The sequence below is a fragment of the Ursus arctos genome, chromosome X (assembly GCF_023065955.2).
Source record: "Ursus arctos isolate Adak ecotype North America chromosome X, UrsArc2.0, whole genome shotgun sequence".
In the NCBI taxonomy this organism is placed as follows: domain Eukaryota; kingdom Metazoa; phylum Chordata; class Mammalia; order Carnivora; family Ursidae; genus Ursus; species Ursus arctos.
In genome coordinates, this window is record NC_079873.1 from 83,201,833 (window position 1) to 83,346,011 (window position 144,179).

Genomic DNA, 144,179 nt, shown 5'->3' on the forward strand with positions numbered 1-144,179 from the left:
TCCCAATCCCTCGCCTAGTGCTAAAGGTCCAGGCTCAGTCTAGAGCTCGGCCACTAGGGGGCAATGCATCTCCTGCTGTTACTAGACCCCAGTTAATTTGTTGGGGCCTTGTGGGAGTTGGCTGTTCTCTCCCAGGGTTGGAAGGCTTTGGGAAGAACCCAGAGCCTGGCTCCAGCTTGTTCTTGGGCTTTCCCTCAATCCCCTTTTAATTTGCACTTGGCTCTAGGTCCCAGGTGTCCCCAGTGGTGGGGTAGACATGCCTTTGCATGGCAATTTACATGCTTCTCCATGTGTGGCACAGGAGAGCAGGCGAGCTGCACGCCCTTAAGGGCCTTTCAGGACTTCTCTGGGGGAATCAGTAGAGGGTAGGAGGAGCCTAGTAGTTAGGAGCCAGGACTCTGTATCCACACCACCCGAGCTCTCCCCTCAGCTTCCCCATGTCTTGGCTGTCACTTAACTTCTCTGAGTCACTTTGTTATCCCTGCTGGAGTTTGGTGAGCCTTGTTCAGGATAAAGTGTGTGCAGTGTGGGACTCAGTGCCTGGCACACCACCTAGGCAATGGGTGGTTCCTCCCTTGGGGCCCAGACTTGTCGGCCAGAAGGAAGCGCGCCCAACCGGGGCCCATTCCACTCCGAGGCCACACAGCACTGAGGGGCAGGAACAGAAGTCTCTCATCAGCCCCTGGCCCCTGGTAGCCCTATGCCCGAAGAAGTCCAGGTTCTGTGGGAACCTGCCTCCTGGCAGGAGGGCCCCCAAACGCCCCAACCCTGGTGACACTTTCAGCATCCCTCAGTTTTTCCTGGCCTGGAATTATTCCTAAATTCTGACTCACTTTCCTCCCGCCAGAAGTGAACCTTTGTTTCTCCTTGCCCTCCCACAGATTCAATCCTTCCCCAAGCCGGTAGATTTCATCTCCTGAAAGCATGCGGTTCTGGAAGGAGACAGACCTGAATCCCGCTCCTGCTGCTTCTCATTGGGGTAACCTGAGGCACGTGCTGTAATCGCTCAAAAACTGGCTCAGCCATTTATTACTTGTGTGACCTTGAGCAGGTTTCTTAATCTTTCTGAACCTCACTTTTCTCATCTGTACTAGTGCTTACAATTCAGGATTGTTGTGAGGATTAAGTGAGACGATACATGTAAAGTGCCTGGCACTTAGAAGGCGCCGTGGATTACCAGCTGTGTGATTGGGGCAAGTTTTTTTTTTTTTTTTTAACACTCTAAGCCTCAGTTTTCCTAACTGTACCATTCTCTTAGGGCGGCTATATTAAAAGAGTTCATCCCTGTCAGGTTCTTGGCCATGCGCCCAGAATTCAATGATTATCTGCTGTTGTAACTCTTATCCTCCTAGCCACCCTGTTGCCTGTTCCCTCTGGATAGAGAAAGCTCCCTCTTCCGCCTCAGAGTTACGATCTCCAACCCACCGACCCCCAACCACGCACACATGGTTATCAAATGGGCAGTTTGTCTCCTTTCCTCCCTAGCACGCTGGTGTAAGAGGATGGCCTGAGTTCCCTATTCTGACCTGTCAGGGACCTGGTGTCACCTATTGTGTTTTGGGTTTACCCCCCCTCCCCTCCCCCAGCTAGCAAGGCTCAGCCTCCACGCAAGGGCACAAACCTAGGTACGATGACCTGGCTAACTTAGTTTTCTCATTCATAAATGGGCTAATAACTGTGCCTATTTCCTGGGCGATCATAGGTGTTACGGGAGTAGCAAGTACGTGGCAAAAAGTGTTGTGGCTACCACTTACTGAGTACTCACCCTTTGTCAGGTTTTTGTACCGGGGTTTCTGTGCTTTGCGTGGGGGTTGCAACAAGCCTTCCCATCTAGGAATAAACCAAAAACACAGGACCCAACACCAGGCTCCTGACAGATCCAAACAGAGAACTCAGGCCACCTGACCACCTTGTTTGGAAGTAGGATTGGCAACCATTTTACAACAGGGGCCTGAAGCAGAAAGGAGACAAAGTGCCCCCTAGATAAACATAGAGGTTCAGTTAGGGGGAGAGGGGAGAGATGGGGGTTGGTGATACCCACTGGGGTAGGGAAGGGGGCTTCCTCGCCTAGAGACAGAAGAATAAGCAGAGAGCAGATAGCTCATTGACACCTGAGTGGGCCTATGCGTAGAGCCAGCATGCGGCAGATATGCGATCTGAACACGGGTACGTCTGCCTCCAGAGCCCATGCTCTTAATCATCACAATATTAATGCCTGGCACAGAGTAAGTGCTCAATGAGTATTTGTGTAATGAAGGCATTTATACTGCTGCCTCTTTCTGGAAAGTGTTCTCCCTCCGTCTTTCCCTGAGCCCATCCTTCAAAGCACGGCTCGGATGCAGCCTCCCACTCAACTGATGTGCCTTCTCTCTGTTGCTCTTGGGTGGGGGAAACCGGAGGCATTAGTGCTGGGGTGAGGAAGTGTGGGGCACGAGGAGGATGGCCCAGCTGTTGTGGAGCTGGAGGAAAGACTCTTGAGTTTTGCACCGAGAGCTCTCTCCTGAGTCTGGAGTTGCTGCAAGGACCGGATACACCGATGACAAAGTAACTCACACTGGGTTCTGGTTACTCATAACAGTGAATTCCAATCACTTAGCAACCGTGTGTGGGGAGGAGCATCGGAAGCCATTTCAGGGCAGGGGACTGGGAGGAAAGGGAGACAAAATGTCTGCCACTAACCAATAGCGCATGCGCACTGAGGAGAGGGGGAGGGAAAGTGAGAGTTGCTCATTCTGAGTTAAGAATTACTGCTCCGAGGGTTTTAGGGTCTTTAAGCCCCTGGGGATTTAGGGATTTGTAATTCTATGCTATATAATACTCTAAAACCAAGGATATTGGGATTCCAAGGATTTTAAATGCCTACAGCCTATGGTACAAGGGCTTGAGCAATTTTTGAGCTATGAAATGCTGGGAGCTTAGGACCCAAAACAAGGATTTTTAAACGGAACACTGAACATGTTAAAATACTAATCCCCATTCGACTTCAAATCAATCTTGTTTTAACCCTTGGGACAGCAGTTTCCAAACCGTCTTCCCAACAATCTAGGGATCCCCTTGGGTGTCTCACAGAGGAATGGAGAGTTAGTTTACAGGAGAGAGGACAGCAGGATGGCAATTCTGCATCAGCCATTGTGCCTTCCACCAGAGCAATCCCATCTTCATTTAGTTTGTCTATTGCGCTGCTGTACTCAGTTCAAAAGAGGGGTGTTCCTGGGGTGCCTGGGTGGCTCAGTCGGTTAAGCAGCTGCCTTTGGCTCAGGTCATGATCCCGGGGTCCCTAGATCAAGCCCGGCATCAAGTTCCCTGCTCAGCGGAGAGTCTGCTTCTCCCTCTGCCCCTCACCCTGCCCCTGCTCTCTCTCTCTCTCAAATAAATAAATAAATAAATAAATAAATAAATAAATAAAATCTTTTTTTTTTTAAAGAAGGGTGTTCCTGCTATAGCCCAAAAAAGACGTTTTGAAGCCTCTGTCCTAGGGAAAAGGGACCAGAAACCTGCGGAGAGTGGCCCAGGAAGCCACATTTGACCTGTTTTTGGTTTTTGGGTTTTTTGTTTTGGTTTGGTTTTTTGTTTTTACCAAACACCGCAAAGATTCTTCAACTGCTAAACCAAGTGGTGGCGGGGAGATCAGGTGGCTCAGGATAAATCGGTCATTAGTTGAGTAAATCAGTCATTAGCCGACTCTACAGATAAGCTCATGTCTGCTATAAAACTAATAATAACCACCACTAAAACTACAATTGTGATGAGTACTACCATTTACCGAGTGCTTTCACTACGTGCCAGAGGCTATTCTAAGTACTTTACATGTATTCTCTCATGGAATCCTCACAAGAACCCTAAGAAGTCTTAGTTTCCCCATCTGACAGATGAGGAGACTGGGGCTCTGAGTGGATAAGTAACTTGCCCAAGGTCACGCAGCCCGCGCTCGCGCTCAGGAGAGTCCACTTTACTAAGTTACAAGCAGAAACAGAACGGACTACAGGAATGCACGTGGTCAAAGGTCAACTGGCGCCTCAACGAAGGGACGAGGTTAAATTTTGACCGATAGATGGCACCAGTGTGTGTTTGGTGGTCCGCTGCGGGCGTCCAAACTCAGGCACTTGCCCGGGAGGGCTCCGAATGGAAGCAGCCCCGTCTCACGTTGAAGGAGGAGAGAAACGGCCAGCATTTTGGTCCTGAATCAGATGATGTTACCCGGTCCTGTTTGTAGCTAAGCCAAGATATGGAAGACCAGCAAGTGGAGGGACAGAGGCTGTTCTTTAAGAAGACCTGAGAATCTTTTTCCTTCCACATTTCCTGGGCCTGTCCTTTGTACCAGGCAGCGTGCTGTGTGATAAAGTCACATGGGGATACCAGACACAGCCATCTCACTGCACGGGGACAGAAGCAGATGCTATGGTAGAGGAGGGGGCACCCAAGCTGGACTTGAAGGTCTGGGGGGGCTTCTCACAGGAACGGTGGCTGAGCTAGTCGTATGGGCTGAATGGGAGCTCACCAGACATACAGAAGTGGTAGGGCATTCCAGACAGAGGCTTACAGCCACAACGGTCTTAGAAAGCATATGGCACATTCAAGGACAGGCTTTGACTCGGCTGTCGAGAGGAGTCTGAAGAGACAGGCAAGAACCAGATGATCAAACAGCCTAGAACATCAAATTAAGGACTTCGTTTGTGTATATATGAATAGAGAAGCCATAGATTCTCAAGAGGATCTGTGATCAAAAGAAAAAAAGAAAGATAAGTCCAATTGTTGGTGAGGCAATGAAGAGTCATGGTAGGGCTTTCGGCAGGGGCACAATATGGTCTGATCTTCTGACCAATGAGGAGGGCACATTGCAAAAGGACCTGCTGGAGGCAAGAACATTAGCTGGGGTAATTGGGGCAGGATAGGCATGAGGACCTCAGCTGTGGTGGATACAAAGGGAATCGAAGAGATAAAGTTGACAGGAGTTAGTACAATGCCCCCCCCCGAACCCCTCCCTGCATGCATACACTCCTCTCCAAAGCTCAACTGAGGCTTCTCCCCCAGCCATATTCTCATTTTTCAAGCTGATTTCTGGGGCCCTTTTTGTTCCTTTCCTAAGCTGCCTTTGAAGTTTAATCAAGCCTGACTGATTTCACAAGTTGACAGAGAAAGCCTGGCCCTGTATCCCCATGGAGTAGACTCTGTCAACTGACCTCGGGTAGGGCGATGAATTGGCCTTGAGCTGGTCTCTGACCCTCTGCCTGTGGCTTCACAACATGGGCAGAGTTCAGTTAAGAAATCAGCACAGTTCCAGGAAAAGGGCACACCATCTCGTTTATTTTTCTCCTGCTTCATTTCATACCAACACACAGACCCCAGTGGATAGCAGGCAAAATGGAGGGAGGTCCCCAAAGCAATCCGATTTCCTAGATGACCCCTTCCTCTCCTGCAAGACTCCTCAGAGAGGTGCCGCCACTGTGCTTGGATCCGATGTTGGTGTCCCGGGAGGTGAAGCCAGAAATCAGGCTTTCTGTGGGGAGACAGGACTCTGGGGCCAGCTGGAATGCTGTGGAGACACAGACCCCCAAATAGTAACTGGTCCCCTCTGCTCTGTCTTGATCTGCTTCTGGGGGGCTTCAGAAAGCAAGTCTTCCCCTAGAGCTCCTCAGACCCTCTCACTGTCTACACCACAGCAACCCAGACAATGAGATGCCAGAGGCCTGTGCTCACAAGCCAGCTGAGTATAGCCACAGTGAGCTGGTGCCTCAAGGACCCAACTTGCAGTCCAGAGAGCTTGATCGGGCGATTCCCGGCTCAGTGACGCTCTAAAGCCTTGCCAGTCACACTGAACCCCAGTCAGACTCTGACCGGTTCAGTTTGGGCATGTCAGGAGCGTGGAAGGAAAATGAGGTGTGGCCCTGTGTGGCGCTGACCCTGGGACCCTCACACACTCTTCTGGCCTCCTTCCATCTGTCTCCTCTTTCTTCTCCTCTTCTTTGTCCTTTTCTTCTTCCTCCTCCTCCTCTTCGCTGTCTGAGTCCTCATACAGGTTGATGGTTGCCTGGACAGGGAAGTTCTGCAGTAAAATCTCCCCATCGCTGTACAGGTAGTCAAAGGAGCAGGATTTGGGCCAGAAGAGCCTGTGGACAGAGAAGAAATATGGCCCCTGACTTAGATAGGTCTCATACGTGCACAGAGGCAAGGAAGGCCAGGAAGGAAGTCAACCCCTAAATTCCTTCTCCTGACCGCAGTAATGAGGTGAAAGGGAAAAGAAGGAAGCAAGCATTGTAACAGAACCTTCTAGACGGTTACAAAATGGCCCCAGGCGGGAAGGTCACATCTGGTTGGCCTAGAGCCATGGGGAGCCCCCGCCCCAGCATCTGTCAACTCTGACATTGATCCCACCAGCACCCCCACTTCAGAAGTCTTCTGTCCCAGAATTTTCTAGCCCTGTGTCCTCCATGTCCCACTGAGGCTTCCTTTGCTGACCCTGTCCATAGGGGCTCATTCTTAGGGGTCATTGATAGATCCTCCAAGGAAGGTGGCCTTGGTCAACTCCCTTAACCACCCTGGGCTTTAGTTTCCTGGTCTAAGAAAGAGTGATCCTGGCCCTGCCTGCCTCCCCCTGCTCCCCAGAACTGTTGTGAGGTTTTGAAGAGCTGATGGATCTACGTCAGGTTCCGAGCTGGGTGCCACAGGCTTACCTGACAGGGTGATGGAACTCGGAGTCAGGCTTCATGACTTCGGCACCTGTTGGCCCACCAGTAGCCTGTCCAAAGCAAGAGCTAGCATGTGGCTCAAAGTACATGGCCACACAACTGCCTCCTCTGTACCAGGGGTCACAAATACCCGTAAGACGATCTAGAAGAAACCTTAGGCATCCCTGGGGACAGCCCATGCCTCCCCCCCAAGGGGCTCTGACCTGGTTCTGGTTGTAAAACAAGTGCACAGAGTCCTGGGGGTTGTTTGCTTTCCTGACCCTGTTCTAACACCTGTTTGGAGACTGGCCAGAAGGCAGAGTTCTACTGAGGTGCAAAGATTCGGCCATGGGGGTAGTGGGGGAGAGCACTGGAGTTGCGTGCCAGGAGACCAGAGTTCTAGCACCAGCTCTCCCACAGGCTAGCTCCCTCCCCGCTCCTGGGCACTGATCTCTCCATCTTTCCCATTGCCACAGAAACCCCAGGGCAGCCCTCCTCCCTCAGCTGTTGTGGAATCAAACTTGAGCGAGGCCGTGGGGAGGCTTTCCCACATCTGCAGGCCTGGCCCAAGGGCAGGGGTTCTCTGGAAAGGGACCTGCCTGGCCACCGTGAACGCATGCGGCTGCCTATGCACATGACTGTGGGCCACAGGGGCTCAAACTCATCGAATCTACCAGTCTCCTCACCTGCCTCGGCGGGTCACTTGTAGAGGACAGCCAGGGCCTCCAAAGACAAGCGTCTCTAGGACAAAGAGGTGAGATGAATCCGTGGAGGAAGGACATTGGAACCTCCGAAACACTTGGCTCCAGGAAGCCTGTCGTGAGGCCCCTGAGCCCAGGTCAGGGCCCCTCCCCCCCGCTTCAACAATGTTAGGATGGCTCTTGTCATGCTGTTGTGTAATGATCTGTTTACTCGCCATTGAGCTTCTTAGACACAGATTTACATTTGATCGTGTCTGAATCCCCAACGCCCAGCGCAATGCCTGGTACACAGTAGGTATTTCACTCAGTGTTTGTTGAGTGTTACGTGTTTGGAGGAATAAAGGAGGGTTGGGTGGAAAATATCCGGCCCCCGACCTCCTACTCCAAGAAGTAGAGCTGAGAGTTCTACCATCTTTCTGCACTGGGGAAAGGGCCCCCGAAGTATTCCTGGGCCCACTGCTTCCCCACTAGACTTCCAGAGGTCGGGGGAAAAAAGCAAATGGAAATCTTAAGGCGTGGTCAGGAAAAAGACAGCCCCCCAGTCAAAAGCTTCTTGGGACTTTGGTCTCGTTTGCCCCCTCTTCAGCCTAGGTCATATGGAAGCCACGCTCTGTGGCAGCCTCCCCTGTGCTCCTCTGTGGACTGAGCGGCTTGGCCCATGAGGCCCTGGCTGCTCGGCTTTCAGCTTTGGCAATGCCCCCTGTCCCTGGGTCCCCTCCTGCCACCAAGAGGGATGAGTGAGGTGAGAAGCCAGTTGAGACACTCCAGCCTGAGATGTGGAAGGGGCAGTCTCTGCGGGCTGTGAGGCCTTGCCGTACCCCTCCACAGAGAGCAGGGGCACCCCGGCCATTTCATTGTCCTTCTGCTCCCAGAACCCCACTAAGCCGGAGTTTGGGTCACCAGAGGCCCAGTTCCACTTACCTTTCTCTGCCACCTCCTTGTTGTCCAGAGGAGACAAGTGGCGATGGACTTACTAGGCCAGGGAGCGCCCGGAGGGGCTGCACAGAGGCTGGAGCTAGGGCCAGTGCTGGGACAGGGGCAGCAGCAGCGGGGACAGAAGGGTCCATCCTTAGGGGGTCGAGGCCAGGCAGGCCGTAGGGGCTCTCATTTCTCAGAACCTCCTGCATTCCTTTGGCCTTTCCTGGGAGACCCTTTTATAAGGCTTGCCTGGACTCATAAATTATTCAGGGCAGTGCAGGGCTGGGGGACCTGGGAGGAGGGATGGGGATTTAGAACAGGGAGCTCAGGGAGGGGGAACTGGGTCTCTGGGTGTGAACGCTTTCCCAGTTGAATAAACAGAGAGTCGGTGGGGGGTGAGGGGTTTTCTTTACCTCCAAGTCAGAAAGGAAAACACAGAAGGGGCAAATCACACACCATTTGTGCAAATTCCCCAGGCAGTAGCAAGGCTGGAGGGGGGAAGGAGGCAAGCTCATTAGCACCCAAAACCACAGAGAACTGTCAGGCACAGAGGGCTGGAGAGACAGGCCTTTGGCAAAACCAGTTCCCAGCAAAAAGGGACAGCTGACCTGGCTCAGGCAAGTGAGGGACTCACACGTTTTTTCATTTCAAAACCCCCAAGAGATGTGCCAAGTGGGCCCACTGGAGGGTGACTGCCATGAAGCATGCCACCCGGGTCAGGAAAATAGGAGGTTCTGGGTGGAGCAGGTCCAGCTGCCTGTGGGGCGACCCTCAAGCCTTCCTTCCACGCCCTCTGCTTTATGGGTCGGTTCCTTTGCAGAAGGGCCTGCACCTCACCTTGGGCCTCAGCGGCGAGTGGTCTGGTAAAGGAGTGCAGGCAGCGTTTCAGGGCTTGGAGGTCAGATTCCAAGTCTCAGAGCTCAGCACCCCCAGGCCAGGAGCCAGGGCGCTAAACTGCTGAAGAATCATCCCCAGCCCAGGGGCCTCCGTTCCCTCACGTGTGAGACGAGGGTGCGGGGCGTGGGTCCGGTGGCCTCAAGGGGCCCTGCCCGCCTGAACACTCTGTGACAGGGTTGCCCGGTAAAGGGGTACTGACCCTGGGAAGGGGGGCAAGCCTAACGGCTCCAGAAGTCTTTGGCCTTAGCCAGTCTTCTGGGCCTTTGCCAAAAAGCCTTCCAGTTACAACGGCTGGGGGCCTCCTTGTGCTTTAAGAAGTCCCGAAATATTCCTCCGGAGCTCAGCGTCCAGCCCCAGCATGGATTTAGCTTCTTGGGTATTCATCCCGGTCGGGTTTGTGATTGTCCAAAAGTTGAAACAACCTCAATGTCCAATAATAGGAAACCAGCTACATTCATTAGGGTCAGTCTTTGCCAGCGAATACTAATCAGGCTCTAGAAGGATAAGCATCAACACAGAAAGTGGGAAAGAACATCAGATCCTCAAATCGTCTGAACTATTCGATTCAGGGGCTCCTCTTTTCTCTCTTCCCCCACCCCTACCCCCACCCCACTTCAAATTCCAGCCCCACTGTGTGCTCTGTAGCAAAGGAAAATTGGAAACAATAGCAACAAATGCCTCACTTTAGAAAGCTGGCTCAACACTTTGAACAGTGAGACAATTTCATATTCAAATTGGCTTGGTAGAAGATTGGGGAAAGAAAACAAGCGTAGACTATCCGGGATGCCAGAGGGGAAAAAAAGGACTGCTTGGAAGAAGGAAGAAGGTTACTGTGGTCAGTTCTGGGAATAAGACTGTGGGAGATTTTCACTTCCTGCTTCGGGCTTTTCTGAACATCCTCAGAAGTTCCACACGATCCTGCTATTCTTTGGGCAAGAGCAAATAAAGACAACGGAAAATTAAAAAGAGAGAAGGAAAGGTGTATCTGGGGAGCAGAGCACCTTCTCGGGGAAATGACACTTGCTGGGGCCGGGGGGGGGGGGGGGGGAAGGCCAAGGCCCTCGGCGGAAGTTACAGGGAGACACATTTTGTCTCCATCCAAGGAAAACTTTCTAACAGCCCAGCCACCACCTAACCCCAGGGCCTGGCACGGCACCAGCCCTCGATAAACAGAGGTTTATTATATGTGTTGAAATGAGGGCAGTGGCATGCGCTGCCTTGGACCGAGGTAAGCTCTCCGGCCCTGCGTTGTATAAGCGCAGGCTGGATCCTGGGTGCCCAAGAGGGGCAAAGGAGGGCTGCTGGGGAGCCCCGAGTTTCTTTTTTTTTTTTTTAATTTATTTATTCGACAGAGATAGAGACAGCCAGCGAGAGAGGGAACACAAGCAGGGGGAGTGGGAGAGGAAGGAGCAGGCTCATAGTGGAGGAGCCTGATGTGGGGTTGGATTCCATAACGCCGGGATCACGCCCTGAGCCGAAGGCAGACGCTTAACCGCTGTGCCACCCAAGTGCCCCGAGCCCTGAGTTTCTATCAGTCTCTGAGGGTTCTTGCTCAGCTGACCTCCAGAGGATGAGAATTTGCTTGTCGGGCTTCGCTGGCTCCAGTGAGGAGTGAGGCTGAGGGGGAGGAGCCAGGTGGAAGAAAGGGCTGGAAGGACTGGGGCCTGTGAAGGAGAAAGAAGGGGGTCTAATGGCACTCCCTGGGATCTTTTTGACTCTAGGTGGCCGTGGGCTCTGCAAACAGGCAGGAGGGAAGAGGGAAAGGGAGAAGAGGAAGCCCTTACTCCTGAGCCCAAGCAGACTTAGCCATGCCGCCCATCCTGCCACCTCTGACCTTGAACCTGTGTTCATTCAGTCACAGTCCTTCACCACTGGGGCCTGTCCGGCCCCTTCACTCCTCTGAGAGGGCCACACGGTTCCCCTCATTTCGGCTCCCAGCATGCTTTTCTGGAGTCCAGGTAGCCTCTAGGCCTGTCTGCAATGGCTCTGTGGTCTCCCCACATGACGGCTCTGTCTTGCCACCTCCTGAGAATTGCCACCACCTCATGCAGTGTATGGGAGATGCAACCCCTGGCCCCTCTTGGTGGGCTCTCCCCAGCCTGAAGGATTTAAGCCTTGCAAGTGTTGCTGGACAAAAGTGAGAGCCCGGCTGTTTTCCCTTGCGGTCAGCACAGAACAGGAAGGAGTAGGATGGCCAGCAGGGTGGCAAGGAAAAGTGTGGAACAACCAAAATGAATAACTTCTTGTCTGAGTGGTTATGAGCCTACCTCTGTTTCCCCTAAGAGCCCTGTAATATCTCTGCTTTGCCAGGCCCTTCTGAGAGGGCTGGGCGCCTCCCCTGGGCTACACACCGCTGGGCATTGCCTGGCAAAGGAAGGGACTAGAAAGAAGAAAGTGCTGAGGACACTGCCTTCAGGTGCTTACAGCCTAGGGAGGGAGACAAAACCTGCACAGGGCCAGATGGACTCAAACAACTTCAGCTGGGCCCCCTGTACCCCTCAGCCACCCTCGAATATGTTCCCCTGTCAAGCCCCAATTCCAGCCTCCACATTTCCCTGGGCCACATTCCAAACTTCCTTCAGCTCCCTACCATGTTCCTGCCCCACCTCTCTCCTCCTACTTCCCTGAGAAAACAGAGGCCTTCAAGCATGAATTACCTCAGTACCCTGCCCCACCCCCCAAAAATTGGCCGGCCTCTCCAACTTCCTTCCCCTCCAGCCCTCCCTTCTCAGGGGACAAGGTGCCCCTCTCGTTAAAGGCTAATCCCTTTATCTGGGCCTTGGCCTCATCCACCCTCCTTCTCTGGGCCCTTCCTCCAGACATTATTCCCCCTTCTCTTCAGGAAAGTCCAGTTTCTTTATACTAGCTCTTTCCTTTCTGATTATAAAATGGTGGTCTCTTCTACGCCAGAAAATAAGGCCCCTCCCTCCCCAGATGTGTTCTCTTGTTCCCCTAACATGTTCTCCCTCTCTCTTTCTCTCTCTCCCCTCCCTCCCTCTTTCCCTCTCTTTTTTCTTCCCATCACCCTCAAATGTACCTCAACCTACTGCAGTTTGGCCCCACCCCAACTTCCTAGTGAACGGGCACCACCAAAGGTCACCAATAACCCCCTAATTGCCAAATTCAGTTACCTCTTTGAACTCTGGGTGGCAAAAGACACTGGCGGCCAAGCCCTCTTTTCTTAAACCCTCTTTCCGCTCTTGGCCTCCACTATTACTCTCTTGTTTTCCTCCTGCTTCTGCAACCACTCCTCTTGGTCTCTGCTGCTGGCGTTTCTTCCTCTGCCCATTCGCCAGACCTGTGGTTCTCAGTTACAGTCCCCGAATTAGGCTGATACACAGTGATGTTTTCAGTGGGTCACAGCAAATTGGGAAAAACACCCAAAGGAGAGCTTTTCAATAATCTAAACTTAGTCACTCATAAAAAGGACGGTCCTTTATTCTGAGATTACGCCCTTCCTATTTAGGGGGTCGGGGAAGCAAAATTGTCTTTCTTTTGTGAACTGATCACAATGGCGGATATTTGTTTTTTTCTTTAATGCTCCAACTTGGTTGGTTTCTCTATGTCAGTCCCCTTAATGGTTGTTGAATGAGTCAAAACTTGAGAATGGTATTTCCTCTCCCGCAAACCTCTTCTGTACCTACCTCAGGAACCAGCATCGCACGGGCCGAGTCACTAAGCAAAAACCTCAACCATTTCTCCCATCTGTCTCCTCTGGGCTCCCCCACTCACCCCTTTGTTTCTTCAACTATGGCCTCATCCACCTTTTCTCACTTGGACACCTGGAACAGCTTCCAAGGCAGTTTCCCCTTGTCCTTGACTTGGCCCTTCCGTTCCATCTTCCCCCACAGCCGCCCCAGCGATCTTTCTAGAACACACACCTGTGCACAGTCCTCCCGCACTGGAAAACTTACAGTCATTCCCAGTTGCCTAGAAGAAATGTCCAGACCCCTACGAAATGGGGTGACAGCTGAAGCCTTTTGCTGCCTGAGCCCGGGCTGCTCCAGGCTTCTGCCTCCGGGGGGCGTCCACACACCCTCCACAGCAGCTCCCCTTGACTTGACCTCCTCTCTGTAAACAGGCCTTGGCCTTTCACCCCTAATCCTTTCAGGATTTAGGGCCTCTGGAGGCCTTAACCCCACCCTGTGTCAGGCTTATGGTGGACAACGCTGTGGGTCACAACCAACAGCAGGGCTGAAAATCAACGGAGTGGGTAGTGGCCAGCATGTGACCACATGAACGAACGGCAAATAGAAGCATGGATCACAGATGGTAAGGATGTAGCTTGTTCCGTGAAACTTTTGCTTTCATCTTATCGAGATGGAGATCGAAGCATACACAAATAAACGTACTACGTACACGTGCCGCACAATACATTTGTCGCTGTGGGTCACGGTCACAAGATTTGCACTCCGGGGCCTACACGATGTTCTGTGATTCACTTAGCGCTGCTCATGTCACAGTCCTTGCTCTCCAAATGGGTCTAGTCTCACTGGGGAGCATAACAGAGGTCAGGAGAAGGGGTAATGCTGGGGAGACCTCTTGGAGGGGAGGTTGATTCCCAGCTGGGTTGGGCTTAAGTCGGCAGAGAGAAGGGGACGTGTCATCCTGGCAGGCAGAGCTGGCACAGAAGCAGAGTAAGAGGAGAGAACATTTGTTAAACATTTATGTACCAGGCACTGTCCTAAGCATTTTGCACCGATTAATTTGTCTCACAAACAACCCTATGAGGAAGATACTATTACAAGCCTCATTTTATAGATGAGATTAAAATACTTGCCCAAGGTCACAGAGCTAAACGGGACAAGCCTGGGATTTGAACTCAGGTAGTCTCTGTGCTTTTAACCACAGCACTGCACCGCCGCGGGGGGCCGGTGAGGAAAGGGGGGCTGTCTGGGGAACAGTGAGAGCCCAGGCCCTCAGGAAGAGGACCGACAATGGCAGATGGAAAGGCTCAAAACACGTTCTGCACACACCTTGGCAAAGAAGATCTTACTCTTCTTACCCTCCAGCCTCTGCCTCTTGAGCCAGGGCCCCTGGGGTTGGGGGGCAGGAAGCCCTAAAAGGCCAGTATGGGGGCCCGGCGGAGGCAAGAAGCAAGTCAGGGTCTGCTCTGAGAGAGGAAAAAGGGGGAAGCTCCTCTCCCTCACCCCAGTATGTTCCCAAAGCAAAAATAGCAAATGGTGCCTGGGACCTCTGCCCTTAAGTCCAAATGTCCCAAATGTGCCAAGGCCTGGACCCAGCCCCTTGGGTTCCTGGGACAGGGGGTCCCCTCTGGAGAGCAGTTTGTTGCTGGGTCAGCCCTCCTCCCGCACCCTCTGCCTCTTGGCCCGCCACTGGAACCAGGCCGTGGCCCATGTGGCGCAGGGCTCTTTTGGCAGAGCCCCCTCGCAGCTCCCCATTTGCTCCTCATTTGGACTGCAGGGGCCTAGAAAAACAGAGCTCTGAGGAAGCAGGAGGGGCGGGAGGGAAGGTTCCCCAGGGAAGGTCACTCTCAGCCAGGCTCCTTCCCTCCGCCTTCAGTCCATCCAGCCCCATCCCTGGCTCTCTGGCCAGCCTCGCAGGCCCCTCTTCTCTGAGACAGCCTCTTTCCCAGCCTGGCCCCAGAAGCCTCTGGAAGACACGAAATTCTCGGGAGTGCCTTCTTTTCTCTTTCCCCTTTGGTCTTGGAGTCCTGCTGATTGTGCCTAAGTAAGGCCGGATACTGCTAACTAGTGGCAAGTGTCTTCCCCGAGAGGTGGGTCCCGCCAAGCTAATGAGAATAGTCACCAGCACCCCAAAAATAGGTGAGCATTTATTGAGTGCTTATGATGTGTCAGGTGCTGTGCTAAGCACTTTCTTTCTTTATTACTTTGTTTACTCCTTATGGAGATCCTATGAGGTAGGTACTGTTATTGCTCCCATTTAAAGATGAGCAGGAAACTGAGGCACCGAGAGATGAAGTGACTCCCCAAATAGCTAGCGAGTGACAGATCTGAGACGGGGATGCAGGCCTGCCTGGTTTCAGCACTCCAGGGGACTGTAGAATGCAGCTGCGTGGAGCGTGTGATTCCTTCAGTGGTCGCCCCACGGCGGCCCTACTGCATGAGGCAGATGGCAGAAGGGGCCAATGGAAGTGGGTGACTGGCGTCACGACCAGAGCAAGTGTCCCCTGTCCCGTCCCGTCACGGGTGCTCTGGGGGGGGGCGGGTCCGTCAATGGCTCCCCCTCCCAACTACAAAAACCGAGGCGCAGCTCTTCACTTGGGCCTCACCAGCCACTGCTGTAGGCGGCGTGGGCTGCACTCTAGCTCAGGTCCCCGTCATCCAGTGTCTGGATCTGCTCGGATCTTCACGGGGAAAAGCTTGGGCTCGAGACTCAGATACATTCGGGTGCATCCCAGCTCCAGCACCTGGCTGCGCTGCCCGTCATAAATGACTTAACCTCCCATTTCCCAGTGTCCCCATAGGTGAAATGACATAAGGGTCCCTACCTCGCAGGGTTGTAGTGAAGGTTTCACGAGAGAGTATAGAGGTTGTTCTGTCAGACATGTCCTTTGCCGTCAACCTATGTTGCCTGTTATCATTATTATAATTATTTCTTTCTCCCCCCGCCCCCACATCACCGTGGTTAGGCAGAGCTTGGGCTTGGGAAACAGGCGTGAGCTGGAGTCCCTGCTCGCTAGTTTGCCGTCCAGGGGGCCTTGGGTCAATTAACCTATTTCTCTGAGCCTCAGTTTCCTGGGGGGTGGAAAGAGTCGTGCCCATATCACAGGGCTGGAGTTGAGGATGAAGTGAGATGCTATAGGTAAGTTGGTGTTGGTTCTTTTTGTCCCACATACTTTCAGCTGTTTCCTGCACACATGGCCAGATTTGGCTTCTTACAACTCAGCGTCCTCCCTGCTCACACACCTGTACCAGCAACCCCATGACTGGTGGCATGTGGCAGGCAGTCACAATTTTCCCTGTATTTTCGGCCTCACCTCCAACTCCACCCAGCATTCCCTCTCACTTCCGGGGGGCCTTGCTGCTACACGGTCATGGTCATCCGCACCTCCCTGCCTAGGTTGAGAATGCCTCCCCTCTTCCCCATGACTCAACTTCTCTCTCTCCCTTCCAGGTCCTCTTGAACCCACACTGATGCCAGAAAACCTCTAAGACATGCCAATATCCACCTCCTTTTCATCTGAGCTCCCTTCTCAGATGTGATGGGAGCCTCCCTAGGAGATGATCAGAAAAGGGGCTTTGTCATCTCTCCTCCCTCCTGTTAGCACCTGGCAGAGGACTGGATCCACAGTGGGTGCTCATTCCATGTGAATGGAATGTCATTTGATGGCGGAGAAGTCGGTCTGAGACTAATTGAGTCTAGCGGAGCCTTGGGGCTCTAGTGTTGGGTAGCAAACAGCCATGACAGGTGTACGGGCCACGGTGAGATTCTCTGTTAGCATTTTGGCCTTGCAAGACAAAGCATCCAAAATCCCGGGATGGGGGAGTTTTAGAGGGTACCTTTTGACTTGGCTGGGACAGCTCAGGAGCAAGGCAGGTCAGGAGAAGAAGGCACACAGCAGAGGTCCTTGGGGGAAGAAATCTAGAAATTCTTTCCTCCTTTTTATTCCCAGCTGCTTCCTCTATGGACAGGATGTTTCTAAGCCTGATTAAAGTTTAATCTCCAGGGGCGTCTGGATGGCTCAGTTGTTGGGTGTCTGCCTTCGGCTCAGGTCATGATCTCAAGGTTCTGGGATGGAGCCCGGTGTTGGGCTACCTGCTCAAGCGGGAAGTCTGCTTCTCCCTCTCCCTCTATGCCTTCCCACTCCCGCTCATGCTCGCTTTCTCTCTCAAATAAATAAATAAAATCTTTTTTAAAAGTTTCATCTCTACCTTCCCTCTTACCCTCCCTTCCAACTTCAGCCTAGACCAGCAGCCCTAAAAGTGTGACCCAAAGACCACTGGCAACCACTAAGATTCATTCAGGGGATTCAGACAAAACTACTTGCATGATAATACTAAGATGTGATTTGCCATTTCACTGTTGACATTTGCCCTGATGGAGCAAAAGCAATGGTGGGTAAAAATGCTGGCACCTTAGCACGGATCAAAGCAGTGGCGTCAAACTAATATTCATGTTATTTTTTTCATCATCAATGTATTCCCAGTAGAAGAGATGTCAGTTTCACTTAAGAATGTCTTGATGAAACAGTAAAGAATATTAATTTTTATTAAATTTCAATCCTTTGAGCACATGTCTTTTCAAATAGTCTGTGTGACAAAACGGACGGGTGTATAAACCACTTCGACTGCGTACTCAAGTACGATGAGCGTTGTGAGGAAAAGCACTTGCGTGATTGAATTGCAAGTTAAACTGGTCAGTTTTTCATAGAATGCCCTTTTTAAAAAGATTTATTTATCTATTTGAGAGAGAGAGAGACAGAGAGACACAAGCAGGGGGAGCAGCAGGCAGAGAGAGAGGGAGAAGCAGACTCCCCGCCGAGCCAGAGGCCCGACGTGGGGCTCAATCCCAGGATCTGGAGATCATGACTTGCACTGAAGGCAGACACCTAACCATCAGAGCCACCCAGGTGCCCCCTCCTTTTTTTTTGTTTAACTTGAAAGAATGATTGACAGACAAACTATGGTTATTCAGACTCGGGCCAGTGTTCTGTTGAAAATGAATGAAGTGATTCTGTCATCTTGGAAAACAACTGATCGTATTCATTGTCCATGATAACATTCAAGCTTTCAAGTAAAAACCAGAATTTTGGAAAACTTGATCTGCCACCATGAGCTTGCGAGTTTCTCAATACCCTAAAGACATTTCTGATAAGATATTAATGAAAGCAGTTTTTTATATTGTATAATCACACAATGAGTCAACAATTGGAAGATCTGTATAACTGGGTAGGCCAGTATTTTCCAAATGACTAATGCATAACATTACCAAATCATGCATAGATAATAGATCCATTCAAAGTGCAAGATAGATCAGTGGATTTTAATGTAACAGAGTACAAAAGGTTCATTGATATGGTTTCAGAGTCAACATGACAAATAAGCATCAGGAAACTACCACTTGTGAAGTTGAGGTGTGGTATCAAAGAAGACTATCCACAAGGTATTAATTTTCTACTGCTGCCGTAACAAATTACAACAAACATAACAACTTAATACGGCACCTGCCTCTTATTCCACAGTTTTGTAGGTCAGAAGTCCAGGTGGGTTCGCCTGAGGTCTCCGCTTGGGGTCTCACAAGACTGAAGTCAAGTTGTCCTGATGGCTGAGCCAGGCCCTTATCTGGAGGGTCTGAGGAAAAGGTCTGCTTCCAGGCTCACTCAGAATGTTAGAAAAATCTAGTTCCTTCAGGTTGTAAGTCTGAGGTCCCCATGCCTTGCTGGCACTCTCCTTGGAAAGGACTCACATGATTACATCAGACCCACCTGGATAATTCTCTTTGCCAGATAACTAACATGATCATGAAGTAATAACATTGTAAACACCTACTTTCAAAGGCGAGAGAATTTAAACACAGGTGAGTGTCATTTGGGAGTCATTCTTAGAATTCTGCTTAAAAAGCTATTTAAACAATACCCATCTCTACGACATATCTTCATGAGGCTGGATTTTCTTCATCTATTTTGACCAAAACAACACATTGCTATAGACTGAATGCAAAAGCTGATATGAGAATCCAGCTGCCTTTTTATTGAGTCAGATACGCAACAGATTTTGCAAAAGTGTAATACAATGCTACTTTTCTTGCTAATTTTTTTGGTTTGGAAAATAGTTATTTTTGTAAATATACATTACCTATTTTAACATGCAATGGGTTTATTGTTTTAAATGTAAAAATAAATAGTTTTGGGGCACCTGGCTGGCTCAGTTCATAGATCATGCGACTCTTGATCTCGAGGTTGTGACTTCGAGCCCCACATTGGGTGTAGAGACTACTTAAAAATAGAATCTTTAACAAAAACAAACAAACAACAAAGCAAAAAAAGATCTATAAGTGCAGAGAACAAACATAGTTTCCAGAGGGGAGGGGGTGGGGGGTATGGACAAAATGCGGGAAGGGGAGTGGGAGATAGAGGCTTCCAGCTATGGAATGAATAAGTCACAAGATTAAAAGGTACAGCATAGAGAATATAGTCAATGATAGTGTAATAGTGTTGTGTGGTGACAGATGGGAGCTCCCCTTGTGGTGGGCACATCCTAATGTATAAAGAAGTTGAATCCCTACATTGTACACCTGAAACTAATGTAACATTGTGGGTCAACTATATTACAGTAAATACACAAATGGCTTTAAAATTTATTGGTTTTAATTTCTAACATGTTAAATAGCAATAGATGTAACCCATAAAAAGGAAAGCCCTATTGGAGTTTTCAAAAATTTTTTAAACTAATACCTTTTATCTATTTATTTTTAAATATACATGCGTGACATTTTAAAATTCTGTGTGACAGAATGTGAAAGGACACACAAAATTCATGCTTTTGGGTGTGCAGTTCCATGAATTTTGACAAATGCGTAAAGTTATACAATCATTCTGTAATGTTTTCAATACCCAAAGAATTCCCTGTACCACAGCATTGTGGTCAACTGCTTCTTCCACCACTAGCCTCTGGCAAGCACTAATCTGGTCTTGTCATTTCAAGAATGTCGTATAAATGGAATCATACCAGAAACAGCCTTTTGAATCCAGCTCCTTTCACTCAGCACATTTGAACTTCATCCGTGTAGCTGCCTGTACCCATAGTACATTCCTTTCCAGTGCCGAGTAGTAGTCCACTGCACAGAAGTGCCACAGTTTCTCCATTTACCAGTTGAAGGGCATTGGGTTGTTCCCTAAATAATTTTTCAGGGCGTAAAATCATCCTAAGACCACAAATTTTGAGAGACGATGGTAAGAAATGGTAACAGAGGTATCATTTTTACATGGGAAACCGGTAGATCAATGAAAGAGCCATATACAGGAAGAAGAATTGAAAGGATCTGCTGATCGGATGAGATGGGGTATAGAGGGTCAGAGAAAAAAGAGCAAAATCAGGTCTAACTCTGAGGTTCCTGACTTGAACAACTGGCTTTCTCAAATGGAGAAGACTGAGGTTTTAGTTCAAAGGGAATCAAGGATACAATTTTGGAGATGTTGAATTTGCGATGCTTTTCAGTTATGCAAATGGAGATGTCAGTGTATAGGGGTCTGGATTTCAGAGGAAGTCATCTGAGTACATGAGAGATAAATGGGACCTCTGAGAGTGGGAATGCAGAGCGAGAAGGGAGGAAGAACTAGGTTAGGCTCCTGAGGAACGCGGCTTTCTCGGAATCTAGCGGAGGAGGAGACAATGAAGAAGTAGCCTGAGATATAGGAGGAACATCAAGGGAGAGTTGTATCACAGAGCTCAAGAGAAGCAAGGGCAAAGTGATCTGGGGCATTGAGTTCCACCTAGAGGTCAAGGAAGTTGAAGTCTGAAAAGTGCCCATCAGAGGCCCCTGGGTGGCTCAGTTGGTTAAGCATCTGCCTTCAGCTGAGGTCAAGATCTCAGGGTCCTGGGATCGAGCCCTGCATCAGGCTCTCTGCTCAGTGGGGAGTCTGTTTCTCCCTCTTCCTTTGTGCATGCTCTCTCTCAAGTAAATAAATTTTTTTAAAAAAAATTTAAAAATTAAAAAAAATGAAAAGTGCCCATTGGATTTGGTGACATGGTGGGGTAGGGGGTCATTTGTGACCTTGATGAGAATTTCTTGGCTTGGTGGAATGATAAGGATGGAATATCTCAAATCCTCTCTCTGCCTGAGGTCCTAACTCCTTCTCCCATAGTCTTCTCACCCCTGCCCCTTTTGCCCCTGGAGTCTTATTTCTCCTTCTAGACTCGTCTCTTCGTAACACCATCTCCTCCTCTCCCTCCAGACTTTGCTTTATACAGACCTCTCTTAGATTTTGTTCCTCAAAGATCCATCTCCTACCTCTTCTTCCGCTCCCTTTCCTAACCCATCTCTTCCCAGACCCTCATTTTCCTCCCTTTATTATGTCCCAGCTCATTCCTCTCCTTAAGCAGATGCTGCTTCGCCCACACTGCTGTTTTCGCTCTTTTTTCAGGCCCCTCTCCACCCCCTCACCCGTCTAGGTTCTCTGGCTCTCAGCAGGGGTCTTAGCTGGTGACTAAGGAGCCTCAAAGACTCAACACCGAGGAGTCATATTCTCTGGCAGGATTCCACCAGGATCTGACAGTGCTGACCTGTAGGAAACACGGTGTTAAAACCGAGTCCTTGAATGATTGCCAGTCTACTAACCACATCCTGCCAACACAGTGCCCTCATCCGCCCTGGCACCTGCCACAGAGATTCTGCCTTTTCCTCCCCTCAATTGCGCAGAGTCACTACGAGCTGATAAGGTGCCCCTCTACTACAAATTCTATCTTGCCTTCAACCGACGTTTTTCACTTGCCAGAATGCTTTCATATTCATTAGTCCGGCCTTGGGAAGTCATCCGGGCAAAGTCTGGAGAAAGAAGATGTGAAGATTTAGCCCGGGTCACACAGCTGCTTAAAGGATTAGCCTGCTACCCCTTCCACCCCTTCAGTTTTGTTTCCTTTCATACCCCCCAAACTCCCCAGGCCTGAGCTCAAGCATGGCTGCCCTTTTCGCCTGTTGCAGCATGTCAAGGGGTACCCCCTAGAGAGGACCCTGCTCAGGTGCACTGCCAGGGGGTGGTACCCCAGTCGCACTTAGCTATACAGTTCTGGGCCACCTTGGGAAAGAGAATGATGTCTGGTTTGCTTCACTGAATTCACAGTGGGCAACAAATCTGACTGTTTGCTTTGATATGACTTCAAAAAATGGAGTACGGAGTTAACGATTAAGAGTCAAGGGCCAGAGGTGGCTGGATTTGGTGCCCAGGCCTGGCTCTGCTCTGCAGTAGCTCAGTGAGACAATGTATATGAAAACCCTCAGCAGAGTTCTGGACACTCAGCAAGTGTTCACTGAACAGCGGTCACTAGCCTTACCATTTTTCCGTGGGAATCCTCAGGAGGCAGTCAGTGTCATGTACTGGAAAATTTACTGAACCAGACACCTAGGGACCCAGATTCCAGGTCTAATTATTACTGCTCAACTTGCGATACATTCATTTCATCTCATCGGGCCTAGACTTTCTCATCTGCACATAGTAATGGCTGCCCTACTTTTGCAATACATTGTATTAGCCTTTAAAGCTATAATTTCTTATTATGCGCAAAGAAATTAGGTTACAGCGAAAACATGGAAATAACAAAAATGCTTACTAGTGAATGGCTAAATTATACTTCCATATGACAGAAGACAATGCAGCCATAATGAATGATGCAGAGCTGTTGTTTGATGGACATGGAAATAAGGCCACGTCATATCATCGCATTACTTAGAAATGATAGACGGTTATAGAACTGTAGGGTATAATGTGATTCAATTGTGGAAAAATATTTCTGTTCATGTCTTCTACAGTACATCAAAATGCTAACATGATTAGCAGTATATCCCTTGCCAATGGTATTATGAAGACCTCTATTTTCCTCTTTATATTTTTATTTTCTGAGTTCTTTGCAGTAACGTCTAGAATGTTTCTAATCAGAAAAACAACAGCAAACAAATGGAAAAGCTTTCTCTTGCCCCAGTCAGAGAGGCAACCCAATCACGGCTCTTGGCTCCGCAGAACTTTCGAGATCCCTAAATGGCATGGGTGGGGTACGGTACTGCTGTGTATGGGACAAAGGGGAGGCCCAAGATAATCACGACTGCTTCAGTCCCACCTTGTAGGGAACTGCTCTTTTGAACCCACCAGAGTCTGAACCCAGAGTCCGCATGTTCGCCTTTGCACTTTGGGGATCAACCGCAGGGGTGGGGTAGGGCTGGAAGCTTGCAGGAGAACAGAGCTGGGTGGAAGAGTCCACGGGGCTGCCCGCAAGCACAGGGCTGCTTGGGCACTGGCTCACCAGGGCTGTGTTTATGAGGCTTACTCCCTGCTGGGCCTCAGGGCCCATAGCCAGGGACACCTAATGGGCCTAACGGAGCCCCCTCCTCTCCCCAGCGCCAAAGCCGGAATGTTCCGAATTCCTCTTTGGGCCAAACAACACTCCCCCCAAGGCCTCTCCTGGGCTCACAGAGGTCACCACACAAAAGCCCAGCTGGAGTTTTTGACAGGAAAAACACAAAACTCACCAAACTTTTTTTTTTAAGTACCTCAATCTTCCACAGACTCCAGGGGTTTAATTCTGATCTGTAATAAGTCTCTGACCCAAGGCTGAGATTTGCAGATGGATTTTGCAAAGCTGTGGCTAACAATTAGAAATCCTTTATCACCTCAGCCTGGGGCCCCTTGCACCTTGCTCCCCTCCCTTGGGATCCTTCCCTCCCTCTCCAGGGCCATACATCTCCTCCAAGGCTCTGCAAAAGAACTGCCTCGTAAGTGTCTCAATTCTGATTTATTTGCTGCCTCTTAAATTCGCCTGTGGGCTCTTGTTTCCTAGCTGCTATCAGTTTGGCCCAAGGTGTCGCCAGGCTCGGCCATCTTGGGTTTCTGAGGGAAGGGCACGGGAGGGAAAGTTCAGGTGGCACCTGGATTGGTCGTATTTGTTTCCTCAAGGCTACCACAAAGTTTCCAGTGTTTGAAACTTCGGGGCCAGAGGAAGCACTCTCCAAATCAGATAATAATTTCTGAATGGAGCTTTTGAGGGCAGAAGGACTGAGCTACCAGGACGGGAGGAAAGGAGCTACAGGTTACCCCTGTGGCCAACTGAAGGGGACTGAGGAGGACGGGGATGGGCGCCCCTCTTCAGCCAGCCTCAGTGCCTGCCTTGGCCTGAAGCCTCAGGGGGTCAGCCGAAGGTGGATTTCGGAGCGAAGTCCTAGTCTCCCCCTCAACCTCTTAAATAACCCTTCCCCCATCGGTCTGTAAGTCTGTCAGAAATTCCTTCTTTGAAGGAACTCCTGCCATTTGCGACAAAACGGGTGGGCCTAGAGGGCACTGTGCTAAGCGAGATAAGTCAGGCAGAGAAACCAAATACTGCGTGAGCTCTCGCCTCTGCGTGGAATCCGAAAAAACAAAACAAAACAAAACTGAACCCGAGCTCCTAGATACAGAGCATGGACTGGTGGTTGTCAGAGGTGGGGGTGGTGGGTGGGTGAAATGGGTGAAGGGAGTCAAAATGTACCAACTTCCAGCTGGAAGATAAAGAAATCCTGAGGATGTAATGCACAGCGTGGAGACGGAAGCTAACAATGCTGTATTGTGTATTTGAAGGTGGCTGAGAGAGTCGATCCTTAAAGCTCTCAAGAGAAAAAGAAATGTGTAGCTATGTGTGGTGAGGGATGTTAACTAAACTTAGGTCGTGGTCATCTTGCCATGTAGGCATATGTTAAATCATTATGTTGGACACCTGAAGTTAATACAGTGTTACATGCCAATTACATCTCAATACAAAAAGAAATTTCTTCTTTGGACTGAGGCGTTATTCTCTTCAAGTGTCCTCTTGGAATGTGGAGCTGGAAACAAAACATTAACCGCGTTTATAGCTAGAGAGATTGTACACAATGTCTGTTTTCTAAATTCGGCCTTTCTGTGTTTTCTAGCATGGTAAAGTGTGAGCGCTTTCCTTTGATGGTCAGGACAAAAAATGAACTTCTTTTTAAAGCAATTAGAAAATCCCTCAATCTGGTTGTAGTTCCCTGAGCTGTCATCCATCAACTGATGCAGAAGAAAAGGTGAACTGCTCTGAGGACACACCTTCCAGAAAGTAGGGTCTTAGGGGAATGGCTTTGCCACTTACTAGAGTCCTCAGCAGCTGGCGGTGAGGTTCAGAGAGGAGAGCAAGTGTCTCAGATTCCTGCGAGGGCTGTCAGCTCAGGGGATGGAGAAATGAGGCTGACTGGCAGAAGAGGGCTGTGGTGGCCTCCATCACCCCCCAGGACACCATATCAGCTCCTTCCTTGAGCCTGAGAACCCCACCTGTCTTATCCTGCTCAGTCTTACGAGGCCCCAAAGAAGGGGCGCCAGGCACAAGACTCTTGAGGCGAGAACTGGGGAAAGGCAGGGCAAGTACCCAGGCAAGAAGGGGTTAATTCAGGAGCGGCTGTCAGTCCTGACCCTCCTAATCCTCTCCTGCAGTTCCAATCCCTCGCCTAAGGAAGATTAGGTAAGGATCCTAAATGAAGCCTTCTTGCCCAGCCCTTGGGCCATGGAGTGTGTTGGCCTCCTGCCCAGAAGACAAATTTCAGCTGTCAAGGCCTAGAGTTTTCCGTTCCTCCCAAGCAGCCAGGGCTGGACTTCTAGGATCTCTGAAAGAGAGGAGTTTCTTTTAAAGCTGCCCCCTTCTAATAACAACTGTTCAGTCTTCTATATTTGTCAACATGGCTTCCTGTCTCCACTACCCTAATTGAGACTCCAAGCCCTGAAGATGAGCAGACTAGCGTCTGGAGAGTTAGGGGATTTTCTCAGCAGGTTTCAGGCCGGACTGAGACCAGAAGTCAGTCTTTTGATTCTCAGGTGAGGACTCTTTCTCTACAGCAGCTACTGCTCATCACACAAACAAAAGCAGAATCCAGCCTGGCGCATTATCCAACCACCTGCTATTCTGGCCCCCCCTTACCTTCCTGAGCCTGGCTGAAAGCTGACCTCTTTCGGGCCATTTCTCCCAATTGAATAAGCTCCAAAAACCGGTTGTCCCTCCCACCCAGCCATGCCAAGACAGACTCTAGACACTCCCAGCCTCAGTGATGGCACTGTTAAAATTCTGCCTTCCCCAAACTACTTTTCCTACTTATGCCTACTGAGTCAGGACTGACTCTGGGGAGAGGCTCTTCCCTTGGGGACACTGCTGACTCTCATGGGAAACTCAAGCTAGGCTCTTCTGCCATCTTCCCAACAAGGCTGAAGCAGGAGCTGCTCTTCTGGGAGGCAGCAGGTCCGCTCCCTAAAAACCTCAAGGTACCTCACCAACACTCACTGGAGACCCATACAGAGATCAGAAATGCAAAGGGAAAGTATGTAACCCAGCCTGGGTTGGAAGAGGGTGTCCAAGGAAGGTTTCAAGGGGAGGATGAGTCCTGAAGGATGACCAGCAATTAGCCAAACAAATGTTGGATGGTAGAATAGCATACTCAAGGGTTTAGAAGACAGAGAGAAAGGCAAATTCAGAGAAGTACACCTGTTCAGATATGGCTGGATTGTGTGTGTGTGTGTGTGTGTGTGTGTGTGTGTGTGTGTGAGAGAGAGAGAGAGAGAGAGAGAGAGAGAGATAGCATAAAGCATGAGGTTGGAGGTTATTGGTGGGAAATGAGGCTGAAAAGAAAATCAGGAGCCAGACAATGGAGAGCTTTCCTGGTTTCCTGTGCTAGAGAGTTTGAACTTCCTCTAGAAAGCAATTAAGAGGCCCTGAAGTTTTTAAAGCATGGTGAGGGGGCAGGGTGGAGCTTAGGATTAGATTTCCATTTTAGAAAGATCATTGGCTACTGGATGGATAATTGATTGCAGAAGTGGAATATGAAAGACTAATTGGAGGTGCCTATGAGGTTTCCAATTTTGAACTGAAGTTTAAGTAGTGGAGATGCTGAGAAGTGGATGCATTCCGAACGTATTTTGAAGATAAATCTGATAGGACCTGATCATTGATCACATGTCAAGAAGAGGGGAGGAAATCAAGGATTCCTGGCTCGAGGTGCTGGATGAGGGATGGTCCTAGTGAGATAGGAAACACTGCGTGAGGAATAGCTTGAAGGTAGAGAAGAGAGCAGATGATTTCAGCTTTGCAAATGTTGAGTTTGAGGTGCCATGAAAACATTCAGATGGGGGCATTCCAAATGCAGTTGATTATACAAATCTTGAGTTCACCAGAGAGATCTGTGCCCGAGGTATGGATTCAGGAGTCATTGGAAGAGAGATGGATTGATGAGACCACCCTTAGAGAATGTGAAGAATGAGAAGTCTAAAACTCCAGATGAAACCCTGCAGGGAATAGTCAGATTTATACAGAGGGCACAAGAAGAAAAACTTATAAAGAGGACTTCGAAGGGGGCGCCTGGGTGGCTCAGTCAGTTGAGCATCTGCCTTCAGCTCAGGTCATGATCCCAGGATCCTGGGATCGAGCCGCATGTCAGGCTCCCTGCTCAGTGGGGAGCCTGCTTCTCCCTCTCCCTCTGCTTCACCCCCTTCTTGTGCTCTCTCATTCTCTCTCCCTCTCTCTCTGTCAAATAAACAAATAAAATCTTCCGGGTAGGGAACACCAGAAGTGGTATCACAGAAAACAAGGGAGAAGACAGTTCTATGAAGGAGAGGGACAAAGTGAGATGCCAGAGATATGACCATGGATTCAGGCACAAGAAAACTGTGGGCAACCTTCATTTCAGGGAAGGGCTAGTGGCAGAAGCCAGACTGCAGAGGATTGAGCAGTGGGTGGGGGTGGGAAAGGAGTAGAGACATCAACACGAAACGGCTCGTTTAGGAATCTTGATTGTAAAAAAATGATGAGGATAGAGTAGGAGCTACACAGGGAGGAGGTCGGGAAGGGAGCTCAAAAAAAAAAAAGTGGTGTTTGAAGCAGTCACCAGGAGATGCTCACCAGGGAGAAGCAGAAGGACTTCCGAGTGGCAGTGAAGGTGCCATTGAGATGCACAGTCATGATCAGGATAGGGTAGAATCGAGCCGCTTAGTGGTAAGAAAACCAGTGCGTGGAAAGGAGCCCTGTGGTGTGACAGCGGTTGAGTGCCGGAGCTAAGAGTCAAATGAGATTGCCCTCCCCACCGTCAGATGTGTATTGGCCCCTGCTCCCCGCTGCGTGGCATCCACATTGGCCTCGTCCTGCTCATCACCGGTGAATAGTGTGGACTGGCAACTCTGTGCCCGATGCTGCCGAGGCACAACAGAAGTGTAATCAGTAAGTTTAATATGTTTTCTCTTCCAAGTGGTTTAGAGTTGGAATAGACAAGCTATTCAGCAAATGCATATGCACAGAAAATTAGAAATTCTCTTTCTCTTGCTCTCTCTTTCTTTCTCTCTCTGGCTCTCTTTCTCTGTATTTGTCTGTCTGTCTCTCTTCATTTCCCTCCATCTGCTGAGGCCCTTTCTCAACCTTCTTTCCCAGCAGCGGGCAGCTCTTGCCCCTTTCACTGAACTGTCATTGGCTCCTTTAGAGAGCCCACATCTTAGAGTCCCTCAAACCTCTTTTCCACTTTTATTCACTCATTAAGAAGATATTTTTTAAAAGATGTATTTATTTATTTATTTATTTATTTATTTATTTATTTGAGAGAGAGAGAGTAAGCGAGCACACAGAAAGAGAGGGAGAAGCAGGTTCCCTGCTCAGTGGAGATGCGGGGTTCCATCCCAGGACCCCGGGATCATGACCTGAGCTGAAGGCAGATGCTCAACCAACTGAGCCACCCAGGTGTGCCAAGAAGATATTTTTGAACACCTGCTCTGGGTGTCATATTCCATAAGGCACTTATGATCCAGAGATGAATACAATACAGTCCCTACCCTTATGTAGCTCAGACTAGTGGGGAAAGAAGAAGGATTTAAACAGGAAATTGCAATACAGGGCAATACCTACTATTTGTAGCTCAGTTTCCTCATCTATACCATAGGGAGGATTAGCACCTACCATAAAACGTTGTTGTGACAATTAATTGAGTTAACATGTACAGAGTCCTTATAATCTATACATCGGTCACATCAGAAACACTACATAAGTGCTGCTATTATTATTATTATTACTATTCCTGTTGTTATTACTACTGTACTACCATGATGGAGGTAAGGAAACATAGAAAATGCTGCAAGAACATGGAGGAGGGGCACTTGATCCAAGCTGGAGGAAGAGACATAGGAGTTGAACCCTAAACAGAGAGAAGGCACTAAACAGAGAGAGAAGAATGCCAGGCAGCCAGCATAGAAGGAACAGCATGCACTCGGGTTTGGAAGCAAAAGACAACATGACATGATTGAGGAACTGAGAGTAATTTAGCTCAGCAAGAATATGAGGAGGACAATGGCAAGAGATGAAGCTTGAGAGGTCATAGAGCACAAACAAGTTTGGACTTTATCCTTTAGCCAATGGGGAGCCACTGGAATGTTTTATGTAGATGCTTGATCAGATTAATGTGTTGAAAGATCACCTTGGCAAAGACTTGGAGACAAGACTGGAAATAAGACCAGTTAGGAAGCGTCATTGCTACAGTCTGGGGGAAAGAGGATGATGACACACTTATCCGGGCAAGTAGCCCGGGATGGGGAGGAGGGTGCCATGGATTTGAGGTATATGCAAGAGGTAGAGTTGGTGAGACATTGACCATGGAAGGTGAGGAATCAGCATGAAAGAGGGGTCAAGAATCACTCCCAGGATTTTGGTCTGGTGCAAGGGGCTGGATAGAGTTATGGTTCAGTGAACCCAGGGGACTCAGGGAAGAACTGTTTGGGGAAGACTGCGATAGGAGAGGTGATGTGTTCTCTTTTGAGCATTTCATATTTGAGGTGTTTATGGCATTTCCAGGTGGACTTTTTTTTATTTTTTTTATTTTTTTTAAGATTTATTTATTTATTTGAGGGGGGAGGGGCAGAGGGAGAGGGAGAGCGAGAATCTCAAGCAGCCTCCCTGCTGAGTGCAGAGCCCGACGCGGGGCTCGGTCTCAGGACCCTGAGATCATGGCTTGAGCCCAAACCAAGAGTCGGATGCTTAACCGACTGAGCCACCCAGGGGCCCCAAGGTGGACATTTTAAATAGGTGATTGCTCTGGTAGTCTTGAAGCTCAGGAGGACGGGCTATGATGGAAATTCAGATTTGGAAGTGTAATGCATGGGTTGGAGACTAAGTCATTGAGGTGGGTTATGTCCTCTTAAGATTAAGTCATGGTACCTACTTGCTCAGGGACAGAGTGTTGACTGAGAAAAGAATGGACTTCTGAGGAATACTCACATTTAAGAGATGATAAACCTTGGCAAGAGGGTGCTGGGGTACTCCTTGAATACCACAAAATCCTAGACAGCTCTGAGATTCTCAAGGATTGGCTCAGATGCCTTCCTCTTACAAAACCCTCTATGGTAGAAGCTTCCCTTTCATCTGTCCATCCTAGGTTATCTGCTGGGAGATAGCCTAGGGAATTTCAGGGCTCCCCCACCAGGCCTTGGCACAACCTTTGCTCCAAAATCCTTCCACATTATCTCCGAGGCCAGGGCTGGTAAGGGAATCTGTTAAGAAGAGCAGACAGGAAATGTCCTTAGGCTGGCCTGTGGAGGGAATTTGGGCAGGGCTGGGCAGACCTGAACTCTCAGAGTGTGGACAGAAGTCTTTTTTGTCGACCCCAACCTGCCCTGGTATAGATTTTCACCTGGGGGAGGATGACCTAGGGCCAGACCCCTGCTTCCCAGGCCCCTGGAGATCCGCGAGGCCTCGCTAATAAGCTGGAGTCCAAAGCTATATCCTAGGACCTGTTCCTCCTGTTCCAGGCTCCTGGAGTTTGGCCTCGGTCTGTAATTGAGGGGCCCTGTGGCAGTGTTGCTGGGCAATGCATTAAACATCAGGCTTTGGAGACAGCACCGTGCCAGCGGAGAGCCTGACCTGGAGCCAGCACAGCCAACACAACCACCGCTGCCACCACTCCCTTCTCGGAAAGGGGCCACCTGTCTGGCCCCCGGCTTTGTCTGGCTGCCAGCCCGAACCAAGGCATGTGCCTACGCAGGAGGCGATGACATTTTGGCTCCACTTTCAAAGTTCTTTTTTTCTTTCTCCTGTGTTATTTCTAAAGATAACAAAGGTCAAAAGGCATCCAGCATTTTCTGGTTTCTCATAAGCTTCTGGTCAATATTTAATCTGGTTTATGGATTTTTTTTAGGTCTTCTAGATGCCTTCTTGAGCCTGCTTGTGGCCACCCACAGACACTTGTAAGGAGGAGAGAAATCGGCCTGGTAGAGACACTCTGAAATGAGGGATTAGAGGCCAGGATCCAAGGAGCAAGAACCACAGCCTGAAGGCAAGGGAGCAGGCCTTGAAGACGCTACTGCTGAGAGGGCTGCCATGGCCTCTCTTGGCCTCCAACTCGTAGGCTACATCTTGGGCCTCCTGGGGCTGTTGGGCACCCTGGTGGCCATGCTGCTTCCCAGCTGGCGAACGAGCTCCTACGTCGGCACCAGCATCGTGACGGCTGTCGGCTTCTCCAAGGGCCTCTGGATGGAGTGTGCCACACACAGCACAGGCATCACCCAGTGTGACATCTACAGCACCCTCCTCGGCCTGCCCGCTGACATCCAGGCGGCCCAGGCCATGATGGTGACATCCAGCGCCGTCTCGTCGTTGGCCTGCATTGTCTCCGTGGTGGGCATGAGATGCACGGTCTTCTGCCAGGACTCCCGAGCTAAGGACAGATTGGCGATGGTGGGTGGAGTCTTCTTCATCCTTGGAGGCCTCCTGGGCTTCATCCCTGTTGCCTGGAATCTTCATGGGATCCTGCGGGACTTCTACTCCCCACTGGTACCTGACAGCATGAAATTTGAGATCGGAGAGGCTCTTTACCTGGGCATTATTTCCTCCCTGTTCTCCCTGGTAGCTGGAATCATCCTCTGCTTTTCCTGCCCATTCCAGGGAAATCGCTCCAACTACTACGATTCCTACCAGGCCCAGCCCCTCGCAACTAGGGGCTCTCCAAGGCCTGGTCAACCGCCCAAAGTCAAGAGTGAGTTTAACTCCTACAGTCTGACAGGGTATGTGTGAAGAAGCAGGGGCCAGAGCTGGGGGGGGTGGCTGGGTCTGTGAAAACCAGTGGACAGCACCCCCCCCCCCCACCCAGGGCCTCAGGTGAGGGACATTGGCACTGGATCATGTCAGAAGGTGCTGCTGAGGATAGACTGACTTTGGCCGCTGGATCAAGCGAAGGCAGAAATGGGAACTGGTGTGACAGCATGTAGGCTGGATTGTCAAGATGCTTGCCAAGCCAGCCGTTCTGTTTCCTTCACCTTGCCCACGGCCCTGCCACCTCCCCCCGCCCTCATCCCGGCCCGAGTCCCCAACCCTCAACTCCAAACTCCACCCCCTAGCCTAGGCCATGCCACAGAGGCTCCCCTCTGCCTTTCGGGTTACCTGTGAATCCGTCCCCAAACCCACTCATTAATTACATCCCACTGACTAACCCTCTCTGAGATCAAAGACCCTCCCTCTGGCTCAGGTTGCTCTTAGCTCATTGCTGGCGGGGAGGGGGGTAGTGGCGGCTTTTATGGGCACGGCTCTCACCAGCTTCCCGAGCTTCTCTCCAAAGAAACTGGCCAGTAATGGAGCCCAGAGCCTCCATCCCACTGTTGTTATGACTCCACAGTGTTCAGACTGGTGTGTGTGTGGACTGAAATAAAGCCATCCCGCGGTATCGAGGGAACAGAGAGCAATTGGGTGCAGGATGAGAGGGAGGGAAGGCAGTCGAAGACCAAAAAAAGACCTGACTCACTACCCAGGGCATTTTCCCGGAACTCCCTCCGGCTGTGGGTTGGGGATCTAGACTCTGATTCCTCTGAGCAACTGCCTCAGGAGTGGCAGCCCCAACTCTCCCTGAAGCCCTTGCCTCCCTCTGACTTGGCCTCCTGCTAAGAAACAAGGCTTCGGGTCCTACACGGTGGTTTCCTTAGGAAGAGCTAACTGGCGTTTCTAGAGATGGCTCTTGGCTGGAGGCTGACAGACAGCATGAGAGCCTTGGAGGTCCGAGGAAGAGACCACTCCTTGACGCTGCCCGAGAAAGAACAAGAACTCCGGTGTCTAAGAAGCTGGGTGGGCACGTGAGGTGGCCCCAGTGGGTGTTTCTATCGAGGCAGAGAGAGGCGGCTTCCCCAGAGTCTCAGGGCTGAAAACACATCTGCCCGAAGTCTACGATCAGTCCCCCGGGGTCTCCCCACAGAGCTCTGCAGAGCCTCTGAAAGGCGACAGCACCCGGTGGGCCCCCTGTCACCTTCAGATGTGCCCACCATCCTTCGCCAGACCTCTCAGAGTTGCTGGAAGGCATCTGAGGGCTTTGGCGTGAAACAACAACGCCCAAGGAGCTATGGCCCTGGTCTGAGTGAGAGCTGAGCCACTGCCTGGGACTTCGGTTGGGGTGGGATGGTGGCGAATGTCTCCCAGGCAGACAGTTCCAGCCCCAAGCTGTGGAAATGCTCCATTTCCCCTGGGGTGGGGGTGGGGGTGGGGTGGGAGTCACAGATAGACCCAAGGAATTTTCCCTCACGCCTCCCCACCCAAGCACGCCCGGCTTCTGACAACTCCAGTCCACCTCCCCAAACCTCAGTACCAGCCGAAGGGGCTCACTCGTGGTCTCTAACACGCCTCTCGCCTCTCCACCTTCTCGCTTGTGATTAAGCTCCCCTCCCAAGCTGGAAGGCCCTCTCCCCTTAGCCGAGTCCTCCTGCTGTCTGGAGAACTTGCTCAGCACCACCTCCTACACTGAGTCTCCTCTGACCACTCCGTCCCTCTCCTATCCTCCCTCCTCCACCCCTCAGTGTATAACTACTGCTTCTTTGATGCTTATCATTCACCATTTTTGACGGATAGTTATCTTTTCGTGTACGTGTATCTGATTTCACAAGTACACCGTAAACTCTCGGGGGGTCGGGGCCATGCCCGAGACCTCTCTGTATCCCTCAGACTATCTGTAAGAGTGCTGGGCACATAGTAAGTGATCAATAAACACTTGTTGATTGAGTAACTTCGTTACTGTTTTATTAATTCAGAGGGGGCCCAGGCAGGGCAGGTGTGAGAAAGAACTGGGCCAGAGGGAGGGTAGGATGGAAATTGGCTTTTCTTCCCACTGAGTGGATAAAAAAATTCTAGACTTTACCAGAGACATTATGAAAGCAAGACACCACCACCCCCCACCTTCCCAGGGAAGCTTTACCTTTTCATCTCGCCCAGGGCTCCTCCCTCTTCACAATTCTTTCATCGAAGTTACTTACTAAATGGCTGTGTGTTTAGCCCTTTCGTTCTCTGAAGCAGCACTGTGAGGAAGGGGAAGTCGATCTGACAATGTCCATTCAGCAGATGGGGAAACCAAGGCCCACAAGAATAAAGAGATTGTTTTTCCCAGGGCCACACTGCCGGTGTTGGTGCCCCAGACTCCAGACTCCCCAGATAGGACTCTTCCCCTCTACTCATTGGGAGAGTCTGCCAGGGGTCCCCTCAAGCTGCCGGAGGAAAGCAACTTATGGCCAGCAAAGACATGTTGCGGACACCACAGTTCTCCTGGAGGTCTCCCATGGAGGCGATCTGGGGGAGCAGGATCAACTCACATTTGAATGAGACACGACACCTCCGTTCCCCAAACTCTGGAGGTGTGAGAGTTTGGGAGGCTAATGATTTGGCTGTGTTCTGTTCAGACCTCCTGGGGGAGTGAACAAAGCCTAATTCATAAAGATGTTGGCCGTGGTGAGGCTGACAATAGCAGCCCCTTCACCCCCCCCCCCACCGCAAGCCTCAGTTTACACAGCCCCTGGAGCCAGGAGGCCACAGCACACCGGAGCCTGTTACAAAAGGCGCTGCCTTGCACTCCCCACGTAGGCCTTCCCTGGTGCAGAGGCGAGGACCCCGGCACCCAAGCCCATTTAGAGGGAATGGAGGCGGGCAGGAGTAAGGTGTAGAGAGAAGGGGCTCTCTGAACAGAAGTTGAACAAGGGGTCCTGTCTCCGGCCTGGCACCAGGAACCTCAGAGTGCTTGACTGGGCGGGGAGGGCGGGCAGTAGAGGCTGGAAGAAGGGGTCGCTTTGCTGACTGTGTTGCGCTGAGGGAGCAGCCCTCTGGTCTGGGCTCCGATAACTCGCCACCTGGCAGCCAAAGCGCTTTCAGATCCACAGTTTCCTCGCATTCCCCAAATCCCCGAAAAGAAGCAGGTCTCTTATAGGAGACAAAATGGAGGCCTCCCAAAAGTCACAGAGTGTCGGAGTCGACTCTAAGCTTGGAAAGTCTTCCCACAGCAACGTGCTCTTCAGACTCTCGCAGCCCTCCTGTCCCTGTCTGCCGCTGGCATAGGGGGGCCTTCAAGGGCACCAGGGCCCAGAGCCTGCCTTCGTCTTAGGAAGAGGCTGCCCTGGGACGTCCTCCTTCCTTATAATCTGGGAAGATTCTACAGAGGAAGTTAGAATTTCATCCTGAACTAGAAAAACCAGGGCAGAGCCGATAAGGAGCAACTGTTCCCTTTAGCGGAGTAAGCAAGGAAAGCCTTGCTCTAAATAATTTCCTCGAAATCTCCCCGTGTCTGAGTCCAAGTTGAATGGCTTTCAGCTCACCCCATTGCCTTCCATCATAAAGTAATTTAGATTAGCCACAACCGAGGGGATAGTGAAGGCCATTGTGTTTATGCCCCAAACGGATGGCTCTGACCCTTGCACAAGGAGAGAAGTTTCTACCCTCCCTCATTCCTTTGATAATCGTGTGACTCATGTTTTCTCCCCCTCGGGGCCCTAGTGACCTACTGCTACGTGATCATTAATAGGGGAGGGGGGAGGCTGAAACTGGCTTCTTGGGGGAAAGACGAGCTCTGACTTCCTGAGAGACCTTCATCCAGCCGGTCAGCCATTCAACAGGCTCCGCTGCCAGGCAGCCCACGCGGCCTGCACCCTCACTCCGTGTCGGACGGCATGCGCTAGGCGTTGAGGGCGACGAGGGCGGACAGCGAGGTAAAGTCTGCGCCTTGCAGGAGCTGACGGCTGATCCAGGGCCAGATAAGACATGCACACCGAAGTGTGGTACAAGGCATGATACGGTGTGTCCTGTGAGAGATAGGAGGAAAGTGCCAGAGGTAGGGGTGTCAGGGACTACTTCAGAAAGGCTTGTAAGGCCCCTCACATCCCAATCCATATGAAGGGAGGGTAGGGCACCACTTGAGCTTGGGGGGGTGGGAAAGGATGATTCCAAGAACCTGCCTCCTGCAGCTGAAGGACCATGGGAAACAGAGCAAAAGGGTGGCCAGCAGCGCTGAGGAGGAAACAGGGTTATACCACACAGCTCACCCAGAACCCCTCCCAATTTGCCTCGAAGGACTCCTAAACGGCTCCAGTGGAAAGAGCGACCCTGGGGCCCAGCCTCTTCTCCCTCATCTCCTTCTCTTGGGCAGCTCTCTGGAAATTGGTGGCGGCAGCAAAGGCAGTGCCCATCCTTCTGGCTCCGGACCAGGGGAGAAACACAGATGTGGGAGAAGCGAGAGAGGAAGGAGAAGGGCACGGTGCTGGAGGCAGGCAGATGGGGCCTGGGCAGGGTCAACTGTCCCCTCCCACTCAGCCCTGGGTCCCCAGGCAGGAGACTCTTCTGTGCGCGGGGCTGCCCACTCTGGGACGTGGAAGCCCCAGGCTGGGAAGCGCATGTGCTCCTCAGCTGGCTGAAGCCTGGCCTTTGCCCAGCCTGGTCTCCCTGCCCAAGCCGCTGCTGGCTTTGATGAGAAATCCTGTTATCTCCACGGGAGAGAAAACCTCAAACAGGAAGTCCAGCAGGTTATCTCTCTCTTCTGCCCTAAGTGGTGCGATGTGATTACTGATAAAATATTAACAGGTTGTTATCAGGCCAGGCAATACAGAAGCTGTAAGGTGACCACCCCTCTGCCTCCCACAAGCTACCACCTGCTTGAGAGCTGCTGCTCAGGAATTCCTAGCTAACTCTTGCTTGGCCTCATTTCTCCACAAGACAAGTGGCAGTGGCTTCGGGCTTAAGAAAGTAGGAGGTCACTCCACAAGGGTGGACCATCAGGTCCCGCTTTCCTGTCATCCCTGAGGTCCCATTCCTCCAGAATGGCACCCTCGCTGCTTCACAAGTAACCTCCGAGGAGAACGTCGAAGAACTTTCTATTTGCAAACATGGCCTTGTGGAGGGAGCACGGAGAAAACTCACATGCTTTCAGCCAGATACGTATAATGGGATGTGAGCCAAGGTGCCAAATGAGTATGAGGAGTGTGGCAGGCAACCCCGAGTTTCAGTGGTAGCCCCTCTACTCCAACAGCACTTTCCGAGTCTGTGACATTTGACCAAGTTCCGTGTGGCTTGCTCAGGAGAAAGGCCAGTCACCAAAATCACAAGCAGCCTCTTCATTTGCATTTCTGGAATCGTCCAACGGGAGGCAAGAAGGTGGATCAGCACCCCCACAAAGGCTGTCTGATGATATTGTGAAGATTCCGCTCCCTTGGTTTAAAGGCACTGAGGGCCTTGATGAAAAAAAAAAAAGCACATATATTTTTTCTAGCAGGAGAAACCCATTCAGTCATAGATTATCCACTGACGTCAGAATTTGCACTAGTTTCTCAGCTTAGCGCTTTGTTAAAAAAAGAGCCAGAATGAGAAGACGAGTCCAGTGGGCTTAAGAAAAAATAGGACATCAATTCAGAGGCAGTGCACGCTGGAATCTGGGACAGCAGGGGCCTTCTCTGAGTAACACGTGCACTCTTCAACTAAATGATTCAATAGCCTTCAATGGAGATGAAGTAGAAATCGAGAAAAAGGCAGACAAGTCAAGAAAGGTGGTGCCATCTTTTTCTCGGCAATTCCAGAGGCACCTCATGTGGTTAATTTTACTCTTCTGTGTGTAATAATAAACCAGCATGTTCTCAAGTGTCACTTTCTCACTCCCCGAGAAACTTGCCCACCTCAGCACTGTCTGGGGTGGGGGTGGGGTACCAAGGAGCCAGTGAGAACCCTCCCAGGCAGAGGCCAACAAGTCCAAGACCTCCTGGAGTGTAAGAATAGGATCTTGGTGGCTGTTTTGATATCAGGAAAGTTGCCAAGTGACAGCCCTGCGTGAAAAACCCAGTCAAGAGGAAATGAATTTCCACATTGTTTGGAGGGATATTCGTTACATAAGTGAACGATTTCCTGATCATGAGGGCAGTTAAACATTGTGTGGGATTGTGGAACTTTCCTCCTTGGAAATTCCTATTAGCGTGGGCTGTCTTCAGCTTTTTCTTATCAAAAGGAAGAAGACGAGACTAATCGTTTTCAAGACAGGCCCTACGGTGTCATGGGCAAAGAGCCTGGGCTTTGGAGTCAGACAAACCTGGGTTTGCTTTGGCCTCCGCACGCTCTCTAGCTGTGTGGCCGCGAGAAAGGCACTTCACTTCTCTACACTTTAGTTTCCACATACGTCAAATGGAAATGATGCCTGCCTCTTAGTGTGGTCATGGCATATGGCAGGTCCTCAACAAGGGGTTAACTGTGTTCTACGCATATTGGTGACCCAAAGAGTAGTGTCAAAGTCACACTAAAACGTGTGCCTGAGGGGAGCAGGGGCAGATGACAAAGTCTATTTCCCACCACAGATCCGAATCTACATCAGCAGGGGATATTCTTTCCCAGGTCAAAACTTCTCCGGATTCTTCCCCAAAGTCTAGAGACCTTGAAGACCTTGGATGGGCTTCTACTCATCAGATTCCATTAACAGAGGCCAGAGGAAAAGCAGACTCAAGAAATTGGAGAAGAAAGGGCGGGGGGGTGATGGCTCTTTGCCCTTCATCCAGATCTGTGAAAATCTGAGGTGGAACAGAACCATGATCGATCAGGTCCTACTTCTGGAGAAAATCTTAGTCCAAGGGAACTGCAGACTGAGGTTAATGCCCCCAACGCTGGGACAATTGGGGAGATACAACAACCACTTTCCTATTTCGTAGCTTACAAGGGCTCCATTGGTAAGCAGATTTAGCATAGCCCCCCACCCCTTGCTGGTATTCCCCAGCCCTTGGTTCGTTCTGTTCCTTATGCTTCAAATTAAATAATTCAATATTCCTCAAATGCACTGGGTGTTCCTGTATTCACAACCCGTCCCCCCACATAGTCTTGTGATTTTACTTATACTCTTCCCTACAACCTGGAAAACCCTCCCCACACTTCACCACCTTTCCGATCCTTACAGGTTTCCATAGCCTTCTGGAAAATCAGGACTTTGGGGAACACTTTCCCGAACCTCTGCCTAAAGTCATCTTGCCTGCCCTGAGGACTCAATGGTCAGATGTATGAAATGTGTTTGGGGAGTAGAAGGCACCCAAAACATCTGGACTAATCTCATCTAAAAGGGGGTTGGTGTTTCTGATGATTGACATCAAAACTTTGGACTTGGGGATGGAGGCAAGTAACAAAACATGTTCCTTCTGCAGAAAATGAACGCTTCATACGTCTCAGTGACTAAGGTTTCAGTCTACCCAAGACAATCTACCTTAGTTCTTTCCAAATCTCCAGTTTATTACTCAACCATGTGTCCTGACTTTGAAATCAGAAAGTAGGGTCCCTGAATTTCCTCTCTGCCTAAGAGAAGTCATAAGTTAAGGATGTCCTTGTCACCAAGAACAAGGTGTTCTTTTGGGGAAATTACCCTTGACTTGGCCTGAGCTCACCCCTGGCTATCCTGAGCATATCCCGATGCTTCACTCCTAACGCCCTACTACAGAAAGAGCTTTTAATTCATAGTACAGAACTCTGAAACATGTTCTATCTGGCGATTGCCCTTTGGGAGTCAGGAGCTTGCCAATTAAGCCTCTGCTTCTAAATTATTGCCCCAGATCATCTGCAATCACTGGATGTGGACCACCATATCTTTCTGCCCCCCTGGGACCACCAAGTCTCTGACTTGGTCTTCTGCTAGGAGCCCATTTGTTCATCCCACAAGCATGTACTGACCCTCTAACATGTGCCAGGAACTTATTTTCTTGAGGCATGTTCTGTGTACTCTGTTTATGAATAGCTCCTGTTTCTTTTGTTTTTAAAATTTTTAAACTAATAGTTAAAGGTTTATTTATTTGAGAGAGAGAGAGAGCAAGTGAGAGAGCACGAGCAGGAGGGGCAGAGGGAGAGGGAGAGATAATCTCAAGCACACTCCACGCCAAGCGTGGAGCCCGATTCGGGGCTTGATCCCAAGACCCCGAGATCATGACCTGAGCCGAAACCAAGAATCAGACGCTCAACTGACTGCACCACCCAGGTGCCCGTTTCTTCTCCTGATTGACGCTATCACTGCTCTTGGCAAAAGGGAATAGAAGACCCCTCAGAAATGGCTTTTTCCCCCTCCTTTTAGTTCTCGCTCTCAAGATCTGGTCTCTATAGGCTTCTCCTGATTGTATTGTGTAATCTCAGTATTTTAAAATTGCATGCTTTTGATAACATTCGGAGTCTGTGGGAGAGAACACCTATATTTCTTTTTTTTTCCTTTGGTAGACTTTCCAATTAATTCAAGTGAAAACTCAGCTAAAGAGAAACGCTAGGTCACTCCAGCTCACACTGCCTGCCCTGCCCCCCCTCCCCCCCAGACCCAAAGCACTCAGGGTCTGTTTTGCATTCGCAGACTTTAATGCCCAGCACTGCGGTCTGCCTCACTCATGCTCACTAAGCCAGTCCCTCCACAGAGGAGGCACTGCTGTGGGCTCTTGAGGGAGATGGAAATACTGACACGCTCCCCTCATTAACTCACTCGGTAAGAATTATTGATCGATTACCTACTATCTACCAGGTACTACGATAAGCTGTGGGATAAAGGGATTGGCTAAAATGGGTGTGGCCCTTCCCCTCGTGGAACTTACTAGGGAAAGAGGCAGACTGGCATCATGCGGGTTGTGTTCCCCACTATCATGCAACACATAGTAGGTAGCCAGTGAGCATTTGCTGAACGAGTGCAAGTCAACAGCCGAATATGTAACAGCCAGTTGTGAGAAGGGTCAGGAATTGAAAACAGGAAATGACAGAATAGGGGAGAGAGAGAGAAAAAAGGCTGCACGAAGGCCTGTCTGAGAAAGTTGACACTTACACCGAGACCTGAAGGATGAGGACGAGGCAGCCGTGCCCAAACTGGAGGCGTGAGCATTCTAGAAGAGGGAACGGTATGGGTAAAGGCTCTGGAGGGAAGTGAGAGCCTGACGTATTTCCAAGGGAAGACCACAGTGAGTGAGGGGGAAAGTGAAATACGATGAAAAATCATAAGACACAAAGCAGATGAAGTAGGGAGGATAGATTTTCTTCCAAGTGCAATGAGAATTCACTGAAGGGCTTTAAGCGGGGAGTTATGTAATCTGATTTGTATTTTTTTTTTTTAACCTGGCTGTCGTGTGATAAGACAGTTGTGGAAACAAGAGTGGAAGCAAGGACACAAGTTAGGAGCCACAAAAACATCTTATGGGAGCTGATGGTTGTTTAGAATAAGGTGGCTGTGGTAAAAGTCAGTGAGGTCAAGATACACTTCGGCGCTAGAACTGACAGACAGACTTTCTGACAGCCTGGATGTGGGGGCCTACAAGAGGAAAATTAAGGATGACTTCCAGGTTTTGAGCTTGTGTGACTGGGTGGGTGGAGGTGCCATTTTCTAAAATGAGGAAAACTGGGGGAAGGAACAGTCCCAGGGTGTGTGTGTCACTGTTTATTTTTAACACATTTTATTTGAAATGCCTGTGAGACATGTAAATGTAAATGCCAAGTAGGCAGCCATATATTTGAATCTAGAGCTTTCTAATAGGAAGACAGGACAAGGAAGTTTGTGATAAAAAGCCTTGGGACACAAAACTTACATGTTCAAAGAAAACATTATGCCTGACTGGGTTAATTGGGGGAGTTTGGGGGGAAGAAAAGGTTGACATTTGAGCCAAAGGAAAGATGATGAGGGAGAACGTTCCAGGTAAAGGGAACGGAATAGCAAAGGTGGAGGAGAAAATCTCCAGGCAGGTTCGGAACCCGAGACACAGTTCAGCGTGAATGGAATGAGGACTGTGTTTGGAATGTTAGGAGACTGGAGGGCACAGGGACAGCCATGGCGGGGTCGGGGGTGGGGTGGGGGGCTCTGTACTGCGCTGGCTCGACAATTGGGAGCACTAGGGCATCTTTGAGCAGAGCCGTAACCTGAGGAGGCCATTCAAAGCAATTTTGTGACAGTGACTAGAGTGGATGGAAGGAGTGAGAAAGGGAGGGAGGGGGGGCCTGTTAAGAGCCGATTTCAATTTTCCAGGCATGAGAGAATAAGGGCCTAAATGTTGACTGCGGAAATGAAAAGCTCAAGGGTAAATAGGAGGGACATTTGAAAGGACAGTTACGATTCTGTTAACAGGACAGCCAGGAGGAAGCACCCACTTTTTTCTTCCCGGTGTCTTTTGCCTCCACACTACATAAGCTCTGGTGAGGCTGGGGGACACTTTTGAATCTCTCCACCGTGGCTTTTAACATTGGCTAAAGGGGCCTCAAACAGGTGTGGTTTCACTGCAAATAGGTAACAAAGAGGTCGCTCTGGCTTCGCAGGAGAGGGACTCACACACCTAACTGTTGCTGGAAGCAGCACTATGCGGTTGGGCCTAAGGAATGGGCGGAGAGTAAGCACTAGCAAAGAGGAGTTACAGTTTTCCAACTTTTTTCTTTTCTGACCTTTTTCTTCTTAAAGCCCAATTGCCCCTATTCTTTCCTACTTTGCCCCTCACTCACCCAACATGAGCATGCGCACACACACACACTCAACACATGCTCACTCTCTCCCCCACAGGCTGAACCTTCAATGCTCCAAATTTTTTTCCGACACCACCTTCCATCCATACTGTCCGCATCTGTGCCAAGTCCCAGCTTTTCACGGCCCCGCCTCCGAAGAATAAGTATCATTGAGAGGATAGCTGAAAACACGCTCCCCCCACCCCGCTTCTCAGTAATATTTATATTTACTTAGACAGTGGGGATCTTCACTATCATAGTCCAAATGTCCGGCATACAAACTAACCAGGCTGAAGGCTAGAGGCGCGGTGCGGTGAGGGCCGGGGGGCCGGGGTAACTGTCAGCACACACTCTGATGCTGAACCTGGCTCAGGCCTCCCCCAGTCCTCCCAGCCTCAAGGGAGCACCTGCACCCCGCCTCCTCTCCAAGGAGGTAAACTAAGCTTGGGAGAGTCTTCCCAAGTACCTCTGCAGGGGAAAACAGAACAACATCCAGAACATTCCTCTGCACTACCTAATCCTATTGCGATTGCTTGATCCCTCCCCCATTCCCTGTGATTTTTTCTCCTGTATTCTTTGTCACTGCTGGCGTATTTTTATGTGTTCATTGTTCAGTGTCTTGTGAAGAGTACCTTGAACTCTTTGGAGAGTAGGTGCTATATAAATACAATAAAGCAATGGATCAACAAAATGTCAACTTTTACAAAAGTATAGGTGTTACTATTTCTGATAATATGAGACCAACCCCTTACTCAGCACTAGCCTGAGGAGTAGGTAGGTGGTAAATTCCGAGGGATATCAAATCGATATATCGATCTCCCTGCTCTCAACGAGCTCCCCCACTTCCTGAAATCCCAGTTTGGTGGCACATATTTTTTGAAGTTGAGCCCTGCAGATTTCTTTTTTTCAAGAATTCCTTCCTGATGTGCAAATACCACGTGAGGGTGAGCAGACGGGTCATGATTTAACCTTAGTTCTGTTTACATTAACCCATCACTTCTACCAAACATCTTTTTCACATTCCAGCTTTTTCCATGCTTTTGTTCAAGCTATTCTTCCAGAGGTGATGCTAAATATAACATGAACTGTAAATATAAAATTACCTTATATGTTCAACAGAGTCTCTCATCTGATATCTAAATTCAAACCTACTCATTCTTTTTTAAAACAATTTATTTTTTCCAATGTAAGAAGAATAACGGATTTATTATAGAAAATTTGAAAAAGGCAGGAAGATAGCGAGAAGAAAAAAATATCAACCATAGTCCTATCCCCTAAGGAACCACCATTGTTGCCATTGTTGACAGTGTGGTCCTGCTCGTTCTTTAAACAAATGTTAATTTAGGTCCCATTTCTGATGTGATGCCTTCCTTCAACTTCCTCCCCCAGAACTTGTCTATCATGTTTGTACCACTCACTTGTACCAGTTCGTTAACTTGGTGTGTGTATCCTGCGCTTCCCAAACTAGGTTGTTAGATCCTCGAAGGCTGCAACCATGAATTAGACTCCTTAATTTATCCCCAACACCCACTACATTGGACCCAGTACTTGCCAACTGATTTAACCTAAATGAATACAAACCATTTCAGAAAGGATATAAAACAGGCCAAGTGACTACATCATGGAAATTAAAGCTTTCAGGTCACCTGGCTTGGTGACTATTGCTTTTCTGTTCCTGGAACTCCTGAAAGCCTGTTAACTAGCCTCCTTCTCCACACCAAAACTGAGTAAGAAGCAGACTGAGTGAGAGCCAGGATTTACTCAAAGATTCTCTATATAAGGCATGAAGGTGAGAGAGAGAGAGAGAGAGAGAGAGACAGAAGGAGGAGAGGGAGGAGAGAAGGGGAGAGGGGGAAGGAGGGGGGAGAGGGAGGGAGTAAGAAGAAGGGGGAGAGAAGAAGAGAAGAGAAGAGAAGAGAAGAGAAGAGAAGAGAAGAGAAGAGAAGAGAAGAGAAGAGTAGGGCAGGGTACGGAAGGGTATATAGAGTATATAGTCCGGTGCTCAATCCAGTATGTGATTTGCCTCCAGCACCGTATACAGGATCCCATCCACTTGCTCTGAGTCAAACCCGATCTCACGAAGCTCCAAGTGAGGGAGGACAGAAGTAAGGAGATAGCTGACGTGGATACGTAGCCGCGTAAGCTTTGCCAAAGCCCTGTATGATGGAGTGAGGGGGCAGAAGAGATGACACGAAGTCATTAGCCAACAGAACAAAACGAAGCTCCTTAAAAACGGGCCTACATCTCTCAACACTGGTGTGTCCATTAGCTAGACAGAAAGAAGCAAGCACGGTGCCACCGAGCACAGGGAGACTGACTGCAGCTCTCTAAGCAAGTCCTCGCTCCTTGGTGGCCTACAAATTAATTAAGGCTTCCTCCCTTAGCTACGGCCAGTAACTGGGGGTCCTAAGGGATGCTTCCCATTAGCACTCACAAGCTGATAACTAAACCCTAGTAATTAACCTTTCTAGGTCATCTCCCTCTGGGGTCCGGTAGGAGACCTGAGCCTTCTGCAGCACTTCCAGGTGCGTCTCTGTCTCCTTCAGTTTCTCTTTGAGCTCCTGCTTTTCTTCCTTGGTTCTCTCCAGCTCAGCTTTCAGAATCTGGAATTCGGCTTGGCGATAGCCCATGTGTTTCTTGCTCCAATACAAGCCTTCCGTCTCCTGGGTGGTGTAGGTCACCAATTCGCTCTGGACTTTCTTGAATTCAGAATGCCAGTGATTCCTCTCCTGTTCCAGCTCCTCCACCTGCAGTCCAAGAAACAGAAATTCAGTGACCCCCACATGCTAGGAGCGCGCCAAAGCGTGTCCCTAATACATTCACTCTGCGGTTCCTCCATACATGTTCCACTTAGGGGCCTTCTCGAGCCCCAGATCGGGGCGGGAAGCCCACTCGGGTTCATTCAATCTGAGACACCGCACAGAATGAGTCCATGGCTTCTGTTGTGTAAAGGCCTCAGAACAGGAAATCGTCGAGAGCCGCGACTCTCTGGTCTCGTGGTTAAAAAGGATCTCTTACTCCTAGTGGGAAGGTGTTGCCCTAACCTTTTGCTGGAACAAGTTCCGCTCAGCCAAAACACGTTCCAGTTTTTCTGTGGTTCTTTTCAGTTCTTCCAGCTCTCTTTGGTTCTTCGTCTTTGGCGAACTGCGACCTCCGCTCTCCTCATAACCTCGGCCCTTCTCCCCAGCGGCCGCGGCCGGGCTGGGAGCAGAGGCCATGGAGGGATAAGGCATCGGGCTCCAGGATTCCACCATTTTCCTCCTCTCGGCCAGCTCCTCTCTGTTAAAAGGGATCAGCTGAATGGGAGCCCCTGAATCTCTAACGCCTTTCGCAACACCGACAACAGCTACAAAAGGTCCCTTGTTTACTTCCTCCTTGTTTACGTTTGTGCTGCCTCTGTTCGATTCTTCTGCTACCAATCTTGGCATCTGGTCTTCTAATTCTTCAGGGAGCAGGGACCCCTGGTGTTGGTCTTGGGCCCCTGAATACAGGACTGACACCTCCCTACTCTGACTGGTATTCTTGCTTGCGTCTGGGTATTCTGGAGAAAGGTACGGTGGTGTGCTTCTCTCAGAACTGGATTTATCGTGGCTGTTCTCCCCTTCTGGGTAGGCGACAGCTGCCTCAACCCTTCTGTAAGGGCCAGGCATGGAATAGTCTAGAGGAGGTGTTGTCATCTCATTCTGGAGCCTTCTTCGTTTCTCCACCGGCTCCTCTCCCAGGATCCATTTGTATTTACTGCAAGAAGAAGAGGGAATTAAATGTTAAGCTGTCAAAATACAAGCTAGGTATGTTCTTATCCTATGGAGCCGCTCTCCAAACTTCCCACGTTAAAACTGACTCTAGCTGTTATCCACAGATCATTTTATCCATAGATCCACGGGTCAGGAAAATACAACTCTACCCCAAACTCCAAACCCTTCACTCATGCACCTTGCTGAGACAGCAACCAGTCTGAATGGAGAGATGAAATCAAAAGATATGAGAGTCAGTGTCTGGATATAACAAGACCCAGTTGTTCTTGGCAAGAATTCTGAAAATAGGATTGAAACCAGCCTGACTTGGAAGTTTCCAAAATGCAAGGAAAGGCAGCAAAACACACACACACACACACACACACACACTCCAAAATGCAAGGAAAGGCAGCAAAACACACACACACACACACACACACACACACACACACACACATATGCAAAATCCCCTAACACGAGAATGGAAAAAAAGGTCATAAAAAGCCTAGTAGAGTATGCGGAGGAAAGCTGAGCCAGCTTGTTAATTTTAAAGTGTCACAAAAACCTCCCAGTATCAAAGACTTAGGCACATTTTTTATATTGCAACAGAACACTATGCAGTTCCTTTGCCAGCCAACTGGATTGTGGCTATTGCCCATTATTCACTTGTAAAAGTTAATTAAAACACAGGGCCCTAGTCAAAAGTGGAATCAGCCAATTCAAGTCACTTCCCTCTTAGGGCAGAAGAACTCCCCTGTGTCAGGGCAAATAGGCACTCCCTCATTTCTTCAGGAAAGTGCAGGAGAGTAATCACAAATCGCCTTCCATTTCTGGCTGCTATACACACTGAGTGTTGAAGGAACTAATGAAATGACTGGTGCCCATGAAATCCACAGGCAATTTAAAATCTTGCCCCTGCCCCACTCATTTTTACCCCTATCACTATTTAGTTCTCCCTGCAGAAAACCCAGAAATCTCAAGGTAAAAACCAAATTTCAAATTTTCAATGAGAGTCAGGCATGTTATCTCTCAGCCACCTCACAGTATTTCAAGGCCGCCCACTTTTCTCTGCAAGTTCTGAGAACATCTGTAAGACATCTCAAACCTTAGCTTCTCACAGCACCCTGAAAGTTCTTTGAAACTAGTGTTCACCCAGAAAGATGGTCTGCATCTTAATAGGTCTTGCTGTATCAACCTTAGGGGGAAAGCAAAAGTATTTAGGGGCAATGTGAGAACGAATGCATTCATCTAGAACATGCGTAAAGGGCCAGTGCAGAGGGTCTGTTTAGCTGTGGTACGTAGGAAGACAGTTTGGAGGTATGAAGGAAGGGTATGTGATACCACATAGCAACACCAACGTTTTATGAAAGGGAATTACAGTCAAATGATCTGCCTTCTCTTCGTTTTCCCACCTCCAAGGGTTCTGTCCTTATTTCTCTCCCTTATTTCTTTTCTTTGGTAATCTCATACGCCTTTTTGGTTATACCCTCTGGTCATTCTCCCAGTCCTGATCTCTAGTACTGAATTTCCCATTGCCCAGCACGCGTTCCTTCCTGCCTGTCCCACTGGTGTCTCAGGATGCAGAAAACTGGCCTTCCGTTGTCAAGGTCAAACCTGTAATTTTATATAGTTCTACTACTATCAATACTCAGGTTCGAGCTCACGTTCCCTCTCCTGAGCTCTTGCAATGGCTGCCCCCAGTTGCCCCTTCTCTCACCTCCAGACCACCTGCTGCCAAGTTAACAATCTTCCTAAGGTGTTGCCCTGATTATGTTACACCCTTAATTGAAATCTTTATTTATTGCTCTCCACAACATAAAAGCTCAAATGTCTTAGGTTGGCATTCCATCCCAAAACGTAAGAAATGTTTATTGAGCACTTACTCTGTGCCAGACGGTGTGGTAAGTGCTTACTGTGTACGGTCTCATTCCGCCTTCCCAACAACCCTGACGTAAGTGGTGTGTTTATCTGCACTTGTAAAAGAGGATGCTCAGCCCTAGAGAAGTTAACTTTCTCAAGGTGATGTAGCTAGTCAGGGGCAGGGCTGGGACATCACTTGGCCCTAGCTTTCTCTCTCATTACTTCCCTTCAAAAACACCAGTTGAAAGAAATGCCCATGATTTCTCACGCTGCTTCTTTTGACTGGCATGCCCTTCTCACATGTCTAAGACTGGCTCAAATGCTACTTCTGAATTCCTATAGCACCTTAGCACGCAGTTATTATACGTATCGCGCTTTACGTATTGTGTGTGTGTGTGTGTCCACGCGCGCGCGTGTGTCTTGTAAGTTCCCTACTAAAGTACTGAAGGACATGCTCCTTGACAGAAGAGAGCTTAACTAACTGTGCTGGATGGGAAGGAAGGGACAAAACTTTGCACATAAGAGGAAATTCAAAAGAAACTGTTTCGTGATTGAGAGAAAAAGAAGTGGATTTTACTTAGTGATTCTAGAAGTACTTACTAGTTCTGTAAGTAAAGGTCTGGTTCTTCCCTTTAGGGATTGATTGTTATTCCAGACCTGTATTCACTCATTTAGAAAGGACTAATTTCGGGTTTATACACCAGGAATTCTTTTCCAACTACATAGCTAGTTTCTTCTCATTTTCTTTTTTTTTTTTTTTTAGGATTTTATTTATTTATTTGAGAGAGAGAACAAGAGAGAGAGCACAAGGAAGGGAAGTTGCAGAGGGAGAGGCAGACACCCCCATGAGCAGGGAGCCTGATGCGGGGCTTGATCCTGGGACCCCAGGATCATGACCTGGGCCGAAGGCAGTCGCTTCAACAAATGAGCCACCCAGGCACCCCACCTTCTCATTTTCTTTCTTCTTTTTGTCATCCTCCTCAATTGTCTGCCTGCAGCAGAGCCGGCTGGTATTCTGAGAGGGGACTACATCGAATCTGTAGCTCCATTTGGGGAATATTGTCATCTTAACATTTTATCTTCTGATCCATAAACACGACATGTCTTTCCATTTATTCAGGTCTTCTTTAATCTCATTCAGCAATATTTTATAATTTTCAGTTTACAAGGCTTACTTGCACTTCTGTTAAATTTATTCCTAAAGACTTTTATTTTTGAAGCTACTATAAATGGAATCATTTTACTAACTGTTTTCTTAAATTTTTTGGTGGCTATTTATTTGAAGTATGGTTAACATACAGTGTTATATTAGCTTCAGGTGTACAATATAGCGATTCAACACTCCATACAGTACTCAGCGCCCATCATGGTAAGTGTACTCTTAATCCCCTTTATCTATTTCACCCATCCCCCCGCTCCCCTCCGGCAACCCCCAGTTTGTTCTCTGTATTTAAGAGTCCGTTTTTTCATTTGATTCTTTTTTTCCCCCCTTGCCTCTTGTTTGTTCTTTGTTTCTTAAATTTCACATGAGCGAAATAACACGGTATTTGTCTTTTTTTTTTATCTGACTTATTTCACTTAGCATTATACCCTCTAGTGTTGCAAACGGCAAGATCGCATTCTTTTTATGGCAGAGTAATATTCCACTCTGTGTGTGTGTGTGTGTGTGTGTGTGTGTGTGTGTGTGTATACACATCTTCTTTATCTATTCATCTATCAATGGACACCTGGGCTGCTTCCATATCTTGGCTATTGTAAATAATGCTACAATAAACCTAGGGCTGCATATGACCTATTCAAATTAGTGTTTTCGTTTTCTTTGGGTAAATACCAGCAGTGGAATTACTGGGTCATAGGGTAGCTCTATTTTTAATTTTTTAAGGAAGCTCCTTACTGTTTTCCAGAGTGGCTGCACCAGTTTGCATTCCCACCAACAGTGCAAGATACTTCCCCTTTCTCCACATTCTCACCAACACCTGCAGTTTCTTGTGTTGTTGATTTTGGCCATTCTGGCACGTATGCGGTGACAGCTCACCGCGGTTTTGATTTGCCTTTTCCAGATGATAAGTGATGTTGACCATCTTTTCATCTGTCTGTTGGCCATTCGTATGTCTTCTTGAGAAATGTCTGTTCAGGCCCTTTGCCCATTTTTTAACCAAATTTTTTGTGGGTTTTTTTGATGTGTTAAGTTCTCTCTTTATTTTGGATATTAACCCCTTATTAGATATATAATTTGCAAATATCTTCTCCCCTTCAGTAGGCTGCTTTGTCTTTCTGTTGATGGTCTCCTTCACTATGCAAAAGCTTTTTATTTTGTTAATTTCCACATATTTGTGAATTTCCCAAATTTCCTTCTGTGGTTGACTTCTACTTTAAGTCCATTGGGATTGGACTACATCCTTTGTATGCTATCAGTCCTTTCACTTTATTGAGGCTTGTTTTCTGGTCTAACATATGGTCTATCCTGGAGAATATTCCACATGCCCTTGAGAAGAATATAAAGTGTTCTATACATTTCTGTCAGGTCCAGTTGGCTTATGGCATTCTTCAACTCTTCTGTTTCCTTGTTGATCTTCTACCCATAATGGAAGGTGGGCCATTGAAGTCTTCAAGTATTATTGGTATCTATTTCTCCCTTCCAGTCTGTCTGCTTTTCCTTCATATATCTGGGGGGTTCTGTTGTTAGGTCCACATATAGGTATAATTATTACATCTTCCTGATGAACCCTGTCATTATGAAACGTCCCTCGTAATATCTAGTAACATTTTTTGTTGAAAGTCTGTTTTGTCTGATGTTAGCTAAGCACTCCAGCTCTCTTATGGCTGCTGTTTGCATGGTGTATCTGCTTCCACTTTTCAACCTACTTGTATCTCTCAATCTAAAGCCTATCTCCTGTATATTTGGATATTTTTAAAAATCCAATCTGGTATTTTGTGATTGGATAGTTTGAACTAGTCATATTTAATGTTATTATTGAGATGACAGCATTTACACCTGCTATTTAGCTTGCTGTGTTCTATACGTGCCATGCCTTCTTTGTGCCTTTCTTCTTCTACTGTTCCTCTTTTCATATTATACGGCTATTTTCTGGTTTAACATTTACAAATCTAACAACACACTGCTATAATTATTACTCTATGTAATGTTATGTCTTTTGAGAAAACAGAGAAGCAGAGCAATTCCATATTTATAATGCTTATAGAGTCTGCTAAATCAATCTTATTTTTCCATTTAAAATTTTCTTCCTTTCGTACTACAGTATTATCTCCTCACTCCAGTACTGCTTTGCTTCCGCTCACTTCCTTTGTGTTGTTGCTGTCAAACATTTTACATCTGTGGATGAGCCCAACAATGAAGTTATAAACACATGTAAAATTATATACAAATATATACATACTGTTTTATGAAATTATTTAAATTAACTTAGTTAAGAATAGAAACAGGAGGGGTGCCTGGGTGTCTCAGTCAATTAAGCGTCTGCCTTCGGCTCAGGTCACGATCCTGGGGTCCTGGGATGGAGCCCCATATCGGGGCTCTCTGCTCAGCAGGAAGTCTGCTCCTCCCTCTGCCCCTCCCCCCATTCTTTCTCTCTCAAATAAAATCTTTTAAAAAACGAATAGAAACAGGAAAAAAATGCCATTATATTGTCTTTTATAATGAATTAGTTACCATTGCCAGTACTCTTGTTTTTTCATGTGAATTTGCATTTGATTTTATCTGGTATCACTTGCTTTCAGCCTAAAGGACTCCCTTTAGTATTTCTTGAAAGGAGTTTAGCTAGAAACAAATTCCATCTGCTTTTGTTTATCTGGAAAATGTATTATTTCACCTTCATTTTCTTAAGATAGTTTTACTGGATTTAAGATTCTTGCTTGACACTCTTTCTTCTTCCACTACCTTGAACCTGTGACCCAACTGCCCACTAGTCTCCACTGTTTTGGTTGGTTGGTTGGTTGGTTGGTTGGTTGTAGTTTCAGAGGTAGAATTTAGTGATTTATCAGTTGCAAATAACACCCAGTGCTCATTCCATCAAGTGTCCTCCTTAATGCCCATCACCCAGTTATCCCTTCCTTATAATGGCTGCCTTGAAGTCTTTGTCTGCTAATCCAACATCTGGGTCTCTTCAAGAGCAAGTTTCTATTATCCACTTCTTTTTTTCCCTATGTACAGGTCACGCTTTCCTGTTTCTTTGCATGTCTCATAATTTTCAGCCGACAACTGGCTATTTTCATTTTTTAAGGTTTTTTTTTTATTTTAAAGTAATCTCTATAGCCAACGTAGGGCTCGAACTGACAGCCGCGAGATCAAGAGTTGCACGCTCCACCAACTGAGCCAGCCAGGCGAACTGACAGTTGCATATTTTAGGTGACGCGGTACAGCAACTCTGGATACTGCTCCCGTCTCCCTGAGTGGTTGATGTCGTCTTTTGCTTGGTTGTTTACTTAGTGACTTGGCTGAAGAAATCTGAGCAGGACTATCAGGGGCTGTATACTGTAGAGGAAATAGATTTCTTCTTGGTTTTTCTCTCTTACACCTGGCAACCTAGGAGTCACCCCTGGGTCAGCAAAGGCTACTTTGTACTTAAGCCCCCTCAGCCAATTCGATTTTTACCCTTTCCCATTGGATGTACGTGTGGCTTGGAGGCTGCTACCACAGTTCGAGGACTCTGTTTCGGCCCCACATTCGGCCAGGTAGTAGCGACCGGGATTTTCCCTCTCTAATCACCTCTGAGAGGGCACAACTTTGAGCACACACGCAGCCTTCCAGTCTACCAGGACATGTGTGATTTATTTTTAAGCCTGGTTTCCTAGGAATTGCCCCTGGGTCAGAAAAGCTTATTAATCAGCCAGTGGTTAGTCAGAGGCTGTGCTTAAGCCCCTAGTACCAGTGAGGGCCCTGTCCTTTTGTTGTTTGATCTGTGTGAGGCTTGAGGACTGCTTTAAAGTCCACCCCACATCCCAGTCTGACTGCTCCTCAGTAAATGGAGCCTTGTGCTTCCGCACAGCCTTCCTAATCCCAGGGCTGACTGTGATCCCAGGAGAGAGATTTTTTTTTAATAAAGATTTTATTTATTTATTTGACAGAGATAGAGACAGCCAGCAAGAGAGGGAACACAAGCAGGGGGAGTGGGAGAGGAAGAAGCAGGCTCCCAGCGGAGGAGTCTGATGCGGGGCTCGATCCCAGAACGCCGGGATCACGCCCTGAGCCAAAGGCAGACGCTTAACGACTGAGCCACCCAGGCGCCCCCCCGGGAGACAGTTTTTTTCAACCGTCTTTTTCCTTGGTTCTCTCTGTTACCAAACTTCTGGCTGCTCAGCCATGTCACTTGTTGTAACGTGTATCATGGAGCTATGAGTGCCCTCTTAATTACTGCGCACCAAGATTTCCATTATTTTTGACAATGCTTTTATGAATGGAATTCTCCACGATCTGGTTCCACGTAAAAGTCAGCTCCTTCCGGTAGAGCGAAGGAGTTCTTCATCTTTAAGGCCTCTTGCCCTGAGCAGGACCTCGGTGCCACCGTGCAAACGTGGCATAAAAGAAAGAAAATTTTTTTTATGAATGTGGCTGCCGGGTGTTTTTCTGGGCTTGCTCCTTCAGGCATGAACCTCTGGCCTGTAAGCAAGCTGTGGCTGGAGCAATGGGAGTCCAGGACGGTCAGCACTCTGTCCTTCGGGGAGTGCTTCCACCCTGAGTGGAGGGTTGGGTGGGGGAGAGAGGCCTAGTCCTCCAGGTGGGCCTGGAGCAGCGCTTTTGCAAGACAGAACTAGGGCACACGAGAAATGTCAGAGGCCTGTCCGACCCAGGTGAAACCACAGCTCTAGACTGGGAGCTAGGGAAAGAGGGAGGCTGCAGCTTCTTGACCACAACCACCTGGACTGGAACTCCCTGAGAAGTTTTTGTAAAATACAGCTTGGAGGGGGATGGGAGCAAGCTAAACGCTGAAGACTCTTGCGGTTGTCTCTGAAATTTCATAGATTTTCTTGAATGAATGTTTATTTGCTGTATGCATCTAGGACAATTTTCAGGAACTTCAAATGCTTGTTTTGTTTCGTCTAATAATATTTTCCAGTTAAATGGTTATTTGTTGGTGAAAGAGTCCATCACATTCTTCATTTCTCCATTCTGGAAATCTCTCTCATTAAAATGTTAATACTGGCTGCTGAATCTATCTTACTCACTTATAAAATTGTTCTTCTGTTTCTACCTTGTGTTTGTTGTTTTCAAATATTCCTTTAAACACATTAGAATGTCTGTCTTCCTCTCCTTCAACTATTACAGTGTAATTTGGATGGTCCCTTTTTGTTATCCTTTTAAATATCATTAGCCTTTGACATACAGTTTACTCAAGAGCTCTCTAAACATCTAAATACTGATTCTCTCCTTTGTCCATATGCCACTGGATGCTCTGGACCTTTAGTTTGTAACTACACATGTGAAAGCTAGCACGTATTGGGGACACTTGCATATAGAACTTTGACTGCCATAAGCTCCTTCGGTTTTGGTTCCATCACTGCCTTAGAACATTGCCTTTCATACAGCAAGTACTCAAATATGTGCAGAATGAACGAACAAAAACACTATTTCCTTTAACAGAAATAAGCTACACGATTACGCCTGCTTGCATCCTGGCTGACCGTATTCCTCACTGCGAGTCCTCCCATCCCCTTGGCTAGTTTGTGAAACTCACAAAGCTATCTCCAATGACCCTTTGGGGGCCCCTGCTAGGTCATATAACTTACCCTGCTTAAACTTCTAGAAAACTCTCTTGGGGAGTGTGGGCTTTATTTTATCTAGAGTTGGAAAGCTGTACTACATGACCCAAGGACCCTTATCCGCTTCAGGTTTTGATTATAACAAAGGAGACCTTTGTAACTCCTGACTAAACCTATTATTTCATTAACATTGTTTTACCAAGAAGACCCTGTATATTTTACCAAACTCTTGTGTACCTTCATTTCTCCCTATAAAAAGGCAGACTCTTTGCACTCAATCTGAATCCCCTTATCCATGTAGCTTAGAATGACATCCTCAGCTTACTGACCCTCCATAAAACATGACAGTAGCAACATCAATGAGCACGTCATCTCTTTCCCTTGGAAGAATATTATTCTCAAATTACAATTACACATGAATGACGCACTTTACCTGTCCTCTATAGCCAAAACCCAAATCTGGATGTGGCCGGTTCCGTAAATAATTCCTGCAGAAATCCCATTAAAGCCTGACAAAGTCTGCCACCCAATGGCTGAACTGCCGTACTGCACTCATCAAATACATACACACACACACACACACACACACACACACACACACACACACACACATCAGCATCTGTAGTCTCCTTCAGGGGACCAGAAACCACGCTAGGGTAACAAAAGAAACACCGAAGAGAAAGCAAAAGAGTGGCCACAGCAGGGAAAGGATAGCCTTCAAGAGCTACGACACTTTGAAATGCCAATGGCAATTTGGATGCGTGGCCACCTCAAGGAGATCCGGGGTAGAGAGGCAACAATGTGCTTCAAAAACACACAGCATCCCTCCCCACCTACAATGGAAGTTGGAAAACTGTGGATGGGAACAGAGTCAAATTAGACTCAAGGCCCTGAGACTGACTGGACTATATTCTGCTGCACAGTACAATCTTCGAAACAGCTCCTGCCACAGGACTCCCACTTCACACCAGTTACTGAGTGTCTCCTAGCTCCCAAGACACTGTTCTAGGTGATCTCATACCGAGTCTCATTTATTCCTTTGGAGTGTTATTAGTGTCGCTCCTAAAATAGCTTACTTTTCCTCTTGGGACCTTTTGTTCATGTTCAGGGGGGTCGTGGGGTTCTTCCAATGTCTATAGGGCTTAACTGTGGAAGAATCACAGAATAGGGGACTTGGACACATGTGGAGATGTTTGTCTACATGAGAAGCTGAAAAGACCCACCTACGAAGCAAGACCCAAGGCAAAGAATCAGTACCACCAGGAAAAGCCAGGAGTCGTCGTCTGTTTTTCCCGTTAGGTATACCATTGTTTCTATCCTAAACTATATTAAGATACCCCAAATGAAGAGGGTCAATGAAAAGTTCACAGCCCATGATATAATAGTCACATCACTGATGACTGCAGAAGTTTCTACTTTTAAAGAGCAACTCTGTACCTGCCTTACGGTTTGGCCCTGCCAGAAGTGAGAAGCATAGTAGAGAGGAGAAGGCAAGTCACAATTAGGAGTCGTGAGTTCCAGTCTCATGGTAGTAGAGGGGAAGTCATATCTTTCAGCACTTCAAATACTCCTGTTATTTAAGAAAAAGAAAAGGTACGCTCCTTCCTGTTAGAAAGACTAACAAAATTATACCGACAAGGTGCCAGAAGGTGGACAAGTGAAGCCCAAAACTAAACTCATACTCACCACTGACTCTAGGAGACAATGAACTAGAAGGCTTGCCTAATGGCACAAACTCCTAATAGTTATCTTTTATATGTGGCCAACACGTGCTAGGCCTATGGGGCCCCACAGGACCTCAATATTCCTAAATTTAAGGAAAGAAATAATGCTTGTCTATGTAACATTATCTTACATTTGGATTGCACATTATGCTTTCCAAAGAATTTTCACGTCCATTATTTCCCTTAACACAGTTCCCAGCATAATGTGAATACATAATACATAAAGGAGTACTTGTCAGATGATTACCTCAAAAGAGAGACAGCCAGCCAGCCAGCCAGACTTGACATAGCACTTTTGTAGTGCTGAAAAATTGCAAGTACACGCAACACACAATTCTATTACCCCCAAATCGTGTTTCTCCATCTGAGGTCCATGCCAGGCCTCAGGAGAAACATGAACACGATAACCACCCCAACTTACTTTACAGGAAAACGGACCCCGAGGCTTACTACTAAAGACAGCCTATGTTTTCCACCCACCTGGAAAACTGAAAAACACTGGAATCCAGAGGCTTAAGCTGAAGAGAAGGTGTCCTGCTTTCTTCTCCAACAGACGGAGGCCGGCTAGGACTGTCCATTCCCTCATATCCAATTGTCTTATTGTTCAATTCATCCATATCTTGAATAGCAGGGATCTTCAGCGGATTAGCAAATACCTAGCGAAGAAAGAAGCAGTTCATAAAAATCCCAACTTCAAACAAAATACCAAAAGGATGACTCAAATCCTTCTGATGCTAGGAGAAAACACTTGGCCAAATAAAAAGAAACTGGTTTCCTACACAAAACAAACAGTGCGCGGTAATGTACACTAGCCCACTGAACCCAGATCAGTGATGACCTTGTCGGCTGGGCACCAACAGACCTCCCCAACTCACTTATTGGCTCCTAGAGTCATCCCACCCACAACACACACCCAGGCCCCCTAGTCACCGTCTAAGTCTCTCCTGTGACCCAGTTTAAGGCGGGTGTTCACTCCTCTGAGATCTGGGATGCGGGCAGGGGTGGAGGAAATAAGCTTTGCAGCAAGTGTCACGGCTGGTTCTGGAGACATGCATGCGAGAGACTAACGCAAATTCACAGTGCACACACACGGAGACATGCATCTAGGATCTCATGGGAGAGCCAGCTTAGGAAGAGAGTAGAAATGATGAAGGTGGAGGAGTATAAAGGGGAGGTAAACTGAATGAGGACAGGGCGGTCCCAGGAAATCTCCCAATCTCTAGATCAGACGATTAAGCCAAGACATGAGGGTATGAAACCTGTGTATTCATATGCCTGGGTCTCGGCAGGATGTCAGAAGAAGAATTAGTGTTCAATTGCCTCTATCCTCACCAGTCTGACCTACCTTGATCGAGTGGGGGAGAGATGGATCTAACATGCTACTAGCAGAAATCTCTGGGAAAGAGGGTCAAGAGGAAAATCATGCAGAAAGGCAAGGTTGGGTGGGGAAGATACATGGGTGGGTGCTATGGTGGCTGTCAGGAAAGGAGTGTCCCTGAGAGGACGGCCAACCTTATTGCACCCTTCAGCGTCCGGAGCTGGGCAACCATGTCCGAGAGACAGTGCTCCTGAAAATTCAAAACAGCAGAGTCTTTATAAAGCCAGCCAGCCTGAAAGCAGGGATAGGGGAGGGGCACAGAGAACCACCCCTTCTTCCCAAGAGGAAGGAGGAAGGGATTACCCCTGAATCCTGGAAGAAAGGAGACTGAGGAAAAACCAGACACTCAACAGGAGCAGCCTGTATGAGGATGGAACACAACCCTGAATATTCCGTGACACTGAACATGACATTCACACTGTCCAGAATCAGTACACAATCCAAATCTGGGAAATAAAAGATTTGGCTCCACTACTTTTGGTGATCTGAACATCAGTAACAGCAGATCAAGGCAAAATCAAAAGATCCAATGGAAAAAAAGACCACCAGAAGAAATGGTTTGTTATTTCTATGCAGCTTTCAAGACTGCTGCTTCCTTCAGCCTATGGCCTCTGTTGGGGAAAATTTCGTGTGAGAAAAGAAAGAGGGCAGACTGTCTCTCACCTGGTGGTTCTCATTGTCCACTGGCAGCTTCTTCTTCTCAACGGCTTGATCTCTAGGAGAAGATAAAAGTGCTATTTAGTTCCCTCATGAAATTTCTCCATCTGAAATGGATTACCAACTGTAGATTTAGGTTACGATGTTCCTTCCGAATTAGAGATGGTGTGGGCCTCACTGAGTAACTGAGGGTGCCTTCCTAAACTCTGCCACTGAAGAGAGAGGTCAAATGCCCCATCAAAAGGTGGGGGGAGAAGGTGAGAGACAGAAGACAATCACGAGTTAGACACTCAGGAGATGATGAGAAGGAAAAAAGAAATGGGAAAACGGAGAAGCGAGAGGGAAATCATTCAAAGCCAAGAAAGAAAAAAAATCATCTCTCTTCTCAAAACTCCCCCTGTCCTGTTAGGAAGGGTCAGGCCCCTCTACTGTACCATCTAGAACTGTAGGTATACTCAACTGTTTCTTAGCTTTGCTCAAGTACAGGTCTTCATCGATGAGTTCTTGTTCCTCTGGAACAGAGCATCTCCTGCAGTACAGAGAAGAAATCATCTTTTGGAAACAAAACATGCCCTTCGGGTTTACCCTTTACTTTCCTTACAACTATGACAAGGCAGGTCCTAGAGGTTACAACTCTCTGACATTACAGAGTGCAGACTCCACCCACATTATAAGACCCGTGTGCCATGTTGCCATGTGAGGATTCTTTTTTTTAAAGATTTTATTTATTTGAGAGGGAGGGAGAGAGAGAGAGAGCGCGTGAGCATGTGCACGAGCAGGTGGGAGGGGCAGAGGCAGAAGGAGAAGCAGACTCCCCTGCTGAGCAGGGAGCCCGATGCGGGATTCAATCCCAGGACCCTGGGATCATGACCTGAGCCGAAGGCAGACGCTTAACAACTGAGCCACCCAGGCGTCCTCCATGTAGCAATTCTTACTTCAAGGCACACCATCATTTAATTATTTTTGGTGCACATATCACCTTTCCCCCCAAGACATTCGAAGTCCTTGACAGCTACAAAATTCCTACGATGGTGGATGGCAAGAAGCATAATCTCTATTTTTCCACGGTAGATTTCAAACACAAGAGAGACCTGCCTGAGGTTCCATACAAAGAGATGACTGCTGAGACTAGAACCTGGGTCTTTTGCCTCTTGTTTACAAAGAAAGTAATTCCCAAGGTGCCATCTAGAAGCATGAGAATCCCTAAACTAAGTGATGACGCCTGAAGAAGAAAATCAGAGGCTATGATAGAGGGAAGCAATAAGGGATTAGCAGCTTATGTTGTAAAAACAACACAGTGGAGACTAGGCAAAGAGGAGAGAAAGGAAAATTCTATAAATGGAAATACATCTGCTATATGTAGAGCCCAAGGAAGAGAATCTTAGGAGTAAACACTAAAAGGAGTACTAGAAAATGTATTCAATGATCAAAAGCAATCCCAGAACAAATAAACGAAAATTAGTAATAACTGGAAACCTTGTGTTGTACCCATTTTATAAAGACGCATGTCCTGGGAGGCTATAGGCTATGTCTCCTGGATTAAAGTGTAAACTGAGAGAAGATCCAGGCTTCAAAAATGAGACTCCTAAGCACTCAGTCCCACATTCTAGTCCCGCAGTCCCAGTTACTGTCCAGGGAGAGGGGCTTAGGCACGTCTGGAGATGATGGGGGAATGCTTACTCATCACAGACCTAGACCTCATTTACTTAATTTCCTCCATTTCAAACGTTTGTCCTAAAATGCATATATACCCTGTTTCAGTACCTTTTTTTTCTATCAGCATTTATCCCACAGAAAAAAATATTAAGAAAGTCACAGCTGAAGTGAAGCAGACGGAGTCATTATTGTGAACCTGTGTTGACTACGGAGTCAAACCGAAAATATTTGTTAAATTGAAATGCATGCTCACCGATATGCCAGGCAGTATCTGGATGTTAGATGCCACAAGGGACAGGTGAACAGACGGCACTAAATGTGCAACAGGTACTATGATAGATTTAGGCAGAGGAAGGGAAGCACATGAAGAAAATCATCAACTCCACCTGAAATGTAAAGCCCTTGTTCTCGAATAGTTTACAATCTCTTGAAGAGCCAAAGTATACACATACGAAAACCATCTAAAGAATACCAAACAGTATGTGAACAAATGTCAAGAGTTAACCACCACAGGAACCCAGCATAAAATCACTATAAACCACTGTCACCAGGAGAAGCCTCACACAAGAATACGTCCGCTTCCCAGATGGATAGGATGTGGATAGGCAGATGGAATGCAGAAACTCACCGCAAGCAAGTAGAATGACCCTACTGAGTAATGCGGAGGGAACAAGCATGGCGCGGGCAGGGGCTACTGGAGCCACAGGCCTGCCTAAAGCGTACCATTTGTATGAAGTTACAATGAAAACTAGGGCCGGACAGGGAGGGTGGGATCGGTTAGCAAGGGGCTCGGATGCCAGGGTGCAGAGTGTCGACTTGAGATAAAGGGTTTTAAGTGGGCGAAATGAGTGCAAGGGAGTAGGGTTCTGGTTATGGAATGAGTTAAGTCCTGGGAATAAAAGGTACAGCAAGGGGAATACGATCATTGGTACTGTAATAGTGTTGCATGGGGACAGATGGGAGCCACACTTATGGGGAGCACAGCGGAACACATACACTTGTCAAATCCCTATGCTCATGTCAGACATCTGAAACGAATGTAACGTTATATGTCAACTATACTCAAAAAAAATCTTTCTTTTTAAAGATTTTATTTATTTATTTGACAGAGAGAGAGACATCCAGTGAGAGAGGGAACACAAGCAGGGGGAGTGGGAGAGGAAGAAGCAGGCTCGCAGCGGAGCAGGGAGCCTGAGCGGGGCTCGATCCCAGGACCCTGGGATCACGCCCTGAGCCAAAGGCAGACGCTTAACAACTGAGCCACCCAGGCACCCCCCAAAAATCTTTTTTTTAAAAGTGTTTTAGGATATAGAGACAAATCAGGAATTTTCTCTAACACAGTACCGAGTCCCAACCTTACCTGTACTTTGGATGGGAATTATAGTAACAAAACCATCTTGCAGGTAATGTAGACGGATCAACCTTGCCAGGAAGCTTCCTCCATTTAAGACACTCATCACACTGTACCCACGTCTGGTCGGGAATCTTCCTGAATGAAGGAAAACAGAAGTATGACTGTGTATATCCTAGCTCTGTGCCCTTACATCAGAAAGGCACACCCTAAAAGTGAAAGAACAAAATTTTATATATGAAATGTGTTAGAACTGTGATGTTATGGTCAAGGCATCTAAAATATGTATCTTGAACTTCACAAATAAAATAATAGAACTACAACAGATATGGATATGAAAAATAGTTATAAGTATTAACATGGTAAGCTACCATTATTTATGGAAGTAAATAATGTTTATCCAGAATCTCTTGTTCTAAGCAAGCAAGAGGATAATTTTGACTCTAAAATTAAGTAACTAGGAAAAAATTTATATACATATAAATATATATGTGTAACAATATTACCAAGAAATAAAACCCATAGAATCATTTTATTTGCTTCTATCCAACTGTGTGACAGGTTTAAAATGCACTTGTGGGAGTCACGGAAGCATCATCATCATAAACTCTCCCCCCATTTCCCTGCGGAATCCCTAGTCCTCTCTTTTTTCTGTTCAAGTCTTTGTTTATACTTCAATCAAAATTTTATTAGGTTGATATTCCCAACATTAATCTTAAAAATGTCCTATAAATGTGATTAAATTTCCTAACTAGGTATGGTGGCTCCAGTCCAACAATTGGTTAAATTGAGGTAAAATCCTTCCAGAGTTCTATTCTTGAGACACAAACCACTCCCATCCCTGCCAGGAAGTGGACCCCAGTCACCTATGCCTCAGAGTGCATGTGTTTCTCTGTGGAAAGAGGCAGTGTGTATCTCACAGAAGCAGTCAGCATCTGAGGTGTGAAAAGCAGGCTAGAGGGAGAAGGCTGGAGAAAAGAAGCAGAAAGAGGGCCGATTAGAGAAACATATCATTTAGCCTAGAGCACGATGCGTTTATGTTACATTTAGACTGCTCTTCTAGTAGCCATTTCAATAGAGTGATATGGTTATGTCTTAGTTCTTGTTTTTTTTGGTCTTATCTTTTTTTTTGAGAGAGAGAGAGAGAGCACGCATGTGCGCGCGCGCACACACACACACACACACACACACACGCATGCGTCAGCAGGGGGTGGAGTGGGGAGGAGAAGGGGCAGAGGCAGAGGGAGAGAATCTTACACAGGCTCCATGCCCAGAGTGGAGCCCGATGTGGGGCTTGATCTCATGACCTGGAGATCATGACCTGAGCTGAAATCAAGAGTCAGACGCTTACCGAATGAGCCATGCAGGCGTCCCTTCCTTATCTTTTTAAATGATGGCTTTTCTCCTAGCTATAAAAATATAAGCTTCTTATAGAAAAACTGGAAAATACAGAAAGATATAAAAAAGAAAAGACACTCCTATTTCTACCACTCAAAGACAATGTCCTCTTCTTGTTTAAAACTCTGTTTTAACAAAGAGAATTCATACATGGTTTTGGATATACAGCTTCCTGTCTCCTAGCTCCAGGCTGCTCCAGTCTTGTCACCTCTAAGCTCTAAGCTCAGGCCTGACCTCTGGTGTCCATATACTTCCATACAGCCACTGTTTTATTTAGAGCCAGAGACAGCAAAAAGCACTTTCAGCTGCGGTGGTAGGGAGAGGAAAGGTCATAGTGGCTTTGGTTTTACATGTAAATGCACAGAAGAGCTGCTTGCAGAAGCATGCCAATATTACTGTCTTGGAGACAAGAGTTAGAGACGGCAACTCCTTGTGTCAGGTCACCTCAGACTATGGTAGATCCTTCCATCCAGGCAGCCAGGAGAGGGATTTAGCTCGTGCTTGCAACACATAGGTAGCTGAAGGGGTTACACCATATTCCCCTCACTGTATCCTCCCAGAAGAGTGTCATGGCTACGAACTTGGATTTGGGGGGACTGACTGCCTACATTTGAACCTGGTATCTACCACTTTCTACCTGTTTCATCTTAAGGAAGTTACTTAAGCTCTTCGTGCATCAGCGTCTACATTAGTAAAGAGGGAACAATATGATTCTGCTACCTCATAGGGTTGTTGTAATGGTCAAATAAATGTCACTACATGTCAAGAACTTAGACCAGGGCCTGGCATATAAGTTCTCAATAAACAATAATAATTATTACAATTCTGCCTCCAGAGAGATTCTATAACACATACACACACACTCTAGCAATATATGAACATTCGCTTCATTGCATTAATCACTGCGTATCTGAAAGGCAAAAAAAAAAAAAAAAGGCATCTCGTCTAAGTTGGCATTTCTTTGAAAACCACAGAGACTGGACATGCCCAGAGATCCTTCGACTAAGACAGTGATTCGCACAACAACTGATCTTGTTGCATTTGAAACAAAATTTTGTATCGTACGTTAGCCTGATAACTTCCATTAAAAAAAAAGCCTCACAGATGACAACCCCAAAATGAACTTTTAACACTCTGTCATGATGGTGGCGTAACTGATCATGTATGTGTTGTTACACATTCTAGCCTCTGTTTTATGCTCCTTCCCTGGCTCACTGAGGCATGTCATCCGGATCCACAGTTCTGTACGTAATTCCCCACCTTAGATTCAATAAATTCTACCTTTTTCCTGATATGCTGGGTTCTCTACTTCTACCCTCAAATTCCTTGGTACAGGTCCAACAATGTTCACTAAGAATAAAGAGAAGGGAGGTTTGCTAACATTTCTGAACACCTACTATATGCCAGGTATTATGTTATGCTAAAATGTTAGCTAAAAATGTCATGCTATCCAATTTCATATTCTCACGGAGGTGAAGTAACTTACTTACCGAAGCTCACCCAACTATTAAGAAGCAGATCCAGATTTTCAACCCAGGAGTGTCTCATTTAAATGGCCATCGTCTTCCGCTATATCACACTGCCTGTAGGGTAAACTCACAGTCCTAAACCCTTCCTATTTACGAGCCAAACCACGTAAGTGTTAAACCAGAATGAAGAGGTCTAGAGAATGATGAAATTAGTACCTGTGATTTCCTATTTTTAATTAAACTTCCTTATGCGAAAGCACCATCTTACCCTTGTCCCTTCCATTTGCTCTATAGATATCACCCCTAATACTTTTTATATTCTGTATTTACTACTCACGGTATTGGCCTGGCTATGGCTGAGGTCTCAAAATTTTCTTGCGATGTCTTTTCCTTCCAATAAGCATTGAGCTTCTGGGCAAGGGCATTTATTGTCAACCTGAAAGAAAAAGCAAGCAGAAGCACGTCAATGCTGAGGATCTGTTGAACGATTTTACAATCTTTCAGATGCTCCCATTTAACAGAAGCCGACAATATGGACGATTTGGCCTAAGTCTGAACATCTACACTTTCAGAAACTAGGATGGGAATCCACTGCCTTTGCAAATTACATGTCAAAATGACGAAGTCATAACGTTGAGTGGTCACTTTGGCTGCAAAGGCAAAATGGTCACAAGTTGTAAAAAGTGATGGGTAGTAAGGAGGGCACGTATTGCATGGTGCACTGGGTGTTATACGCAACTAATGAATCATCGAACTTTACATCAGAAACCAGGGATGTACTGTATGGTGACTAACATAATATAATAAAAAAACATTAAAATATAAAAAAAAAGTACTGTGTTCTTCAAATTTTCAGGGCTTTTAGAATCATGTGGTGGGAGAGCTGACATTACGGACAATGGCAAAAGACTCAATTGCAGAGCGAGGACAGAGCCACACTGAGAAGCTGATGGGGAGCTGTTCCAACTGTCAGATGACAACAGGTAAACAATTCAGGACCAAGTTGAAAGTCAGAGGATCACATATCAAATACTGCACTCTATTACAAATCAATCCAACGTTAACTTAAAAATGTCTACGTAGCTCTTCATTCAAATGTTGATCACAGCAGTTGGGGCCCCAACGGACAGCCCTCCACTGCGCATCTGTTCCTGGAGGCTGGACCCCAGTTCTGGCTCTTGCTCCACCCCTTTCTCTCTCTTCCCAAATGAACAACAGCAAACCTAGGGCCAAACGATGTAATGTGTGTCAGTCAAAACCTGAATTTTACTTTTTTTTTGAATTTTACTTTTAAAAACTGCCAATTTCGAATGACTGATCCCTACCTTAATTTTACGACCTAGGGTTATACCTTACTGTAGAGCTGTACACACCTGAAATACTACAGATTCAGCATTTAAAAAACATCTCTGGACTCCTTGGACCACTCCCAAGGGTCTGGTAGACCTCTTCTCTCCTTAAGAGGAATTCTTCCTTACCTCCCTCCACCTTACTAATATTAAGTTAGATTCTGACTACACAGAGAAGAGTGATTATATGTGAGCTCCCCTACAAACACTTATTCCCCTCCAAGCTACTAACGTTCACACTTCTACGTTTGTATCTTTCCTTCAAGTCACAGATGAAGAACTATTCCTTGTTTTCTCTTACAATTCTATTTTAAAGCTATCTTTTAAACGATTTTATTGATTCATCTGTCAGAGAGGGAGGGAGAGCACAAGCAGGGGGAGCGGCAGGCAGAGGGAGAAGCAGGCTCCCCGCTGAGCAAGGAGCCGGATGCGGCACTGGATCCCAGGACCCTGGGATCATGACCTGAGCTGAAGGCAGCCGCTTCACTGACTGAGCCACCCAGGCGTCCCTTAAAACTATTTTTAAAAGAAGTAGATTAGATGGGATTCTGGAAAGATGACGGAGTTGGAAGCACCAGGAATCTATCCCCCCACCTAGATAGCCACTGCACCAGCAGAACCGTCTGAACTATTTGGAACTCCAGAGTCTACTGATGCTTTGCAACTTTCAGAAGGCTCGAATGGTAAATCGGCAAATTTTAGCTCTTAGAATGGGAGTAGCTACCATCTTCCATCCACAGCCCCATGGCAGGCAGCTGTGCATACATTTTCGGAGCAGCCTGCAGGAGGTGGGCAAAAAGAGCCTGTACTCCTGGGGATCTGCCCTCTGATTGCTGTTTGCGGCTCCTGACCACAGGATCACGTAATACTGGGTAGCCACAAAGAAAACAGCTATAAAAGCTACACAAAAAGAAATGAGAAATAAGTTTTCACTACAAAAAAATCAACTGAACACAAAAGATGACAGTAATACAGGAAATGAGGGACAAAAAAATCTTCGAAGCCACACAGAAAACAGAGCAAAATGACAGAAGTCCCTCCTTATCCGTAAGTGCTTTAAATGTAAATGGTTTAAACTCTCCAATCAAAAAACAGAGATTGCTGGAATAGGTAAAACAAAACAAAACAAAACAAAACCCAAACCATGATGTAAATATATGCTGCCCCCAGGAGATGAACTTTAGATAAAAAAAAGACATGGATAGGTGGAAAGCGAAAGGATGGGAAAGGATATTCCATGTAAATAGTAACCAAAAGAGAGAAATGGTGGCTATACTAATATCAGACAAAATAGACTGTAAGTCACGAAAGCTAGAAGGTGGAAGCAACCCAAGTGTCTGCTGATGGATGAATGGATAAGCAAAATGTATTGCACGTGTGTGTGTCTGTATACGTATAGATATATACACACACACAGCAGAATATTATACAGCCCTAAAAAAGGAAGGAAATTCTGACATGTGCTACAACATGAATGAAGCTTGAGGACACCGTACTAAGTGAAATAAGCCAGTCACACACACACACAAAATTACTGTGTGATTTCACTTAGATGAGGTACTTGGAATAGTCAAAATCAGAGAGACAGAAAGGAGAATGGTGGTTCCCAGGGGCTGGGGGAAGTGGGAATGGGGACTTATTGTTGAATAGGTATAGAGTTTCAGTTTTGCAAGATGAAAAGAGTTCTGGAGATGGATGGTGGTGATGGCTGCGTAACAGTGTGAATGTCCTTAATGCCACTTAACTATACACTTGGTTAATGGTTAGGACGGTAAATTTTATGGTACATGTATTTTACCACAATAAAAAATACTGGGGGAATAAAGGGAAGTAAGTTATGTGGTTGCCATGGATTAGAGTGACTCCTAATGGACAAGGGGTCGCTTTTTGGAGTGGTGGAAATGTTTTGGAGGTCAACAGTGGTGATGCTTGCACAATTTGTGAATATACTAAAACCACCGTAGTGTGCACTTAATAACGGTGACATTTATAGTCTGTGAATTATATCTTAACTAAAAAGAAAACTAAAGCTCTGTTCTCAAGTATCCAGGTAAAATTTACACAAAGTAAAATTAATCTTTTAAAGTGTATAGTTCTAACAGTTTTGACAAATGTTTACAGTCATGTAACCACCACCTCAACCACGATACTGTTAACCATGTTCTGAAATCCCACTTCTTCTCAAAAAACCCTGGCTTGACTCCACTGATTTATTCATCTCCTTCCTTTAACTTCCCCAATCCTGGTATATGTGGTCTACACCCACTACCTCCTCTTCATTCTTCTGTCTTAACCCCCTACCACATAGTTTTCACCATCGCCACTCCACGAAACTGTTCCTTTTCCCCAAGTAGAGTCATTGCTCTATCAATGATCCTGCCAATATCTCAGTGTATTAAATTCGAGACTTTGCAATGGTCTTTGATTCTTCCCTCTCCTTTATATCCCTTATCTAATATGTCACCAAAGTCATTTGAACTTTTCTTCACAGCATCTGTCCTAAACTTCCTTCTTCACGGCTACTCTTATTTCAGACACTCTTCTCACACCTACGTTCCTCCAAGAGCCTTTAATCCTTCCTTTAATCCATCCTGCACCCCGTTTCCCGATTTATCAGCTGACCTAACTCATGTAAAGCACCTTAAAAGCCAAGTTATACTATATCCTTAAGAAAGAATGGTTTCAAGTCACTCCCCCATTCAAGAATACACAATGACGTCTCACTGTCTAAGGCATCAACTACTCTACCCAACATCCCTCTAAGATAGAAGTTCTCAAACCTTCTCGGTTCATGGCACCCTTTGTGTCTCAAGTTTTTCATGGCACCCTTAGGTCAAAAGCAGTATGTACCAGTTCTAGTTACTAAGCAGTTAGGTCCTAACAATTTAATCTGTATTTATGTACTAAAATTTAGTATCTATTTGAAAAAATAATACATATGAATTGAAAAAAAATTTATTTCATTCTTAAATAGCCACAATTACTAATGGGATGGATGAGTGTGCATGCCTGTTGGGCAGTGTACCACTACTCAGACTGTGGAATGAAACTGGACACCGCTTCCCTCATTTCTTCTTCAACACTGACTTTCGCATGTTACCTTTTATCACAGCAACCACTAATCACCCAGACTTGCAAAGATATGATGTGATCAAAAGGAATGCAACAGAGTTTGGTACCTGGCAATGGGGTGCTGCTGTAACAAATGCCCACAAATGTGGAAGCAGCTTTAGATTCGAGCGGTGGGCAGAGGCCGGAAGAACTTGAGGACCGTGACCGAAATGGCTGAGATGGGAACCTATATTCTAGATTGAACAGACGGTCAGTAGAAATATGGATGCTAAACAGCTCCCTGGTGAGGGCTCAGAAGGAAGTGAGGGGCATGGTGGAGAAAACACAAATTTCCTCAGAGAATACCTACATCACCGGGAACAGACTGTTAATAGGGTCACCGATGATAAATTAGGTGCTGCTGGTGAAGGATCAGGAGGAAATGAGGAACACGCTACTGGAAAATTTGAGGGAAGGTGATCCTTGCTACATCGTGGCAGAAAGCTTAGCAGAATCGTGTCCTACAGTTCTGTGGAAAGCAGAACTTATAAATGATGACACTGGACATTTAGCTGAGGAAATTTCCACACAAAGTGTTGAAAGTGTGGCCTAGTGTCTTCTTGCTGCTTACATTAAAATGTGGGAGGAAACAAATAAATTGAGAAAGAACTATTGGATGAAAAGGAACCAGGACTTAATGATTTTGGAAATCGTCAGCCTATCCAGACTGCAAAAGATGCAAAAATTGAGACATTCACTTGTCAGGAAAGCATGCTCTAGGGAAAAACCCAAGGCTGTGGCTAGCAAACCTTTTGCTCATATCTCAGATCAAAAGGTCAGAGCATTCAGTCACACAAAAAGCTCTTTGAAAAGATTAAACATGTGACTCAGATCTCCAGAGCCATCTCAGCAGAAGCCAAGAATAGAAATAGGATTATGTAGGAAAGACCTGTCAAGAGCTTCTTGTCTGACTGAATGAATTTCCGTGACATACATGTGAGACCCACAAGGTTCTTGAGGGCGGCATACTAGCACACGGGTGGCCCCACGGGACTGAAGGGATGGCAAGTAGAAAACTGAAAGAAGGCTGGTGGACCTCCAACACTCTAGTCAGGAAACAGGCTGATGAAGCTCCTGAGCTGCACACGCCCCTCCCTTTCCTGCGAAAGGAAAGAGGACTCTGAGGGGGCAGCCACGAGCCCGGAGGGCAGAGCCTTACGTTCACAGGCTGAAGCTGCAAGCCCCAGATTAGTCGCAGGTCTGGAAATTTAACAGAATTCGTTGGGCCGGATTTTGAAATTGCTTGAGACCTGTGACTCCGTCTTCCTTCCATTCTTCTCCCTATTTGAACTGGAATATCTCTAACTGGTATCCTATGCCTGTCTCACCATTATATTTTGGGAGTAAAATACAAAAAAAAAAAAAAGACACAGCTGCAGATGGAGAGGAATTTTACCCTAGGACCCATCAGACCCACACCTGACTTAGATGATGAGATTTGGGGATTGTGAGCTGCTGACATTAAGATGAGAGTTTAGACTTAAGAGTTGCTTCAACAGTTGAGAGTTTGGGGATGTTGGGATGGGGCGAACGTATTCTGTAGGTGAGACACAAACAGATCTCCGAAGGCTGGGGGCAGGTTGTGGTAGGTGGAGTAATGGTCCTCCAAAGACCGTGTCCTAATCCCTGGAACCTGTGAATATATCAGGTTACATGGCAAAGGAGAATTAAGGTGGCGGATGGAATTAAGGTTACTTACTTACCAACTGACCTTAAGAGAAGGAGATTATCCTGAATTATCCAATGTAATCACAAGGGTCCTTAAAAGGAGAAGAGTGACAGCAGAAGAGTCAGAAGCAGAGAAGTAGATGTGATGACAGAAAGCAGCAAGGTCATCAGAGTGATGCGATGTGAGAAGGACTTGACCCACCATCGATGGCTCTGAAGATGGAGGAAGAGGGCCACGCACAGTCCAAGGAATGCCAGCAGTCTCTAGGAGTTGGAAATGGCAAGGAAATGGATTCCTCCCTCGAGCCCCCAGAAAGGAATGTAGCCCTGCTAACACCTGAAGTTTAGCCTAGTGAGATTTACATCGGACTTCTAATCTACAGAACTTGAAGACAGTAAGTGAGCATTGTCTTAAGCCGCGAAGTTTGTGGTAATTTGTTCCAACAGGAAGACAAAACAATTTCTATGATTTACAGACAGAAGTCAAGTATCACTGTGTTTCCCTCGAAAATTTAAAATACCCTATGGCTCCCCTGTGAGTTCGTTAGGTGCAGCTTGGCACGTCGTTTGGGAACTGTGGCTCTAGGACAGGGGTCGGCAAACTACACCCTGTGGGCCAAATTCAGGCCACTCCCTGTTTTTGTAAAAAAAAAAAAACTGTACTGGACACAGCTCATTCCTTTACTTCCTGTCTAGGGATGCTTTTATAGGACAGCAGAACTGAGCGGTTGTGACAGAGACCACATGGCCCACAAAACCTAAAACATTTACTTTCTGGCCCTTCACAGGAAAAGGGTGTTAACTCCTGCTCTAGGACACGGCCCTACTCTATCCAGTCAACTCCATTTCCCTTCACTCTAGCCGTAGCCTCTTATCTCCACTCCCTATATTCGCCCCCATTCTGAGTTCCTGTACTACTTTATACTTTAGATCATGCTATAGCTCCAGCCTGGAATTCCCTTCCCTCCTGTTTCTAAGTCCTGCATCGTTTCAGACAAATCTCAAATTATACCTTCCACCTAAAACCTTCCCTATCTGCTCTATCAGGCCATTTTTTCCTGTACCGTATCACTTAGGTTTTGACTGATCACACAGCCATTTTATTGCTCTCCAAATTGTTTCATGGATGCGACAATTCATTATTACAAATAGACTGTAAGCTCCTCAAAAACAGTAACCGTGTCTTGAATTTCTCTGGAAAATTCCACAAAGCCCAGCCACTGTGCCACGCACCAGTGATGTGCTCAGTGGGTACATGTTCATTGTATTTCTTAAGCCGAAATTCATTCTAAAAATGTTGTCAGTTTGAGCCCTGGTAGTTGCAGCTGAAATCCGATATCCACAACTATTAAAGAGTGATATTACAGATGATTTATTTGTAGACATTCCAGCACTGTGACGGCTGGCATCTCTTTTAGCATTGGTAGTTTTGATGTCCATAATACTCTTAGGATGAGTTTCTGATAGCAGACAGCTTTCTCTAATCCCCGTCTCAAAGTCCCCTATTTTTTTTTTTTAACTAAACACCTTTTCATTTATATAGAATAGAGTAAAAAAGGATAATGATGCCAGAACTGGGATAAGAGTAATGCAAATTTATTATCCTCAAAACACTGTATGTAGGATAGTATACTAGTTTCCTGTTTTTAATAAAATGTGTAGCAGATATTAAGCTACTTAAGGCAAAAATCCTAGAAGTTTATAACTAAATAAACCTACTGTCTATGGAATATCTCTATTTGAATCCCCTGCAACCACCTCAAACTCATGATACTGAAACAAAACATCACAAACCAGGGTCTAATACCTCTAAAATTTAAAAGGTAGATGGGGGGGAGTGTGTGACAGAGATGATATAAGAAAGATGTTAGGTGATGTTTAATATCTAATATTTGGATTTCACAAATCTTAACTATTTGGTTAATCACCAGAAATTCACTGTTCTTTTCACTCAAGAGAAATAGAATGACTGGCTCTGAGACTTATCAAACTGATGTCGTTTCTAAACTTCCACTCCGAAGAGTCAAGTCCTCATCAAAGATCTCCATTCTGGACCAGACTCACATTTAAAAGGCCATTTTACTTAAATGGAGGGCAGGTAGTAACTATACCCACTGAGTAGCCCTAGTGATCAAGAACCAACTGCCTTGAAATTCATTTAGGGTTGCCATCCAAACAGCTGTCTCTTTTTCAAGCAGGAAACCTAAAATTCCTATGGTTTCTGATAAACTGACGTAGAAGAGTTAATTTTATTACATTTTTGGTGTACATACCAAAAGAGATTTGGCGAAATACGTTTCCCCCTCTCTAAAATTTGCTACTGAGGCTTCAAGGAGAGTGACACCAAATATCCTCATACCTTCTCTCTCCCTACTCCCCGAACACTGCTTGCCCCTTCGCGCCTATACCTCCCTGTGTTTAGAATGTCCTTGACCTCCAATTTCTCCTTCAAGCTTAAGTTCAAATAGAATCTGCTTTGTGAAGCCTTGCAGGACTCCTTCAGGCATATTTAAAGGCTCTTCCCATTTTGCATATATCCCCCACTGAAGCAATTATTTTATAGGTATGTGAGTTTCTTATGTGCACATATCTCATCCCATTTGTTCATAGGCATCAAGGATTCTTACCTTTCATTCTCTTCTGTCCCTAGTACCTAGCACATAGGAGATATCTCATACTTGGTGAAGGAGGAATGAATGATTCATTCCTCCCGAAAAGTTTTACAACAAACTATTTTATCCTGGCTTTACTGACTCTTTTGTCTTCTAAAAATATCCTTGCTGCTTCAGCCTCAATGTCAGGTTCCTTTTTGATTCTTTTCTCATCTCACCTATGAAATCTAGATGCTTCTATGAAAACACACATGTCTTTCCTGCTGCTTTCCTCTCAATCTGTTCACTGGCTTCAAGAAACTCTTTTGGAACAAACTTCAAACTGTGGCTTTTTTCCCCCCACATAATCGATACCTGCAGATCCTTTCATCCCTTTTCATTAAGATCCCAACTCTTTGTTTCACCAGAAGTATTTTATGAAATGACTCCCATGCTCTTTCCATACTTTTTAAAGGTTTATCTCAACTGGGCTCTCTCTATCATGCATCAGTAAGTTTTAATGGAAAAATTAAATCGTTTTATCTCTAATCTTGGAAGAGTGATTTGAAGGAATTCTCAGTTAACTCATCTGGCTGGCTTTTAGCGATGATTTTAGAGGCTTCAGAGAATAGAACAGAATTGTATCTGAAGAAACTATCAGAAACATGCCAGGTTGGGTGTGACTCACCGGTACTCTTTGGTGTACTCAAAGTCTTGTTTGTTGTAGGCAGGTTTTAAGAAATTGCACTCGATGACTCCAATTACTCCCACACCTTCTCCATGAGTTGGCTTTGAAAAAAAACACATTAATTTCAACATTTGCATTACTGTTGACTGTCTGGAGGCATTTCCTTTTGATTTTAAGCAGTAATAGAAAGGTTACATAACATTCAAAGGCAAGGAAAGCACAGGAATATCTAGAGAAATACTCAGAATGTACTTGAACAGACTGTAAGTATTAAACTGAACTGGAGCCTCCAACCAGTTCTAAGGCAGAGATTTTCAAACTACGATCCACAGGTTCTCTAGGATTTTCCAGGGATTAACTGCCATCTCTACTTCACACACACTACTTCCACTTTCATCCGTTTTATATTATGGGATGGCCATAAGATTTCCTTTGAACAAAGAATAACAATACTAAAAAAAAAAAAGTCAAGGCTACGTACTACCGTTCTAGGGAATGGAAACCAAACTTCATCTGAAAATCGATTTTAAGGATGCTGTGGGAACATGACACTATTTCATTAAGTAATTTGTACATAGGTAGGCTACCAAACAATTACTAAAGGGAGTCCGACTTGCAGTGGTTATTAATGGCAAGCTGATACAAGAGATTTTTGGATTTAAAAAGTCAAGGTATAATCAGACTGGCATACAAATATGAGTTGTACATATAAAGATTATATAACAAGGAAAAGCAACACAGGCTATAAACTAGCTGTCCTGGATCTTATATAACTTTGTCCTACTGTGTAATACAAAGTGGTTTATCATTATCCGTGCTTTAGCAATTTTATCTGTAAAACAGGAATGAATAGGATACTTGTGGATATTACTACTTTAAATTGCCATTAAAACATTAAAAAATGATGGTAATATTTGTCCAGTTCAGTTTATAAAGTATTTTCACATACTTTATCCCATTTAAGTCTCTCAACCTTGTAAGCTGTAGAGTAAGCAGAGCAGGTGTAATTATTCGTTGTTGTTTTTTTTTTCTATTTTACAGGGAAGGAAAATGAGCCTCAGAGAAATTAAACAATTTAGTGGAAGTTACACAGCTTTACGTGGAAAAGCCAGAACTCAAATCCTGGTCATCAACCACTAAATTTTACGCTGCTTCCACTGTGCCTTATTGTCTCCCCAAGAAAGTAGAAAGAGCTCCCTCAAACATCAATAAACTGATACACATGGCAAAGTTGCCGGTGGTCTAATACTATCTCTTCTCAACGGCGACCTAGAAAATGCCTTGAGTAAAGCTCTTGGATTGACCAACCTCTGTGAAGAATGAGAAGTAGAAAGAGCTTTTCAACAAAAGACAGCTCACTGGTAACATGGAGTTCCAGGATCGGATTTAACAACCATCACAAGATGGGAGTAAAAGCCATTAATGAGTCTATCCTCGTTGCAAAGTTTAAATCCTCGTCCTCCTCTTTTCAGCCTTCTATGACAAAGAAACATTAGCCACTCACCTTCACCTGGCATCCCACCTTCTCAAAAGACTTTATGAGTCGGTTGTTATGATACATCATTACTCCAAACTGGTTATTATTCTTGCAAGAGAACCCAAAAGTTATTTTCACCTGCTTATTCTGAGAAGAAAATCATTAAGGAGACAAACGCCAGGGGATTTAGCAGACAACATTTTGCACTATGTTATAGCAAAAAACATCAAATACCATTGGATAGAAATTGGTATGACCTTTCCAGGGGACATTTAAAAAATCTGTAGCAATAGCTTTAAAAATATTCTTAATCTGTGACCAAGTAATTCTCTTTCCAGGAATTTATCCTAGAGAAACAGCCAGGAAAGCCCATAAAGGTTAATGAGTTACAGAGATTTATCAATTAGTTATAATGACAGGAAAACAAATAATTCAAAAGTTTGACAATGAGGGAATGACTAAATAAACGTTGGTCTATTCACATGGTCTATTATGTACCTCTTAAAATGATGTCCTTGAAGAATACTTGGGAACATCAGGAAATGTTCAGAATATAACAACAAGCATTATCTAAAAATATGTATATATAAACACATGCATAGAAAAGAGAGTAGGAAAATATACCAAAATACCATCAGTGGTTTAAAAATTCATCAACAATCCCAAAACATTTCTTAACCCTTGCTAAGTTGCGTAGTTTGCTGCTGGGTAAGACAGGAGTCGTAACTAGTACAACACAAATCCACACAACTCCAGTTGATGCTTGAAGAACATGGGTTTGAACTGCACAGACATACTCGTGTGTGGAGGTTTTTCATAAATACACTGGAACCATTTTTGGAGATTTGTGACAATTTTTAAAGACTCACAGACAAACTGTGCAGCCCAGAAATACCAAAAGACAATAAGAAAAAGTTAGATATTATTCTAAGAACACAGTATATAATATCATACAAAATGTATGTTAACTGTTTATGTTATCAGTAAGGCCCTCCCGCCAAAGGTAGTTAAGTTTTCGGGGTGTCAAAAGTTATACTCAGATTTTGACTGTACAGGGGGCAGGTGCCCCTAACCTGCACTGTTCAAGAGTCAGCTGTGTAAGCAATAAGTCCTGCTAATCATACAAATCCCAATGAAAGCAAAAGCACCAAGAACAAAATCACTTTTAAAGTTAAAATGACAATGAATAGTCCTGTTGCAATATGTTTCATGGGAAGAAGTGAACAAGCTTGGACAGATGAAAGAAAGTGAATTATGATACATAAAAAATGAACATGATGTGCTTTTAGCAAGTTCTATTTGATTTAAAAACCAAGGTAGGGGGTGCCTGGGTGGCTCAGTCATTAAGCGTCTGCCTTCCGCTCAGGGCGTGATCCCGGCGTTATGGGATCGAGCCCCACATCTGGCTCCTCTGCTATGAGCCTGCTTCTTCCTCTCCCACTCCCCCTGCTTGTGTTCCCTCTCTCGCTGGCTGTCTCTATCTCTGTCGAATAAATAAATAAAATCTTTAAAAAAAATAAATAAAAATAAAAACCACGGTAGGAGAGGGAGAAAGACAAAGGGGGAGACATAGAAACTGAAATTTTCATTCGAACAAATACTAAGAAATCTTCACGTCCAAAGGAGTTAAAATTTGTTACTGATTCAAAAAATGATCTCCATTGCCCCCTCTACGTAATAAGCTACTCGCATCAAATCCATGTAACTAATGGGTCAGGTATGATACAAAGGCATCATACAAGTGGGTACATAACACAATGATGTTTGGCTCAGAAAATATGTTCTGGGCTCCAGAAGTTCCAATCAAACGTCAGGTAAGACCCTATTCCAGTGAAAAAGCAAAACAGGACAAACTCCCCAAAACAAACCAACCAAAACTCTATACCATAAAATTAACATGTCAAATTCTTCTGTTGCACGTTTTTAAAATTCTAAATCATGGGGTGGGAGTACACTGGGGTAGGAGGTTCCCCAAATTAGTATAAGGAGAAAGGACAAGAAGAGAAAAGAGGCCTTTGATAACTGAGGAATAAATAAGTCAACCTCAGTGTTCTTGTCCCTCAGTGACCTTGGGTGAAATTTTATCAGGAGTTTCATTTCATTCATGCCTATAGTGAATTTGTTTAGCCCAAATTTTAATAGGGGAACGTAAGTAGTTTAATGGGAAGGAGGACTGAAGTACATATCAAATGCACTGCTGTTAAAAAAAGAAAAAAATGGGGCGCTTCTGTGGCTCAGTCTGTTAAGCCTCCGACTTGTGATTTCGGCCTAGGTCATGCTCTCAGGGGTCATGAGACTGAGCCTGCATGGGGCTTCCCGCTCAGCAGGGACTCTGCTCGAGATTCTCTCTCTCTCCCTCTACCCCCCCCCACAGGCTCCCTCACTCTCTCTCTCTCTAACAAATGAATAAATCTTTAAAAGAAAAAAAGAAAAAAAAAACAAGCCCAAATTGGAATCATTTGCCCCCGCAAGACAACAAACCAAGACTTAGTTAATGGTTTCAACCAATTAGTAGTATGACCTTTCAACAGTCAATCTGAAATTTCCTGATCAGCACTATGTACAGGATAAAAACCCTGCTGTTCCCTCCTCCCACAAAAAAAAAAGGTGACCCGGCCTAAAAGAATCCTTTCTTTTCTTTTGCTAACGACTTTTTGCCCCACCCTCTAAATACCTTCCATTTTGTATAGCTTCTGGGAACATCTCTTAATTGCTAAGTGGGATGCTGCCCCAATCACGAATCACTTAACAAAGCCAATTAGATCTTCAAATTTACTCAGGAGAATTTTGGTTTTTAACAATGAATATGAGTTGCTCTGATACAAGCCCACAGAAGAAAGAAGCTGGAGGGCAGAAACGTGGTTCCCTCCCCCCCCCCCCCCCGAGAGAGTAGTTAGAAAGGACTTCTCTAAAACCGGCTCTGTTAAACCTAGGACACTAAGATCCTAGCCTACATACAGTGATATTACAACTAATTAACCTACAGAGGTAACAATGCTAGCTCTGAATTTGTTAACGTGGGCTTGTCCGGGGCTCTTTTTTTTTTTTTCTTTTTAAAGCTTTTGTAATAGAGAAGGTATGTGTTCCCAAAAAAGGAGAAAATCGATTGACTTACGAGTAAGGACTTACACTGCTTTTAAAAAAGGGAACAATGATTTCTAATTTTTGGTCAGGGAAGAAAGGCAAAGCAAACTAGATAATGCCTCTGATAAAGCAAATCAAGTGTGAACATGTTTCTTGGGCCAAGAGCTGTGTTTAATTACTAGAAAATAAATTATAAGAGCAATTCTTCCCAACCGCTTAGGAGTTCACACCCTTTTGAAGACTTTGTTTCTACCCCAAAAGCCATCAACAGAGATGGACCTCATTTCCATAGTTCATCTTAAGATTTTTTTCAAGCATCTTAAATCCATTCCCAGTGCAATGGGGGGTAGAAGTGAAAATCAGTAATTACTCCTTTGAGTGGCTGCCATTATGACAAGTACCAGGAAATCCATGTCAAACTTGTCGAAGATTTACCTCACCTTAGAAAATCAACCTTTAATTTCCACTCTCCTAACTTCCATCAATTTAAGTCTGGACTTATTACAACAAAAATCACACTATGCCCAAAAGATTAACAAGTTTTAGTCAATATTTGCTTATTTCAATCAATGTAACTGTAACAAAATTCCAGTACAAACCAAACGGCGTGGATCATTCCTCATTGCAGAGATTCTCAAACCTGGCTACTCATTAGAATTAGCCAACAATTTAAAAATAAATAAATATTTCCTATTTAAAAAAGAGAATTCAGAATCTATTGAACCAGAATCTCCAAAATCTCAGGATGCTGTGTGATTTTAATAATTTCCAGGCGATTTCTGATAAAAACTGATACATCGATTAGCATTTAAGAAATACCTTTAAAAAAGAAAGAAAAGAAATACCTTCCCAAAGAATATACTGTAGGGATGCCTGGGTGGGTTAGTCAGTTAAGCACCCGACTCTTGATTTCGGCTCAGGTCATGATCTCAGCGGGGTCCTGAGATCGAGCCCAGTGTTGGGCTCCATGTGGAGCCTGCTTGAGATTCTCTCTTCCCCTCTCCCTCTGCCCCTCCACCCCTCCCTGCTCTCTCTTTTTCTCTCTCTCTACAAATACACACACACACACACACACACACACACACACACATATATATACTTTAACAGGATTTGTATTATAACACAACATTTTTCAATTGGAAAAAGAAAGGTTTTTGTTTTCCTATGCCAACTTGGAAATCTAATCCTGAAATGAAGAGGTCAACTTCATGTAGTTGTAAGGATACTGTGAAGGTAGGTTTATATAAATCATATCCTACATTGGCCAGGCTCTTGGCAATCATCTGGGTAGTCACCTTCTTTTGACGCAGAAAAATTTTCATTCGTGGCTTCATATACAGAATACCACAAAATGCCTATGGAACAGTGAAGGGAAAATTATTATAGGACATTGTCAATTCTACTGACATCCTCGTAAAACACTGCTAGTGACTGAGATCTATTCTGGGCAAAGATTTGGCTTAGTTTCTACACCTTGTTATGAAAGTGCTATTGATTCTATTAGCTATAGTGGAGACAGTGAAAAGGAATCCTAGCACAGGGCTAAGAGTTTGTCATCTTTACCTAACTAAAGTGAGATCTTGTTCTATAATATTTTCAAGTTACAAGAAACCTTACCTCTCATTGTGAAAGGAAAACCACTCTTACTCACCCGTAAAGAATACTCGGTTTCTGGCAGCTCACAGGTAACACCACCAGGCTCTTTTTCTTCTGTGCCAAAGTCTGATACCAGGATGTCATACTGATCTGTATCAAAGTCCAACTCAGACTTTCCATCTTTATTTCTGGGTAAAAGAGACAAGTACCAATCTAACAAATACTGGCTCCAAAGGACAAAAATGCACTAGGAACCCAAGAGAAAAGAAACAACATGAGCCAAAACTCAGACACCTATTTCTTTCCCTATCAGTGCAAAGGAATTTATAGTTCTATAAATTCTCTATAAATTACTTGGTTTGAAGATCACACAATATTTAGAGGTATTCCCAGTCTAAACAAATCAACTATGTTTCATAGAAGTGGTGATGCCAGGTACAGAAGAAAAGGGAAAAAAAGGGGAAGGTGGAAATGTCTGATCTGATAAATCAAATGGATGTCAGCTGCCCTCACAGTGCAATCTTAAAATAGATCCCAGCTTTCTGGGTATTGCTGGGTAGGTCATTCAGCATCATCTTCTCCAACCGAATAAATAGAGGAATGAATCAAAACCTACTTCTGATTTCAGCAATGGTATAAGGACTAATGAAATACCAAGATTCCCCAGATCTAATCCTATTTCTTCAAGGGGGAAAAAAGGTTGCTATAGAAACAGCATATATCTGCGAGTCCTCTGGAATATCATTTATGGAATTATCATTTAGCTCTAATAGTACTCCTATTCCTTCCATAAGGATCCTTCTTCTTCTCATAATCCTTTTGGGCCACTTAGCTTTGATCCATTCCAAGATCACTAACAACTGCCAGGGTAAAAGGGCAAGACCCATCTTTGTTCCTAGAAAAACTCAAAACAAATGACGGGCTATAGAGAAAACATATATCAGAACAACAGTTCCCACAGTTTGTTCTGTGGAATCATAGTCCCCCCAAATACTCAAATAAGAAATAACTAATATGGGTTGTTTGACTGAATAAAACTGGGAAACAATTCCTGGCCCTCAAGGCCACCTCAGGTTCCACAAGCTCAGAGCCGCTGTGTTGCAAATGTAGCTCCTTCTTCAGGGCTGGCCCAGAGCCATTATGGTCTGTATGAAGCCCACCTCACTATAATAGCATATTCTGAATTATCCAGGGTATTCCTGATTCTTGCTACCTCACCCTACTCTCAAGCATACTCTGAGGAGACTCCCCGTCCGCCCTGCCCCTCCACCATTCACCATTCAAGGAAAAGGGGTCTGGAGAAACTGGTTTTTTTTAAATTGGGAAATACCACATACTATTATTTTGCTCTCTTAGACATTTTCAATGCAGACTGAAATAACATTAGCATATGAAAGCCTCTGAGAAGTCCTGCAATAAGACAACATGGTAAATTTTGTTTAAGCCAGCTTTCCCCACAGTTATTTGACCATGGAATCTTTTATTTACGTAATGCCTAATACCATATAACTGTGAAACAATGTACAAAGAAAAAAGTCTGCCTAATATGTTTAAATCACTGGAAACAACATAGGAAAATGATCCTTTATTATAAAAATTACATTACTTGAGATTTTTCCCAGGAGGAGACGGGAGAATCTAAATTACCAGTGTGTAAAAAAAACCCTCCTTACATTCTTCTTTTTAATTGAAAGTACTCTGTATAAACCAGCATAGTTTTTATATAGTTTTACCCAGCTAAGAAATGAGGCAAAATACTTTACCTAAGGAGAAAAGGAAGAGTGAATACATCTGGTACCCTGTTCTACTAAATATACCAGTATCCCCTCTATTTTATATAAAAGGTCTCTAGATTTTTGTGGACACTGTTAAATGCATTGCCCTTGACACGACAAGATTAAACAAATGATGACATATACTAAAGTTTTTCTAGATGGTTTTATTAGCTCCAAACGCATGATGTGAAGCCAGCCTTGTTACTGTTCAGATTTATGTGCTTCCAAGATTTTCATACTTCTAATCCAGCTACTCTGAAAGCACAACTAAGAGGTCCTTACATTTAAAGATCATATTGTGCTTTGTTATTCTAATTTGTCTTTCTCATACTTCATTTTCATTGTCAAATATATAAAATAACTATCATCATCCTATCTCAAAACAATGTCCACGAATATAAGATGTTCATAATGGATTCTGAAGATCTTAGAATAATGTTGAACTGTCTTGATTATTTGTGGCAACAGCCTCGGGATACACATGTCTCCACTTTATCAAGCTCCACATTTGACCAGTACAGACCACTTTCTCAAACGGGAGCGGTCATTCCAAGAAAGTTAAGGAAAGCTATGCAATGAGACATAAATATGTATCAAAATTTGCCTACTCTGCTTTTCTAAAGAGATTTCTGAAAATGTCCTTCATCATACTAACCTTTGCTTACTCGAATCTATCACCCTTGAGATACTATACCTGCGGATGTTCCAAATGAGAACACGAGTGCCTTTTTTGCCTGGGATGGCATCAAACTGGGACAGCAGGTCATTTTCACTGTTGAAAACTGAATAGTTCAAGATGGCTTCTAGGCTGGGCAAGGAATCCTCAGTAATAATCATTTTTTGTAAAACCAAATACAGTCAAAGAAAAATTAATATCTTAAAAGGATGCTATCAATTAGGAAGATCTGTCTTTTGGGTTGCATGTTTAGACAAAATATAGACATACAGTCAGAAGCATGGGCATTATTGCTACAGAAGAAAGGAAAAGGGGAAAATGGAGAAAGGTCGCAGAGACAAAACACCAAAATCAGTTACCCCTGCAGACTACAGCTTCAAAGATACAGTGTAAACAAAGGCTATTTAAGAAACAGGTCAAAGGCTGAATTTTTAGCCTCTTTAGAAGCAATGCGTTCAAACTTTACTGCTGTGCTGCTTCGGTCAAGACAACCTGTCATCTTACAGAAATAACAGCCTGTCTTAGGTACAGGGAAACGAGCCATTCTGCTATCAGATAAGCTGCCAAATAGTATGTATCTGAAAACAATGGATATTTCAATACAATAAAAAACATTTCTAAGCTTCTATCAACGGTACATTTATTTTTAAAAGTATTTCATACAGTGAAATTCCAGGTAAACTAAAGACACTGGAATACCTCTTTAAATATGACAACTTTTGAAAGCTGGATTTGAGCTAAGACAAGAGCTTTCTATCATAATTAGATCAGACTCATTTTTAACCAACATTCACCATTTCCAGAAAGGATATTGTTTTGCTGGTTGAATGGAACAATTGGTACAATAACTGCCTGGGCCTGGACACATTCCAGATAGGTCTGTGACAGGAGTCCAACAGTGAGAGTACCCCCATTCTTGGTGAAGACAAGAGCGTCCTTTCCTAGCCGCATGGAACCTGACTTGAAACCGTTACCAAAGACCCCGATGGGACACTGGCTCTTCTTTATTACTTTATCTGTAAAGCCAAAGCTGTAATTACACAAGAAAAAAAGAAATCAGAAAAAAAAAGAAACCAGAAAGGTAAAAAGCATCATAAGACAGGCTGACAGGCAGAATGGCTTATGAGTAAAACACACTTATAAAAAGTCACTCCTTCTTTCTTCCTTTCGGTACCTCTGGGCAAAACTATTAAGTGAAAACCACAGGAAATTACTATGAGGTAACGGCCCGGATTCTCCTGTGTGGCTGGTGTGTGTACACAGACACCTCCGCCACAGGAGAGTCGCACTTGACGAATGTCAAGATGGCCTCTTCTCACTGACTAACAGGGAGAACTGGAGGCAGCCGTGGGCAGCTGCCTTTCTTGTCTAGACACAATGGTTCTGACTGCTAATAGCGAAGTTAGGGTAGGGTGAAAGTGGTGGTTATCTCAGAGTGCGCCCAAGCACGGGTCACAAAAGGAACCGATAGCAGCACTGGTCAGAAGTACGAGATCTAGGGGCGCCTGGGTGGCGCAGCGGTTAAGCGTCTGCCTTCGGCTCAGGGCGTGATCCCGGCGTTATGGGATCGAGCCCCACGTCAGGCTCCTCCGCTATGAGCCTGCTTCTTCCTCTCCCACTCCCCCTGCCTGTGTTCCCTCTCTCGCTGGCTGTCTCTGTCGAATAAATAAATAAAATCTTAAAAAAAAAAAGAAGTACGAGATCTAGATCACCCTTCTAGAAATCAGAAAAGCCAGAGGTTATATATCTTAACAATTTCCACCCTCTATCCAAAGGATAATCCTTCCAATTCTCAACCTCTGCACCATCTGCTGGGACAGTTCATTGGAATGTGGCCAAGGGATAAAAATAGGTAGGTCTGCCGCTGAATATCAGCAGGCAGCTGCGGTATGAGGGCTCTCTGGTTTTATTAGGGACCTTTCACTGTGTCACCTCAACAATCTCTGGAGCCAGATCCTTTCCCGTGCTTAGATTCCCCATTCAAAACCAAAAAAAAAAAAAAAAAAAGAAAGAAAGAAAGAAAGAAAGAAAGAAAGAAAGAAAGAAAGAAAGAAAGAAAAGAAAAGAAAAGAAAAAAGAAAAAGAGAAAGAAAGATACGAAATCCAGAAAATGATGATTGGCTTCCTCATATGTCTTTCTCTCACCACAAATAAAACTAATTTTAAGGACTGCTTCTCTCCAAAGTGTACAATGTTGTACGCTATCATTCATTCGATCAATGTTTACTGAGTCCCTACTACGTGCTATGCATTGTACTAAGCACTGGAGACACAACTGTTAATAATAAAAGACATGATTCTTGCCTTCATGGTTTACAGTCTAAGGAAGGATTTCATATATTACAGATTAGATGCTTCTCCAATATCAACAAAAGAGACACTCTATCTGCCACGGCTGAGTGGCTTGGCCTTGGCTCTTACTCTTCGGAGCAGGGCTGAGGTGCCTGGTTTCTACTTCCTGAAGGCTGTGGCTTGCGCTTACTCCCTAAGAAAGAGGGACCACCTTTTAATTTTCTATTTCAAAGTGTTACACAATAAAACCATTATGTCCTTCTAGACACTTCCTAAGAGCTTTGTATATCCTACAGATAAATCTAACCAAGTAAAAGGTAATTTCTAGGGCAGCAGTTCCTTGGAAAATACCAAACGATCATTGAGTTTCTGCCATCTATGGGCCTCAGTAATCCAGGAAATAAACTTATGAAAGCTGGTGAAATTCAGGCATTCCTAATCCTCCTGTGTAAGAAGTGCTTAGAAAAGATGGGAGTGGTTAGGACGATTAAGTTATATACTGTCTGTACAGTATATTTTAAATTATAAAGTAATATTTAAACCTCAATTTTAAACTAACTCTAGAAGTCATTCTGAGAACTGTCCTGGGCTCTCCTCTACCTCTACTTCAGATCGAATGTCCTATCTAAAACTCAGGACTCTTCATACACAGTAATCTCACCTACCACACAAAATGAATCTATATGGTTATTTGGACTTAAACCATCTCTAGTGCCTCACAAGCTTCAGTTCGGTGGTTAAGGGAAAGTGGTGAAAATAGGGAGAATCTATACAATTCCCTTAATTTCCCAACCATTCCTGACTCTTCTGCCATCTAACACCCATTTTTCCCTTTGTAAGTATAAATCCTCATTGTGTTACTTAGTTTGGAGAGCCCTGATGACTATATTAGGTTGAAAAGGTAAGTAATAGCTCAGGGCCAGAGCCAGAAATGGAAAAGGATAAGAAAAACGAGAGGAGAGGAGCCGGAAGCTCTGAATTTTGTTGTTATGTTCCACTTAACCCATCCCATGTGTTCTTTTATTCCATCTACATTCCCGTGTTAGGTATTCTATTTAACTGAAAATTATGGAACAGATGTCAGATCCCGATCAAATAACTACCAAGTATCAAAGCCCTCACAACGAAGAACAGAATTGTAGGGATGTATTTTATATAGTTTGGTATAGTTCACTAATTTTCCGGAGATCTCTTGGCTTAGATAGGTGGCTTCCCTACGTTAAGTCCTGTTCTAGCCTTTCGTGTAAGAGACAGCAGTGTTTACAGACCGGGGGGAAGGGGGCCGAATACCAGCTTTTTGAGTAGAATCCAGGGAGATAGCAGCTTGCTCCCGAGTTCCTTAAAATGTCAAGATTCTAGAATCTAAGGAGATCAATTTAAACTGGGACTCTGACCAATGAAACAAACGTCAGCAAATCCGTGGACACACGAGGGCGGGCAGTGCTGTTTCCTAGATATACTGGTGATGTAATATGGAATGCGAAACAATGGAACACTGCTAAGCACAGTTATTCTCTGGCTGTTGTTTTAGAAGAACAGACCTACTAGGAAATGCACTTCTGAGCAGAGGTGGCAAATACCTTTAATCCACGGATCTGTGGCTCTTTTTAATCCTTGACCTTTGAAAGAGGTTTTCTACCTCGTGGAGAAAGGCAGCTCGGCAGCTAGACTAGATGCCTCACCCTATCGCCAGAAGCTAAAGAGCATTCACTGTGGACTTTAAAGGAATTTAATGATAGGCTTTTCCTTCTTAATTTGATTTTCATTGGGATTCTGTGTTTATGGGAGAAACTTGCTACAGTTAGACAACTATTTTATTAGCCTGGAAATAGGAAGAGTAACATGAAGAGCTGGAAAATGTGGATAGGATTATTACAAATGTTATTGTGAAATAGAATTTCAGTGGGCTTAATCATTTTGCATAATTACCTCTATTACTATATAAAAGTAGTATGTCCCTAACCAAATCCAGAAAAATGAACATACTTAATAGTTTTCAAAGCTACCGTTAAAGTTCAATTATTTATAACGAAATTGTGGTAAGTGGGATCCATGGCCAGGAGTTAGGATTGGACTAAATGAACTTTTAAATGAATGGGAACTTCTAGCTCATTCAAGTCTGTTTTAAGCTATGACCACAAATAAAATCTGGTACATATACTATACATTAATCCAGGACTCATTAAAAATTCTCTAAAATTAATTTTTCAGTATGAAGAATTGCCCAGCTCAAATTAGTGGGAAAGATATTTGGTATGATAATGCCAGAAGATACTATGGCTAAATAAGTTTCTGCCTGTTCTGCTTGTTTTGTTCCTTGGGGAGGGAACAAAATTAGGAACAGATGATACTCATCCTTCATATTTCAATTCAAATCCCACGTCTTCAGGGGATCTTTTTTTGACTCCCTAGACTAGGTTAGATCCCTCCACCATATACTCTCATAGAAACTGTGGTCTTTCTTCATAGCACTTACCACGAGATGAGATAACCTATTTAGTTGTATTACTAGTCAATTCTTTGCTATCCTTCTCACTAAACTGGCAGCCCCTAGGGAGCAAGGATGTCTATCTGGTTTACCACTTTATCTTCAGTGACTTTCACATAGGTGCTCAGTAAAAATTGGTTGAATGAATCTGGAACAAAACTTGCTGTGATTATTTTGAAATCCTCTTCCTCCTCCTTTCTCTTGCATTTTAGCTATAAGCACCAACTTTCATGGATGTAGTTCCACAGACAAAATGGAAGGCACTAAGATTTGCTGGGCCCACTATCCGACACCCATGAATTACTAAAGAAATAAGTGATTTTAGGGGAAAAATGAATACACACATAATTGGACATATCAATGTTTTGGTTCCATCCCATCTAAAATTGTATTTTTAAAATAAAATACTAACTTGAGGAGCTAAAAGTAATGCTATAAATTAAAAGATAGGGCCAACTCCATACCTTCACCAACATACTGGCCACATCTTTATCTTACTTTCTAGAAGTTTTCCTCGAATATTCTTCTAATTATGATGGTCTGAGACACAAGGTACACAGACTGCTGAGTGGTAAAACATAACATTTTAATTGGTTAATGCCCAAATGTCATTTCTTTTCTTTGATGGATCAAAGGGATTTCCCTCTAAACAGGGTTATAGAATTAGGATACCTTTAAAGAGAACTACAACCAAATGAACGTTTTCCATTTTTTATAGTTCAGAGCCCTTTCCCTCCTCCACAGAACCCCTCTTACATTGTTACTCAGGCTTCACACACTAGTTCAGGAAGCCACGTGGAGAGTAATTAACCTCATCTCTAAAAAAAGAAGAGAGAAGGAAGGAGTTGAGGAAACACTCATCTTTTCCTGAGTGATACGTGAAGATAACCAAGTACAAACTTACATTCTCAACTACAAACCTTTGAAAGTAATGAAATGAACCGAGAGTGGCAACAGAAATCTCTAATCACCGGCTCCAACAGCTAGAAGAGAAAATTCCCTAATTTTGCCATTCTACTGCAAAACCTTTCAAAGATTATGTGTATGAATGTCTTCTATTTATCTTTCGTGGGGCTTGATTATACCCGGGCATATTCACGGTTCTAACCCACAAACCATCCCAACTGCAATACTTCTGATCTAGGAGTGCGTTCAGCCTAATATAATTTGGAGGAGGTCTCAGGCCAGTGAAGGCCTCCAGGTCTTTACGCTTGCTATTCTCTGCTTGAACGCTCAACCCTTACCCCTTACTCCTTTACCTCATCCAATTCTACTACTCACCCTCAGAGCTCGGTTTAAACTTCACTTCCGATAAGACGCTTGGTCTGACTTCCTGGATCAGATTTGCTTCCCCTGCTGGCCTATCCCCCTGCATCCTATGCTTTTCTAGCACGCTTACCATTTTGTATCATGATTACTGCTGCGTTGTCTGAATTGCCAGCTAAACTGTAAGTTCTATGAGGGCAAGAATAGTGTCTATTGCATCACCAGTGCCCTGGCACATAATGTATGCTCAGTAAATATTTGCTGAACGAGTAAACGGAAAGGGAAATATTAAAGAAAATCAGGAAGCCCTAAGTAGAGTTCAGGAACTCAAGACAAGAGAAAAAGAATGAAGACATTTTTACCTGAGCATTCGGTGTAGTTTATGAGGTGTCATCCCACATCCATCATCAGTAAAGGTCAAACAAGGTTTATTCTTGACCTCCTCAACATCTATAAAGACCGTCCTGGCGGATACATCTGGATCTACAGCATTATCTGCAAAAGGTAGAAATCTGTGATATTAAACCCCTTTTTCTCGTATTGCAGTAAAATCTCTAGTTCAGTGCCCCCAGACAACGAAACTAGCCTTTATTCCCTTCAGGTGGATGTCCCCAAAGGTGGGCAGGGAGCCCTGATGGTAGTGAGCTTACTGGGATATCGGGAACAACAGGTATCGATGGCCGGTGGGGTTATGAAGCTGATTTCTAGATTTCATGTAATGACTGAACTGCAATCTGACTGTCTCCCTTCACATTTCAGGGTCTGTGGGAAAAATAACTCCTCTACACAAAGCACGTTGCTCCGTTTTCATCTTCTTACTTCTTTCTTGTCTTTCAGCCACTTCACTGCTCATGAACACACACAGTAGAGGGTGGCTGTGGAGAACAGTTGAATCTGCAGTTTCGGTGGATACTGCACACATTACACTGCATCCGTGAACATTTTATTTTCTATTTTTTTTTTTAACATCACCTCCTCTGTTAAAGACCACAGACATTATCACCATCTCTGTTTGCGGCCTAAGAGGCACTGAAAAAGTTAGCAGTTCAAACTGAAACGTTGAATTGCCCGCCAGCCCGGATCCCCGTGAATGCTAACAAGCGTGCTTAGAGAGAGGGAGGGATTCTGCTTAAGTACTCTGGCATAGTCTTAAACGTGAAGCTGTCCCAACCTCATCAAATAGAGAGGGCAGAATTAAAGCAGAAAAAAAAAAGTTTCACGATTCCTGAGTCCCATCTTCATAATGGGCTCATCATTTAAGACTCCAAAGGCACCAGACAGAACCACATTCTAACATCTGGGCAAAGTTCACAGATGGCACCCCGGGGGTGCCAGTGTCTAGTAGCCACATCTTTGTGCCCCAGACTCCAGGTCACACAACTGTCAGTCACAGACACACGTACTGCAACAGTGTCATCAGGACTCGCTGGCCCGAGTGGGATGGCAGTTTGAACCATGTGTCCGATGGTTCCCTAGGCACTCTTGTCCCTACTAGCTCTTTCATCAAGACAGAGACCTTCCCGTCCACCCCGTTTTCCTCTCGCTGGCATCCTAGACTACCTTACTGATACCACAGGGCTGGGCTGAGAGAGCACCAGGGAGGGTTCTGGCCGTGTACTTGTCCCGCGGCCGCTGTTCAAATCATGGCATTTCTCCGCTGGGAACATCCCTTACAAGCAAGAGAAATATTACTCATATTCAAAATATAATCAGCAGTTTCAGTTACAACCACTTAGAAGTGTGGAATGTCCAGCAACGAAAACAAGACACGGACTGATTTCAAGGGCCAGAGTGGTGTTGCCGTGTCCATTGATAAAATCATCATCACTGACTGTAAGCTGAACAAGTCTTAACTGCAGTAGGCCATCTCCAAGAGCCCCAGAAGGAAGTTAAGAGGTTCCAGAGGGTTGATCTTTAAGGACTAGGTGGGGCCAAAGCCTTGTGTCATGTGGGAAATCAAGTGGGCCAACTTTTGGCAGGAATTATAAGCTTGACATGCAAATAGAGGCTTTATCAGAAATACAGTGTTTTACTTTGTGTGAGAGGCAGCAGTTTTTTTTTCCTCAAACTGACAGAAGGACTCAGCACTGTGAAACTGCCTACGTTGTTTCAAGAAACCACTTGGCAAGCAGGCCCTGAATCGTTTTAGGACTTATCTATCAGTCACTCTCGCTCGCAGAAAACCAGGGCCATTGAGACTGATACCTTTACCTTGTCAACGGCCAGGGCATCATTTCCGTTTTGAAAACTTTGAACATGGGAGGAAGTCTTTCTAATACTTTATGAACATTCGCAACTCAAGCACGTAACACATATCCATCCAATTCTGAGTGTATGTAACAGCGCAGTCAATGAATCAGCGTGCGCTTCTCGCAAAATCACTTTTCTTTCTTTCTTGTTTACTGCAAACTTTGTCCAAACGTTATTAGATGCTTTTTTTTTTTTTTTACGGAAACATACCAGAGAGTTTTAACACAGGCACTTCAGGAGTTACAAGGTAGCTGCCAGGAGCAGCTAGGCATCTTATCTCCTTGGCTAGAGGCTGCTGAAGTCCAGCAGGGAGGGGGCGCCCTAGCGGCCAGGGTCAGCTCGAGCAGCATGGAACGAGACAGCAGTGGGCAGCAGCACGCCCAGATTCACACGTCTTTTTGGTTTGAAGTAGCCTTCCCCTTGGCCTCAACAAATGAAATTATAATAATAACAAGGTCAGCCTCAACAAATGAACATATAATAATAAGACCCCAATCTGGTGGCTGGTTTCGATCCTCTCTCTTGCTGCTTAACTTTCTGAAAACATAATCAACGCGTGACACATGCTATCCCAGCCCTCCCAGCCTACAAAGAGGTAAGACAGCGAGAGAACCCTTGAGAACCCCAGCTCCTCTACCCCTGCCCACCACTTAGGCCCGAGTTGTACTACCAGATCCTGGGATGTCTTTATCCCCCTAACCTGGCCCATACAATCTCATGTGCTACCAGATCCCAAGGAGTCTTCTCTCTCCTAACTTGGCCCATGCTACCTGGAGCAGGAGGACCCTATCTCTGCCTCCCCTTACTCCCCACTTAGGCAAGAACATGAGAAACCAGATTCCAGGGAACTATCTTATCCCTTGACCTGGTCTTCTAAAAAAGCATTCTAACTGAATGAAGCCTCAGAGCTCATCAGAACCTGGGCCGCAATGAGAAACTGTCCCGTGACAGCCTCCGCAGACAGACAGGATGCAAGCAGGAGGTAGCTTGGAGGTAGCACCTTACAAGCCTCCCATCTTCTCCTGTTCCAGGAGGACGGCCTGTGTGGATTTTTGCAAGGCCGCCAGGGCTAAGCTGCTGCCCTACAGACAGCCTGCATGTACCTAAAAGCATTCTTGTCTAAAATTAAGGTCATCACCTTCCCACACAAGCCTATTCTTCCCCTGTTCCACACACACACACACACACACACACACACACACACACACACACACAAACGGCCAGCATTCAAATGACCACAAGTTTGAAATTTGAAAATCATTTTTTATCCCTCACTCTCTTACCCTATGCATCCCTAAGCTCTCTCACATCTAGCTTTTTCTATTCCCGCCACTTTCTTAGTTTACAGAGTTTATTCCCACTCATCTGGATTATGTTAATACATGTTACAAGTTAACCTCCTAACTTGCCTTCTGAAATCATGGCTCTCTCTCTTTTCCAATCCACCTTTTATGCAGCTGTAAGAATACCTCTCCTGAAGCCCAGTTCTGATCAGGACTTTCCCCTGCTCAGAAAACTTCAGACTAAAAGGCCAAATACCTGGGCCTCCCAGTCACATCCTGGTCCCAGGTCACCTTTCCAACCTCATGACCTACTTGGTACTTGGGAGTAAAAAGCCCCGCGCTTGAGTTCTGGACCTGCCACTTACTAGACATGTAACCTTGGAAAAGTCAGTTAAATTCTTTGAGCCTCCATATCTTGATCTGCAGGATAAAAATAATAATGATAATAATGACAATAATAATATTAATTATAATAATGCCGTATAATAATACCTCAAAGGGTAAAGTTAAAAATGTCCTTGTGACGATGCTTTATACACTCTCCAAAGACCTACAGTTGTAACTATTTGTAAACTCCATGCTCTAATGAAACTCAGCAACTCAGTACTCTTCATGCCTTTGTTCATGCAGTTGTTTCTTTTGCCTGGAATGCCCTCCCCTCCCCACACCCGTATCCACATGTCCCAATCCTTCAAATCTCAGCTCAAATGTCACCTCCTCTACAAAGCCTTTCCTAACCCTCCTCTTCCTGGTAAGCTGGAAGTCATCCCTCCTTCCTCTGAACTCCCATAGCACTCGATATGTAGATCTTTGCTGATATATCACTTTCCATTTTGCTGTTATACAAAGCACAAACCTTCTGTACAAGTTTTATCTCCCCCCTACTAGAAAAGTGAGTCTATGTTGTATTCATTTATGTTCCTACCATGGTGGCCTCGCCCACAGTGAATGCTCCATAAATATTCACTGAATGAATGATTCACTAGAAAATTAATGCATAAGTGGAGTAGAAAAAAAAAATCAAGGGAAAACCTAAAGCTTTGGGTTACCGGTTAACCCTTTGCTCTCCTTTTCTTCCTACTGTTAATATTACCACAAATAGCTGTGATTTGGTTTTAAAATCTGTGTTTCCCTATGCATGTGTGCAGGCATGTGTGTCTATGTAAATAATACACATACACACTTGCACTCATTGAAGACATCTTGGGCCAGGCTTAGGTTCCTTAATTTAATGCTCGGCACAAAAATAATATAGTATATTGAAAACTGCAAACAGAACACATTCCTCAAGTCACCTCTAAAGTTCAGTACACAGCACAGCATCGCTATACAGCGCAGCTGTGAGGGAGTAACACACCTTGGTCTCTCATTTCCCCCTAAATAAATTGTTACTTTTCTCTCTTTTTTCTTTTTTGTGAGTTACACGCACAGAGATCTGGTTCCACCAGGCAGAGTTTTGCTCAAAGCATGGTGCAAACCCTTAAAGATACAGTCCTTGTTCTCTAGGATTCAAAGTGTGTCGAAGTCCCTTTTTTTTTCCTGCACCTTCAGAAGAACACTCATACACAATGTAAGCATTCTTGTGATGGTTGAACTAATCATCAAAGTTCTCTGTCACCCTTCCCAATAACTCTCCTGACCCTCCTGCTGCCCGCTGACTTCTTGCTCAAGACAACTCACACCGCATGGCCCCAGCAATTGCTTGGGGCTCATCTGGTGAGCTTGGAAACCAGTTTTCAAGATTTTGTTTGGTGCTACCCCGTCCCATAACCATTTCTCCCTTCTCTCCATGCCTGAAACATTTACAATGTGCTCTGTGTGCTGCATTTTGTTCGGGAATGCCTTTCTTCTTTGCTTTCCACACAGTATTTAGCACACTACTGCAAAAGCTGGTGTACTTGGCTTCAAGGGATCAACTGAAAACGCTTTAAAAGCAAACATCGGTGGAGCGAGAGGTTAAGTGCTCAGTATTCATTCCAGCGGTGTGAGGGCGCTCGTGGACCACGGACCCAGCCCTCCGCAGTCGCAGGGAGCCAAATGCACTCGTGTCATCTCTTAAAAGATGTCCCATCATTCCCAGACTCTCTGGTCCCAAAAGTTAAAGAAGTCCGTTTTCCAGACCTTTCCTCAGGACCCCGCCGGGTCCTCCACAATGCCCCTCTGCTAGCTTGGCACCCTCCGTCGGTCGCCAGTCCCTGCGGAGCACAGTTGCCTCGGGGCCCGATATTTTTATGCATCTCCTTTTGATTATTAACTAAGCTATCCTAAAGTGGCCAGAACATCACGATCCAGAGAGAAAAACCGTACGGGCGTCCTAACTCTTCGGACACACCTTGTTTCCTCAGCTTTATCCGCGGGACCTCGTCCCCCTGGCCGGAGAGCCGTCCCCCTCCTCCGCCTGCGGAGCCGGGGCCGGTCCCGACGCCCCCACCCCAGCCCCGGCCCGCCCGGCGCGGCTCCGCGCATTCCTCTCGCGTCCGCGGCACCACGTTGGCACCACTGCCTCGGGCGATCGCGGCCAAGCCCGCCCTCGCCACTCACCTAGCAGCTCCGCGATGGCACTGAAGGGTCGCGTGTGGCTGCTGGAGTTGCTCTGTAGGTAGCGGGGACTCATCTGGGGGCGAGAGAAGGTCCCGTCCCGCGTGAGGCCTCGGCCCGCCGGGCCCTCCCCGCGCGCCCCCCGCAGCCCCGGGGCCCGCGCGCGCGCGTCCGCCCCCTCGGGCCCCCGACCTACAGTGCTCAGGCGGATCCCAAAGGCCTGTGGGCCGCCGCCCGGCCGGGCCAGCCCGCTGCCAGGCGCGCCAGGGCCCGCGGGGGCCCCTCGGTACAGGAGCATTTTTTTGGCCGCCACGATACTCGCTTGCTGCCGCCGGACTCCTCGCCCGGCCGTCCCGGACTGGCCCTCGCTCACTCTCCCTCGCAGCTGGCGGCGGCCGTCCGGGGCTGGCCCTCCCTCGCTCCCACCCGCAGCTGGCGGGGGCGGGGCGCGCTCCAGCCACCTGTCCCGGGCGGGAGGGGTGAGGCCGGCAGAGCCGAGCGGCAGCCCCGCCCTGTCAGCACCTCTCCCGACCCACCGACTGCCTGCCGGGGCGGCCTCAGGGCCGTACAGAAATATGGCGACCTCCTGACAGCCGCTCCTTGATCCCCGCCCCTAATTAATTCTTGGCGCTTGCCATAGGCCAGGCCGCCGAGCGGGAAAGCGCGGGGGGGAGGGGGCGGGTGCGTGGGGAGGGGCGGGAATGAGGCAAGAGGAGGGAGAGGGTGTAGGGATTTCTGGAACGGAGTCCCAGTTAGGCTGCATGACTAACGGGCAGGATAAGACAAGTCTTACAAGTTCGAAAGACTACAGTTTTGCTATCTGCGAAGATAGCAGGCTCGCGTGATGGGAAAGCATTCTGACTGTGCTGGCTCCAGTGTCTCCAGAAGCACCCAGAACTTTCTGGAAGGCAATTGGGAAATCATCTTCAAAGCTTTGCTAGTCTACGGGGAGGCTGTTTATAAAAGAAAACATTGGAATGCACTTACATGCCCCCTAATACGGGATTGGTTAAGTTATGGAATACCCTTGAAATGGAATACTATGCAGATCTTAAAGGCCATGTTCATAGATGAATATTTATTGATGTGGAAAATATTCATGAAGGAATTAAAGAACCAAGAAGTTACAACATGTGTAACGTGATATCTTTTTTTATTGGAAAAACAAGTGTATATATCTATATATATGCATATATATCCACACATACATAATACATATGCATGCATATACACACACACAATGAAAAACGCTTAAAATGATGTATTCCAAGATATCTCCAGGTCTGGAACTATAAATTCGATTCTTATTTTTATTTGTATTTTCTAATTTTTGTGCTATTACACCCACACTGTTTGATTATAGAAAAAGATTTTTATTTTTTAAAAACATAACATTCCTTTGTATGGATGAACCATAATTTATTTGACCATCCTTCTAAGATAACAGGCTGTTTTCAACTTTTTTTTTTTTTTGACAACACAAAAAAATGCTGCCTCAGACATCCTCATGTATAGATCATTAATTTCTGGTACTATAATTTCTACAGAATACTGCTGTCTAATAGCATGTGCATGGGTTACTCTTAATAAATATTGTAAGATGGAAGCAATTTGACCTCCCAGCGAGTCAGCTATTTTGCCATGCTCATAGGGCTGGATATCTGGTCCTGCTCTTTTAACTTCTTGCAGATCTTTTGAATAAAAGGATCTCCTTATTGTTTTAATTTGCATTTCCCCAACTACCAGTGAAGCTGAAATTTTTGTTGTACATTTGAATCTCCTCTTCTGTAAGTGCCTGTTTATATCCTTAGAGCATCGTTTTCCTCCCATTGGGTTCTTTGCATTTGTCCTTTTTTTTTTTTTTGAATCCTAAAAAAAGTTTTTTTTAAATACACAGAAGTACAGAGAATGATATCACGAACTCCCATATACTTATTACTCAGATTAAAAAATTATCAAGACTTTGCCAGAACTGCTTTGTATATTCTTTTCTTCTTTTTTTCATTGTTGTCCTCTAAAAATATGGACACTCTTCTAAAAAACATAACCCCGATGCCACTTTCATACTAAACAAAATTCATAACAACTCTTTGATGTCTTGTAGTACCAGTCCACATTCTGATCTCCTCAATTATCTCAAAAGTACGCCTTTTTACGTTTGGTTTGTTTAAGCCTAGATCCAAACAAGATGCACGCATTGCACAGAGTATTTGTCTTGAACCTACTTTAATTCAAAACAGTCGCCCCTCTCTTACTTCATGCTATTGAGTTGCTGGAGAAACCCAGTCCCTTGTACTGTTGAATGCCCTACATTCTCATTTGTCTGTTTGCTTCTTCATATCGCCATTTAGCTTGCTCCTCTTGTTAGAGGAGTCAGTGTAACTTAACTATAAATCATGAGTAGGCTCTAAAGCCTTCACTAGATCCTAGAGCAGAGGTTTTTGGAAACCAGGAATGCTCATAGATGGTGCTATAGACTTCCTGTTGCGTCACATCAGGAAGTACATACGATCCAACACTTAATGATATTCAGATTGATCAGTGGGTCCAGGTGGAGGCAGCCTGAATATTCTGCTATAAAGTTCCCCGTCAGCCTTTCACTTTACGGTCTCATCAGTCGATGTTCGTTGTCTGAAAAAATTTTTTTATTGTGGTTGCAAAACAATGATTGTCTAATCCCATAAGTTCTGGTCATGTATTAACTAGGTCCCTCTGTATAGAGCTTACCCTCATCAACCACCGTGGCTGAAACATAATTCACCTAGGAAGGACAGGATCAATGCTCAATTCTTTACTTTTCATTGACAATTTTTAGGGCAAAGAGCTGGTGTCTGTGCTGGCTGCTGTGATCTGTCGGCCCATCTCCCATTTTGATAAAGGACTTTTTGGCTGAGCTGCTGAGAACACTGTTGGCAAGCCCACTCGAGCTGGTAGCCCCTTCAGGGATTGCCCAGGTACACAGAGTTGCCTCACTCGAGGTCACCAAGTTTTCTGAGGCAGCCCACAGTGGCGGACCAAAGAAGGGGTTATAAAAGGCTTGACCAGCTCAGCCTGACTTGGGACCATTCCAAAGGGTCATTCTGACTCCAGACCTCTCTGTGGGGTTGGCTAAGGCTGCTGGTGGGCCTGCCTTGCAATTCCACTGCCCCTCTGCCCTTACCAGCTTCCTTCCACAGCTGCTAATCCAAAAGACACCTCTTTTTCTTTCTTTTTTTTCCCCAAAAAACACCTCTTAGTAAGTAAGCATGCTACAATCTAACTTGCATTTCTTTTCCCGGGGAACTCAAATTATGACACTTGAAACGGAGACTTCTCCAAGAAATTGGCGCATAGATGCGATTTGGGAGCTAGGTCACTCACTGCCCGGTTGGCAGTTAGGACCACATCACAGATAGCCCCCTGCCACAAGGTGGCAGTCCTATTATTGTTAAGATCTTCACCAGGTGGTGAACTGGTGTGGTGGACCGGTATACCGGTAGAAGGGAACATACGATCTGGTGTGATACATCAACTGTTTGAGCAATAGGGGGAAATAGTAGCTCTAAGACCAATAGAATGCGGTGGTTATTGAGCTCCCAAGAAGATTAAACTCCCAATGGAGACAGATTTGCTAATGCCAAAATCAGAATGCTTCCTGGGAAAGAATAGGACCCTGACACATGGTTTGGGGCTATCTAGATTGAGGCCACCAAAATCTTGGATCCCCAGATTTGCCTGCAGAACTGATCTACCTTCCCTATTGATAATCTCCTCACCTCTTGCTTGGAGATGATGCAGAATTTCTTCTCTACAAGACAATGTGTGCCCTCACTTTCCCTCCTGGCCACTAGGCGTATGGTGAGGGTTAAGGCACAGCCTGAACTTGCTAGGCCTGATAAGGGAGGAAAGTGACTATGCCCCCAAGAAGCCGCAAAATCTAGCCAGCATGGGTTGGCAGGAGCTGGAAAAATTCACATGGAACTGGATTCTGCGAGTGCTTGATCAAGGGAGCTAGTCTGTAACGTTGGATAAAAGTTGAGTTTCTCAATGTGGGAACAATCTCTTGGAATATAGGATCTAATACCCTGTAAGGAGCACAAGAGATGGTTCAAACTCACTACTGGGGTATCTCCTAGAAGGACAGAAAAAGTGAGGATCCATGCTAAGTGAGGTTGGAATGCCGGCATTGCTGGGGCAATCATGGAAGAGATAAAAAGATTCAGAGGTGAGCGTCCTTGAGTGGATATACTCATCAGGACTGGAAAACTCACCAGAAAGCGGCAGCATACACCATGGGGCAAAGATGAAGAAGGAGCTGGTGAGAGGGCCACCAGCTCCTCTAAGAAATTCGGTACCGGCTCCTTTCGGCGGGTCAGGCCTGCCAGTGGGAGTGTCCGCTGCGGATCCGGGCTCACCATAACAGTGCGGATTGTAGAGCTCCGACGCAACAGAGCCTTGGCTGCCTGTGACACTCAGAAGTCAGGTGGCTGCAGTTGCCATAATGAGCAGCAGGGTTGAAGGGGGGCCCGAGAGCCCCAAGTGCAGTTACGGAAATAGAATACAGCATCCCCGGGGGGCAGAACAGATGGGCAGGGATAATAAATGTTCATTCCACTGAGGTTTGGACCGGACCCCTTAAATCTGGAATGAGCATTCAGAATTTTCCTTGTGGAGTGACCCACTGCCATGTCTTCCTCTCAGCACAGCAGAAACATTATAAAAGCCCTGTTTGGACCTCACTTTTACTTGACTTGAGACTTGGAACTACTAAAAATGCCCATTTACTGCTTTCTTCTTTTTAAATTTTATTTATTTGTTTGAGAGAAAGAGAGTGAGTGAGACTGAGAGAGAGAGCACAAGCCCGGGTGGAGGGGCAGAGGGAGAAGCAGACTGGAAGCTTGATCCCAGGACCCCCCCCATCATGACCTGAGACCCTGAGCCAAAGGCAGACGCTTAACTGACTGAGCCACCCAGGCGCCCCTCACTGCTTTCATCTAAGGTCTGATGTCCACATCTGTCGTTTGCTTTGCGCATTGGGAGTGCTGCGGAAGTACTGGTGTGTTTACTACTTGGGGGATTTGCTGTTTAAACAAGACCTCTGTGTCCTCCCAAGAATTTGGCCTCCTGACCGGCAGCTGGGGTCAGAGGCTGCCTCTCAGCCCCTCCCCAGCTCCCCAAGACAGAGGGACGATCCTCAGGGGCCTCGGGAGTTCAGGATTTGGCCTCCTCGGGGCCTCGCTCCCACCGCACAGCACGACACAAAAGCACAGATGAATCCACACACACCCCGTCTCTGTGGCTGCACAGCGGCTCCGTAAAAAGGCCGTAGCACGAGGCTCCACGTACTTCCCCAGCAAGCAGGGCTGTGGCAGCAGCGGGCACATCGTGAGGGAGCAGTCCAGGGGACAGATCCTGTCCGCGGGCAGAGCACGGCTGGCGGTTGTGAAACCCTGGGTCTTGCCTCAAAATGAGGAGTAGGGAAATGCTCGAGCAGCGTGTGGCGGGGCCCTCTGACAACCTCCAGCCTGCCCCCGTCTGTCTCACCCTGAGCCCTAATCCAGGGCCAGCCTCGCCCTGATCCAGGGCCTAGGGTCTGAAGCCCTGAGACTTCTACTTGATCTTTTGTTTTTTGTTTTTTTTTTTTTTAAGATTCTACTTACTTGTCAGAGAGAGAGAGAGAGAGAGCACAAGCAGTGGGAGCGACAGGCAGAGGGAGAAGCAGCCTCCCCGCAGGGAGAGCAAGGAGCCCCACTCAATCCCAGGACCCTGGGATCATGACCTGAGCCAAAGGCAGAGAGATGCTTAACTCACTGAGCCATCCAGGCGCCCCCACTTGATCTGTTTTATTTCTGCCTGGTCCAGCCTGCGTTCCCCTGGCCATGGCTCCAGGCAAATGAAGGAGCCCTGGGAGCACCAGAAAGGCGCCTTGCATTTCCTCCTGGCTGATTCACCTGGAACGTGTAGCTCGACTTGTATGACACACACGCGTACTTGTCACCACGCGGGGTGCTGCTGGCGGACGAGGGGCTTCTCCTGGCCTCTTTTGACTCAGTCGCTAAGGTCACTTGTCCCAAGTTCCTGGATGGATGTGGCGGAGAGGGAGCCTAAGAGGCATCAGTGTGGGAGGTCAGCGAGATGGGGTAGAAGGGTCGAGAGTCAGAAGGCACGCGTTCCTGTCCTGAGTCCAGTGAATGGGCCTGTGACCGTGGGCAAGTGTCCCAGGCCATGTTCCTAGGGAACTAGAGCGTGAGGCGGGGCCTTGCGGGCAGGAGGTTTCCTGGGGCACTGTCTCGGGGCCCACACCTACAGGGAACGAAGCAAGCAGGACTGAACAGAGGACGAAGCCGATGGGCAATGCGGCCACAGCAGAGGGCTCCGCCGATCCCACAGGGAGCTCCGTCTGGAGGCGGCGTGGCCCCGCAGAGTTGTCCTGTTGTGCTAAAGGGGCCGGTGCTTCCTGCTCCTGCACTGACCCGTCACCTGGGGTGGGTGGTGCACGACTTTGGGCATGCTGGGCCTCTTCAGGCAAGGGCCGCTGCTGGCGAGGGGCTCAGCCGTGCACTGAGGGGCACCCACACTCCCTACAGTGGGGGAAATGGGGGCTTCGGCACTAAAGGGTAGGGTGCAGCTGGGCAGTGCCCCACAGCATCCCTTCAGTGCCCCACTTCCCCTCCCCGGGCCCCAGTTTTCCCATCCGTCACATGGGTGGTGAGGATGAGCTCTAGGGTCCCTTCCAGCTCCGGGGCTCTCTGATTCCACCAGCCCACCCCCTCCGCTCCTACCACCACCTCTCCTTCTCTGAAGCTACACCCAATTTAACATCCTACCCCCTCTTCCAATTACTCCTCATTGACTATGGCAAAGTACAAATTCCTTGGGTGACTTCATGGTCCTCCACGATCTAGCCCCGACCTATCCCCTCAGTCTCCTTCCTCATTATTTACCCTCCAGGGGGAACGTTTTGTTTCTGTCATGCTTTCCCAGAAAACACTCTCCCCTCCTAGCCTCTGCTCTTTGCGTAAGGACATGTCCTTCACGCGTTCATGAGCAGAGCCACTGAAAGGGCTACGCAGCCAGAGCTGGGACCTGGGACCAATTCTCATCAGTTGTGAGACCTTAGACAGGTCACTTTAGCTCTCTGAGGCTCAGTTTCCTCGTGTGAAAAAAGTGGGGATGTCTTTTTTATTTATTTTTTTCACCTGGTTGTCACGAGAAGCAAATGAGGTAACACACGTAAAGGGCTTAGTGCAAATCTTAACATACAAATGTGAGTTCTCTTCCCTCTTCCCTTTGTGGAAAGAGCTGAACCTAAAAACATCATGCGATAATTAGCTGCAAATATGCTCAGAATGAATAAGTGTGTATAAGTAGGTGCTCTTCTCACTAACTCCTAACTCAAGAAACTCAAGTCACTCAGAGTTTCTAATCTGCTGTCGAATAAGTCTCCAGTCTGCTCAGGCTGCTCCTTGGTCTGCGTCTCTCTCCGTGGCCGAGGCCTCTCTGCCTCAGTCACAAGAAGTTCACAGAAGCCTTTTTGTTCCTTTGGCCAAGAGGTGTCGGTCAGCGTCACCTGGGAACTTGCTGGAAACGCACATTCTCAGCCACCACCCCCCCCAGACGTACTGATCAGAAGCTCTGGGGATCTTGGCCAGCCATCTAGATTTTACCAAGCACCCCCTGCACCACGTGACTCTGACGCACGCTCAGTTTGAGAGCCACCTCTGCTCGATAGCACGGGGCTCATGATGGGCCAAATACTCTGGGGTTTGTTGGCGCCTCAGTTCCCTCCACCGCCCAGGAAGAGAAAGGCATGACAGCAGGGATTAGATGACTTCAGCGGAGACAGAGCCTTTGACAGGATGTCCCAGGTATAACTTATGCTCTTCAGCCACGGTGGGTGTCCAGGAGTAGGTTGCTGAGCCCTGCCCAAGGCCTGGGCGCACTGACCTAGAAACTCCTGCAGGTCACGTGGCGCAGTCCCTGCCTCTGGACAAGTCCTCCCAGGACCAGAGACTCCTGACCTTCAAGCCTACTCAGCACAGCACCTAAAGCCGTGGTTCTCAAGGTGTGGTGTCCATTACTATTGATCTGAGAGAAACAGGAAGGATTATAAGGAATACTAGGAACAATTGTATGCCAGTAAATTAGATAACTTAGGTGAAATGGACAAATTTGTAGAAAAACACAAACTACTGCAACTGATTCAAGAAAAAAGAGCTAATCTGAATAGACCTATAACAAGCGAGCAGATTTAAGAGACTGACTTAGTCATTCAAAAACCACCCATAAACGAAAGCCTGATAAGAGATGGTTTCACTGGTGAATTCTATTCCATATTTACAGGAGAATTAACACTAATTCTTCACAAGCTTCCAAAAAGAGAAGAGGAGAGAGCGCTACCCAGCTCCATCTATGAGGCCCGCATTACACTGATACCAAAATCAAAGACAACACAAGAAAACTATAGACCACTATTTCGTATGAATGTGGATGCAAAAATAGGTAACAAAATACTAGCAAAATGAATCCAGCGAAATGTAAAAGGGATCAGGCGCTATGGCCAAGTGGGATTTACTCCAGGATTGTAAGATTAGTTTAATATCTGAAAATCAATTAATGTAATAAACCATATCAATAGAAATATAAAACAGAAACCAAATGATCATTTCAATGGAGAAAGACAGAGCATTTGAAAAAAATCCAACATCTTTTCATGATAAAAACACTCAACAAACGAAGAAAAGAGAATCTTCCTCAACCCAATTAAGAGTATCTAAAAATCACCCACGGCTACCATCATGTTTGTGGTAAAAGACTGATACTTTCCCCATAGGATCCAGAACAAGGCAAGGATGTCCACTCTTATTATGACCATTGAACATTGTGCTGGAGGTTCTGGCCAAGGCAATTAGGTAAGAAACAGAAACAAAAGACATTCAGATTGGAAAGTGGTAAAAAACTACCTCTATTTGTAGATGACATGATCTTACATACAGAAAACTCTATAAAGAACACACACACACACACACACACACATACACACACCACTGTTATAGTTAATAAATGAATCCAGCAAAGTGGCAGGATACAAGATCAATATACATAAATCAATTTCTGTACATTTATAAAAACAATCTGGAAGTAAAATTCAAAAAACTCATTTACAGTAACATTAAAAAATAAAATACTTAGGAATAAATTTAAATAAATTTAATAAAAGAAGTGCAAAACTTATTCTCTGAATATTACAAGACGTTGTTGAAAGATATTTGAAAAGCTCTAAATAAATAAAATCATAAAAAAAATGAATACAATTACAAGCGTTGGAGAGGATGTAGAGAAAAAGGAATCTTTGTACACTGTTGGTGGGAGTGTAAATTGGTATAGCCACTGTGGGAAAACACTATGGAGGTTTCCCAAAAAATTAAAAAATAGAAATACTATATGATCCAATAATTCTACTACTGAGTATTTCTCCAAAGAATGGGAAAACACTAATCTGAAAAGATAACACATCTGAAAAGATACATGTGCCCCTATGTTTATTGCAGCATAATTTACAATAGCCAAGACATGGAAGCAACATAGTATCCATTGGTAGATGAATGGGTAAGAAAGAAGTGGTATATATATGCAATGGAGTGCTACACAGCCATCAAAAAGGATGAGACGGTGCCATTTGCAACATGGATAGACCTAAAGGGTATTCCGCTGAGTGAAATAAGTCAGACTGAGAAAGACAAATACCATGTGATTTCACTCATATGTAGAAATTTTTAAAAATGAATAAACACAATGAAAAGCAGAATCAGACTTATAAATACAGAAGACAAACTGATGGTTGCCAGGGGAGGGGGGAAGGTTATGCCAAATGGGTGAAGGGGAGTGCGAGATACAAGTTTCCAGTTATGGAATGAATAAGTCACAAGAATAAAAGATACAGCATAGAGAAGATGGTCAATGATATTTAATAGTATTATCTGGTGACAGACGGTAGCTACACTTGCGGTGAGTGCAGCATAATGTATAGAAAAGTTGAATCCATGGGGCGCCTGGGTGGCTCAGTCATTAGGTGTCTGCCTTTGGCTCAGGGCGTGATCCCGGCGTTCTGGGATCGAGCCCCACATCAGGCTCCTCCGCTGGGAGCCTGCTTCTTCCTCTCCCACTCCCCCTGCTTGTGTTCCCTCTCTCGCTGGCTGTCTCTCTCTCTGTCAAATAAATAAATAAAACCTTAAAAAAAAAAAGAAAAGTCGAATCCCTATGTTGTATACCTGAAACGAACTTACGATTGTGTGTCAACTATACTATGTAGTTTGAGTATATAGTACATACTCTGTAATAAAAAAAGTTTATAAAGCTCTAAATGAGTAGCAAAACATCCCATGATCATGGATTGGAAGACAATGTTAAGACGGCAATGCTCCCTAAACTGATCCACAGATTCGGGACGACCCCTATCAGAATCCCAGCTGGCTTCTTTGTAGAAATTGGCAAGCCGATTTTCAAATTCATATGGAATTGCAAGGGATCCAGAATGGCAGAAACAAACTTGAAAAGGAAAACAAAATAGGAGGACTCCCACTTCCTGATCTCAAAATGTGGTCCTCAGACCAAGGGCATCAGTGACACAAGGGAGCATGTCAGAAACACAGATTCTCAGGCCCACCCCAGACCTGTAACAGGTGATTCTGATACAAGCTCAACTCTGAGAATCACCACTGGCCGAGAACGCAAACTAGATTAACTCTACAAGATGAACTGAATTTGCTTTTTCAACCTCCCCGTTCTCTGGATACCTCTTTCTTTTTTGTCCTACACAGAAGACAAAAAGAAAGATGAAACCATATTGATGGAGAAGGAGATATGAAGACCTGTTTCCTAATTAGAAGGAACTCCCTTTCCACTTTACTCTTTGGATTTCCTTTTCTGAGCAGTCATTTCGAATGGGACCTGTGGCTGGTCCAACTTGATTTACATTTAGTACTTATTTCTCCAGTGGCTTGCCGCTACTGGTGAAAGCTTCAGCACACAGAACAGAACATTTGGAATACAACATGAATAAGCATTTTGAACAGAGATTTAGTTTCATTACAGCCACTAGCTTGGTGTGCTTTACAGCTCTGATTTCAGTTCCAGTTGTGAAGACTCAGGGAAGGCAAACAGATTTCAGAAAATAAAGAAAATAAAGGGTAGGGGGAGGAGGAGAGATATACTCCCCACCTGGCAGGTGAAGGCCGGAGAGCTCAATTAGTCAGGCAGTGTTATAGCAAGGGGAAAATCATTAAGCTGTGGAGCCCTCGGCTGGGAAGGCGGGGGCTGGGGGCACGGCGGGGCTGGCTGAAGGCCTGGACAGGACGACCAGGGACCAGAGGGAGCTCTGCGGGACAATCCCAGAGGGCAAATCAGGGCCTAAGGGCCAAGGGTATGGATTACCAAAGGACTTCCCTCTCCTGCCAGAGTAAGGGCTCCAGGGAAGGCTCACTGAGAGAGGAGTCAGCACTCACCGGGCGTGCCTGCCAGTGTGAGAGAGATGACAGGCACAGAGTGTGGAATGACCCCCTGTGTCCCTCCCAGCACCCCAGGCCTCCCCCCCCCGCCCCCGCGCCCTACCAGGCCTTCAGGCAGCTCAGTCCCTTTCCCCAGTTAGTGGACAAGACTGCTCCCCTCCAGCTCATGCCTGGCAGAAGGTCTTGCTACAGAAAGCCACTGTCCCCTCTGAGCTTCCTTGGCTTTCTCCTTCTTTCTCTTCCTGGGGTCTTACCAGGAGCCTGAGCGGACCTGCCCAAGGACTGGAGCCTTGGTCAGCACAGAGCGTGCGTGCTTGGTGATCTCCGTTTTCCCATCCTGACAAATGTGGGCCACCTGCCTCCTGGCCGCTACCTGGCAAGAACCCCAGAGAATCTCAGGGGGAAGGAGAGGGAAGCTTCAGCTCCCTGGAGGGATGGGATGGGGGCACCTCTGGCGGGGGTAAGGGTGGGGGTGCACTCCAGATGAGGCAGGACTGTGCTGTTAGCTCACCCCCAACTGACTCTCCCCGGGGGTGCTCTTGATGCTAGCTGGTCAGAGGGGCAGTCTTCAGCTGAGCATCAGGTGGTGTAGTCCCTGGGTATGCGGGGTTCAGAGGGAAGAAGGCACTTGTCTAACTTATGCACAGAAGTCTAGCTGAGTAGCTTGTTAGCTCACCCAGTAGGGCTGGTCCCAGATGTGTGTATGGTTTGGGGGTGGTAAGTACTTAAATGGTATGATACATGGGTTATATGCATTTGTCAAAAGTCAACAAATGGTGCACTTAAGATTTGTGCATTTCGGGGACGCCTGGGTGGCTCAGTCATTAGGTGTCTGCCTTTGGCTCAGGGCGTGATCCCGGCGTTCTGAGATCGAGCCCCACATCAGGCTCCTCCACTGGGAGCCTGCTTCTTCCTCTCCTATTCCCCCTGCTGTGTTCTGTCTCTCGCTGGCTGTCTCTCTGTCAAATAAATAAATAAAATCTTTAAAAGAAAAGATTTGCGCATTTCATTATATGAAAATTTTACCTAAAATAAGAACTGTAAACAAACATTGAAATATACATGCTGAATTTTTTCCAAGGAAGTGTTCTGATGTCTGTGACTTACTTTGAAATGCATATAAAATATTAGAGAGGTTGATAGATGGATGAAAAAATGGATACAAAGGGGATAAATCAAATGTAATAAAATGTAAAATATAGAATCTAGTTCGTGTCTACATGGGTGTTAACTGTATAGTACTTCCAACTTTGTGTAAGTTTAAAATTCGTGCATAATGGAAAATTGGGAAAAATAATATTACATTTAGCAGGAAGGTATGGAAATTAATATTATTTGTAATGTCTTAAGTGTGCAAGGGTGTTAGGCCCTGTCATATCTATATTTAATTCTGTAATCTAACATCTGGGAAAAAATGGAGAGATCTTAGACAATGACAGACTATTCTAAACTCAACCAAGTAGCATCCTAACTCCGCCACTGTGCTAGATGTGAAATATTTGCTAGAACGTGTAAATATGGCCTCACGTAAATGGTATATTGCCATTAATTTGGTGAATGTCTTCTTTTCTATACTATTCAGAAAAGAAGACCTGGAAATGTTCAGATTCATATGGAACAAACAACAATATACATTCGTAATTTTGTTATAGGTCTATATTAACTCTCTTGTCTTCCATCATCATACAGTCCGAAGAGATCCGGGTACCCTATAGAACATCACAATGCTTCATTATGTGAAAGAAACGATGCTAATTAGCCTGGATGAGCAAAACGTGTCTTGCCTCTTGGTGGCCTTGGTGATAGACAATCACTTGCAACATGGAAGATAAACCCTATGAAGTTTCAGGGCCTTGGCATATCAATAAATTTCTTAGGTGTCCATCGGTTATGGGCACAATGAATAATCCTATCCGAGGTAAAAGATAAATGATTGCACTTTGAACCTCTCACCACAAGGAAGGGCAGCACGACATCTGGTAGCACAACATCTGGCCATGGAGACAGTATATTCCTCACTTGGGAATACTGCTCTGACCCATATATTAGATGATGAGAAGACTGACGCCTTTGAGTGGAACTCAAGGCAGGAAGAGCTCTGCAACAGGTGTACACTATAGGGCAAGCAGCCCTACTGCTTGGGCCATATGACCAGAGTACCCTACAGGATAGTAGTAGTAGTGGTGATGGTGAGAAAAGATGCTAGGTGGAGTTCATGGCAAATCCCATGGGGTAATCACAATGCAGACCCCTGGAGTTTCGGGTCAGAGCTGTGACACCTTTAGAGAATTATATGCCTTTGACAAACAACTCCCAGCAGCCTCTCAGGTACTGGTAGAATTGGAATAAGCTGGTCATGGGACACCAAGTGAGCACGTGGCCACAACTGCTCATTGTGAGCTGGGTTCTATTAGACCCACCAAATCCAGAGGTCAACTTGGCCTGATCGTAAGCTCTGACAAGGAAGTGATAAATCCAGCACAAGTAGGACCAGAGGACACAAGTAGGTATATGAGTGGGTGGCCTAGACCTCCATGTTCTCCACTACTATCTCACTGGCATCTCTTCCTCTGCTCACACTCTTGGTATATGGGACCATCCCTTAGGATCAGCTGACAATGGAGGAGAAAGCCGAAGCTTGGTTCATGGATGGATTGCCACGGTGCATGGGTATAAGCTGAAAGCAACAGCCACACTACAGCCCGACTCATGATGGCATTGAACGGAAGTGATGAGGGGTAACTCTGCAGGGCTGAGAATGCTTTGGGCCTGCATCACAGCTCTACTTCTCCCTCTGCCCACTCCTGCTTCCTTCCTCTCCCTTCCACAGCTGTTGATCCAAAGGTTACTTCTTAATTAACATCCTGCTTACCCACACCATCTCAGAGTCAGCTTCCTACCATAACAGTGCCCTTTAAAAAAAATTCTTGATTTGTAAGACCTCTTTGTATATCAGGAATATTAACCCTTGGTTATATGTGTTGTGGATCTTTTTTCATCGTCTGTCTTTTATCACTTAACGTTGCCTACATTGTGTTTTGCAAAACAAATAATTTGATTTTTTTTTGTAATCAAATCTGCTCATCTTTCCTTACATCTACGGAAAGATCTTGACTTCGATGTACAGGTATTAACCCGAAAGGATAACCATGTCGTATTGTATCATTGTATTGTTAAGAGATAAGAGCAAATTGTAGAATAAATAGAGAACGACATTTATCAAGCTCTTCCGATTATAGAATTCACTAAACTAATTAGCCTAGGGTGGGGCCCAGGAATCTGTATTTTTGAACACTCAAGGCAATTCTATGATCAGATTCCTTTGCGTGTAAGGTAACACTCCGGTTTTGTAAAGAACATAAAGGAAGGAGGAATTACCTTTGGGGTGTGTGTGTGTGTGTGTGTGTGTGTGTGTACATTCTATATAAGCATAGAGAAAAGTGTGTAAGGATACACAGTGGATTAATATTGGTTTTTCCAAGTGGATGGAATCAGAAAAAATGAGGAGATGTATCTTTATAAACTTTTGTTATTCTTATTACAATGGGCATGAATTACTCATGACATTTTAAGAAATCCAGTCAATTTTTAAAGCCATTTTCAAATTGCCTTTTGTCCTTTGAAGAGAATAAGAGAAAGAGGAAAAAGCCACATTCAGAAGAGTTGTCTTAATTCTTGGCTATGCTTCCCCTCAAGCTCCACCAAAGTATCAGGAATTTCCCCTCTGTTAGGGCAGCTAAACCTGGCCGGTGGTGGATGAGGTTTACACCTATGTGACCACGAAATAGTTAATAGTTTCTGTGTTGTTAAAATTTTGGTTCACACCAAAAATAGTTTATACAGGTTGTGTAACAGCTGCTGTTGCAATTATGTCTAATGGAAGGTTTTGATTCACACCAAAAACACTTACATGTGTTTTGAGTGGCTAAAACTTCTGGTTTCCTAGGAACTAACTACACAAGTCTCCCCTGGGGACTCTGAAATCATCCTTCTTACTTTTGCCTGGTTCACTGCCTTGGAAACATTCAAAACAGATCTCTGGTCTGCTTCTAGGCACTGAGCTTTTGAGACTTGCTTGTCCCTTTTATTTAGAAAAAATGTTTTTCTGATTATACAAGTGATTACATGCTCACTGTAGAAAATTTGAAAAAGACAGAAAAGTATCAAAAGAAACAGAAGAAAATTCACGCATAACCCTACTGCTCAGAGGCAACTTCTGGCATATTTCCTTCCAATTTTGTTTCCATGTACTTTTCTACATGGGGAGCTCATCTTGGGCATATAATTTTATATACTACTTGTATCACGTAATGCGATAAAACAAGCAATTTCCCACAAACCGTGCTTTTATAAGATTCCATTTATATGGTGCACTCTAATTTACTCTACTATGCCCCTTTCAGTCAACAGTTGTTTCTATTGTTTTGTTGTTTTAAGTAACATTGAAGCTTGTGTCTTTAGGAATAAAAATGATTTGAATTTGAAATCATTGCCCATTTGTAATGTTGATGATGGTATAGCCTGACAATTATACTCCATTAAGGTACTTACAACTTTTCACCTTGTAATCATCACAGTGAATTGCAGGATCTCTTAAGCCCACCAGCCAAGAGGTGGCTCTCCTTAAAATAGGAGACAAGGAAATAAATGAAATCATAGTTCCAATGACAGAAAGGACAAATGTGTTACCTTAAAACACAAAGCTACTGAAATTCCCAAACAGCAACAACAGTGGTATCCTCTCTATTCCGCTGAAATTCCTATATATCTATGTCTGAGTTGTGCTTTGTTCTTATCTGAAGTGTTCGGTCAAAAAACTTTTCCATTCTGTTTGTTCTGGCAGAACACTTTTTAAGGGAGAAGGGCCAAAAGACACCTTGTCCAGTTGAGCTGTGCGTTAGCCGAGCTAATGCCATTAAAGAGACTTCACTAAAGCTGGAGAAGTTTTTTAAAAATCGTGCTGGCAATTTAATTAGGGCTAAAGACCCAGGAGGTTTGGAAGGACATATATATTCTTGTTCTAATTTCACACCCCTTCAAACATTTCTCAAAAATAAGGCTTTCTCAAAAATAAGACTTTCTCAAAAAAAAAAAAAACCTTTCTCAAAAATAATAACTGTAGTTGCTTTAAAATGCTCCAGGAAAAAAATATGGCTGTGTGAAAAAAAATAAATGAAACAGGATTAGTAAAGTATTGATAATTGTTAAAACTAGATGATTGGTATGGATTATATTATTCTCTCTATTCTTGGGTGTGTTTAAAATTTTCCGAGAAAGAGAGAGAGAGGGAGAGAGAGAGAAAAAAAAACACTAAAAGGCATCCAATAATCAAAAATAAAATAAAACATCATAAGATGTCCATGCAAAAGGTAATATTTGATCTTATTTAGGCTAGAACATTCTCACCTGTAACTCAGTTTCTAAAATAGCTAAGCAACTACATAAACAGTTTTAAGGGGCGCATTAGATTATGTAGTTTCTCGCCTATAATAATTGAGCTATCTGTGACAAACAGCAATCCTATTGGTCCCTATATGATTGATGAGCTGATATTGCATTGGCTTAGAAAATATACTTTGGTTATTTACTACTGCCTTTCACACCTTGCAGAGGAAAAGTTAGATGAATGTGACTGACTACGATTTTTCGGAGGCCAACCAGCCTACCATTTACTGCACACACAAAGCAGATAGATATTCCAGCAGCATGGACAAAGCATGGCCTTTGAGTTATCTATCACACATGGCCTCCTTTTCATGCTGGCTCCCTCAGCAGAACCAGTTATTCCACCCAGTTTGTCCAAGTCTCAAGTCCAGCATACAGCATGTGATATTATGATATATCTCTCTACTGGTTTTTCTTCCCCTCTAGAATGCCAGGTATTTCAAAGTCAAGACTGTATCTTATTCAGTATCTGTGCTTGGGACAATTTCTTGAAATGGATAGGGAGCATTAATGTATGATAAATGAACAAAAGAATAAGAATGCAAAATTACTGGAACCAGAGTATGTGACAGAGGGTTAAGATCTGGCTTTTTTTTTCTGTTTATTTAAAATCAAGTAATTAGCATAGAGTGTATTATTAGTTTCAGAGGTAAAGTTTAGTGATTCATCAATTGCATGTAACACCCAGTGCTCATTCCATCAAGTGCCCTCCTTAATGCCCATCACTCAGTTACCCCATCCTCCCACCTACCTCCCCTCCAGCAATCCTCAGTTTGTTTCCTGTAGTTAAAAGTCTCTTATGGTTTGTCTTCCTCTCTGATTTCATCTTATCTTATTTTTCACTCCCTTCACCTATGATCCTCTGTCTTGTTTCTTAAATTCCACATATGAGTGAAATCATACAGTAATTGTCTTCCCTGATTGACTTATTTTGCTTACCATAATACTCTCTAGTTCCATCCACGTTGTTACAAATGGTAAGATCTGGCCTATTTTTATGAGCTTTTACAGTTTTAAGAAGGTTCCTTAATCTCTGTGAGTCTAGGCTGCAAAATGGGAATGACAATGCCAAGCTTTCCTACTTCACAGTGTTATTGTAAGACTTAGATCAACTTAGAGTAAAGCATATGAAAGGATTTTGGAAACCAAAAGGAGGGAGGGCCACCTGTGTTGTGTTAAGGAGGGAGACCATATAGCATGGTGTTTATGGCTCCTATCATTGGGTTACTGTGAGAGTAAAATGAGGTGATATATGTAAAACACTTGGCAAGGTACCTGGGACAAATAAGTTTTCCAGAAATGGAAACAGGGAAAATTATTCTCTTGTATGTGAAAATGTTCATGCAGCTGAGGGTGGTGGGACTCTATGGGAGCTGACAAAATGGACCACGTGTCATTTAAAGTGACCCCTTGACCTTTCCGATGCTATGGAGAGCAATTTAGAATCCTCCATCTTGCTTTAATAACAACAGACCCACACACAGTCTTTGTGGCTGGCTGGTGCCCTCACTGAGCCTGAGAGCAGCTCTTCCACATATGCAAATATACGTAAGTGTGTGTATATGTTTATCTGTGTGTCTGTGGATACCTATGTATGTTTGTGGGAATGTATGTGTGCTGGGCCTAAGGATTGCCCCGAATAAAGGGCATGTGTCTCTATCTTTGCCTATTTGTTATGTCTGTATGTACATGCATGTATGTGTATGTATACATATGCACATGTGTTAGTATTTGTGTATATGTGTGTATGGTGTGTATTTGTGTAGGTCGATGTGTATATATGTGTATGTATATGTGTCTTGATCAGGGCTAGTCACCTTGGCTGACCTGAGTGTAAGTGTGAGCAGAAGCTGCAGGCCGGGCCAGGTCCCAGGCTGGACTAGGCTATAGCTCTGTCAGCAGGGCTGTGAGGTAGGAGGTAAGGTATCGATATGGAGGCTTTGTGAAGATTCTCAGCATGGCAGGTGGGCTTAGCTCTGGCAGTGCTGAGTGTGAGGTAAAGGACGAGGAACAGGACATTTGGAGGTCAGGAGCTGTGATAGAAGGTGAAATTACAGGCTGGTGAGGGTCTCACAGGCAGGAATAGGTCTTGCCTCAGGGCCTTCTGCTGATGAACATGGGTAGAAGGGGAGAAACAGTAGAGCGCCAAGGGTGCGGAGGGGTCAAGAGTCACATCTGCAGCAATTCCTGATTTCCACAGAGCTCCCTCATAGAATAGCACCCTGGGAACTGGAACCTAAAGCTAATGAAACTGGATTTGACACTCTGAAGGCTCAAACCACATTCCACTTCAGGGGATGTTGTGCAGACGTGCAAAGTCACCTTCTCTGGAAAATAAATTCAGCCTGAGGAAAACTGTAGCCCTGAGAACTACACATTTGAACAGCCCAATTGGCCTCTTCCCTAAATTCATATACGGATAATTCCACTGTGTTCATTTTATTTCAGAGACCTGGAAACCTTATTTAAAAGCTGAAAACCTTATTCAACCTTCAAGTCAGAGATTTCACCATGCCTTGTTTTAGATTATACACGACACCCATGAGAAAAAGTGGCAAAGAACTCAAGGAGCAATAAGTTAGCTGAGCAATCTTACATTTGCATTTTCTTATTATATAACTTCAGTTGGAAGGAGAGAAAAGTTGTTGGTGGTAAGAGGCCCCTTTAAAACAGATTTTGGAAAAATGTCTGAAATCTCACCTCCCAGATAATTCATATTGGAAAAAAGAGTAATTTATATACAAGGCTAGAAAGTTCAAACAGAAGAAGGTGGGTTATGATAAGTGGCAGCCTTCGCTTTCCCCTCCACCAGAACCTCTTACTGAAAACAGTTTTTATCAGTTTCTTATAGTTCTTCCTAGAAAAAAAGTATTTTACTCAACTCATTAGCACCATTTGTCTTATAGTTGCTCACTTCCTTCCCCCTTAAAACATGTATTCACTTAGCTTCGAGGCTCCCAAGCCCCTGTGGTTCTCTTCTTCTCTCCTGGGAGGCATCTTCTCAGTTTCTTTTGTTGTTTCTTTCATCTTTCCCACACATCCTTGCCTAAAACAAACTTGATAATGTTCTGCTTCCTCATTACCCAGGGACTAGCAAATGGAAATATAGTCACATCCAAGTCTAACAAAGATAATTGGGTTCTGGGTCCAAAAGCTCACAATCTATCTATGGTACATTGTTTCCAGAGATGACTATGACAATCCCTCCAATCTTGCAAGCCCATTAGCAATGTGACTTTGCTGCTTCTCCCATTAAGAGAAAGAGTCTATTTTCCTTGTCTTTGAATACAGGCTGGCCCGGTGACTGGCTTTGACAAATAGAATGCCGCAGAGGGGATGTTGTTTAATATCTAAGACTAGGCCTGAAGAGGCCTTAGGAGCTTCTGTTTTTGCCCTTTGGAGAGCTACCCTACTGGAAAGAGAAGCTACATGGACAGGATGAAGACATGCCACCCAAGAATCAGAATCAAGATCGCAGATATGTGAATGGGGCCCTCTTGGGTCCTCCAGCCTCAGTTGAGCTGCCTCAGCTGACACCATGTGGAATGTAGGCAGCTTCCTAAGCCCTGCCTGAATTTTTAAGCTTTAACATAGTGAGCAAATAAATGGCTATTTTGTCACTACATCTTAGGGTTGTTTGTTAAAAAGCAATTGATGACAGAAATAATAGTACAAAGAACCCATATTCAACCAACTGAACATTAGTCTGATTCCTACAAGATACGGCCCATATGTGCAAGTCCATTCATTTTACCACAGCTAGCCAGATGAGCCCTGACCAAAGGAAGAATCGTTAGTCCTATTTGTGCTGACATCAGCTAAACAGAATTATTTTTCTTTCAATCTCTGCTCTTCAAAGTAATAGAGTTCTTAAAAGTTAAAGATTTCAAAAATTCTTTTTGGTGAGTTCATTGTATTCTGTTTAATCCAAGTTGGAGGTAAAAATAGCACATTAGCCAGGACCAGTGGTAATGCTGGACATATTATAAGTCCTAACTTATCTAACCCCTAACAACTCACTTTAAATAATTAATATTATTCCCATTTTACAGATGAGAAAACAGAGACTTAGGGTAACTAAGTTCTGCTCAAGGTCACACACACAGCTGAAAAAAAGTTAGAGGAGAGAATCATATTCAGATTTTCTAACTCCAGATATTTCACACTCTTAACCAGCATATATAATACTTCTCATTCATTAAGAAGGTGTCTGATCTTGGTCCTTAGGGTATCAAGAGAGTGCTAAGATGAAAGGTGTGTCAGGATAGAGGGAAAGAAAGGGTCATAGTAGCCTCACCTTGACCCTTCTCTACTGTTGTTCTCACTTCCCTCTCCCATTCCAGATGCCAGATGGAAAATTCCCTCTCACCTAGGCATACTCACAAGGTTTCTCTTTATCTGAGCTGACTCTGAGCTCACTCAAAAGGGAAAAGCCTTTTCCCCTGTCGAAAATAATCAGGGGCAATTGTTCAATATGACAGTTGCCTGAGGCAGTGACAATAGTTGGGGCAAAGAACAAACTGTCCAAAAACTTAAAAGAAAGAGCTGCAGAATGAGATGTACAAGGGAGCTTTAAAGAGTGTCAACACATTTCTGGGAATCTAAAAAGCCATGCACATGTTTAGGGTTGTGTGCATGCCCAAGGAAGACATGAGAAAGCTATAAGTTCTCACCTCTGGCTGACCTTGAGGCTCTGTATAAGTAGGAAGTGAAGCCTAAGACATGGTTGTCAATTGCCTGAGTGTCAAAAGTGTGCCCCCAACATGCACAAAGAGGCCCATAGCAAAGACTGGGAAGCTTATTTGTCCCAAGCATTTAAGGAAATCATTCTCTAATCAGCACCTGACCACTAATAACTAAGCAGAGACTTCAATGCCATGCATAACAAAGAACACAGACCTCACAAAATTTGTTCAGACAAATCACTAAGCAAACAAACAAAACAACAATACCATGGAGGGAGGGATCCAATTTCCAAAGCTGTCACATCATATTACTTTAAATGTCCATTTTTCAAAAAAAATATGAGGAATACAAAAAAAGGGTATAGTCCACACATAGAGTAAAAAGGAGGAATTAGCAGCTGTCCTTGAGGAAGCCCAGGCATTGGATTTAATAGATGCAGACATTAAACTTTTTGAAATGTATTCAAGTAACTGAACTATGTCTAAACTAATGTATGAGAATGATATTTCACCAAGTAGAGAATATCAATAAAGAGATAGAAATTATAAAAGAAGAGCCAAATAAAAATTGAGTTGAAAATTATAATAAATGAAATAAAAAATTCAGAAGGCTCAAAGTAGATTTGAGCATGTAGCGGAAGAATCAGTCAACGTAAAATAGATAAATTAAATTATCCTATGTGAAGATCAGCAAGAAAAAAGAATAAATAAAAGTAAACAGAGCCGCAGAGAAATGTGGGAAACCATCAAGCATACCAATATATAAATAGTGAAATTCCAGAAGGAGAAGAGAAAGAGAAAAGGGCAGAATATATATACTAGAAAATGTCAAAAAAAAATTCCTGAATGTGATAAAAAAAAAAAAAACAACCAACAACATCTTAATCTACACACCCAAAAAGCTCAACAAACTCCCAAGCAGGATGACCTCGAAGAGATGCATAATAACCAAACTGTCAAAAATTAAAATCAAAGGGAGAATCTTCAAAGCAGGAAAGAGAAAAGTGACTCACTCGTAAAGGGAACTTCAATAAGATTAACAGCTGATTTCTCATCAAAAACCGTGGAGACAAAAGGCAGTGGGATGACATAGTCAAACAACGAAAAAAAGTCATCTGTGAATTCTATATGCAGCAAACCTATCCTTCAAAACTGAAGAAGCTAAGACATTGCAAGATAAACAAAAATGGAGAGAATTATTTGCTAGCTGATCTGCCCTACCAAAAACACTAGAGGCTGAAATGAAATGAATAAATACTTTGGGCTGAAATGAAAAGACATAGACAATAACTTGATTCAACATGAGGAAATAAAAAGCATAGGTAATGGTAAGTACATAGGTAAAAATAAAAGTATAAATTTTTCTTGTAACCTTCTCTCCTATCTAATTTAAAAGATATCTGCATAAACCACTAATTATAAATTGACATTGATGAGAATACAATGTATAAAGGTATAACTTACATGACAATGATAGTACAAAGGAGAGGGAGAGGGAATGGAGTTACATAGAGGCAAAGTTTTTGTAAATTATTAAAATTAAATTAGTATTAGTTCAAACAAGACTGTTATAGATTAAGATGTTAATTTTAATTCCCAGGGCAAAGGACACTATGCAGAAAATGAAAAGACAACACACAGAATGGGAAACATTTTTGCAAACTCTATATCCAGAATATATGAATACACAACTCAACAAAAACATGATAATTAACCCAATTTTAAAATGATTAAAGGATATGAATATACATTTTTCCAAAGAAGATATACAAACAGCTAATAAATGCATGAAAAGATGCTCATATTTTTATGATAATTTTTCATCCCTAATTATTATTGGGGAAATGCAAATCAAAGTCGCCGTGAGATACCACTTCACACCCACCAAGATGGCTATAATGACAAAGATGATAACAAGTGCTGGTAAAGATATGGAGAAATTGGAACTCTCATATACTGCTGTTCAGAATGTAACAGGGTGCAGCCACTGTGTAAAAATGGTTTTACAGTTTCTCAAAAGGTTAAATATAGATTTGCAATATGACCCAGCAATTCCAATCCTAGGTATACATACTCAAGAGAAATAAAAATATTTGTCCATACAAAAACTTGCACATAAATGCCCATAGCAGCATTATTCATAATAGGCAAAAGTGGAAACAACACAAATGTGTATCTACTAATGAACAAATAATCAAAATATGTTATATTTGCACAGTGGAACATTTTTCAGCTATTAAAAAGGATTGAAGTTTTGCTATATGCAATAACAAACCTTGAAAATAACACGCTAAGTGAAAGAAGCCAAAAACAAAAGACCACATATTATATGATTCCATCCATATGAAATGTCCATAATAGGTAAATCTATAGAGATGGAAAGCAGATTAGTGGTTGGTTAGAGCTGGGGTGTAGAGAAAGGAATGAGGACAGGAATGCCAATTGGTATGGGGTTTCTTTTGGGGGTAAAGAAAATGGTCTAAAATTGTGGTGATGGTGTATTAATTATATCTCAAAAAATATAAAAATAATTACCCAGGCAAAACCCTCAATAAGAGCAGGATTTCCTGGAATGCCATAAGTGAAGTCAGGGCCTTAGAGACCAGCCTTCTTGCAACTGACTCTGCCAGTATAATGCCAGTTCCACCCCTACCTCCTTCACCATCCCAGGAATGGAAAGAGATTCTGGCTGAGGACAGGGCTGATACTTTTTGAAATGTATTTCTGCTACTCACTATAATGAAAGAGTAAGGTATCTAGTCTAATAAGGAAGGGGGGTAGTAGCCCCTGTCACAGAATTGGAGTCAGTTCTCTGTTAATCCTAGAGCTGTAGGGTCTTTTGGCTTTGCTGGACCAGCCCAGCCATTTGGCAGGTAAAGCATAGTCAGCCTCTTTACCAGTGGGGCTGAGGTCCCGGAGACAATAACTTGCCAGAGTTAGTGATGTGCTATGGAGAGGAGATTGCCAGGGTTCAGTTGAGTCCAGGCTGAGTTAGGATTTGGATCTTGGTTGTCTGCCAGCTTCTTGGGAAAAATAGATGTTTGCAAACAGTTCAGTTAAAAATGGCCCCTAGGCAAAGAGCCCTATGGGAAAGGAGAGGAAGCTTTCAGACAAAAATGGATAAGAACAAAGGGAAGAAAAGCATCTCTTTTACTGTAGCAGGAAGAGGCCTAGATAGTTGGGAGATCTGAGTTACAGTCCAGCCATATTAATTCAGGAATGCCACAGTACTTTTCTGGGCCTACTTCTTCATAGGCAAAGGAAGCAGGCTGAGTGAATTAGATTAGTTTTTTTTTTTCTCCAACATATTTCAGGGAACTTCAGGGCATTGTTACAGACTAAATTATGTCAACAAAATCCATATGTTGACGTCCTAACCCGCAATGTGACTGCATTTGGAGATAGGACCTATAAAGGTCTATTAAAGTTTGAATGAGGTGATAAAGGTGGGGCCTTGTTTCCAAGGGCTAGTGTCTGTACAAGAAGAGGGAAAGACACAAAAGATCATTCTCTCTCCCTCTCTCTCTCTCTCTCACTCTGAGTGCACACAGAGGAAAGGCCATGTGAGGGCACAGTGAGAACATGGCCATCTACAAGTTAGGAAGAGAGTTCTCACCAGAAACCAACACTGACAGCACCCTGATCTTGGACTTCAAGCCTCCAGAACTGTGAGAAAATAAATTTCCGTTGTTTAAGCCCCCTAGTCTGTGGTATTTTGTTATGGCAGTCTGAGCTGACCATTACAGCTATAGTGAAGGTACATAATTCAAAACCTTTTATTTGACTTAACTTTTTTAAAAGTTTGTTTTAAAAGCTTAGTAAAAGTCATGAAGACGTAGTGTCGTATGCCGAAAGTGTTAGAGACCACAGATTTTTGTTAAATTCTGCTGCCAGTCTAGCTCATTTTTAGAATGATCTTTGAATGAAATTTCTTTTCCTATCATCTTAGATGAAGAGTATAAGGCTATTTCGGGGTAAGCTGTTTTATTATGTGACGATTTTATTTTTAAGTAATCTTACACCCAACATGGTGCTCAAACCCACAACCCTTAGCTCAAGAGTTACTTGTTCTACTGACTGAGCCAGCCAGGTACCACCAGGGTAAGCAGTTTTAAATGAGTGAATTACTAAGCACAAATTTAAGGAGGGGGAGTATAGACCCTTCCTATCAATGGCAAAAATGTGAAGCAATTTGTACACATCTTTTTAAACACCCACAATTTTATAGATATTTATCTGTGTGAGTTTAGTATTTTCTCAATACTATAAAACCAAATTCAATAATAAATTCAATCCTGCACCTGAAAAGAAAGAACCATGGCAAGAGAACAATTTTGCCAATGAGAATATTAATGAAATCAATCCAGCAATGTATTCAAAACCATTACATCATGACTCAGAAAGATTTACACAATAAATCTGAGATAATCAACAAAGAGGAATCTACTTATGTTAACTATGGTAATCTCTGGATGGTGAGAATATGTAATTTAATTTACTTATTTTTGCCCTTTTATGTTTTCTAATTTTACTACAATGCAAATGTACTGCTTCCATAATAACAAAATACTATGCAATTTTTAAAAAGAGAATCTGGGAGAAATAATTTACAAAATTTATATCATAATGAAAGGGCAATATTCCAAAAGCATGAAAAAATGTTTTAACAGAGGACTAAAAGACCAAAACTTCTATAAAAACTGATTCAAAAGACATTCATAAAAAGAGATGTTAAAATGCCACTTAAACATATTAAAATGTTTGCAACATAACTCATAAGAGAAATGCATTTTGTTTATTTATTTATTTAGACTTTACTTTTTAAGAACAGTTTTCGGTTTGCAGCAAATTTGAGGGGAAAGTACAGAGATTTCCTATATACTCCTTCCCCTACACATGCATAATCTTCCCCATTATCAACATCCCACATCAGAGGGGTACATCTGTTACAACTGATGAACATACTCTGGCAAATGATAATCACCCAAAGTCCGTACTTTGCATTACATTTCACTCGTGGTATAGTATAGTACACATACTCTTCAGTATTTGAGTGTCAGTGTTCTGAATTATAGCCATTCTAATAGGTGTGTAGTGTATAGTGGCATCTCATTGTTTTAATTTGCATTATCTTGATGAGATATGCTGTAGAGCATCTTTTCATATGCTTAATTGTCATTTGTATATCTACTTGGGTGAGGTGTCTATTGAGGTCTTTGGCTCACAGTTTAAATGGGTTGTTTTCTTATCCTTGAGTTTCAAGATTTCTTCATATACTCATTTTTCTTTTGTTTTCTTTTGTTTTTATCTTAATTCCAGTTAGTTAACATACAGTGTGATATTAGTATCAGGGGTACAATATAGTGATTCAACAATTTCAGGAGAAAGCTGGGGTAGCCATACTTATATCAGACAAACTAGATTTTAAAACAAAGATTTTAAAACTAGATTTTAAAACAAAGACTGTAACAAGTGATGAAGAAGGGCACTGTATCATAATAATGGAGTCTATCCATTAAGAAGATCTAACAATTATAAATATTTATGCCCCCAACATGGGAGCACCCAAATACATGAATCAATTAATAACAAACATAAAGAAACTCATTGTTAATAATAATAATAATGGTAGGGAACTTTAACACCCCACTCAGAGAAATGGATAGATCATCTAAGCAGAAAATCAACCAGGAAACAATGGCTTTGAATGACACACTGGACTAGATGGACTTCACAGATATACTCAGAGCAATTCACTGTAAAGCAGCAGAATACACATTCTTTTCCAGTGCACATGGAACGTTCTTCAGGATAGATCACATACTGGGTCACAAATCAGGCCTCAAACCAGTGCAAAAAGATTGAGATCATACCATGCATATTTTCAGACCACACCGCTATGAAACTAGAAGTCAACCACAGGAAAAAAATTGGAAAGACCACAAATACAGGGAAGTTAAAGAATATGTTACTAAAGAATGAATGGGTTAACCAGGAAATTAAAGAAGAAATTTAAAAAAATACATGGAAGCAAATGAAAATGAAAACATGGCAGTCCAAAATCTTTGGGATGCAGCAAGGGCAGTCCTAAGAGGGAAGAATATTGCAACACAGGCCTCCCTCAAGAAGCAAGAAAAGTCTCAAATATACAATCTAACCTTACACCTAAAGAAGCTGGGAAAAGAACAGCAAATAAAGCCTAAATCCAGCAGGAGAAGAGAAATAATAAAGAATAGAGCAGAAATCACTGATAGAGAAATCAAAAGAACAACAGTACAGGTCAACAAAACTAGGAGCTGGCTCTTTGAAAGAATTAACAAAATTGATAAACCCCTAGCCAGACTTATTAAAAAGAAAAGAGAAAGGAACCAAATAAATAAAATTACAAATGAAAGAGGAGAGATCACAACCAACACCCCCAGAAACACAAACAATTATAAGAGAATATTATGAACAATTATATGTCCAACAATTAGACAATCTGGAAGAAATGGATAAATTCCTGGAAACATACAAACTACCAAAGCCGAAACAGGAAGAAGTAGAAAACGAACAGACTCATAACCAGCAAAGAAATTGAATCAGTAATCAAAAAATCTCCCAACAAACAAGAGCCCAGGACTGGATGGCTTCCCAGGGGAATTCTACCAAACATCTAAAGAAGAATTAATACTTATTCTTCTGAAGCTGTTCTGAAAAATAGAAATGGAAGGAAAATGTCCAAACTCCGTCTATGAGGCCAGCATTACCTTGATTCCAAAACCAAAGACCCCACTAAAAAGGAGAATTACAGGCCATTATCCCTGATGAACATGGATGCCAAAATTCCCAACAAGATACTAGCAAATCAAATCCAACGGTACATTAACAGAATTATTCACCATGATCAAGTGGGATTTATTCATGGGGTGCAGGGGTTGTTCAATATTCCCAAATCTATCAACATGATACACCACGTTAATAAAAGAAAGCATAAGGACCATATGATCCTCTCAATAGATGCAGGAAAAATATTTGACAAAATACAGCATCCTTCCTTGATAAAATCCCTTAACAAAGTAGCTATAGATGGAACATACTTCAACATCATGAAGGCCATATATGAAAGACCCACAGAAAATATCATCCTCAATGTGGAAAAACTGAGAGCTTTTCCCCTAAGGTCAGGAACATGACAAGGATGTCCGCTCTCACCACTTTTGTTAAATATAGCACTGGAAGTCCTAGCTTCAGCAATCAGACAGCAAAAAGAAATAAAAGGCATCCAAATCAGCAAGGAAGAAGTCAAACTTTCACTCTTCACAGATGACATGATACTCTATGTAGAAAACCCGAAAGACTCTGCAAAAAAATTGCTAGAACTGATACATGAATTCAGCAAAGTCACAGGATATAAAATCAATATACAGAAGTCTGTTGCATTTCTATACACCAATAGTGAAGCAGTAGAAAGAGAAATTAAGGAATAGATCCCATTTACAATTGCATAAAAACCCATGAGATACCTAGGAATAAGCCTAACCAAAGAGGTAAATGATATGTACTCTGAACACTATAGAACACTTATGACAGAAATTGAAGAGGACACAAAGAAATGGAAAAACATTCAATGCTTATGTATTGGAAGAACAAACATTGTTAAAATGTCTATACTACCCAAAGCAATCTATGCATTCAATGCAATACTGATTAAAATAACACCAGAATTTTTCACAGAGCTAGAATAAACAATCCTAAAATTTGCATGGAACCACAAGAAGCCTGAATAGCCAAACCAACCCTGAAAAAGAAAAGCAAAGCTGGAGGCACCACGATTCCATACTTAAAGCTCTATTACAAAGCTGTAATCATCAAGACAGTATGGTACTGGCACAAAAAGAGACACATAGATCAATAGAACAGAATAGAAAACCCAGAAATGGACCTATTATATGGTCAAATAATCTTTGACAAAGCAGGAAAGAAAATCCAATAGAAAAAAGACAGTCTCTTCAGCAAATGGTGTTGGGAAAACTGGACAGCGACATGCAGAAGAATGAAACTGGACCACTTTCTTACACCGTACACAAAAATAAATTCAAAATTGATGAAAGACCTAAATGTGAGACAGGAAACCATCAAAATACTAGAGGAGAACACAGGCAGCAACCTCTTTGACCTCGGCTAGAGCAACTTCTTACTAGACACATCTCTGGAGGCAAGGGAAACAAAAGCAAAAAAGAACTTTGGGACTTTATCAAGATAAAAAGCTTCTGCACAGCTGAGGAAACAATCAACAAAACTAAAAGGCAGTCTTTGGAATGGGAGAAGATATTTGTAAATGACATATTTAATAAAGGGTTAGTATTCAAAATTTATAAAGAACTTATCAAACTCAACACCCAAAATACAAATAATCCAGTCAAGAAATGGGCAGAAGACAAGACCAGACATTTTTCCAAAGAAGACATCCAGATGGCTAACAGATATGAAAAGATGCTCAATGTCACTCATCATCAGGGAAATACAAATTTAAACCATGATGAGATACCGCCTCACACCTGTCAGAATGGCTAAAATTAACAACACAAGAAACAACAGGTCTTGGTGAGGATACGGAGAAAGGAGAGCCCTCTTGCCTTGTTGGTGGGAATGCAAGCTGGTGCAGCCACTCTGGAAAACAGTATGGAGGTTCCTCAAAAAGTTCAAAATAGAGCTACCCTTACAACCCAGCAACTGCACTACTAGGAATTTATCCAAAGGGTATGAAAGTGCTGATTAGAAGAAGCACATACACCCCAATGTTTATAGCAGCATTATCAACAATAGCCAAACTATGAAAAGAGCCCAAATGTCTATCCACTGATGAGTGGTTATAGAAGAAGTGGTATACATATATAATGGAATATTACTCAGTCATCAAAAAGAATGAAATCTTGCCATCTGCAACAATGAGGAAGGAACTAGAGTGTATTATGCTAAGTGAAATAAGTCAGAGAAAGACAAATACCATATGGTTTCACTCATATGTGGAATTTAGGAAACAAAACAGATGAACATAGGAGAAGGGAAGAAAAAATAAAATAAGGTAAAAATAGAGAGGGAGGCAAACCACAAGAGACTCGTAACTATAGAGAACAAACTGAGGGTTTCTGGAGGGGAGGAGGATGGGGGGATGCGCTAAATGGGTCATGGGCATTAAGGAGGGCACTTGCTGGGATGACCATTGGATGTTATGTGTAAGTGATGAATGACTAAATTCTACTCCTGAGACCAATATTCTACTAAATGTTAACTAACTTGAATTTACATTAACAAAGAAAAGAAATGGAAGGTTACTTTTTATTATTTATTATTTTTTAAAAGAACTTATTTCCTTTTTTAATGATTTATTTATTTATTTTACAGAGAGGGATAGAGAGAATCTCAAGCAGAATCCCCACTGAGCACAGAGCCTGTTGCAGGACTCAATCTCACGACTCTGAGATCATTACCTGAGTTTTAATCAAGAGTTGGACAGTTAACCACCTGAGCCATGCAGGCACCCCAAAATACCTCATTTCCTTAGAGCAGGTTTAGGTTCACAGCAAAAGTAAGAAGGAGGCACAGGGATTTCCCATGTACTCCCTGCATTCACACATGCATAACTTCTCCCTTTGTCATTATCCCACACCAGAGCAATACATTTGTTTAATTTGGTGAACCTACACTGTTAGATCATAACCTGAAGTCCATAAATTACATCGTGATTCATTCTTGTGTTGTACATCCTATGAATTTGGACAAATCTGTAATGATATGTATCCATTATTATATTGTCACTGCCCTAAAAATCCTTTGTGCTTCACCTATTCATCCCTTCTTCCTCACAACTCCAGGCAACCACTGTACTTTTTACTGTCTTCATAGTTCTGCCTTTTCCAGAATGTTATATTGTGGAATCACTCATTAGGCAGACTTTTCAGATTGACTCCTTTCACTTAGCAATATGCATTTAAGTTTCCTCTGTCTTCTCATAATATGAAAGCTTTTCCTTTTTAGTGCTCAGTAATATTCCATTATCTAAATGTGTCACAGTTTATTAATCCATTCACCTACTGAAAGATATCTTGGTAGCTTTCAAATTTTGGCAATCATGATAAAGCTGCCATAAACATCTGGGTGCAGGTTTTTGTGTGGATATAAGTTTTCAACTCATTTAGGTAAATACCAAGGAGCATGACTGCTTGATCACATGGTAAGAATATGTTTAGTTTCCCCCCTTTCTTTATCCCTTTCTTCTCCTACCGATCTTCCTAGTTCTTATGTTCCATAGATGAGAGAAACCATATGATAATTATCTTTCTCTGCTTGACTTATTTCACTTAGCATTATCTTCTCCAGTGCCGTCCATGTTGCGGCAAATGTTGAGAAATCGTTCTTTTTGATAGCTGAGTAATATTCCATTGTAGGGGGGTAATCAGAAGGGGGAATGAAGCATGAGAGACTATGGACTCTGAGAAACAAACTGAGGGCTTCAGAGAGGAGGTGGGGGAAATGGGATAGGCTGGTGATGGGTAGTAAGGAGGGCACGTATTGCATGGTGCACTGGGTGTTACACGCAACTAATGAATCATCAAACTTTACATCAAAAACCAGGGATGTACTGTATGGTGACTAACATAATATAATAAAAAATATTATTATAATTTAAAAATATTATTATAAAAAAAGAAAGTGATTATAATAGCATGGAGTGTACATGGAACACTGACACACCAGCAGAGGAGACTTCCATATATGTTCTTTTCATAAGAAACTGCCAAATTATCTTCCAAATTGGCTGTACCATTTTTCATTTCCACCAGTTATAATTGAGAGTTCTTGTTGTTCTATACTCTTGCCAGCATTTGTTGTCATCTTCTAATTTTTTTTAAAGCATTTGCTAGCTAGGTTTTGGAGGCCAAGGAAGCTTCTCGAGAAGATTGCATTTTTGCTTTGAGATTATTCTCAGTCTCCCAACACTCGAGAAGAAAAGGTTAAGAATTCTCCTTGTGCTACTAACTTTAATTAATTCCTTGAAACCTACATTTATACCTTTATGATTTATTTGTTTTGAATGCTTGTGAGGTAATGTTCAAGTAAACAGAATACTGATTTATAAATATTAATGATGTAAAAGATTGAAGAGACATTATAAAAAGTGAAAAGACAAGACACAAACTGAAGAATTCTAAACATAGGTTAGATTTGTACACAGAATATATAAAGAGAGACAACAAATCAATAGGACAAACAGACCAATAGGAAATTGTGCCAAAGTTAAAATTTGGTATTTCATAGAAGATGCACAGCGGGACAAAAAGCACGTAAAAAAATACTCAGCCTCCCTACTAATTGGGTAAATGCATATTAAAATGATTGTTCATTTTATAGCCATCACTGAAAAAAAAATGACTGATCACATCGAGTGTGGTGGCCAATGTTGGGAAGTAGGAACTCACACACTCCGTTTGAGAGTATAAATAGGTTTAACCACTTTAGAGAGCCATTCAGAGGCACCTGATAAGCATTCCTAAAGCTCAGCAATTACACTTCCAGGGGTAAACACTCCTTAAGTCTCAGTATTTACACTTGTAGATGTGTGAATATAATTTCTAGGTCATAGACAGGGGATGCCACTGTGAAAAAGTGAGAAGTGAGGAATACAAAGTAGTTGCCAAGCAGTTCCAACATAGTGTGATCAATACTAAAGTGAGGGCAGTACAAGATGCCATTGGAGCATCCAAGAGGAAAAACCTCCATTTTACAGATGAGAACATTGAGAGTTAGGTTAACTAAGTTATGCTCAAGTTCACATAGATGGGAAGAGTTGGAGGAAGGGATTCCACTCAAGTTTTCTAATTCCAGGTAATGTACCTGTTTAACCAGCATGCATATTATCTCCCATAGGAGATACTAGGAGATAAAGACCGTTCATTTAAAAAAAAAAAGTCTGTTACTGTCTTAGATTTTTCTCTAAAATTACCCAAGTGTGAATGTCACAGGCTCTTTTTGACTGAAATCTGTTAATATGAGGTATTTTCATTCTACCTTATTATGACTAAATTCACCGTACTCTTGGTGTGCTCAAAGGGTTCCCATACTGGGGAGTACAAGATTTAATGATACAATAATCTCTGCTTTATACGGCAGAGATCCATTCCATTGGACAAGTGTGTATTCAGGGAGTATCACAAACACGACAGGTATTGTAGTAAATATATTTGGGTTTCAGTTCTAGAAGTCTATATGGGATTCTCTAGAATAGAATGGCTCTTTTTATCTTGAGAATGTATAGTTTCCAACAAAATATACAGCTTTAGGAGGCACACAAAGAGCTCCTGGTAAAGAAAAGGGATTCCTCCCTGGCCATCTATTGTAGCCAAATCCTGTTGATCAACTGGGAGACACAGGTCCTCACCAAAGCACCTCAAAACCTAATGGTCTAGTAGCTTTTATACCAAATTGGCAATACCTAACTGTCATGTCCAGATGCCAGCTATGATACACTTCTAGAACTTGTCTCATTCCTATCATACCAACATTGACGGCTAAATTGTTTTGTGAGGTTTCCATTCAATTTTTCCTTTAGTTTTCCATTTAAAAACACATGACTCAATAGACAGGTTGTGTTTATTAGTTTTAGTTGTATTTTCTTCTCTATATGTCATTGATGCTCAAACTCACCGAGTTGAGTACCTGTCGGTTGTGTGTTATTGAAATTTGTAGTCAGATCTGTATTTGGCTAAAAAACATAGTTATGCAGGGATCCATCTCATCTGATATGAGAATTACAGAGAACATTTCTGAGTGTTTGATGTAGGAGGCCAAGGAGGATGAGTGAGAAATGATGCAGCTGTGGCTGTGGATTCAGGAAAAAAAGGAAGTAAGTTTGAAGATCCCATTTCTGAAACTGATAGTTCAAGTGGATGGCACTTTATATATATATTTTCAAATTAAATTTGTAGATTTTTCAAAAAAGATTTTATTTATTTGTCAGAGATAGAGAGAGCACAAGCAGGGGGAGTGGCAGGCAGAGGGAAAAGCAGGCTCCCCACTGAGCAAGGAGCCCGATGTGGCACTCAATCCCAGAACCCTGGGATCATGACTTCAGCCGAAGGCAGACACTTAACCGACTGAGCTACCCAGATGTCCCAAACTTGTAGCTTTATTTAGGTTTGATTTTAATAAATGTGTTGGGGAAAGAGCCCACAGGAAATGGTGAGGTCCATGGCAGGTGGATGGAATTTTATATCCTGTTTATAGTTTGTTATTTGCCAGAGTATGAGTGCCTTTGGAGAAAGGGCTTCTAAGGGGTAAATGGACTCTTTAAGGCATATGAACAGAAGAACCCTCACCATTTGCAACGTGGAGCATGTTGGCTCTGTAAGGATCATTTGATTGGAACCAGGGAATCCAGGCCCAATCCAGCTAGTTGTGGGAAGAAAGTGACTGGCTATAAGGATACTTGTAGAGTCAGGGTTCAAATCCCATCCTTTTCAGGTGAGGCCTGGAGTACAAAGCTTAGAAATTACATCGGAAACCGGGGATGTACTGTATGGTGACTAACATAATATAATAAAAAATCATTAAAAAAAAAGAAATTCTGCTCTGAAGTTCCCTATAACTCTCTCAGACTCAAATCTGCTCTTCAGTCCAGCATCCACTGTGTCTGAACCTATGTCTCTTTCTTGAGAGTCTGTCTTCCATCTGACCCCACCGCACCTTTGTGAACCGCTATCTTGGCTTACCTCTATTCACAAAAGGAACTGACCTCGATGTAGGAATTGGCTCTGCTTCAAAGGCCAGAGCAGCTGTGTCACACCTCTGAAGGGAACACAGCCAGGTTTCCAGAAGTATCCAAATGCCAACAAAAACTGGCAATTCAGTCTAAGACATCCCTGAGAAGCTAATGCAGTTGGTTAGTGGACAGGCATCCACAGAAGTGTTTTGGAGAAGTTGGGAACATGGGCTTTGTATTCTAATTGTGGATCTCCTTGGCCTTTTTTAGATTCAATCTAGAAGTATAATATGAATAATAGTTATACTTTCTATATGTACTAATAGGAAAAGCACAGTTTCCAGTGTCTGGCACATAAAAATTGCCCAGAACTATGGGGTATCACTTATACTCATGCACAAAAATGGCAACAAAACAAGAAGGATATCTTTCAGATCAAGATTGTCAACTTTCTCTTCATCTTTCCCACTTCACATCCAGTACCTAGAATCTACTTAGAATTCAGCCATGCACATGTACCTAATTATAGGTCATTTCTCATCATTATTGTTTGTCTTGGTTTTGTGGTTTTGGGAATTGAGGCTGTCAGCTGTCCCTCAACAAAGTGTGAGGCTGACTGCTTTCCCCATACCTCTTGGAAGACTGTCCAACAGACTGAAAACAGCCTGTGATGGCAGCTTGTATATGACCCAAACCAGCTTTCCTAACAGTAGGGCACCCTCTTCCACATGCCAACATCTTAATTTTACAGACAATGCCCCTAATTACTAAAACTTTACTGGAAATTCTGAAATTGATCAAATAATAAAAATACAGTTAGTAGGGACATAGGGTAGTTGTGGATTTCCTCAAGCTTGTGTGTGTGTGTGAGCAATTTTTTAATTGAGATTCAAATAACACAAAATTTACCATTTTAATGTGTACAAAGTTTTTAGTATGTTTACTAAGTTGTGCAATCATCACCACTATTTAATTCCAGAACATTTTCATCACTCCAGAAAGAATCTTTTTACCTATTAGCAGTCACTCTCAATTCCTCCTACCTTCATTCCCTAGAAACCACTAATCTACTCTCTGTTCTTATGGAATTGCCTCTTCTGGACATTTTCTATAAATGGAATCCTATAATATGTGGCCCTTTGCATCTGGGTTCTTTCATTTAGCATAGTATTGTTAAGGTTAACCCACATTGCAGCATGCATCAGTATTTCATTCCTTTTGATGGCCGAATAATACTTCATTGTACAAATACAGCACATTTTGCTTATCCATTCATCAGTTGATGGACATTTGGGTTGCTTCCGCTTTTTTAGCTATCAATAATAATGTTTAATTCTTTGGGAATATAGTCCATTTTGCTCCCTCTGATATTGGGAACGTGGGCTGATATTTTCAAGGCTACCCTGATGTGGAGGATGAAGGATATGGCTAGATAGGGCCACAAAACTTGCTGTTCTTACTGAAAATCAGCTGTTTTTCTTGAATGAGTACTCCCCATGTTGCTGAAAGGCTTCGGTTAGTTTTGAGATTAACTAAAAAGTTGATTCTGCCAGTTCTGCCAGTTTTATGATTGTTTTTATGGAGGGGCAAAATTCCAGTTTCATTTTTTGCTGGTATGCCACATCAAGCGTTAAATAAAAATAGTTCACTTTTACCTGGAGAAGGTTTGGTACCTGGACAAGTCAAAGAAATCAAGTTCTTTTGTCCTCAAGATGCAAATGCTCCAGGTGTCAGAGTCCTTTTTACTGTAGGGGCTGGTAGTAAGTCCAGCTTCATCTCATGCTGGAAATCCAACTGGTACAAGCCTACAGAGAACAGCCTTTATTCAGCTGGCATAAAGCACTAGGAAAGGGATAACAAATATGACCAGCTTGAGAAGCCCCAAAGCTCAACTTTGAGCAGGGAGCAGGAAGGCCAGCAACTTTCTTCAAGGCACAGACTACTGCTGCAACCTGGCTGACTTTGAGCCTCTTAGGAAACAGCTGAGTCATAAAGTTGGCTCCATTAATAAGTGAATTTCGAGCAAATAACTGAGGACATGTCATCAAGTCAGACATGCAAAGCCACACAGCAACTCTGTGGGGATGATGAGGAATACATTTTGGACCCACACTCATATCAATGGTCTCCACAGAATCTATCTGGAATCAGTGTTTGCCTGAGAATTTATAAAACTAAAAATGTAGATGGGATTTCTGTGGAATATACTGAGCCAAATGTAAGGATTAGGGCCCTAAAGTTCTTGGCTCTTCTGCAGGTTCTTTGAAAGTGAATTAAACAGCTAAAAACTATAGGAAAAACCAGAAAGCTGTCCAAGTATATTTCATGATTTTGAGCAACTGAGGCACTAGACATGGGGTTGACATTGGATCTGCAGAGAAAAGAATATAACCCAGGAAACCACTTGACCTCTCACTGCTCAGTATTTAGACAGTCATCATAATGTAATGTTGGTTTGGGTTTTTAAACTTTAGAATCTACCTATAAACAAAGCATGTAAGACTTAATCTGGTTATAAAACAGAATATAATGTTATCGGTTTTGCCAAGACAGTTGGGGGGGGGCAGGGAAGGAGTAGTAGCAGGGAGGTGAGCACAAGAGCCTGGATGCCAATATTTTCATTTCCACAGAGTGGGAATTAATAGGTACTGTTAAGAAAAAATGAGATAAGAAAGGTCAAGCATATTATTTACAAAGAACAAAAAATAATAAAATATCAAAATTAAGAATGGGATTAGTGAATTTAATCATCTTCATAGGCTCATAATATCATAATTATAATACCATTATATCATAATATGTAAAACTGATAAATAAAAAATAGAATAGATACAGAATTAAGAGCATACAATAGACACCAGAAAAATTAAAAAGAGAAATAATAACTCTAGGTTGTGCAGCTGGGATTGCAGAGTGGTGACTATTTCCTTAACTATAAATAAATATGTAAAAGTAACATATGGATATGTCATAAAAAAAATCTTACAAGCACTTCCCAATTGCTTGTACGGTATAATCCCAAGTCTTCACTATGGTTTCATTCATGTTTATCCTTTGCTAACTTCTTCAGCTTCATCTTTCTTCATTTTTCTCCTCCCAGGATAGTTTAGCCATACAGAACTAGTCTTAACTTTCCCTAGCACATTAAGTGTCGCTCATCTTCAAGTTTACAAGTCTGATGTTCTTTCTGCCTGGGGCGTTCATACCTTGCTTTTCCTCCTCCTCACCTAATGAACTACTCAGGCTGATGATTTTATTGTAGACCTCACTGCCTCTGAGAAGCACCCATGATCCAGACAGGATGGGAACCTCTCATACATGCTCCCACAGAATCCTCAAAGGTCATGCACAGTGCTCAGGTGGACACCAGGAGTAGATGCACAGTTCCCTGTCCTACTGAAATCCTGGGGAGAGCTGGCAAGGGCCAGATGCAGCTGGACACATTAAGTCTGAGCTACAGGAAAGGGAACCACGTCCCTGTGGCTCTCCCTTTTTGTAGAGCAATCGAGAGAGCAGCTTTGCCGGAAGAGCAAAAAGAACTCGAGTTTTGACAAATGATCTGAGATTGGGTGTCATTTTTCCTGGGAGTTGCTGGTAATGCCAACTTCTTAGTATCTGGAGGCCTTGGGAGAAGTTGACATCAGTTGCAACTCCTATCATTGAGGGAAGAGGGATCCCATATAGCTCATCACCAGGCTATCCTGAGAAGATTCCTGGTGTCATTCATCTCACCACTATTTTTAGTAATTATCATACTACATTAAAATTGGGTATTTACTTTGTCCTTCCAACTAGTCTGAGTGAGTTTTGAGGCCAGGGACCTTGTTTTATTAATCACTATGTCTCCAGCACTGAGTCAGGTTTTATAAACTTTGGTACCTTTGAATGAATCAATGAATAAATGATATGCCCTCTAAAATTATGCTTGGAAAGAGTTGTCCAACTACCTTATTTAATAGGCCCCTTCTGTTTACATGTATCTTACTGTCTAAGCCTTTAAAAGAATACCCTTGTGATTGGAAAACATCCTTAAGAGCCAAGTGAGAAAAATCTCAGAGTTGGCAGAACTCCTTGGTATTATTAAGATGGAGAATGATGTTCCCTTGGCTCCTTACTTTATGTGTGTGTGCATACGTATGCATGCATCAATCATTCTCCACCGACTCCAGTCATAATCACAGAGAAGGGGAAAACACTTATATTAGAACTTGAACTGAAGTCTTTCTAACTCCAAGCATAGTCTCTGAAGACATAAAGATAATGTAAAACATTGGCCCGTGTAATGCAATAGAATCTCCCTTATGAATAAATTTAAGACTCTTTTTTAACATCTCTAAACTTTTTTGGAACATGCTGCTGTCTTTCTAGATGTTTGTTGGGTAAATTATAAAGCCATAGCAACAGAGGAACAATTTATTTTAGTACAGAACAGGGTTCTGAATTATCCCTCCCTTATCACCATGAAAGCTCCAGCCAGGTCTATTTTCCCCTTCCTTCTGGGTAAAACAGAATGGCACCCCCTCCTTAAAATAGTGTAGGAAAGGAGTCCTTTCATCTGTGCATTGCTTTGACCCTCATATAGTTTTCTCCTGATCCTGATGTAAACCTAAGAGTCCCCCAGGGAGTTAACAGATAATTCAAGGGCTACTTATGGTAAAGAAGGAAGCATAGATCAACAGTAATACTTGGAGTCTAGTCAACTGCAGTGAGGAATATCATGAAATTGCTCAACAGAAGTAGCAAGTTTGTGAATATTTAGGCCCACCTTAAAAAAATGTCCCATTTGCAAATTGGCTGGTGGGGACCTGCCCTACTTCATTGAAATTCAGGGATTAAAAAGGACAAGATTGGTTTTGTTCTCTCTTGAGAAAAATTAATTAGACATATTTTCCATTTTTATTTAGTGTGAAGAAACACTAATTTAAAAGTAATGAAAGAATTCAATTTATTTTTTAAAAAAACTATTTCTTCATGAACTCAATTTCTTCTGAACTTAAAACTCAATGAAATAAACTTCATTGCTTTTAAGTCTCTGACAAAACTCTTCACTTGAAGAGGTTTTACCTTCACTAGTCAGATAGGCTTCCCAATGTAAATGGGCTGATTTCTACAATGTGTATCTTATCACAAACCTACCAAAAACCCCTACTGTAATTAACTTATACTTGGTAAATATTTAATTTGGGTAACATATCTGCTACTCATTGCAAATATGTGGATACGATCAAATTGCTAAATAATGAATACCCTAGAAATAAATCATTCTAATCAGGTAGTGATATCTCAAAGTACCTCTTGGTCTATGATTCATTAAACTTCTAAATATGTCATCTAGAGACACATGCAGAAAATATCAGAATGAATCATGACTAACACATGAGGGGGTATCTGGCTTGACACATATATGTACATCTATCATTGAATTGGAGTTACAGAATGTTGTATGAGCCAGGAATCTATCTCTTACTCTCAGATATTTGTAAGAGGAACTGACCAGGAGTAACTTACATAATGAAAATGTTAGGGGTTAGTCATACTTGATCTAGGTCTTTGTGAAGAATATTCTTCAGGAAGATACACATAATACTTAAGCACCACAGGGACTATTTTCTTTCAGCACAAATGTTAGCTTACATTCATCTCTTTCAAACTAAACCCTGGTTGGAAAAGGCTGAACACTCTGCAGAGAGAGACCACCAATTTCTCAGTTTTACCACTGAGAAAAGGTAATGAAACCATTCTTTTCTTTACGTTAGCTGTACACAAATTTGGGGGGCTTTCCTTCCATGATCTACCTATAAGTAGCCAGGGAAATTAGAATATCTGGCCTGGAATAGGTACGTGTATGTTTTTCTTTTAATAACTGGAACTTCAATAGCTTAAAGTCACTTTTTCTAACCACTAGAGAATTCTAGAACATCAAAATGGAATAAATATTCTCTTTTCTGAATTATAAGACACGCAACTTACAGTATTAATTCGATGTTTACCTTGCCATCCATGCACAATGATTAATTAAAAATGGAAAGCACAGCTAAACAGAGAGTTAAGTGACACAGATCATATTTGGGTCTTGAAAAGTTGCTTGCCTTAATAAGCCTTGGTTTCCTTGTGAATAAGTTGGCACTTTCATTTCTTCTATACTACACTTTATAGGGCATATAAATTCACACACAATCAGTCATAATTGTTAGTGTGTACTTTATCAGCAATTTTCAGAGCAGTTTTTGCTTTTTCCTACAGAGAGGAGAATGGAGCCCAATAATACATACTATTTATAAAGTACCTTCTTTTTTCTCAATAGACATTACTGTTTTCTGACTTTGTACTCTCCCTTTCTCTACTTCACTATATTATTCTGTAAACTTCCTCTAATATTTCTATATTGCACTATGTAATAGTACCACTTTACAACAATCTGGAATCCAGAATTGTCCCTCTTCAGCGCCTCTTGGCTACTTTCCAAGCACACAGTGAACCACTGTCATCAAATAGTCTCGGTTTCTTTTTTCTACTTTTTCTGCCGTGTGTTTAATGCCAATTGGTTTGTATCATTAACCTTATAATTAAAACCCTTCTTCTTTGAATTTATAACCTCTGCACCTCCCTGAGCAACACATTCTTTCTGATCCTTTGAAAGTGATTCTCCTGATCTATAAGTCTTGCATCATTTCTGAATTTCTTTGATCCTCAAAAATGGCTTTCAGGTCCACCAGCGGGGACCTGGAAGGAGAGATACTGTGACATGTTCCAGAACAAGTTCAAGACTAGGGCCTTTAAGGAAAAAGGGCCACCTCCAAGTTGTAGGTTCATTTATTTCAGTAAGAACAAGGTTATGATACTTGTTAAACATGGGAGGAATAATAACAGAACCACCAATGTGTGACAGGATCCCTATGGGCAGCCCTTGCTCTTACTCACGGTCTACCAGTGCAAATCCTAAATAAATGCAAGCCTACACAGCATTAATAAAATTGTATTTCTGGTATGAAAGAGTTTTCTTCCTCTTTCTTCTCTTTTCTTGGGAGCTTGGGACAGGTAGTATGTTAGCATATCAGCAAACTGTCAGAAATACTAACTGAAGGTCTGTTTACTTCACAGACCTCTAAGGATCTAAAGCACCTATATAAAGTCATCACAGGTGAAGAACTCAAGAGTGAAAGGCAGGGGGTAAGAGCAAGACTTAATGATATCTCTTGGAAGTAGAGAAGGTGAAGGGAAAGGGTGGGATTCCCAAATGCCCATTAGAGGAAAATTTTGGATTGACTGATGATTTGATGGGGAAAAATAAAGCAAGTTTGGTTTCATGCCCTTGACTCTGTGCATGAGTGATTGGTTAGCAGTGAAATCTGATTTCTTGTAATGACCTTCCCACACCATCCCAAATGCTGTTTCGAGAAAAGGGGCTAGAGATTCTTTACCAAAGATATTGGGGGAACCAGGGAAATAGTTTATATCATACATCTTTATGAAACTTCATAAAGATAGTTGTAGGACACTCTTTCAGTGAAGAATTCCTCTCATCTGTTAACAATCCTTCCTTCTCCCTCACAAAAATTATTTCTCTACTTATACCAATTTTCTATAGATACCCAACTCTTATCTTCATATTGGCACCCCACTTAGCTAAAAAAAACAAAAAAAAAAAAAACAAACAAAAAAAAAACCTGGTAGTTAGTCAAAAAGCAATAATCTACTCTTAGAAGCCATGTCCCATGAGACTCTTTCTCTAACCCAACTGGCTTTTCAAAGTACTTTATCCAGGAAAGACTACTCCCATTTACCTTATACATCATTTTATTGAAATGTTACTGTAGTGCTAGTCCTATTGTATACACTTGTAACAGTCACATGTTCAGATTTAGTATAGAATGCCAAATGGCTTTCCAAAGTTGTACCAATTTACATTTTTACCAGCAATATATGAGAGTTTCTGTTGCCCCATATCCTTATTATTTGCTGTTGTCACTCTTTAATATCTGACATTCTGGTGGGTGTGTAGTGATATATCTTTGTGGATTTTATTTAAACTTCTGTGATGACTAATGATGTTGCACACCTTTTAATATAGTTACTCCTCATTTGTATAGCTTCTTTTATTTAGTGCCTATTCAAGTCTTTTGCCCATTTTTCTATAGGGTTTTCTCTCTTACTGATTTGTAGTAGTTCTTTATGCATTTTGTATGAGTCTTTTGTCAGTTTTATACTGTGCAAACATCTCTTATTCTTTGACTTGCTTTTTCACTCTCTTCATGGTATAATTTGATAGTCAGACATTCTAAATTTTAATGTATTCCAATGAACTAATCTTTTAATTTAATTGTTAGTGTAATTTTTGTGTTCCATTTAAGAAATCATTGATATTTCAAAGTCACGAATGTATTCTACTCTGTTATGTTCCAAAAGCTTTATTGTTTTAACTTTCACATTTAGATCTTTCACAGTTAGATCCACCTTGAAATTATTTTCATGTAAGTGTGTGGTTGAGGTCTAGATTCATTTATTCCTTTATGGCTATTCCATTGACTCAGATGATTAATTTAAAAGAATTCCTTTCCCCAATGCCCTGCAGTGTCATCTTTGTCATAAATCAAATGTCCATGCATATGTGAGCTTATGAGTTTATTTCTGGACTCTACTCTGTTCCATTGCTCTATTTGTCTAGACTTTTGAAAAGACCAAACTATCTTAATGTAGTTTTATGAGTCTTGCTATCTGATATTGTCAATCCTTCCACTTTGTTGTTCTTTAGGATTGTCTCAGCTGTTCTTTGCTTTTTGCACCTCTTTATAAATTTTAGAGTCAGCCTGTCAATTTTCACCAAAAAAAAAAGGATGTGCAGAGATTTGAATTGGTTGAATTACATCTATAACTCAGTTGCAGAGAACTGACATCTTTACAATATTGAGTGCTCCTGTCCACAAACTTAGCAAATTCCTTCATTTGTTTACATTTGCTTCAACTTTTTTTCAGTAATATTTTTTATTTTCCTGTGTAGTGGTCTCGTTAGATTAATTCCTAGGTATTTCATGTTGTTGTAAATGTATCTTTTAAACCTTCATTTACAATTGCTTGTTGATAGTATATGGAAATAAAATTGATGTTTCCATATTGACTTTTTACCCATTGAATTTTCAAAATTCACTTATTAATTATAACATTTATCTGTAGATTCTTTTGTGTTTCTACATACATATTCATTCAATCAATACATTTTTAAAGAATATGTGTGTATGTGTATATGTATGTAATACAAATGTCTGCTGGGACATTCTAAAGCCAACTTGCTTGTGCCCAGAGTTTCAGAGCCTTTCTTGAATACCCCATCTCTTACCTTTCTCTAACCACAAAGGGTCACTCAGTTCACATAGCTGGGGACACATCCTGTATCATCATCTTCATTCTCTCTTTTCATCTTTTTAAGTTCCTCTCTCCAGAATAAAAACAAAAAGCTCTCCTAGTTTATGAATAGAAGTAAATGGATACTGGTATGTAGAGGGTGGAGGGTGGACAAGGACCTCATTACACTATCTTCAGACAACATAAATTTCCCATTATAGTTTCACAATAGTAAAATCTTTGTAGTCTCTTGACTTAATCGATCTTTTCTTAGAATGCTGTGTGAGTTTTGGTGAGGCTGTGAGTACAAATACACAGAAACTAGGATAATAGAAGGGGGCTATTTGAAATGCAACCGTAAATAGACTAAAGAGACTGAGAATTTTTAGCATAATATCTCATAGGAGTTATGTTCAAATGCCAGACTGACAGGGGGAGCTGTCCTTCATCCCATCCTCCATCCACATGGATTTAAAGACCTTTCCATCTTTAATGAAAGAGCTAGATGGAACAAATGACAACCCACCTCAGTCAAAGACTGAAACAAGCAAAATGTAGGAGCTCAGAAGAGGGAAACAGAGGCTTAGCAACAGAAGAAGCCTGTAGAGGAATGAAGAAAGAGATAATGACTCCAAAGAGGGACAAGTTTCCCTAAGAGAAAGGTGACTACATGGGTGGTTCCAGTAATCAAGACACAGATTCAAAACATCTGTAGTGGAACAGGCAGGACGAGCTGCAAAGTGTGGAAAAGCTACTTCCAGTTCTCCTACAAAGGTAACACTCTCCTGCATATTCTTATGGATTCTGAGCATGTGGCTGACCGACTGAGAGTCAGGTTTTTCTCTTTGGGGATGCATTTTATTGTGCTCTACTTGGGTATTCAGGGCACAGTAAGGAGGCTACACTCTCTAACTCTCATTGTATTTGGCTTTGAATGGCTTCCAGGAAAGCTGTGTGTTGGCAACATTTTTCATTAAATGTAAATTAGAAATTTCACATTTGACTCTGGTGCCCTTAGTCATCTTCAGCCCCAAACTAGATTCTATGTATGTGGTTCTTTCCTTCCCCAAACAGCTAATGCCACCACATAAAACTCTCACAACCATAGTAACAGCATTCTTGAGGTTTAACCAGTTGTTCCCACTGCCTTTGCATTGGATATAATGTAATAGACCATTAATCAGTTCTCATTTATGCTATTCTTCAAGCAAACTTCAAGATATCATATAGTTTCTTCTAGGAGGCCTTTAGTTTTTCCTTTAATCAGCCATTTTAGCTTGCATTTTGTCCATTGCCCTTTTCCTCCAGGTCTGACTCTAAGTTGGAACATTTGACAAGTTTCTATGACCACAGAGTTGATTCCCACCATAGACCCAGTTTCTGGAGGCATCATCAAGCTTTTGGCTATATTTCACTCTAGAAAGTTTCCTATACTTTGGCAACTACTGATAGCCCTGAGCCCTTCACTGGGATAGTTTCAAGAGCTTGTCGGTATGTGTTATGAGTGACGGCATCAATATCTTAATCTTGATCCCAGGTTTATAGAAAATATTTTATTGAATAATAAAATTAAATTTTATTAGTACTACTGCTGATAGCACTGAGCTTCATATTGGTAAGCAGTAAATCTGAAAAGGCACACCATAATTAAGGAGGGAACTTGTTATGATGAGCACTGGGTGTTATATGTGAGTGATGAACCACTAAATTCTACTCCTGAAACCAATATCACACTATATGTTAACTAACTAGAGTTTAAATAAAAATTTGAAACAAAAAAATGAAAAGGCACACCGTAAGTGTATTCTCTGTAAGAGCCCATTTTAAAGTCAAGAATTTTATTTTGCAAACAGGATATTGAGCCCCAGCTTCAGACAGACTTACACTTATATAGTAATAACTATATATATTATATCTTCATAATTTTCCTGACAAACCACAATACTTATCTTATTTTCTATTTTTTAAAAAGATTTTATTTATTTGACAGAGATCAACAGCCGGCGAGAGAGAGAACACAAGCAGGGGGAGTGGGAGAGGAAGAAACAGGCTCCCAGCGGAGCAGGGAGCACAATGCGGGGCTCAATCCCAGGACCCTGGGATCATGCCCTGAGCCAAATGCAGAGGCTTAATGACTGAGCCACCCAGGCACCCCTACAATACTTATTTTAAAAGGATGTTAAATACAGGGTTTGATGAGGCCAACAAACATAAGGACAGGAGCTTAAGCAAGTCATTAATGATTGAAGTATAGGCTTTTCCAACCAATGTCTAAAGGGGTAAAATGACCAGCCTACCCTCTGTCTGATCATTGAACTTTACCTTTTTAAAAAAAATTTATTTATTTTTATTTCAATACAATTAACATATAATGTATTACTGGTTTCAGAGGTAGAGGTCCATGATTAATCGGTCTCATATAATACCCAGTGCTCATTACATCACATGCCTTATTTAATGTCCATCAAACAGTTACCCCTATAAAACAAGATGAAATCAGAGAGGGAGAAAAACCGTAAGAGACTCTTAAGCATAGGAAACAAACTGAGGGTTGCTGGAGGGGACAGGGGTGGGGGCATGGGGTAACTGGGTTAACTTACCCATTTTTAATCTGACAACTCTAAGTTGGTTCGTGAAGGCATTTCACAAATCTACAGTGCCCAATGAAACCCAGGAAAATCCTTAATTTCCTATAATTTGTGAACAGGGCTAGTTAATAAGAGTAAAACTCTTTTTAGAATTTGTGATCACAGCGGTGGCACAGTATACCCTACATGATCCAGGACTGGTAGAATTGGCATTTGTCAGTGGATACTTTCAGGCTTTCATCTTCCAAGTGCTCTCATACCAGAAACAGTCCTCATTCATGTTTCTCCAAGTTCTTGGCTAATACAATTATGCCTTCTAAATAAATTAACATCTCCAGGTAGTTCAAATTACCAGTCATTTTTTCCCCCATCAACTGCTGGAACATAGTAGCCTCTCTCCCAAGATCATTCAGGGCATCCTTTCAGATTGATAAAATCCCACAGGACAGATGAGCGCTTTCTCTTTGTTGCTCACTTCATCCACAAGGGTTTGATAATACTTGCAGACCCCCAGACCAATATGCATTAACTCATTACAGCCCTATGTCGTAGTTGCTAGATGAGGAAACTGAGGTATTGAAAGGTTAATGAACTAGCCCAAGCTCATACACTAGTTAATGGTGGAACTGAGATTTGAATCCAGACCAAGAGTCTGCACTTTTAAGCTTGAACCCATTCTTTACTTCTCTCCCTCCCCCCAAGTTTTAGGTATATGGTGTCATACTTTATATCTTTTTATTTTGTGAATCCCTTGACTGATTTTTATAGATATACTTAATTTTACTGCTTTTGTGCTTCCTACTTTTCTTACTCTTAGTTATGGTCTTTCTTTTTCATTCAAAGAGTCCCCTTTAACATTTCTTGTAGGGCTGGTTTAGTGGTGGTGAATTCCTTTAACTTTTGTCTGGGAAACACTTTACCTCTCATTCTATTCTGAATGATAGCTTGCTGGATAGACTATTCTTGGTTGCAGGTTTGTTGGTTTTTTTCTTTTTTTTTTCAGCATTTTGAATATATCATGCCAATTTCTTCTGACCTGCAAAGTTTCTGCTGAAAAATCATCTGATAGCCTTATGGAGTTCCCCTTGAATGAAACTGTTTTCTTTTCTTTTGATCCTTCTAAATTTCTCTATTTATCACTACTTTTTGCCATTTTAATTACAATGTCGGGGCTCTCTTGCCTCCTGGATCTGGATTTCTGTTTTCTTCCGCAGATTTAAGAAGTTTTTAGCTATTAGTTCTTCAAATAAATTTTCTTCCCCCTTTTCTCTCTCTTCTCCTTTAAGGATCCTTATAATGCAAATGTTATTATGCTTCATGTTGTTGCTGAGTTCCATTAGTCTATTTTCATTTTTGTTATTGTATTTTCCTTTCTCCTGTTCAGCCTGATTGCTTTCCATTACTCTGTCCTCCAGGTCACTGATCTGTTCTTTTGCTTCCCCCAGTCTACTACTTATTCCATCTGGTGTATTTTTAATTCAGTTATTGAGTTCTTTATCTCTGATTGGTTCTTTTTTTATGTTTTCTATCTTTTTGTTGAGGGTCCCACTGAAGTCCTCTTTTCTCAAGTCCAGTGAGTATCTTTATGACCATTACTTTAAATTCTCTATCAGTCGTATTACTTATTTCCATTTCACTTAGGTCTCTTGCTGTGGTTTTGTCCTATTCTTTCATTTGGGACTTATTTCTCTGTCTCTTCATTCTGTCTAACTCTCTGTGTCTGTTTCTATGTGTTAGGAAAGTCAGCTTCATCTCCTGCTCTTTAAAGTAGTGGTCTTATGAAGAAGAGGTCCTGCAGTGCCCTTCAGTGCAATGTCCCCTGTTCACCAGAACCTAGTGCTTTAGGAATGTCTCATGTGTGTTGTGTACCCTACTGTTGTGGCTGAGCCACTTTTGCCTTCAGTCCAGTCATCTACAATGTCCCTCTTTGTCTGTTGTGGGCAGTATCTATGTTGTTAAGGTGTTAGTCTGGGGCTGCCTTGGGTTTGAGTTGAGTCAGACCAGGCATTTGCCAGAGATGCAATACCACTGAAATGCAGGGCACTTTCCCTGTGTCATCCCCTGAGAAGCTTTTGTTGATAGATGGGGCCTGCAGTCAGACCCAGTGTATGCCCCCAGCCCACTGCTGGGGCCACAGTTGTACTGGTATGTGCAGTTATCTTCCCCTCTCTCTGGAGCAGAAGTCACTTTGAAGTGGTGCTGGCCTCTGTCAGGGCTGCTTGCACACTGCTAGGCTTGTGGCACCACTTTGGATGGGC

The 144,179-nt window shown here is 43.9% G+C and overlaps 3 protein-coding genes across 7 annotated transcripts; 1 reads left to right on the top strand and 2 right to left on the bottom strand.

Moving 5' to 3' along the window:
* Positions 1 to 5,072: 5,072 nt before the first annotated feature.
* RIPPLY1 (ripply transcriptional repressor 1) lies at positions 5,073 to 16,790 on the bottom strand. Of its 3 annotated transcripts, none has more exons than XM_057313482.1 (5): positions 16,666 to 16,790; positions 7,352 to 7,404; positions 6,672 to 6,736; positions 5,901 to 6,107; positions 5,073 to 5,533 (listed from the first exon to the last, which is right to left on the bottom strand). In XM_057313482.1, the coding sequence occupies exons 3-5, from the start codon at positions 6,704 to 6,706 to the stop codon at positions 5,104 to 5,106; spliced, it is 672 nt and encodes a 223-aa protein (XP_057169465.1). In that variant the 5' UTR covers positions 6,707 to 6,736; positions 7,352 to 7,404; positions 16,666 to 16,790; the 3' UTR covers positions 5,073 to 5,103. The 3 variants fall into 3 exon arrangements, with proteins under 3 accessions (XP_057169465.1, XP_057169464.1, XP_057169467.1); XM_057313481.1 differs by having other exon boundaries at positions 7,352 to 7,406; positions 8,288 to 16,790; XM_057313484.1 differs by having other exon boundaries at positions 5,280 to 6,107; positions 7,352 to 7,406; positions 8,288 to 16,790.
* A 14,201-nt stretch (positions 16,791 to 30,991) lies between these two features.
* Positions 30,992 to 33,847, top strand: CLDN2 (claudin 2). Its single transcript, XM_026478790.4, has one exon. It carries the CDS (start codon positions 31,189 to 31,191, stop codon positions 31,879 to 31,881), a length of 693 nt encoding a protein of 230 aa, XP_026334575.1. The 5' UTR covers positions 30,992 to 31,188; the 3' UTR covers positions 31,882 to 33,847.
* Positions 33,848 to 39,856: 6,009 nt separating this feature from the next.
* On the bottom strand, positions 39,857 to 95,217 carry MORC4 (MORC family CW-type zinc finger 4). Of its 3 annotated transcripts, none has more exons than XM_057313500.1 (17): positions 94,834 to 95,217; positions 94,641 to 94,713; positions 88,929 to 89,061; positions 83,332 to 83,550; positions 82,539 to 82,685; positions 80,125 to 80,257; positions 79,700 to 79,828; positions 75,417 to 75,536; positions 73,913 to 74,013; positions 64,843 to 64,941; positions 61,648 to 61,776; positions 59,092 to 59,160; positions 58,638 to 58,689; positions 57,077 to 57,252; positions 45,606 to 46,299; positions 45,063 to 45,308; positions 39,857 to 44,717 (listed from the first exon to the last, which is right to left on the bottom strand). In XM_057313500.1, exons 1-17 carry the CDS (start codon positions 94,933 to 94,935, stop codon positions 44,637 to 44,639), a joined length of 2,703 nt encoding a protein of 900 aa, XP_057169483.1. In that variant the 5' UTR covers positions 94,936 to 95,217; the 3' UTR covers positions 39,857 to 44,636. The 3 variants fall into 3 exon arrangements, with proteins under 3 accessions (XP_057169483.1, XP_057169478.1, XP_026334578.1); XM_057313495.1 differs by having other exon boundaries at positions 45,025 to 45,308; XM_026478793.4 differs by lacking the exons at positions 82,539 to 82,685; positions 83,332 to 83,550 and having other exon boundaries at positions 45,025 to 45,308.
* Between the last annotated feature and the right edge of the window lie 48,962 nt (positions 95,218 to 144,179).

Excerpts from the sequence above, each read along its gene's own strand:
- RIPPLY1 (XM_057313481.1), bottom strand. The coding sequence starts at position 8,493 with ATGCAGGAGGTTCTGAGAAATGAGAGCCCCTACGGCCTGCCTGGCCTC. Across the intron at positions 7,407-8,287 it reads CAAGGAGGTGGCAGAGAAAG|AGACGCTTGTCTTTGGAGGC; the intron begins GTAAGTGGAACT and ends TCTTTGTCCTAG. Across the intron at positions 5,534-5,900 it reads GAGTGTGTGAGGGTCCCAGG|CATTCCAGCTGGCCCCAGAG; the intron begins GTCAGCGCCACA and ends GTGTCTCCACAG.
- CLDN2 (XM_026478790.4), top strand. The coding sequence starts at position 31,189 with ATGGCCTCTCTTGGCCTCCAACTCGTAGGCTACATCTTGGGCCTCCTG.
- MORC4 (XM_057313495.1), bottom strand. The coding sequence starts at position 94,935 with ATGCTCCTGTACCGAGGGGCCCCCGCGGGCCCTGGCGCGCCTGGCAGC. Across the intron at positions 46,300-57,076 it reads AGTGTTTTTCAGTTTTCCAG|TAAATACAAATGGATCCTGG; the intron begins GTGGGTGGAAAA and ends TTCTTCTTGCAG. Across the intron at positions 45,309-45,605 it reads GGAACTTGTTCCAGCAAAAG|GTGGAGGAGCTGGAACAGGA; the intron begins GTTAGGGCAACA and ends CTTGGACTGCAG.